Consider the following 118237-nt stretch of genomic DNA (forward strand, 5'->3'; position numbering starts at 1 on the left):
ATATATATATATATATTTTAATTTGGTTTTATTTATAATTAATATGAAATCTCTAATATATTTAAAGAATGAATATCCGCATTGTAAAAGGTTAAAGAGGATTATTTTTTTCAATAAAAATATTTAATATTTTATACATTCAAGTACATTTGTAAATGTGTAAATATTAATAAAGATGGTAAACTAAAATAAATATATAGATATAACAAATAAATACTGTGAATTAAGATTAACATTAAATTTGAATTTATAAATAAAGTTTTAATAATAATGTTTAATACTTTATTACCCTTAAAAAGTATAAATATAATATGTTAAAGATTTCTTTTCAAACCAACACGTCTCCTTCCACAATCAACCCGTGATTAATACTTTCACCAATTACAAAAATCTATGTTTTGTTTGGACTGTAGCATGAATTTTAGGTAGTAAAAAAAGGATAAATTTAAAAAGGAAAGTAGGATTGTTTAAATTAAGGAAAAAAATGAAAAATGAAATAAAAATTTGTGAGATGAATTGTAAATTTTGAAAATATACATAAATAAATTTTAACTAAAAATAAAAATAATTATAAAACCTTAATCAATAAATAAAATAACAATTTAAAATAAAAGTATATTAAAATAAATTATCAAAATTTATTTAAGTATGCTTTTTTTTCACTTTCTTCACATTTCTTTACCTTCCAACTTTCCATCGTTGACAAAAAAACACCCTTACTTATGAAATTCTATACATAACAAAAGAAAAGTACAATAACATAAATATTGAAAATAAGGTTATTATTGAGATAGAAGTATAATATAAAAAAATTGAAAGAAAATAAATTAAATAAATATGCAAACGATTTTTTATATTAGACATTTAATAAGTTATTTTTAACGTTTGACTTAAGATAGTGATTTTATATGTAATAATTTATAAATATTCTATAAGAAAATTAAACTAAAATAATGATTACCTAATAGTTTAGAAAATGATTTTAAATACAATAGGGTATAAGGAAAAAATATTTTGACATGAACTTACTACTACAACATAAAATTAAAAATATTGTCCACCAATGAAGTAGAAAAACCTTTCCCCAAGTCCTCCCGCATCACAAATTAACCTTTATTATATTAAACTAATAAATAATGTTAAACATTTCACATCATGTAGAGTATTTACGTCTTTTGATATTCATTGTGGATACTATCTTTGAATGACAAAAAGATAGTTCATATTCACGTAAAATGATAACAAAATCTATATCCACATATATTTGTGAGTAAAATTTGCAATAGATATATGAATATTCTTAATGGATATCCGTAATAATTGAATACAATAATTTTAATTATTAGTTTATTGATGAGATGAGTATGAGGATTGTGGTATCCAATTTATAAATATTTGTTATTAATTAATTATTGTTAGTAAATTTTATTTAAGTATTTTTTTTAAAAAATAATTAATCAAAATAAATTTATTAATAAGATAAATATTAACATTGAAGAATTGTTTAGAATTTGATTTTATATATCTAAATTTTTTTATTTAGACTTATAGAATTGAAGTTGTTTTTAAAAATATTATTTTTTAAAACTCATTTGTTTTTAGAAATAGAAAATTCATTTACATTAATATTTTAATTTGTAATTTTATTTAAACTATATATATATATATATATTATGTCATAATATGGAAGATTTTATTGGTACTTATATTCATGCGATGGTTTCCTCTGAGGAGAATATGATGTTGATTAAATGTTCTGATTTTTCTAAAATCAAGAATGCTGTTTTTAATCTTAACGGTAATAGTGCTCTTGGTCCTGATGGTTTTGGTGGTGTTTTCTATCATTCTTGCTGGGAAATTATTGGGACAGATGTTTGTAATGCTGTTCAACAATTCTTTAAACAAAATTGGGTTCTCCCTGGAATAAACAGTAATGTGGTATCTCTTATTCCTAAGATTCAGGGTCCTGATTCTATTAAAGATTACAGGCCAATTGTTGTTGCTAATTTCAAATTTAAAATTATTTCCAAGATACTGGCGGATAGGCTTGCTCTTGTGGCTGCTAGAATCATTTCTCCTAATCAATATGGGTTTGTGCAGGGTAGACAGATTCATGATTGCATTGGTATTGTTTCTGAAGCTATTAACATGCTTTCTAAAAAGGTTAGAGGAGGTAATGTGGCTTACAAAGTTGATATTCATAAAACTTTTGACACTCTGAGTTGGAAGTTCTTATTATTAGTTTTGAAACGTTTTGGTTTTCACCCATCATTTGTCAGTTGGATTAGTACAATTCTTCGTTCAGCTATGTTTTCTATCAGAATAAGTGGTAGTTTGGTGGGTTTCTTTCCCTGCAGTCGAGGTGTAAGATAAGGTGATCCATTGTCTCCTTTACTTTTTTGTCTTGCAGAGGAAGTTCTTAGTAGAGGTATCTCTAAGCTTGTGAAAGATAAGAAGATTTTAAATATGGCTAGTCCGAAAGGTTATCTCACTCCCTCTTATATTTTGTATGTTGATGACATTTTTATTTTTTGTAGGGGGATATTAAGTCTCTTCGAAATTTGAGTACTTTTCTTAAAATATATGGTGATTTTTCTGGTCAATATATTAATAACTCTAAAAGTAGTTTCTTCACCATGGATAATTCTCCAAAATTTGTCACCAAAATTCAAAATATTCTTTCTTGTAGTCATGGTTGTTTGCCTTTCAATTATTTAGGAGTGTCTATCTTTGTTGGTGCTCCAAAGTGTCGATTTCTTCAACCTTTGGTTGATAAAGTCAAATTGAAGCTAGCATCTTGGAAAGGTAAATCTCTTAGCATGATGGGTTGGATCCAACTGGTCAATACAGTGATTACTGGATTTCTAGCTTATAGTTTTAATATGTATAAATGGCCTGTTTCACTTATTAAGCAAGTTGAGCAGTGGTGCCGAAATTTTATTTGGACTGGTGATATTATGAAAAAAGGTATAGCTACCGTTAATTGGGCGAAAATTTGTTCACCTCTTGAAGATGGAGGCTTGAATATTATTAATCTTCATCATGAAAATAATGCATATCTTCTTAAGCTTGCTTGGAACTTTGCTTATAGCAACAAACCTTGGTCTTTACTCTTGAAAGCCAGAGTTCTTAAATCAAAATACGAGTTTAGAATGGTTTATAGATCCTCCTCTCTTTGGCTTGGAATTAAACAATTTTATTCTATCATACTTGATTATACTTCTTGGACTGTTGGTACAGGTTCTTTTATTAATTTCTGGAATGATAAATGGTGTTCTACTACTTCTTTAACAAATATTGCAGGGTTATCTGATGGGGCTAGTATTCCGGATACAGTCTCTCAATTTTGGTCAGGTTATGATTGGAATATTCCCTTATCTTTACAACAGATGTCGCATTTTTTTAATCATATCATGGTTAGAGAGGAACAAGATATTCCTAATTGGATTCTAGATGAGTCTGGTCGTTTCACTCTTAAGTCGGCTAGGGCCTTTTTCTTGGAACCAGGAGTTCCATGTGGTTGGGGTAAGTTCATTTGGTCTTCATCTATTTCGCCTTCCAAAACTCTAGTACTCTGGAAAAATTTTCATGGGCGACTTCCTACAAATCTGCATATTCAGAATAAGGGTTTGCAATATATGTTCTATGTGTACGCTTTGTGAAAAGCATGAAGAATCTATTCAACATCTATTTTTTGAATGTTCTAATGCATTACATATTTGGAGTTGGGTTCGACAAGTTTTTCTTACTTCTCATTTCTCTAATAAAGATGATGGTAGTCCTTTAGTTAAATTGATTAAGCTTGCTGTGACAACCTTTTCTATATGGATGATATGGCGTATGAGGAATTATGCTAGATTTCAGGATAAGATTGAGGTTTCTAAGGCTATTTCGGTAATTAAAGATTTAACTTGTCTAGTGAGAAATTCGTCTAAAGCTTCAATGAAGAATGATATGTTGGATTTCAACGTGATTAAGTTTTTTGGTATTAACACTCGTAGTGGGAAAGTTCTTTGTCCTCTTCCTGTTAGATGGGAATTTCCTTCACCAGGATGGGTTAAAATTAACACTGATGGGGCTACTAGGGGGTATCCCGATCTTGCTACTTGTGGAGGTATTTTTCGTGGGAGTATGGGAGAATTTATTGGTGCTTTTTCAGGGTTTCTTGAAGTTCAGATTGCTTTGGTTGCTGAGTTTTATGGAGTTATACATGCTATGGAGGAAGCTCAAAAGATGGGACTTACTAATGTTTGGCTTGAATGTGATCTGTCTTGGTTTGTGCTGCGTTTACTACTAGGACTAATGTTCCGTGGATGCTTCGTAATATAGACTTCCATCTAGTCTGTTCATTTATAGAGAATCATTTTATTGGTATAATAGACTTCCATCTAGTCTGTTCTTAGAATTCTTTATGAATAGGTATAGTATACCTATGTATCGTTTTTGTTAACATGTGGGTTTTGGTCTAGTCCCCCATATTTTTGTTTTGTTATTTTTTTTTTTTAATAATACTTTTTTCATGTGATGACAGATGATTGTTGTTACTTGAGGTGTCAACCTAGATGAGATGTCAAGTTGCATAATGATAACATGAAAACTTTTATAAAAAAATAAAAATAAAAATAAAAATAACCAAACCAAAATCTTGTTAAAAAAACTATTACAATTGTATTGTTTCAAATGCTAATTAATATAATATGCGACACAGTTACACATTTAGTTTTCTTCGTTACATAATAATCGATATAATATCTATATTTTATATTACAAAATTGTAATATTTTATTTTATAAAGGTTTTCACTCAATCGACATAATATCTATTTGTAAAATGCTGACTTACCACTAGTGAAGATGTAAATATAACTACAAATATTAGTTTAAAAGTTTCCAACTTAATTTAAATGGTCTGCTTCTAAGCTTTATAGCTCATCTCATTACGGATTAAATACCAACTTTTTGCAATTCATATAGTTTATTGTATACATAACACACCAATTAATCATCTTTAAAGGTTCAATATATTATTTATGTAGGACTTTTTTTTTCCAAATTGTGTTTAAATTATTTTCTTAAAAAATCTTCACCTTACCAAGTTCCCCAACCGTTACAAATGCATTCAACTCATCTACAAATGAATCTAAGTATAATCTCTCCTTGCATTATTTCAACCAAAAATGGTTTTCATAAAAATAAAATAAAATAAAATAAATATATATATATATATATAAATATATCACTACAAGAAAATTATTAAATTGCAACTAATTTTAGAGATCAAAATAATTAGTTACTATTAAACTAAATTAAAGTTCAGTTTAGAAATTAAAAAAATTATTGATATCTAAAGTAGTTTTTAATATTAATAAAAATTTATAAAATAGTTTTTAAACGAGGTCAATTTAAAATTTAAAATATTAGTAACTAAAATGTTGATAACTAATTTAAATACTAATTAAAAATTATTTTATAATTTTTTATTAATAATATAAACTATATTAGATATAAATAATTTTTTAGTTTTTAAAATTATATCTAATTTATTTAGTTGCTATTTGATAAATTTATTGTAATGTATACTGACTACATGAATATATTTTCACTACAAAAATATTGATAATTAGCTATCAAATAATAGGATCTTTTACATAACGAAAGCAGACTATAATTTAAAATTAGAATAAAAAAATAGTAAAACTAAATATATTAAAGTTAGAATCGGTTAGATAGCATTAATCTTATTTAATTTTATTATTTATATTTATTTAAATTAGCATAATCAATACTAATATAATTTATTTTAACATATTAATTTAATATTTATTTTAATATTTATATTTACTCAAGATAGTAAAAATTTAGTTAATTCTAATATAGCTTATTTTTTATTATTCAAGTTAATACCAATGTAGTGGATATTAATCTTATTTTATTTGAATATGTATTTTAAATTAACGTCAACACCAATATAATTTTAATATTTATTTAAAAACTCACATTTAAACATGTGTGAAAGTTGTTTACTACAAAACTGTAAATTCAACTCAATCAATTAGTATCCTAAACTTCCACTTCAATTTTGAATATACATTGTGTTCCTTTATAATGTTACTTATAAAAAAACTAAACTTATTACCTATAGTTTATATAGAAATGACATTCATTTTTGCTCGCATTCAAACTCCATTAAATCACCCATCATATATGCTTCCCTTTATTTTTTTTAAAATATATCAATAAATTAATTACACCTTTAGAAATATTTAACAAAATAAAATATTACAATATACAACTCACTAAAATGGACCTAGTTGTAGAGAATTTAGATAATTTACATCATATCCTAAGTTCAAACTTCATTTCAACAAATAATTCCACCAAATAAATGGATTTTGTATCTGAAGTTGAGGTTTTCTTGTTCTCTAGATCTTGCAACATCGACATAGAAATATTTTTCAAAGCATAAGATTAGAAAAGAGCAAAGCAAGGAACTGCTAGCCATCAGTGGGAGAAGAAAAACAAAAATGAAAGAAAGAAAACAATGGTCTGTGAAGAGCAAGTGAAACCTCAGAAGATCGGGTAACCACAGCAGCCATCATATAGTTACAGAAAATCTACTGTTATCTCTGTCATGCCTTCTTGGCCTGCATGAGAAAAACAATAAAATGATTATTTATGAACCTTCTCCCTCCAATGTATACCCATTAAGACAAAGAATGGAGCTTGCCTTGCTCAGGTATTTTTTCTGAATTTTCAGTGCTTCAGTGCATGCCTTTTTAGCATCAAGATTTGAGGTGATGTCACCCAAGATCTGAAGAGATAGTTTCATGTGAGATACATGCAGAAACATATGCAACAACATTATGCATGGATCCATAAGGGAGATGGAATAAGAGAGAAGAACCTTGACAACATCATCGACACCCTTGGCTTCGTTTAAAATCCGCCTATTCTTGATCTCAAGAACACTTGCAACAAGAAAAACAGCTAGTGCACAATTTTCCTCTGTACTGCCAGTCTTCACATTTTTTCTCTCAAATTTTCCATATTGCTTCAAAACTTTGTCATTTACTGCTGAGGGTCCTTTTGATTTAGAATCTGGATCCTCATAATTAATGAAGATATTTGGGTTGTATTCCATGCCCCACATCAACTGGAAACAATCTATATTATGTCTCAAGTTCTCAACAATGAGCTATAATGCGAAGTACTCTATCACATCAAGAAATGCTGAGGAACCAGAAAATGGTAGCTCTCTCATCTCAAACTTTTAAAAATGCATTTGTTGAGAAAAGTTATATTGTTGTTTGAATCATCCTTACCTCCCAAAGATATAAAGTATCTGCAAAAGAAAATTCTCTTCGGAAAAGAACCATAAGCATGCGAAATGCAAAGAGATACTCTCCTCCATCTAAATCCTCTGCAAAATAAAAAGTGAAATTGAAATGAAAGGTTCTTTCACATCGATGTATAGAAGAATGATTCATCATGCAATTTCTCCCTTCATGAGAGGTCCCCTTAACTACCGTTGACCATGAATTTTAATAACAATCAGACATATCTTTTACAATTTTCTTTTCTTAAGAAATCTCAGAATATCATTGTCAAAGAAAGAAATATTTCCACAAACATATACCATCTTAAACTGAAAAGATTTTGGACGTATTTGACGCTGAATCTGGTTTAAATATGAAGATAGAAGAATCTGAGTTATGAAATGAAACTATAACTCAGCATATTAGAAGCTTCCCAAACAAGTTTCACGTACCGAGGTGATGATGAAGCTTAGGATCCACTGTTTTTATTATCTGTGAGAGTGTAGCTAACTGAGATTGGACCCCCATTGAACTTGCACTGCACCTGAAGTTCTCTCTCTAATATGAAAACAAAAGCACGAATGTAATTGCAATTGAAAAATAAATTATTGAAATCACACGAAAACAAAATTAACAGCAAGAGATAGAATATGCCTAAATATTATCCAACTGAATCAGAAGCATTTCTTTATTTGAACTAGCTACAGTTATATGTTCAACTGCAGTATAGTCAATTGGATTTCCACATGTGAGAAAGGACTGGTACAACACTAATAAAATAAGGAATAAACCACTGTTTTTTCTTGAGGAATCAGTTCCAACCCCAACAGTAGTGTAGTCCGTGTTCCGAGACTTAGCATACAACTCTTTGTGCAACAAAAGATTTCAGGAAGTATCGAAATCATGTTATGTGAAACGAATAGAACAGGAACGAAGTTAGAGAAATTTCATCCTTTTCTAGTCTCAACTCACCAACTATAAGTAAAAGTACCGAATAAGTTGTGAGAATAGCATCCCTGAATATTGGCAAGCACAACAATGTAGCAATATCAAAGCATGGAAAGAACAGTCTGTCCGATGGACAATTAAGCATGTGTTCTAACTTTTTTCAAGGCAGTATCCACTAGATTGTAGTTTCTTATTATCGTTATCCATCCAAGAAATACATAGAATTATCACTTTTAGGCAAATTTGTAGTAGCATTATGTCTGTCTTACCATCCTTCGCATTGCACGGTCAAAGCACCAGTAGCAATCTGCTTCATTCTCAATAAGAATAATTATAGGTGAGCAAATATCATTCATTCCTGCAAAGAAAACAACCCTTTGAGAATGTCTAAAACTTCTGAAAGCCGTTTCAGTTCAACATCTAAAAATTGAGAACTACAACAATTCACCTTGTACATAACCAATATCATTATCCAACCAAGCATAAACTGATAGCACATCCCAAAGTTTTGCTTGATTATCTTCACTCTCATAAAAGACAAGTGCTCGATCTGTTCGAACAACATCCAGGCCTACATTGCAAAAATAATCGATTGCTACCAATGTTGATTGTTAGAACAATTAATTATAAATAAACCACAAGAAAACAATTTTTAAGAAAAAATAACATGACCTTGTTCTGTGAACACCACGGAACATATGCCATTGACATCACAAGCTCAAGGCACATTTATGCTTGCCATCCAAAATTTTCAGGTTGCTATTCCATTTTAATGACTTCCAAATTTGTTAATTAGCTACACTTATGGAAGTATAAACTGTATGTTCAGGATATTTGTCTTCTAAGGATTTAAAATTTACTTGCAAACTAATTGAGTGAAAAGTACTGATAATATTGTGGCCTTACACCCACAAAAAAGAACACAACCCAGCTTCTATATCATTGATCTATGAGACAATCTGTAAGTACAAGAAGAGATCTCACTTTTCATGAATCCTCAAATTTATGATACTAGCTTTTCAGTTAAATGAAGTCCAAGAAGCAAAACTTTTGAACAAAAATAAAACTGAACAGAATGGAAAAAACATACAGTACTTTTGCAGAAGCATTTACATACCGATCTGATGTAATAACTGCAACCATTGCACAACTTTCTTGTCTGAAGTGTGGACAGCTACCAAAGAAGGATCTATTGGCCGACCTTCATCATCAATGAGGGGTGTAGTAACAAATTTTCCACTACCAATGACTGGGACCATCTTTTGACATTCAGCTTTCCACATATCATACTCCCCCCTGAGTAATAAATTTACAAAACATGTCACTCTGTTTATTTTCAATCAATACAAAGAAGTCGCCCAGTCTCCAGTTACTATAGTCTAGATTATTTAGGAGATAAAGCAAACAGAACTAATCTTCTTGTTCATTTATTACGAGGCCCCAGCCAGAGATTAATAGGAAGGATGGCATCCAAGAGTTAACAATTTTGGTCTCACAATTTTGATTAGAATAAACTATGAAGATTTGACCATCAACTATATACAGAAGTGCTGTAATAGCAATGGTCACAGTAGAAGGAATAGTGGTGATAAATGAAAACAAATTGATAGGAAGCAGGTAGTCTATGTAGCACGATTCGGACATGTCACAAACATGTGGACATGGCAAAAAAGAAAACTTAAGATACAGGTGCCACACACACACACACATGGAGACATGGCAGCAAGGAATGCTGACGTTGTTCTTGGGTCACAACTGAGAGTAGCATTCATAGCCTTGGCTGAGACAATGTCTTTTGTGCCATACTGCTCGACAGTTCTTGTAAGCAGGAGTCAGCAAGAAAGCACTGCAGGCAGTGGCAATTGGAGTGTGGAGGAATTCAAGGATGATGGCTAAGTATAGTCCGCTTATTTGATTTGTTTTAATTCCCAAATATGTTAGCTACAAAAAAAGTGATAACATGATCCCTTTTCACAAGTTAAACAAGACAAAGTGAAAAGTACACCAATAACATCAATTGTCTTAGAAGCAACAGCAATTGCATTCCTAATGAACAAAGGCCTGAATTTAGAAGAAGATCACAGATTTTATAGAAAAACATTTAAATCAAAATATACCTCCTGCGTTGCTTGAGCTCATTCCGTTCTTCAAGTGAACTGTTAGGATCATAGCAACCTAGCAAGAACTCCCACACTTCCCCTTTGATTGAAGGATGGACACCCTAAATAATTTATAGAAATAAGTACAGACACAAAACAGAAGGAACAAAACTTGAACAATTATATGATACCGAATTTACTTTTTCAAGGTACATCGCATGAAAATTATAAAGCACATGAAATGGTCATCACAAATCATCATCTTTTGGTGTGTCTTTTATAGAGTGTCTCAAAGGCATGTGAAGATTAGGAAGGGAGTGTCATCAACCAACTCTCTCAAGCTTATGCTCATATGTATACAACACATTAACGATTTTATACTTTGATATAACACTTCTAATCGTTTTATTCTCAAGCAAGAGCCTTTGGGGCTTGAAGCATAGAAAATGCATTGACCAGATAAATGAATGATGACAACAAGGATAGAACTATCGCCATTAGCCATTTAGGTTCTAAGTATTTCAAAAGGTTAAAAGTTCCAGTAGTTTGATTTTAGCTGTTTTCAAGCCTTTACGAATCACCTTGTGTGCCTTTAGCTTATGAACAAATTAGCAAGAGGCGTGTGCTCGCACACATGAGATCACACCAAGTTGGCTCGGGGCAGTGTAAATCTGTCGATTTGCTCCTCTACCCTGTTCCTTGTTCCCATGATAATGGGCTTTGCTAACCTTTATTGTATTCACTAATTTTTAAAAATTAATTTGAAGTTAAATTTTTTTTTTAAAAAAAACAAACTTTTTTTTGGTATAGTTTATTTGACTGTGGACTTGGTGGCCGGAGGTAGTTTTAAAACGTTAAAAAATCTCATCTAAAACAGTCTTATTAAATTATAAATTTTAGTCATTGATCATCAGAAAAACCCTAATTTTTCAAAATATATATACACATACACACACATATCTCCCTCTTCCCTTCTTCTCTCTGAGTAGTTCCTAGGTCCAAAATAAAAACTCATACTATTTCATGGCCTCAACATGGGATGAGATGAGCATATTAAGTCTTAGGGACTTGTGCATGACACATATAAAACATTGAAGACTGTACGAAGTCACATTCTCAAGATTATTTTGTTTTCTTACCAATTGAGTTTGTGCATGCGTGAAGGTTTGCCATGAATGATATTGGCCTACCTACCACAGCAACATTCATCATGCCATAAACTGACTCTCAACAATGTTTAAACTGTTTAGTTAAGATTTAAGACATATATTAATGGTTTTATGCCTTTGTAACACTTCTAACCAAAAAGTTAGGATCTTGAGAGGAGTCTGACACCAATGAACTATGAACAAACCCACACAAGAGATCAAGATACCATTTACAACCCAAAATCTTAAGGCAATAAGTTTGTGGGTATTTTTTCTTTATCTATTACTCTTCTTATCTATTTTACAAAGCGTGGCACTCAAACGCACACTTACTCCAACAAAAAGTTACATATTATTGGTACAGTCTACGAACTATAGGGAACGGATCATGTAATTGAACTAGTGTTTTCAGAGTGATTGCAAATCCGAAAACAAATGGAGACACAAACACAGAGTGCAAGTAAACAACAAAAGTTACCCCACGCTGAATTCGTCGTAGCACTTTTGCAATGTCTAAGTGACCATCTTCAGAGAATGATGCTTGCCATCTTCTTTGACTTAGAGTTTTGCCAGCCTGTGAAAACAGAAATTGCAGTGTGTAAATCGCAAGATTTTTATATATAGCAAAATTCCTAAAAGACCATCTATGTGGTATGCGAAGAAGAAACATAAGCACAAATTTCAATCTTGCACTTGTATGAATGAGTTACTCATCACATTCAAAGGGGTACCACCAAGTGCACAATCATTCCAAATAAAAGTAATTGAATTGGTGTGCATTAGTGATCAAAATAAAACGACGATGCAATAGGAAGTGTGACAAGAAGCATTGGTTGAGAAGCAAAAGCTCACCCTTGGTTTAAAACGAGGGGCGGGAACATCACCTTGGCATTCTGCTCTAATGGGGTAGAAGGCATTCAACTCAGTAGTTCCAGAACTCTTCATAAGAAACCTACACAGTCCCCCACAACCAATCATCCGCTAACGCCAACCTCTTCAATTCAAACAACCCCCTTAGTAGAGACCCATCACAGCATCAATTTTTGCTCATTGAAGAAACTCTACCCGTCAAACAAAATTTACTTTTTTTTCTTCGTCGAAGGAAAAAACACAAAAGGATCAAATCCACTTGCTACGGGATCTATCGACAAAAACAACCAAGTCAGGTTCCTTAAACTTGCCAAATTGTCGGAAAAAACAAAAAACCAAAAAAAACACAAAGACACAAAGATACGTATCAAATCGTTTATTGGTAATCCTGATAACGAGAAAAACGTGATCTTAATCGGATTCGTTGTGAAAAACCCAGTTGGGAAAACGTTTGTGACGCAAGCACAAAATCTGGGGCGAGGAAAAGGAAGTACCTTGGCAAGATTTGGTAAGTGATCTATTAACGCGATGAGGTGAAGGTTGTGGAAGGAAGGTGGGAGAGATGGAATTGAAAGAAAGGGAGCAAAATTGGAGAATGGAATGTGTCGCAGGAAACGAAGGAGAGAGAAAGATGGAAGGCAATGAGTGTTGAATAGGATAATTGAACCAATGACCAATGATTGTTTACGAGGAAAGGGAAGAGAAGACTATTTATGTGCATGCTCTGTTCTCAACGGTTATTTATTTGGATATTTTGACCTTTGTAAACACACCAAATTCATTAATATCAAGGTATATTTGGAACATTTCTGTTCCACATTGCTACTTCCATTATTTTCAATTTTTCATGGACCCTTTAACCATCATCACAAAAAGGAAATATTTTACTAATTTGGTATTTTTTAAATTGAATTGGAGTTTGAATTATATTTCAAGTTAAAAGTAAATGTATCAAAAGCCATTGGTATTGTTTATGTTTCTTCAAAATAAACATAAATGTCATGTTAATTGGCGGTAAATCCACAACATGAATTGATTCATAAAATGTTTGTTCTGAATTGTTTAAATAAAAAATGTTTAATACAATAATTTTTTTAATTAGTTTTTTTATGTAAAAATAACAAAAACAAGAAGTTTAAATTTTCAATGTAGATTTTGTCATTTTCTCTTTATTTAAGTCACCATGAAAACCTTAGAAATGTAATTGTGATCTTGCTTTTATTTTAAAAAAAATTAAACATATATCTACTCCTTCATGTTTTTATTAGATTCAATAGGGGTCATAAATGAAAATTTGAGTCTGAAGTTGAAGATAGTTTACATAAATGTTGGATTGAAAAACAGTGACTTGGGTGTATTATTTTAAGCATATTATTCGAATGGTAGGTATTTAAACAAAATGAGATCAATGTCAGAATTTTAATTATGTAATTATCTATAACTTTTACGAGAATAAAACTTAAATTAACATGTAAATTGTCTGATGTAAAAAAACACATTAAATATAAATAAGTTTAAAGGCCAGTGTTGAGTAATATTATTTCAATGCGCGTACTTCAGCCAATTTTAAATAAAAAATAATTAGTGTTAATGTGAATTTAAGAATTGAAAATCAATTTGGTTCGTAAAGGATTAAGACCTACTTTATTTTTTTTTGCAATTAAGTTCCTTAAAAAAAATCTCATTTAACATATTAGTTATTTTGTTAGGAAAATTAGAATCATATGTTTACTATTACATTAATTATTGGGTATAAACTCTTATGTAACATTTAATATTTAAGTTCTTTAGTCAATAACCTGAAGCAAGTGTGAGGTATAGAGTTTCATTTGAGACCTTGAAAAAGTTTCAATTTAGCATTTAAGTTTTTTTTTACAATATTGACTTCTACTTCAATAACCTATCTGTGTACAAAACACTTATAATTTAAAAGGATGTGTTATTTGATAAAGACTTAGTTTCTTATTTTTATAATACAATCGTTTCATAAGTGGGTGTTGGATTTTTGGTTGCCGCTCTCATAAGAATCATTAAAGAAATTAATTTGTCATATTTTAAAGGTGATAATGTTCTAATGGAAAATAACGCTACATGCAAGATGATTGATTAGGTTTTATTCATATATGGATGCATGAATAATTCATACATTGACCAATGTTCGAAACGTTCCAAAGTTGAAGAAAAATATTATATCTATTAGAGTCTTGGATATGAAGGGTTTAGATGTCATGTTGAGGATGAAGTAATGTGAATCCATGAGAGGGGTGATGGTGTTGTGATGTAGGGAATTCTTTTTTCTTTATGGATTTTTTGAATTGCATCTAAAGCTGAAACCATCTCGTTTGTCACCTTGGTGTTTAGTGCTCTATGACACATGTATTTAGGTTACATGAGTACTTGTAACAAGGGTTACTAGGTAACTAGTAGAAGGTGATTTTTTTGTTTTTTTTTTTTTTTTGAATTGTGAGTTTAGGAAGTACCATAGGCATAACTTTTCAATAGGATTGTAGAGGATGAAAGTCACGTTTTGGGGTTTGAAACTTGTATCATTGGAGTTGTAAAGTATTTTATTTTTATGATCAATGATCATTCAATGTTTACTTGGGGGTGTTATGGTGAAATAGAAATAAAAAAAAGCATATGATGAGTTTAAGTATTGGACATTCTTAATACTTAACCATATTAGGAAAAATGTCAAGCTTTTAAGGACAGACAATGATATGAAGTTATTCTCTAAAAAGTTTAACAACTTCTATAGAGTAAGGCATTTTATTGTTCATGATACTACACAACACAATAAAGTTCTTGAAAGGATGAACAAAACTTATTAAAGAGAAAAAGGAGCATGTTGCCACATTCTAGTTTGGATATGAACACGTGTTATCTAGTGAATCATTCTCCTTCTACGACCATTCAGTTCAAAAGTCTAGTGAGATCTAGACGTGTAAGCTTGCTAACAACTTAAAGTTGAAAGTGTTTGGGTACTATGTAGGTGAAGGTAGGCTTGAACCCACGGAGTATTCACTGGCTATGGGAGAGGAGTGAAAGATTTTAGAGTATATGTCTGAGAAACAAGTGATTGTTAGTAGAGACATTATGTTTGATTAAGTCTTTATGATTCATAGACAATATTAAGAAGCACTGTGTGAAATGACTGGAGAGTCGAAAAGAATTGGGAACAAGTGGAGTTTTATTTGAATGAATCATTTTATTGACATGTGGCATCCATAGAGGATACACCTAATCATCTAGTTTAACAACACTTGTTTGACCCTCAAACTTCTGTTCTAAGGTTCCAATGGCAACAACAACTAGAGATTAGTTTGATGTCCTTTTGCCCTATGCATTGGTCATAGTGGAGAAGGTGAAGTCGTTTAAGCCAACTACATTTCATGAGATAGTCACTTGTTTGAGGGCGACAATTCAATTATGGTCATGCATGAAGCGATGGAATCTTTGTAGAAGAATGAGACTTGGGAGTTGTTGAAGTTTTCTAAGGGCTAAATTAAGAAGATCACTTTTGACGTGTTTATTAAAGCATCTACATAAGAGTTTGTGAGGTTCAAGGCTTGGAGCCAAGGTCTATAGTCAAAAGAAAGAAGTGGATTACAATGAATTTTTTTTTTCTTTGATAGTCAAACAACCTTCTATTAGGATCTTGCTTGCTCTTTAATAGTAAGCCAAGATATGGAGCTTGAACAAATCCATAGTGATCTTTTTGCATGGCTAGTTGGAGGAAGATATTTTGATGCATAAACCGAAAGTTTTTGAGGTAGCTAGTAAGGAAAAATATGTTTGTAAATTGAAGACGTTGTTGTATAAACATAAAAATCTCTTAGAGAGTGATATAAGATGTTTGGTCAATTCATTATCTCGTAGGGGCACAATAGAGATCTTTATAATCCATGTGTTTATATAATAAGGTTGAGAATGTTGAGTTTGTTTTGAAACTATAGATACATGACATGTTGATAGCCTCTCATGATAAGATTGAGATCAGAAGGTTAAAGATACTACTCTTTAGTGAATTTGAGGTAAAGGATATGGGAAAAATGAGAAGATGTTACAGATAAATATCAAGAGGGATCAAGCCCAAAAGAAGCTATTTCTTCGCTAGAAGAAATACATTCAAAAGGTGTTGAGACATTTTGGGATGCAATGTGCTAAAGTCGTGAACACACCTCTGACAATTGGCATATGTCTTTTTGAGATCAATTCTACTTAAGTCGATGAGGAGAATATGTTCCTTGCTCAAACAGTTAGTCTAGAGAGTAGATATGTAAAAAAAAAAACCTAGGAAGTAACATTAACAACTTGTGAAGCAGATTCTAAGATACCCAAAGGGAACCAAGGACATTGAAACTATTTTCAAGGGTGATTCATAGTGTACTTTGGTAAGGTTATCACATTCTAACTTTGTTGTGGATATGACAACTACATTGTCCATAACAGATTATGCTTTCATAATTGACATGTCATTGATTAATTGGAAAGTTATTCCCCCACCAATAGCATTCTTGTCAACCATGTTAGCAGAAGCGACTAAGCAGGGTACACGGTTGAAGGGTTTAATGGGCAATATAGGATTTTCTAAGGGGAAGATGACCATCTTCTAGGATAGGCTAAGACAATTTTTTTGACTAAAGATCATATACAACATGGTAGGAAAAAACATATTGATGTCAAATATCACTTCCTTTGTATTAAAGAGAGGATACATGTGAAAAAAAATCGAAACTAAAGAGAATTCAACAAATGTCTTTATAAAACTATTTCCTAAGAACAAGTTCATGCATTGCTTGTACTTGTTGAACATAGATTTTGGTAATAGTTGTAGAAAGAGGTTGTGGTCCAATGTGGAATTTTTTATATCTTAGTGCATTAAACATTTTTAGGGTAACGATTTGGTTGTGATGTGATCCTAAAAAAATTGAGTTTTCACCTCAAGGAAAGCTTATAACAAATGTCACTAAAAGACAAGATGAAAAATATAAATTTTGTAAAAGTATAGAAAATAAATTGCATAATAAATATTGTGTGAATATTGACATTACTTGGCTAAATGTGCATTCAACTTGTACATATAAAGGGTTAGCTAGTCTTAAGGTAGAATAATGAAGGAGTGACATCCAAACATTCATAGGGTTTCTTTAGAGAAAGGAATCAAAGTCTCACATCCCTCTTCACCTTGGTCAACTCAAAATCAAAGGCCTATATAAAGAAACTCAAGTGAGTGTTATAACACAACTTTATTAGAATTCAATATATGAGTGTTTGAGTTTGAGAAAAGTGTGATTTTTTTTCTCTCTAGATAATTTCTAGTACTTTCTCAATGTTCAAGTGACGTCATTCTCCCTTATGTTCTCTAGATGGTACTTTTTAGCTTATCCAAGTAGGAGCTAGGACTTTCTTGATCTTTTAGTGGTTTTCTTTATCTTATTCAAGGTGGAAGGCCTTGAGAAGATCACATTCATCTTTTTCTGACTTCAAGTAGAAGACACCCTTTTTAGTAAGTGCTTCATTTCCTTTCTTATTCAATTCTTTTATCCATTCTCATTTTTTCGTTTCTTTTCTCTAAAAAATAATACAACATAACCCTTTTCTTGTTGAAGCTCTCATTCGACCACTAACATACACCAAATCGAAAACCAAGAACCAACCAAATCCTCCAAGAAACCAAACAAGATAGTTTGTGGTTATCCACCTTTTAACCCACTAAAACACCACCAAATTTAAGAAACCTACACCATTCTCTCCCTCATACATTTTGCAACAAACCCAACCATCAAAGAATCCAATCTTGAACCTAATACACCTTAGCCTATATTGATCATAGCTTCCGCAAATCTTTACCAATTGTTAGTTCCAAGAATCATCCATGATTCTTCCAAGATATATCTTAAACATTACCTAACCTTTTAGACACCCTTATCCTTCCATAAGCACACAAACCACAACCTACCCAAGCTAAGAACCACTTAAGAAGTCATCTAATCAATCCAAACTAAGTGATTATTCTTTTATCTTTCTTATCTTTTTGTGTTGAATTGTGTAGCATGCAAGTGGAAAGATCTGGAACCTCATCATATTGTAGGCGTCTTGTGAGTAGATAATTTAATGACAAATTATAGATCATCTGGTGAACTAGTAACCATTGTAAATTGTTTATTTGTTAGTTAGGATTTTATTTTTCATTTTTACCTCACTAGTTGTTTTGTGTCCCTTTTTCAAGGATGGGTTGTACACCAAAATAAGATATGAGATTCAACTTACGCTTATCTTGGGTAATGCACAAGATGATTTATTCTTTTTTATATTTATGTTGCTCTTTTATCTTGTCTTTATTAGGCTTGATTTGTAGTTAGCTTTCCATAGTATTTTTAGAACTATCAAAACAAACTATTCAACCTCACCCACCACGAATTAGTGAGTTTATAAAAAAATTCAAATTTTTAGTTTTTCTTTTTTATAATTTTTTTTCTTAATATGATAATTAAAATCAAATTCCAAATTACAGGAATAATCATGAAATAAAATTATCATATTAATATGCACATAATGACAATGACATATATATATATATATATATATATTAAATATCATATTAATATGTATTTGACAGTTTTGAATTTATTTTGGCATATTATTTAAACAACTTATACATCTTGTACTTCAAAATTTTAATATTTTCTTTACATGTAGAATGATCTGTCTTTAAATAACAAAATTGAATGGCTCTAAAATTTATCCATGGATCAAGAATAACATCAATATCAAGAATGTCACAATAATGATCTCAATACTAACTAAACTTGATCATCATACTCAATGTCATATCTTTAATTGTCGGATCATCACCTTATACAACAAAGAAGTGGTGAGGGAGAGGGAGAGTAAGAGAGAAGAACGAGAACTTGTGAGTCGTGCATATTTTCTTCACCCCATTTTTTTTAATTATATTGGACTATTTTGTGTATTTTGTTTAGGTTTTTTAACATGTTGTAAGTATAGTTTATCGTACTATCTTATATTATAAAAATAGTTTAATTACCTTTTTGGTTCCTACATTTAGGGTCAATATTGAATTTACTACGATTGTTTAAAAAAAATCAATTTGGTCCCTTCTGTTCAATTTCCACCAACAACAATTGATGATTTGGCACACACAATGTCATTGGTATGCAAAATGTGGATTGTGTAGTTAGAACACATGGTATGTCCACGTAGGCACCTACATTTAGGGTTTTATCTTCTTCGCACTTGGGGTTGTGGTGGGGGAATGGGTCAGGGGTGGTGGCGACGGGTTTAGGGTTTTATCTTCCTCCCATTTAACCTTCATTTTCCATCTCAAATTTACCATGGAACCCTGATTCAGTTAACCCTTTTGTGCGTCGCAATAAGTAAGCTTTGTTGGGTTTTTTGAAAAGGATTGCGTTTCCAAATGGACACTGTCAATCCCTTTGATTTGTTGGATTTAATTACCTTTGAGCTCCAAATATACCATTTTAGCATTATCCAACAATTAAATTACTCTATGAGAAATCATTAGGTTCACATATGATCTTAAAAGGTCAAAAGTATAACATTAAATCTCGCACACCTAACATAAAAGTTCACATTAGGATCTTGATTGTGTTGTCGATCCTGTCAGAACAAACGGACTATGATATATAATTTATATGATAACTTATTGTACATTGTATATCTAATCGATTATGTTATAGAATTATATATATAATCGATTATATTTTATACATAGTCAATTATTTATATAAATTTTATAATATCTTATTATAATAATAATATCATAAATATATTTATAATAATAGAAAATATTATTATTAATAGCAATATAAATATTAAAATAATAATAATATTTAAAATTAATATATAAAATTATAAAATTAATAATATTATTATTAATTAAAATAAAATTTTAAAATAATGATAATAAATATAAATTAAAAACTTAATAATAATTAAATATATTTATTAAATAATAATAGTTTTATTTGTATAAAATATTTAATAATATTTTAAATAAAAATAAATAATAATAATTAATAAAAATAAAAATAAGTATAATTATTTATATAATTATTTATATAAAAATTATATAATAATATTTTTATTATTAATTATAAAAAATATGTAAATAAATAATTTTTTTATTATTTAAAAAAAAATTGAAAAACAAGGATAAATTTGTAAACTTAATTTTACACCTAAAAAATTGAAAATTCTTCACAAACATCATATCACTCACAAATTTCAATAAATTTTTCTCACAAATCTAGTTTAACATTCTCCAATTCAAACAACACACACTTTCTTCATATTTTTCTCCTAAATCATTTTAAATTCACTTCTCTAATTTCACTCTCTAATTCAAACAAAGGATAAAAGTTCGACAAATAGTTCCTTTACCGCATAAAAAATATACTTAAGTCAAGAAAACTAAAAGGAATTAAATGCATATTTACTTTCTACATCTTCGAAAAATGTATATTTACTTTAAAAAGGTTTATATAAATTAAATTCCTTTACAATAATATTTATAACAGAATACTTGCACTGAAAAATAACTAAAACATATTCATAATCTTTTACAATATAATTGACTTTAAAAAATGATAAAAGTTCTTTATGGACTTGTCTTTTTACGTCTAAAATCTTCAAATTACTTTTTCCGTGATTGCACATTCAGGTTATTATACACATATTAAGAACAATAATAAAGACATCACTTGCTGAAGTCATTTAACTAAAACAATTTTACCCTTTTCATAGATATATTACTTTGAATAACAAAAAGAAAATAATTAATTTAAGAATATATGAGGAAAATATATAAATGTTTTATTAAAAAGTGAGAACATAAGTCAAATCAAAACTTTTATAGAATTATGTTGGAGTGGAGAGAGTAATAATTAGTAATAGTAGTAATAGAAAATAACCTAGAGAACCAAGTTGAAGAATAAATAAAGTACGTAATTAGCTAAAACTCATTTATTTGTGTGGAGTTTATGCAATCAGAGATTTGCATTTCCTCTTATTTCTTACTCTTGTGTTACTGTTGGCATGAGTAAGGTATGTAATACTGCTCCAGTTTTCCTTTAGCTTAAGTTAAAATGATGTTAAAAATAGAAATGAGTAGCTGGTGAATAATTCCATTCTTAAGGGCAGTGTTAATATGTAACATAGGAGCAGTGTTAATATGTAACATAGAGGCAGCGTTGGAGCTCATTGTTAAGAAACAATAACATGGTCTCATCTAGTACAGTAATTAAATATAAGAAAGAATCTTAGTTGAATTCTCTTCTGGACGTTACAGTGGCTGAGAAACCTTTTGAAGCAATTCTGGGGGTAGAAAAAAAGTCCACCTTGGTCCAAAACTGGTACAAGGAGATGAAGTCATTATGACTTCCGTTCTTTGGTTTCTTGCATCTCAGGTGTGTCATACAGAAATGGAAACAAAAGGACACACCCTTCACTTAATTACTTCCTGATGTTGAGGAGCTCAAAGCTCCTCAGAGTATCATCACGGTGGCCTCTGGCGGAGGAACCGCGTGCATGATTTGCTTGTTTGGTGTCGTAGGCCGGTTGAACTCTATGAACACCAGATGGACGGCTCCCAGTTATGGTTGGCCTGCCAGTATGGTCACCTGAGGAAACTGGCTTGTTTGATGTGATCATGGCTCTTCTAGAACTGCTGCCATATCGACCACTATTGTGCTGTCCATAGTGCTGTCAATAATAACAGAATCAATAATATAATAACAGAATAATATAAACTATAGGCTAAGCCCATTACATTCAACACTCATCATATTCTGCACAAATTTTAAGAAGAAAATTGAGATTTTTTTTAATTATAATAATTTAAACTGGAAACAGGAAGTGAAATAAGTTGTCAAACAATACTCTAATATTCTCATATGAAAAGCATCAAATGGTGGTTAATATACTATTGTTAGATAAACAATATTACCAAATCCTTTTGCATCGGTACATCTTCAAAACTCCTCTGTTTGATGTGATCAACATGAGGACTTGAACCTGCAGGATTCCTCCTGGAGAATGCTTCAACTGCACCAGAGAATTTCTCTCGAATGTCTTTCCCAACTGAAAGAAATTGAATGACCCAAAATGGAATTTGAGAACATTGAACTAGTTTAAATATTGATGTGCACCATGAAAAGGATAATTATAGCTGACTGCTTTCATATAACGATTTTGAGCCACAGCATATATTAAATTTAAAAGTTTGACCGCCCAAGTTCAGGCTCATTAGGACTCAAAACTTCTGTATCTTATTCAGCTGAAAGAGAATGAACCTGAGATTTTTTCTGGCTTTTGTACATGTGGACTTGCTTGCATAGCTGCCTTGCCAGTGACATGCTGCTATTACAACAACAGTAAGTGACCAACAACAGAAAACATAACCAAAATTTGCAAGCACAAACGTACTAACCCGCCCTCTTGAGCTGCTACTGATCTGTGGATACTTTAACATAGTCCAGTCAAAAATGTAGTCAAACTGATAGCCTATATAAACAATGACAAGATCAATTTACAACCACTAAATACACTAAAAGTTTCTAGTAAAACATACAGCATTCATTGTCCCATATATTTTGGGGACATACTGATGAAAACCATCCGGGCTAGGATAGCATCACATACCTTCTCTAATAAACAGGTCTCGGAAAAGTCTCTTTAAATATGAATAATCTGGTTTGTCCTCAAATTGCAATGATCGGCAATAGTGGAAGTATGATACAAATTCAGTGGGATAAGATTTGCAAAGCACCTGTTTATACAAGCACATTATTCAACAGGATCAATAAAATCAAAAAAGGATGAGACAGAAGAGGAATATTTACGGGTTATGCAAGTGCCTACTGTTGAAAGCAAGGATTAATATAGGGTTAAGAATAAAAAAGTGGACATCAACCCGAGGGCATTTGGTCATCTAAGTATTTAATAGAAATAGAATACTTTGTTCAAAATGCCCAAACTATTGTGAAGCTGGCTTCAAGCCTGGCCTTTCCTATAAGCCTCAATGGCATCAGAATATCTAACCTAACATAGTATCAAGTCAAGATCCAGAGTTACTTTCTCCCGAAAACCTGACAGATCCAGATAGTCATAATACCTCTATGGGAGTGGACACCTTTGTCTCACTGATTTTATCATATTTTTGTTTTTTGGTGCCAGCCTTAAGTCCTTGCCAGGGAAGACTGAAAAAGGAAAATGTAAGAAAGAAATCTGATGGTAAGAAAATTATGTAATAACATCAAACCTCTTAAAGTCAAAAGGTAGAAGCATTTCTCAATTATCTAACCTTCCTCTTAAGAAATACATGAGCACATAACCAAGAGATTCCAGATCATCCCTTCTGCTTTGTTCTACCAGTTAAATAAATATAATTAGCTTATACAAAACATTCAAGTCTAAAAATAATGTAATGATTTACCACTAATCTTTTGTTGTCAGCAGAAAAAAATCAGCACAAAATATTACTCACCAATTCCAATATGAGTATTGACACTTGCATAGCGTGCTGTACCTGTAAGGTTCTTGTTTTCCCTATACACGGAAAATACATACAATTATTACAACAACTGATTGAGATCGAGGAGGATATATTTCAAACAACAGAACTCCAATACTGTGAGTTGGGTTTGGGTGGGTATCACATATTATTCTACCAGTGGTAATTTGGTGGAGCAAGTTCAATGATAATAATAATTAGTATTATTAAGGTACAAAAGTAACACTTTCATTTAAGTGCAGAGTTTCCAATAGAAGACAGCAGAAATGCATAACAACCTAGCAAAGTGATCAAATGCATACAAACAAAGAGGGGAAGATCAGTGCAATTATTAATATAGGCTAGGTTTGCTTAAGTGTTGATGTTTGACAAAATATTGCACCCTCCTTAAATAATGACACCGAACCAACCTGTATGGTATGTGCCTATGAGTCTGAAGATCCCTATACTTTTTTGCAAGGCCATAATCAATGGCATACACCTGAAATAACACACAGAAGGACGTATAATTAAAAAAACTGAAATTTGAACATGTAACTAAGTTATTTCTTATCAAAATAAGTCAAACATTTTATTTTAGTTGGACAACACAATTGGATTCTATTATAACATAGATTGGAATTAAAAGATGGGTAAAACAAGTCATGTATAACATCCATAAGTTAAAAGAATGAAAGAATGTTACAAACCCATAAAAGGGATATGAGAATTGAGAGAAACAAAAGAAAGGAACAAACTTGTTGAATGACTAAGAATATCCTCTTCACAAAGGATTTCCCATTTCATACTAACTCTATAATTTTTTTAATGAATACTTCCATATCCTCGTTGCCCCTATTTATCTGACCAATGGCCAAACCGCAAGATGTGATTATGTTATCCCCAGTAGGTGCTCCTCCTACTTTATTCAATGTAATATTCATAATCTTATATATTTTCTTGAATCATTCTTTTTGTTGGCACTTTATTACCCAATGTAGACTGTGCTGTAAATTTTCCTTTTGAGCTTGAGACACCTTTCAATCAGAAAAAAGATGCACGTCTATTTACTCCACTTCACTTTTGTTAAAGCCAGTTGTTGAAGATTAGAAAAGAAGTTATTCTTGTATAAAATATTCTAGTGATTATTTTTTAGAGATTTTAAAAAAGAAATCTAATTTATTTTGTTTACAATCATAAGAATAAAAATTCTTTAAGAACTGCAGTTGATTTTACAAGAAGCTATTCAAAGCAGCTTCTGATTTTAATCATATTTAATATTCTTTTCAACTTCTGGTAATATTTTTAAAAGCTTACACAAACACCTGAAACTAAAATAAGCAATTATTTATTAAAAAGATGTCACTCTTTAACAAAAAGAAGCTATAACAAATGAGCCCTTAATCATAAACCATGTGATTCTAAAGCTTCTCCCAACAACTTGAGTTTACCATTTGTTCTTTCTAAACATGATTTCAATTTATTCTTTCTAAACACTATTTCACTATGACGATATCATCTACAAAAAGCATATATCGAGGCATTGGCTCTTGGATAATAAGAGCTTTCAATAACAAAGCATATATTGAGGTATTGGCCCTTGGATGTACTCAACAAGAACTTTCAATAACAAGGCATAAACATTACAGCTCAAAAATGACCCTGCCATGTTTTTGAACTTTGAACACCAGTTTTAACATCCATCATACATATCCTTGAAAGCTCAAATCAAACATATGAAACACGATTCAACAAACTCTTCTCTAAGTCAAAGTCTTCCAGAAGACTTGTTTTACCCTATCATAAGCTTTTTCTAGGCCAATGAAAATTATATGTAGGAATGTAGGTTGTTTAGGTTCTTCTATTCCTCTTCATTAAACATCACAAAATAGATATACTGCTTCAACATTAGATAAGGGAATAGAAAAGAAAGAAAAAAAATAAGCAAACAAAAATCAGAAGAATTTATCTTCAACAATAACATACTTGATTTGCTTTCCGTCCTAAACCCATTAAGAAATTGTCGGGCTTGATGTCACGGTGAAGGAAACCTCTTGAATGCATATATTCAACTCTGTTAATCTGAAAAGAAAAAGAAAAACATTAAACAAATAACACATTAGTATAACTTTTTAAAGTACCTTCTTGGGAAAAAAAATTGCCATACAGACTTACTAACTGATCAGCAAGCATTAACACAGTCTTCAGTGTGAACTTCCGGTTACAATAATTGAATAAATCTTCCAGACTTGGTCCAAGAAGGTCAATAACCATGACATTGTAGTCTCCCTCAGTTCCAAACCACTTGAGGTGGGGAATCCCCGCTTCATAAAGGAGGCATATTCAATTACTCAAACATAAAATGTTGATTGTTTTCTATCATGTATTTTCAATATTTTGTTTAGAAGGCAAGGTTTGAGACTAATAGTTCTTTCTGATTTCATTTCTCGACTAGAAGATCCAGTGTACCAATCATGTCAACAGGATTAAAGAAAACAGCGAGAAATATATCATATAAGTAAATATAAACATTATGACACATTTAATTAGATAATACTTTTAGTATCCTAGATATTAAAAAGAAAGAGCGATGTAGACTTACTTCCTCCTTGAAGAAGCATATACAGTTTTGACTCATAGTGAAGCTGTGGATGCCTGGTCTTCACAGGCTCCTGGAATTTTTTGAGAGAACAAGATGGCATTGTTAGAAATTTGAAATGTAGAATATCATGAGTAATTAATACCATTAACTAGTAACAAAAAAATTATCTCCAAAACCAGTAAAATATGAAGAGGAGACCAGTATAAACTATGTTGTAAAAATATGAAGCAAAGTGAGTATCCAGCAGCTGCAAGACAAAGTGCAAAGAAAACAATATGACACTCCACATGTCACTTCAAGCATAAGAACAGATCATCCACTTATTGTTCAAAAGTTAATCCTCAACAGCAAGAGACCAACAGCAAGACATGACATTTCTTTTATTATTTACTTCAATCATAAATCATTACTCATGTCAAATTCCATCTATCGTTGTTGGTTGTTGGAACTCCCGTAGCATCAACAAAAAATTCAGGACATTTCACATCCAAAGTGACAATGTCTACTGCATAGAATAACAAAGGACCCCATAGAACGTAGAAGTAAACCAGATTAAAACAAGGTGATGATTAACATCATTATGCATATTTAAGATAATATAGTATAAATACAATCTGAACCACCAGAAAGAAAAACACAAATATATCAAGCGATCTCCAGAAATTCATGAAAGATTTCAATATAAAAAAAAAAAAAAGTGTGGCGTATCCAGACAGACAGAAAAATGGTCAAAAGCTTCAAGAAAATTAACATACCAGCTTAACAGCCACCTCCTCTCCAGTTTGTATATTAACACCTAACATAAGACAGAATATAACTTAACATTTTTTACAGCAACAAAAACGCAAAACGATACAATAAAAGGCATATAAACAAAACAAAAAGGGAAAAGAAACATGAGCATACCTAAATAGAGCTCCCCAAAAGACCCACTCCCAATTTTCCTTCCCAATTTAAACTTGCCACCAATCACATGCTCCATAATGAAACGACCTTCAACACACCTCCAACCAGCAGCAGCTGCAATGATCTTTTATTCTGCTCAGATTCGTGCCCAATTCAAAGTGATTGTGACAATCCCAAACAGAGAGGAAAAAAAACACTCCACACCCACAGATTCACCTGAGTCAACAAAATATCCTAACTTTCTTCAAAGACCCACCCAAATCCAATGAGATTTCGCAGCCAAGTCAAATTAGTACCAATTCAGGGTATCCGGGACAAAAGGGTACACAAAAACCGAATCAAATTGAAGAAATTTACACCACCACCTTTAATGAGGATGAAATTGTTATCAAGAACACAACACCGCTTCCTCCAGCTACATTCCTTCACCCCAAATCAATCACCCCAAGAAAGCACGAATTGAGGCCGCAATTTCAGAAAAATAGGACCCCATTGACTCAATAAAAACAGAATCCTTGACGTACAGGAACCCCAAAAGGGGCCAAAAAATGAACTTTTTCGCCAAACGGGTTGGGAAAGCAAAAGGGGAGGAGGAGCCTGTGAAAGATCAGAGAGGAAGAGACAAAAATGGTTCCACAAATAAGAAAGCAAGGAGATGAAGGGAGGAAGCTGGTGTGGTTTGGTGCGAGGAGAGAGAAAGATGAGAGAGAGAGAATGAAGATGAAGAATGTGAACGGAAAAAACCAAGCATGAGGATTATAGGAATCCTGTTTCCTTTTTTTGGTTGGATTTTTATTTTTTATTTTTTATTTTTAAATGAATTCAATTTTACCTGAAGTTTTTAGACTTATTGTTATTTTTTTAAAATTGTTTTTAAATAATCTGATTTTTTTTTTTTACTGAGTTTGTTTTTTTTGTCTGTTGACAAAAAATCAGAAAAAGAGACGTAAGGTTACCCGATTCCTGCTCTGTCTGCCCCATGTTTGTGCTGCCAAAAAAAACAGTTTTTCTTAATTTCTTTACATATTTTTTATTTTTTCTGTTATTTTTCTCATTCTTGTCTTTTTCTGTTATTTTTCTTTCATTTTTTTTTCCTTTTCTATGTCTGCGTACATTGCTACGGAATAAGGTCAATTATGATAGTCTTTTTACTTGGCAAAACATTTGGTGGCTATTGCTCCTTTTAATAATTGGAGAAACTTATAGAATTAGTTAGGTTTAAGTAACTTTATAATTAATAGTAGTTTCTTTTACTTTTCCACTTTATATTTCTTTCTCTATAATACATTATAGTTTCTGTTGCAGTGCTGTTGCATTCCTCCCTCAAATAGAAATAAACTAAAAGAATCAAATACAAATTTATAGGGACAGAAGCTTGGTGAATTAAATAAAACAAATGCACTGACGAAGGAAAAAAAATAAAATAAATCTACCATGAATAAATCAATTACAAATTTTTTTTTAATAATAATTATACTAATAATAAAAATATGACCAAGAGAGATTCAGTGTTGTATTTTACTATTTCTAGCTCAATTTTCACTTAAAATTAAAAGAATATTAAATTAACAAGATATAATAAATAATATATTATAAAATAGAAAATAAATGAATAAAAGATAATAGAGATGAACAGTAGAAGAAAGAAAAATGATATAAGAATGAATATCTCTTCTATTATATATTAAAATCAAAACAAATAGTATGAGAATATATAAAACAGTACACTCATTCTAGGTCTAGCTAAAGATAAAGAATCAATTAATAAATACTAAAATCAACAAAAACAAAAATAAAAATTATTCACATTTATAAAAAGAAATAACTAAGAATTAAAAAAGAGACAATTAATATTAATATTAATATCCTTATGTAACTAACTCTTTATTATTGCACAAGATAAATAATACAAATTTTATTAACTATTTATTTTATCTGTTATATTATAATCAACAAAATATTTTTATAATTTACGAAAAAAATAAACACAAAACAATACAAAATAGATCGTCCACTAATTATGAGAAGAGGAAGAGATAACACTACAATACACACTACACTTCAATTTATGATAATTATCTTGACAATATATAAAGTATTTTTTTTACATATTTGGTTTTTCAATTTTATTCTTTATAATATTGAAATATAATAAATTTGATAGTTAGTTATTTTAAATTAAAAAAATGAATTTAAAAATTTAAAAAAAATGAATTTGAAAAAAAAAACCATCACACTTTAAATTAGAGATTTTTTTAATGTGTAATTTATTATTATAAAATTATCAGACTTTAAATTAGTATTTTTACTTTTAAAATGTGTAAATAAAAATATATAATAAATTTTGTAATCAGATTTGTGAATTTATATCATATATTAATTCAATAAAATTATAATTATTACAAAGATTTTAGTTACCAATTAATTAGATTCTAAATTTAATAATTGACAGTTAATTAGATACCCATTTAGAAATTATATATTAATATTTAATTAATTAGAAGGTTTTAACTACCAATTAATTAGATTCTAAATTTGATAGTTAAAATATTAATAATTAATTAGATATCAATTTAAAAACTATATATCAATAATAATTTTTATAATATTTAAAATAATATTTAATTTAATCAATATATCAACTAATTTTTTTTATCTAAAATTAGTTTATATTTAATGACTTTTTTTATAATGTAAATTATAATCAATATTTTGTTTCACCGTTAGAAAAATAATATTTTATGCAAGAGAGATATATAAAATTTATCTTAGAGTGCACATTATATTTCGATCTTATTATTCATAATGGCTATATTTGCTTTATAACTTGAAGTATCATTACATGATTCCTACCAAGCTGTGTGATTAAGGTTTATTTTTGTATATATAAGAAAATAAATTTTGCCACCGTTAAATATATGTTATAAGTTATTTTACTCTCCATTAGTGCATTAATTATAGTATTTGAAAGTTTAATTTTCAATAAATTTAGCTTAATTATTCATTTATTCTCTACAGTATTTTTTTAAAACTATTTTACCTTTCCATTTTCTATAATTTTTCATTTTGATTTTGATTTTTGTAATGTTTTAGTAAATTACAAAATATATTAGGGACAATTGAAAGAGAAAGGATGAAAAGAAATTCATCCATATATCACAGATTATATTTTTTTAAGTCATACTTAATTTATAATTTTGTAATTATAAGAAAAATATAAAGTGAAATAAGTAATAATATTATTTTTAATAACAAATAGTGAAATAAGAAGTAGAATGATAAAAGTAATTCTTGTATCATTTAGATATATTTTAATATCAAAATTTAAAATAAACAGTACATAAGTTATTAAAAAAAAGTTAGATATTAATTTCTTAATTCATCCTTAACTCTTTGTTTTATATAAAAAAAATATATATCTTTTGCATTTTCTCTACAATAAAATGAAACCATATTCTAAATGTGGATTTTTTTTATCGCTTAAACATTAAATAAGATGAGAAACTCAATTGATATGACTTTTGATCAAAGTATTATATGTTAAATGTTTAAACATGATGAGAAGACAACTAACATGTCTCATGAATTAATAATATTGGATGATATATAATTTGAACGCTTCAAAATTGAGTAAACATGTATATTTAAAATTTATTTTTGAAATATGCTTGGATTGAATATAGTATAACCATTATATTCAATCTCCGTTACTCAAAAAGTTAGTTACATTTTAAAATACTTATTTCAAATTAAACATAGTTTATGAAGAATAATATAAATACTTGTTAAATATGTTATATAATTATTATTTAATATATTTTTATACAACTTTTTTTTGTCTTTTTTTATATGTCTTATTTATCATTATAATATTTCTAGTACGATTCTATTTTAAAAATTACAGATAATAAAAACTAAAAATATTTAATAAATAATTTATAACTTAATTTATTTTTAGGATTATAATATTTCTATTTTAAATATAGTTTAACAATAATAAATTGATAATGAAAACCAAAATAAAAATTAAAAATCAAGTTATATAATTTATTATTTAATATTTTTTCATACAATCACTTTTATCTTTAATTAATCTCATTTTTCCCAATTTTCTTGCCATCATTTTTACCATCACTCGTTTATATATAATATTTTAGTAACACCATATTTATATATTAGTTAATACACCAGAGCCGTTAACACAAAACCGTTAGTATTTTGTTTTATAACTTCCAGTAATTATAATTTTATTATATATATTATTAAACTAAATCAAAATGATTAAGATCACTACAATCTTGTGCAATTACCTTCAATCAGTTTCTACAATCATGTTATCAGGAATTCTACTCAATTATCAGTCTCTATCCTTGATGGAAAAAATTACAATCGGTGGTGTGTGCATATAGAGTTTTGTTTGATTATCATGAGTTATGGGATGTTGTTAAGAGTGGAGTGTCTGCATTAGTTGCTAATGCATTTGAGGTGCAACGAGTAGCGCATCGTGATAAAAAAGAAGGACAATAAGGCTTTCTATCTCATCCATCAAGGGATGAATGACAAGACGTTTGAGATTGTTGATATGAACTGCTGCAGATGGAAACCACAGAGATTGTTGATGTCTATATAAATAAAGTTTTTGCCTTAACAAATCAGATGAAAACCAATGGTAAAACACACTCGGAGCAGGCAAAGGTGGAGAAGATTTTGAGATCTTTAACTCCCAGATTTGAACATGTTGTTGCCGCAATTGAAGAGGTCAATGACAATAATATTAAAAAACCAATTGAACAGACTTTATAAACATGGTACTTATTGTAGTAAAGGTCGTGGTGGCTAGAATCATGGAGGCCTTAAGCAAAACAACATTGGTTCCAATCACAATCCAAGTTCAAATAACTCTTGGCGCGGAGGATGAGGAGACATGTATAATAAATCAAATGTGGAGTGTTATAACTGCCATAAACGTGACCATTATGGAAATGAGTGCAGATCAAAACGTGATAATCATTTTGTCAATTGTGCTAAAGAAGATAGTAATCACGAACAAGAGGAAGACAGAGTCACTCGTGAAGCACCTGCAGTTCAACCTGAAGCTGTAATTCAACCTGAAGTTGCAGCTCCAATTGCAACTATGATGGAGCGACCAAGAAGGCATCAACGACAACCTGTACACCTTCAAGATTGCGAAGTAAATCTTGATGATGAAGTTGTTGACAATGGAGATTTAGTTCACTTTGCTTTTCTTGCAGATTCAGAACCCGTGAGACTTGCAGATGTCATTTAACACCCAAAATGGAAAGAGTCTATGAATGAAGAATTGATGGCGATTGAGAAAAACAATACATGGCAGCTCACTGATCTTCCAAAAGGACACAAAGCAATTGATATGAAGTGGGTGTACAAGATTAAAGTGAAAGCAAATGGTGAGATTGATAGATACAAGGCAAGGTTGGTGGCAAAGGGATTTGAGCAAAGAGAAGGCTATGATTACGGAGAAATATTTATCCTGTAGCTCGAATGGAAACAGTGAGATTAATCATTGCTTTAGCTGCACAAAGGCAATGTAAAATTCACCAAATGGACGTCAAGTCTGCATTTCTAAATGGCCCACTTGATGAAGAGGTTTATGTAAAGCAGCCGCCAGGTTTCATACAATCTGGCAAAGAGGAGAAGGTGTACAGACTAACTAAGGCTTTATATGGTCTTAAATAGACACCAAGAGCTTGGAACAAAAGGATTGATTCATTTCTTCATGCCACTGGATTCAAAAAAATGAGCATCAGATCATGGTCTTTATGTAAAGACTAATGATTATGGAGATTTTCTAATTTTATGTCTTTATGTTGATGATGTGATTTTTACAGGAAGTAATCTCAAAATGATTGGTGATTTCAAGCATATCATGATTGGTGATTTCAAGCATATCATGATGAAGGAATTTGAGATGACTGATCTCGGTATTATGTTCTACTTTTTGGGCATTGAAGTCATCTAAGGAGACGATGGACTCTTCATTCATCAGAGGAAATTTGTTGATGAGTTTTTAAAGAAGTTTAAGATGGAGGATTCAAACCCAGTTAAGACTCCAATTGAAGCTGGAATTAAGCTCACGAAGGAAGGTGATGGGCAAACTGTAGATGCAACATACTTTAAGCAGATTGTTGGGAGCCTTAGATATCTCATGTGTACTAGACCCGACATATGTTATGTTGTGGGATTGGTCAGTCGATACATGGAGTTACCGACAAGTTCATTTACAAGTTGTAAATAGAATTATGCGTTACATCAAAGGTACTACAAATTTTGGTCTATTTTACTCTTCATCTAAAAAGATTGAGATCGTCGGATACTCAGACAGTTATTGGGGTGGAGATTGAGACGAGAGGAAGAGCACTAGTGGTAATTGTTTTATGATCGGAAAGACGGTTTGCTTGTGGTCATCAAAGAAACAGTCAATTGTTGCATTATCTACTTGTGAAGTTGAGTATGTAGCAGCAACAACAAGTGCTTGTTAATCAATTTGGTTTAGCAATATCATGACTCAAATTGGTTTTAATCTAGATGTTCCAATTAAGATTTATGTTGACAATGTCTCTGCAATTAATCTTGCAAAGAATCCGTTTTTTCATAAAAGAAGTAAACACATTGATATTCGATATCACTTACTGCGAGACCAAGTTGGGAAGAACATGATCAAATTGGAATACTACAAATCAGAAGATCAGATTGCAAGATTGCAGATATTTTCACTGAGCGAAGATCGATGCTTTCATCAAGTTAAGAGATATGTTGGACATGAAGGTTGTTCCAAATCAGAATTAAGGAAGGATGTTGGTTATTAATTCTGATTTTATTACCCTTAAACTATTCCTATTTTATAGCTTTCAGTAATTGTAATTTTATTATATATATTATTGAAGTAAATCAAAATGAGTAAGACCAGCTCAACAGTTTTGCAATTTGTGCAATTACCTTCAATCAGTTTCTACAACTTTTTGTCTTCTCTTATTTTTTTTTTCTTCAATTAATTCCTAAGTTTAATATTATAGAAGTACAATAAATTATATAAATCAGTGTAATAAAAAAACAAAATAAGGTAAAAATAAATACTATATTTAAAATGTTTTAAATTTGGACTACATAAATTTATAAATTAGATTTAATATTAAATAAATACTTTTGAAATGCAATTAAGTCATGAAATGATGTTTATAAATCTAAAGTAGTTTCCTATGATGACTATGACTTAAATAAGCCAAATGAATTTGTAGGCACATTTTCTCCACTTTTATTATTTTTCTAAATTAAAATCACAGAAAAATCTATAATCTACATAAACGTCACATTAACATTAAAATGCCTCATCAAAGTCATCATGTCATATCATAAAAAAAGCCATTTCATTATTTCCATGGTACACCACATATAGTTTTTCTTTTTCACAATTACATGTTTCGCCGTCTAATACATGTGTTGTTCGTGCCGACAACTTTTTTTTTTCTCCTTATATTTTTTTTTCAAAAGAATATAATAATATTTTTTTAAAATATAATAATGTATTAAGAATTTGATTTAAGTTTATTTTATTTGTAAGACTCATTTATTTATTATAAAACATTATTATCTTTTAATTTGTGTATGATTATATATTTAAGGGTCACTTGATAAAGAATGAATTTAAACTTAATTTAATTTTACAAAATCAACTTTGTAACATGTTATATTCAACTATATCATATTTATGAAGAATGAATAATTTTTAAAAAAAAATTCTTGTATAATAAGTATTTTTTTGACCAAAGTTGTAGACAAATATATAAATTATTGTATAAGTTTGTTCATTATAAAGATGTGGTACTTAGAGACAAAATTTTGATGACAAAATACTTAATTGGGTTTTCAATGAAAGAACACGCAAATACACAATTTTCAATCTAAAACAAAGAAAAAGTTGTTGTGATGAAGAGATGAAGGAAAAATTGAGCGGACAAGAATTTATGATAAAGGAGAAATAGTCTTTAGTGAAAGCAAACACATATATACATCACCTGTAATGAAGTATTAATTTAACAAATTCTAATGAAATGAAAAATTCATTTCAAACTAAATTATAAATTTTTATGTAAAAAGTAATAAATCATCATAAAAACACCTTCATATAAAATTTTAGAAATTTTAAAATTCAATATACTGTTTGATACGAAGTTTAAGAAAATTATAAGATTTTAACGAAACCAACTACAATAAAGTTCATGGAGTTTTTTTTTATCGGCCAAGAAAAAAAAGTTTATGGAGATAATCTACAAAACTGTTTATTGTGGTTTATGAATAAGTTTTTTTATTATTAAATCACAATAAGTTTTTATTGTGGTTTATGAATGAGTTTTTTTAATCAAAGACCACAATAAATGTATTGTTGAAATAGTTTATATTAAATTAAAATAAATATCAATTATGCATTTTATTTCTATTTTAATTATTCTTTCTCCTTCCTAGTGTTTCAATGTGTCCGGTGAACAACATTTAATTGTAAATTGTAATTCACCATTTAATGGAATAGAAAATAAATTTTGTGCTATGGAAAACTTTAATGAAGTAATCTACCATAAACTGATGGATGGGGAGAATATGTAACAACTTATTTTGATTCACACAAAAAAAAGTGTTTTGTTGTAAAAAAAAATTCACAACAATAGCTGATAATTGTTTATACATTGACTATTTTTATTAATATATATATATATATAATATTTTGGAAAAAAAATATTTAACAACAATATTACTAGAAAGTAAAAACTAATTTTAGAAACTAAAAATAATTAATTATTATATTAATTAAATTAAATATTATTTTAGAGACTAAAACAATTATTTGTATCTAAATTAGTTTTTATTAATATTTTTTAAATTAATATCTAATTAGTTATCAAAATTTTAATTACTAATTATTTAAATTCTAAAGTTGTTAGCTAAAACTTTAATTGCTAATTAGATACTAATTTAAAAATTATTTATTAATTATATAAATTAATTTAAATATTAATATTTTTTAATCTTTAAAATAATATATAATTTAGTTAATATAATAACTAATTATTTTTTGTTTTTAAGATTGATATCTATTTTCTTTAGTGAAAATGTTGTAGAAGAAATCATGTTTAGAACTAATAAATAAGTGAGACTCTCACTTCATATTCCATTTAGAAGGTGTAATTCATTAATTTAAAAAATAAATTTCATATGCACAAAAGTATAATTAATAAATATATGAGATTGTCATTATACTTTATGCAAGCCTATATTTATATCCTAAGAAAAATGCTCTTTTAGAACTTCAAAGTCCAAAAATAAGAACTCCAAAGTCCAAAATAAGAACTCCAAAGTCTAAATAAGTTAGAGGTTGAAGTTTTTTTAAAATAAAAGCTTTCATGTTAAGTATTACGGTGTAATTTAAGATCTCAATTAGGCTGACACTTTAAGTAACAACAATAATTTGTCATCACATAAAAAAGTATTACTTAAAAAAAATAAATAAAGAAAATAAAAAAAAATACGGGGAATAGACCAAAACTCATATGTTAACAAAAACGAAACAATACTACATAGGTAGACTATACATATTCATAAAAATTCTAAAAACAGACAAGATGGAAGCTTATTATACCAATGAAAAGATTCTCTATAAAAAAATTCTAAATTAGCCAACTTATCAGCACCCCTTCACGAAAAATATGAGTAACTCTAAACCTAATTTTCCCATAGTAATTAAGACAAACATTCCATCGATCGCGAAGCATCCAAGGAACATTTGTCCTAGCAATAAACGCAACGCAAACCAAAGCAGAATCACATTCCAGCCAAACATTAGTAAGCTCCAACTTATCAGCAACCAGAGCAGTCCTAACTTCAAGAAACGCAGAAAAAACTTCAATAAATTCTCTCATACTCCCACGAAAAATACTTCCACAAGTAGCAAGACTAGAATATCCCTTAGCAACCCCATTAGTGTTAATTTTAATCTAGCCTAGTGAAGGAAACTCCCATCTAACAGGAAGAGGGTTAATACCAAAAAATTTGGGCACATTGAAATCGAACATATCATTCTTCATTGAAGTTTTAGACGAATTATGCAGTAGACAAGTTAAATATTTAATAACCAAAATAGCCCTAGAAACCTCAATCTTATCCTGAAAACGAGCATAATTCCTCATACGTCATATCATCCAAATAGAAAAAGTTATCACAACTAGCTTAATCAATTTAACCAACAGACTACCATCACTCTTAATAAAAGAAAGAAAATCATCCTTATTAGAGAAATGATAAGTAGGAAAAATGTGTCGAACCCAACTTCAAATACGCAAAGCACTAGCACATTCAAAAAATAAATGTTGAATAGATTCTTCGTGCTTTTCACAAAGCGTACACATAGAACAAATATGCATACCTTTATTTTGAATATGTTAATCCATACGAAGCCACCCATGAAAATTTTTCCAAAGAACAAGAGTTTTGGAAGGCGAGATATATGAAGACCAAATAAATTTACCCCAACCACAGTAAACCCTTGGATCCAATAAAAAAGTCCTAGGTGATTTAAGAGTGAGACGACCAGACTCATCTAGAATCCAATTAGGAATATCCTGTTCTGCCCTAACCATGATATGACTAAAAAGATGAGGCATCTGCTGTAAAGACAATGAAATATTCCAATCACCACCTGTCCAAAACTGAGAGACTGTATCCGGAATACTAGCATCATCAAATGATAATCCTGCAATATTGAAGTTTAGGACTTCGTAATTTATCATAATGATCGAATATTTCTTAGACACCTCCTAATAGAAATTGAAGTTTATATTAAGAAAATAATGATTATTAAATTATACGCAATTATTGTACGTTATTATACTACGCAGATAGAATCCCATTATTAATGGATCACTACATAATTAGCTTGTAATTTGTAGAGAGAAAGTCTTCATACATTTGTATATATTTACTACACACAAGAATAAAATCATCTCAATTTTATCTGGCATCTCTGACAGCCCTCTCCATCTTTATCCTTTAAATAAATAAGAGATAATGTCTGGCAAAGAAAGCACCAGTAACGAGTCTGATGGAAACCTAGTACAAGGTTTTACCAGAGACCAAATTCAGCAATTGACAAAGGTTGTGTAGTGCTTAACAATAATGTGGTAAAAGTGAGATGTTTATAAACACTGCAGGTTTGTTTGCCCATAACTCGTCTATTAATTCTGCTTTTACGAAACTATGGATTTTAGATAGTGGATCAATCAATCACATTGCATCTGATTCACAATTTTTCACACACACACTTCATCATCATTTATTCCAAATGTTAATCTGCCCACAGACTCAATTGCGCCCATCTCATCTATGAGCACAATTAAATTCAATGACAATGTCATTCTCAAAGATGTTCTTTGCATTCCTTCTTTTAATTTAAATCTCATTTTTGTTGGTAAGGTAACCAATTCACTAAATTATTGTTTTTTTTTTCACATGGTTGCGTTTTGCAGGACTTGGCTACGGGAGGATGATTGGCTCGAGAAACAACATGTGGCCTATACTACATGTCCCATCTTCCAAACCAAGCCCACGCATCTCAAATTTTGACCGACCCTGATTTATGGCACAAACGCCTTGGGCATCTTCTTCGGCGTGAAAATCTCATTCTTATTCATAATACTTGTATTGTCCAAAGCTAAACAGACAAGGCTACCCTTCTCTTTAAGCACAATAAAATCTCATTCTCCATTTAATCTATTGCATTGTGAGATTTGGGGTCCTCATAAAATCCCAACTCATTTTGGAAAACGTTTTTTATACTAAATGTTATTTCTTATGAATCATAAGTCTGAAACACAACATCTCTCAGAATTATTCATTACATTTTGCACAAAATCAATTTCAGACATCTATTAAAACCATTCGCATTAATGGATTGGAATTTATTTCAATGCGTAATTTTTTTTCTCAAAAAAGGTATTGAAGGTCAACGCACTTGAGTCTACACTCCTCAACAAAATGGAGTAGTAGAACGCAAACATAGACACATTTTAAACACATCACGAACCTCTTATTTCAATCTCATTTACCATTATAATTTTGGGAAATGCGTTTTAACCGTCACATATATCATTAATCGCTTGTCATCATCTTTACTACAAATAAATCACCTTTTGAGATGCTATATAATCGCCCACCTTTACTTTCTCACCTAAAAACTTTTGGTTTTCTCTATTTCACCTAAGCAAAAATTTGATCCGCACACTCTCAATAAAAAATGATACAAATTATTTGGTATAGATGCAAACACTTTTTTACTAGTCACCTTAGATGAAAGTTTTTCCCATTTTGTCAACCGTCTTAGACGCAATCCTCACCTCCATTACAATATATTTTGCACGCTATTGACATTGACTTACCCACTCCAATACAACATTCACTCAATCCACCATTTTCTCCTACTCGTCACAATGCACCTGAACCTCCAGCAGACCAACCTTCTTCTCTTACGCAAAGAAGTCTAGCACCCATTACTGAACCTTCTCCAGTTGACCTTCCTGTTCGACAATCTAGTCACATCAATCTCACCTTCCTGGTTTCAAGACTACGTAACGGGATCCCAAGCCAATCATTCGACCACTACCCAAGACCGGTCGAATGTAACCAGGTATCCCATGCATCATTTTCTTTCTAATTCACAATTTTCTTTTACACATAGTGCATATCTGACTAACATCACAACCACCAAGCTATCCTTGATCCAAATTGACAAAAAGAAATGGACGAAGAGCTTTCCGCCGTGCAGCTAAATCAAACGTGGACCTGACAACGTTACTCATTGAGCAAAAAGCTCATTAGATGCAAATGAGTCTATAAAATAAAGTACAACTCAGATGGCAACTAAGGCTCGTCTTGTCACAAATGGTACACTCATTCTCTTTCACGTTTTTTTTCTTCTATAAACTATTTTTAGTTTTTTTTTTTTTTCTTTTTCAATATGACCAAACCATTATTTGACTTCTTATATTTATTATGATGGGTGGATCCACTTCCACGCTGTTGTCCGATAGAAGAAAATTATAGTAAAATATATTTTCGGAATTAAAAAATTAGCCTTAATTTTATATTTTCTCTTAACTTTTTTACTACTGGATACTCAGATTAAAAAATCCTCTTATTTAAAAAAATGTAATTTATATATTACTAATTTTCGAACTTTGGAATTAATTTTGAGATCATTGAAAGACCAATTTTATTTTATTTTTAATCTTTTACATTTTACAATTTTTTAATGAAATTTTAATATTACCAATTTTAGTATATGAATTTTTAAATTATACTCTTCTTATTCGCTGTGTAATTTATTAACCATGTAATAATGGGTTTCCAATTTATTAGTTTGTATAATATCAAGTATGAAATATGTCTTACATTTTAAATTATATATTTTATTAAATTGGTATGTAATAACTTGAGAATTTTTTTTATTTATATATGAAAAAAATTCATATGTAATATTTTTACATATAATTTTTTTTATGTAATCTCTTTTTATTTGTATATAAATATCTATGTAACACTTTATTTTATATATGAATTCAGATTTGTATGTAATAACTAATATGTAAATAAATATTTTTTTTTATGAATTCAGATCGGTAGGTAATAATTAATATGTAAATAGATAAAAAAAATTTATATGGTTTAGAACTTTGTTATAAAATACTACCAGAAATATACTAATGACAATTGTTCACGAATATGTGGATGAAAAACATGAATTGTGGAGATATATTTTTATGATATCAAAGGTTGATTTGAGACACATGAATCAGTGGGTGAAAACTAAACAATGGAACACTATTGTATGTTGTTTTCATAAATTAAATATTAGTACGTGACACCTACAGTTAATAATGTAGGGTTAAAAATGAAGGCATGGAATGTGTTTCATCCCTATAAATTGTTCCACTGCAGTACACATTTTCAGCAAAACATGCATCACCAATTCTTATAAAGGTTGGGCAAAATTTTAATAGGTCCAACAATATTAATGAAGTTCATACACCTGTTGTCATCACCTTACTTGCCTGAAACGAAGATAAGTAATTGCTTATAGGTTTGTGAAACAAAAGCAAATGAAACTTGAGAATCTTTTGTTTTGTTGTGCAGCTTCCCAAATTAATTTGTTTATCCTAGTAGAGAGGCATGGGCATGTGCATGTCTAAGTTTAAACAACATTTGGGACCACATAAAGAGAAAAAAAAATGAAGTATAGTAGCATTCAATGAGAGCCAAGAAAATAGGAAGTAGAAAGATTCCCTCCTGAGGCCAAAAAATGAAAGAAAAAACAGACAAACTATAGATTTCAAGGGAGCAAAATATGAACATGAATACATGTATGGCTAAAGAACTGTTTATCCTAAAATGTTCCAATCAATCTTCTCAATATAGAGCTCAATTCTGAAGCTGCTACTACTTTAAAAGTATGAACACTTAAGAGCCATTAAAAGGCTATAGGAACCTTATTGATGAAGGGAGCAAGCTAGTTAGAAGTACAGCAGGTCCATGCAGAAGCCGTGTACAAACTTGTATCCTTCCAACCAAGCCTTAATGTGCCATCAACTTGTGCAAGGCTATACCCATAAGCTGGTGAAAACATGTTCAATATCAACTGAGCTTGAGCCATTGAATTGGCACTCATTGGAACCTGTGCAAAACAGTGCCTAGCAAGTTCGGTTCTCCACTGCCTAAACTTGTCTTCACCATTCCTCTTAGGGCCTCCTATGGCCAACACATTGTTGATCTCCCTGGAGAGAAGGCCATGCTCCACTCGGTGCCTGTTTGAATCATCAAAGTGCAAGTATGCTCCAAGAGAATCAAAAAGGGTGGAGTAGTAGTGCAAGGAGGCCACAAAACGGTCCAAGAAAGAGCCTCCATGGTTCACATCCTGCTCTACCAAGGTAATGATTCTTGGGTTCAACTCCTGAAGGAGCCTCAGTGTTTTCCAATCAGGTCCAGTTGCATCGTAGAGTGAATGCTGCAACCAATGCACTGCCACTGCCTCGCCAGGCTTTACATGCAACATGGACACATCAATCACTTCCCCAAACTTGCTTGCAATGGGGTGGAACTTGAATGACATGCCAAGCCTTCTTGCAAAGTTTGAGAGTTGTTTACCAGTTTCAACAAGGAGTTCCATTGAGGTTCCCAAACATGTCATCGTGACCTGTGGTGGACCCTCCATTCTGGTGGCTAATATGTGGAAAAAAGGCGGCCATTGCAGCCCTTGCATGATGTCCAAGTCAATGATGTGAATACTGTCACAATGGTTCACTGCCTCAAGGATTGCCTGGTTGGAAGTGAAGTGAGCAAATTTTATGAAAGGGGAAACGTTGTTGAACACTTGGAATGCCGAGTTAATGCTCTTGTGATCAACCAAAGGAGAACACACCCCAAGCCAAGAATTCATCACCCTCCCAGTCATGGCCTTGGCAAAATAAGCAACAACACGTTCAGCACATGACGCTTTGTAGGGTGAGGCCACTTGTGTTAGCTCTAGTAACATCCTATGAGCCTCACCCAGGTTCTCAACTGAAATTGCCACTGCACACTCCATTAGAAGGGTTATCAGGCTCAACCCTTGATCACAAACATTGTAGCTATCATCTAAACCCGAGTGAAGATTGAAGTTCGGGGGGTCGTTGGTGATGGCCTCAAATTGTCTAAAACATGAAGCTTTTCTTTGAGTGAAGTTGGGCAAAAGTGAGGGAACAAAGTTGTGATGGGAAACCCTTGCTGTGTTATTAGCCATCAAGCTATCAGAACTGGTTTCTGGTAAGTCTTCAACAAGGTGTTTGGTGATGTCACCAATGTGTTCCTCCATCCAATCAGAGAGTTCATTCTGCCCCAAGTTTAGGCAGTGGTTTTCTGTTGCTGGTTTTGGATATAGGTTTGATGGAGTTGGACTTGGAGCTGAAAATGGCAGGGAAGTAATATTTGAGTAGTGATCCCATGTTTCATGCATGTGTGGACGAATCATGTTTGGATTATGATTTGCATGAACCAGCTCGAATCCCACTTTCATCGTAGAAGGATGAAATAATGCAAGAAATGTAAGTAACTATTATGAGATAGGGAAAAGAAAATAAGTAGCAAAAGGGAGGAGAAGGTGTAAAGGGGGCTTTGAAGAATAGGCTTTGTGCGACTTTTAAAGGCAAAGTTTGAAGAATAAGGTAGTATTGTCAATGCCATTGCCAATTCCAGGGAATGGCCGGCATAATAAAGACACTAAGAAAAAGATAAGTGACTAGAAGCTAATCATTACACGTCGATTTGGCAGTGATTTTACTATTATAGTAATGAGGTTAAATGTTTCTAAGCTTTCAGTTACATGGTTTAACTTTGAGCTATTTTTCAAAGTTGATGTGAATAGCTAGGAGAGGGATGGTTTTGTTTGTGGTGACCATGGTGATGGAGAAGCAGCAACTACCCTGTTTAAATAATAATATATGATTCATGTTTTTCACTTGTTTATCTTAATGCTCTCTGACTTCGCAAAGCCACTCAGGAATTCCAATAATCAAAATCCCAGGTCACAGATTACGTTGGTTATTAGGAATGAAATGGAAATTATTGTTCATACACTACACATATATATCATATCAGTTCAATGAGTTTGCAAAGTGCATATTAAATTTAGATAATCAACTAACAATTATCCTTACAAATATAGTTTAACATTTATTACATACTATTATCATATACACTTGTTAGATTGAGATTTACTAAGTATAATTTCATAAAACTTTAGAGATAATTAGTACACTTTTCTCTTTACTTTTTAATATATAAACTGAAAAGGTTAAAAAAAACACCCTTTTCCCTTGAACACCTTCTTTAGTTAGCAATGTCTTTTTACTTGAACACTTTTCAATCTTCAAAAGTTACATCCCTCCCATGTAGATATTTATTTAGTAGCATATAAAAGTAGGTTAACCCCTTCCCTTTGATTATTAACTGATAATAACATATTAGTTGAGTAATTAGTGAACCACCTTTTAAATGAAAGTGAGGTTTATGTTAGTTTATTAAGGGTGTATGGGTATGGAAGGACCGTCCCAATTATTTTACCATGCTACAATGACAGTTTAATATAGAAAAATCATTGATGTCTAATTCTGATTAGAATGCAAGTCTTGTGATTAATAAAGAACATGAAGTTAATGAAGTTAAATAACATGATTCAAACGACACGGCAGATGAAAAATAATGGTATCAGTATCTGTGGGCTGTTTCATGGTGTTTTTGTGACATAATTATTAAGTGAGTTTGACTTTTTCCTCATTAAGGTTGCTTCATAGGGAATGGGTTAATGGGGTTGGCTATGCTATAGAATGCTATTATTTTATATTTAGAAGAAAGTAAAGAAATAAAGCATGGAACCATTCCAATACCTTAAAAAAAAAGTGAATGTCACACTGTAAATGTGTGAAGAAATCAAATGTTGGGACTAAAGGAGGCACTCAAAATGGGTTGATTCTATGTATAAACACTCTCTACACAAGGTTAGTTACTTTAGGACAAATTATCCTTTAAAGAAGATTATAAACCTAAATTATAAAATTAGATATGTTTATGGATAAATTTTATATAATTTTTAATTAATTTTAAACTTTTATGATATTTATTTATATGTTAATTGTTTTAGTGATAACAAATATACCATTTATCAATATTAATATATTAAATTATATATATAAACATATTCTGAAATAAATATTTTTAATTGAGTCTTTCTAAATTTTTTTATTTATTGAATATTTGAAATTTTTATATTTTCTAATTGAGATATTGTTTTTAATTTTTTCATTAATACAGTGATGTGGATGTTATCTTGTAGTGTCATTTTAATGTAGAACAATAAATAAATTTTATTGTTTTCATTGAAATGTGTTGAATAATAAAGAATTATTGTCATGATATTTATGGTAATGCTACAATTTCTTGATTGACTTAATTGGTGAAATGAGAGTTATGAAGGAAGAGAACAACCTTATTATCCAATATGTTTGATATCTTCAATAAAAATAATAAAAATCAATTATTTCATTAAATGTTAATTTTTTTAACAAATTCTGACAAGTAAGTGAGATTATAAACAATCTAATTAATAAAAAAGATAAAATTTCAATTGAAAAATATACAATTTTTTTAAATACTCATAACAAACAAAATTAATAGAAAGTCAATTAAAAATTTCCAAATTTATAAATAATTAAAACATAATTAAATTTAGATTATATAATAAATAATGTTATTAATCACCGAAGGATTTTTAATCCTTGATATTAACTATCCATAAATATTTGAAATGAACAAATACATGGACAGGCTAGAAGGTTCTACCTGTCAAAAAAATCTATGAACTATTTCATCCTACAAAGTGAGGAGGAGCCATTGTGCACTGCACTTATAAAAGCAAACCTAGATTATATAATATAAAAAGTATCTAAATATTAATGATAATAAATTTATTTTATATCTTTGTAAATATTTTAGATAAGTATAAATAAAAAATGAGACATTTTTATCTAATTATATTAAAAAAATATAAAGTCATGGTTTAGAAATTGTTTGACATAATAAAATAATAAAATCATGTTTTACCAAAAAAATGTAAAAAAAAAATTTAAGAAATATTTTAAAGTAAGGCATATGTCATCTCTCAAATCTCCACAGAATAATCGAATAAGTTTTCCTGGTAATGGTCCTGCACCAATCAATCATAACAGTCTAGTATATTTGGCAGCAACTGCTTCAAGTTAGTGCGATTTTTATAGGAATACAACAATATTTAACTTTTTTTTCCTCCCTAGAATTTCTGCTGTAAATTCTTGATCAACTAATCTATTGCAAGTTTGACTTAAATTTTGCCTGATTTCAATATTAAAAAAAATAATTATTTTGTAAGTAGGAATATATACACCAAGTTAACAACAAAAACAAAATATACAGACTATGATAAGTGAAAACAAGTGCATCTTTGGTATGATTAAAACTGGAATTTCAAGGTTGATATTTTTAAGCTGAAAAATATGAGATTTTATTTTCGGGGGACATAAACAATCATGTCAACTTCTAAAAGATAGTGATCACCAAATCCAACACTCTTATAAAAATACACATTAGTTTCTGTTTTTTTTTTAATAAAATAAAACAATGTTAGTATGCACAAAGCACAAAGTAAGAAAGATGAATTTAAATTTTCACGTGATGCATGAAGCATGTTAGAATCGAGGGTAAAAGCAAAGCACAAAGTAAGAGATACAGAAGAATTTTTCACATTATATGTAATAAACATTGTGAATGTAAGTAATTAATAACTCCTAAAAATACAGTATCATGTTAACTTTGTTAAATATTACAGAAGAATTCATAGTGTGCAGAAAAAAGTAACTCAAAGCTATACCAATCCAATAATAATAGGAAAAGTAATTCTCCAATTATAAAGTGTAAGCCATGAAGTAGACATAACCTCTGAGGAATCTCGTCCAATATAATCATCAATAAACGAACCATAACACTTACAAATTCATGATATTTAAAAAAAAAATCCAAACAGGTCTTGTTCTTATATATTAAATAACTTGTCAATCATTAAACTCCAATGTTACAGGGATAAATGGTTTGCTATCATTAATGTAAAAGAGAACGCGAATATACATGGTATGTGTAACAAGGGACATGGTGAGCAGTAAGAGATTTACAAAATCAATAGTTGCGGGCCACTGACGAGACTGGTCCAAGTCATTAGTGTAATGATGAACAAATCCAAACGCATCAAGAGTGAAATTTTAAAGGTGGAAATGATTAAAATGCTACGAGTTATGATTCCTACTGTCAGACTGGATAGATCACGCGAGAAGCTTGTTATGACCTGGGAGGAAGATTCTTGTCTCTACGAGATATCTCTAACTGGGGTGGCAAGAGCTTTAAAAAGCTTCCTTGAGAAGATGTATCAGACAACTCTTGCTCTGGTGTTTCTGAATCACAATCAATCATGTCAGCCAGTTTTATCACTTCAAAAGATTTATGGTTACATTACATGTAAGAAACACAGTATAGGTACAAAGAGAAACACAAACTAAAAGAAAACAGCTTGAAGGAATATAATGAATGGTCCCAAAGCAAGAGAAAGCCTACCGAAAAGTGACTTGATGGTTGGCCTCTTTGGTTTGGACTGTTTCTTCTTCAGTTCAGCTGTGCGGCAAGAGGAAACCAAAGTCAACGCAAAAGAACAAAACACACGACCTTCCAGAACATTAAATGTAAATATAATCATCACAAAGACAAACACAAAAATTCAAAGATTTTTGCCTTTCAACATAACCCCACAAGTTTATGTTTCCTGCCAGAAAAAAACATGTCACCTCGTTGATGTGAAACTGAGGTTTTATATATCCTTCCAATAATATCTGGGCCTTCCACCCTAAGAAGATGGAAAGAATCATATGCCAGATCTAATCATCTGGACCAAGTTTAGCACATAATCTATTGATTAAAGAACTCTTAATACACATTAAATTCCCTCAAGGAAATTAACCAAAGGAATAATGCTTAAGATTGTTATTATTTGTTCATGTAATAACCACTTACTGACTTAAACAATCACTTTTAATTAATGTATCTCTTGGGCCTTTAACCCCTGTTCACAAGAAGAAGAGGAGGAGTAAAACGAAGGAAGATGGGCTGAGACTAAATGGGCTAAAAGCATGGAAATGCAAAATGTGCGATATGCATAACAAAATGTCCACATGGCAAGAGGACATTAGAGTGGAATACTGTCATGAGATACGAGGGAGTAGCAAAAGGGCGTGACAGAAGTTGGGTGAGGTATTGGTAGGCATTTGCCTTGGGGACAGAGGTTGCATCCTGCAGCTCTGGATGTTATCTTCTTTTCTGCATTGCTATTTTCCGTTTTTCCTGGTTTCTTTTTCTAAGTAATTGTTCTCCTACAACAATATCATCTATTTCCTTTCATATACTACCAGTTTCTATCAGTATCTAAGATGGAAACATATACACAAATAGAACTCCTAAACCATAATTCTCTCGAAATGGTTTTGAATATCCGAATATTCCCTCTTATAATAAAATATATCTAACATAACAAGCATAATAGCTATGAGTCATGACATGGCCAAAATAGAATCCCCAACAAACATAAATTTGAAGCAGTGAAAAGCAAAAACAAGAGATGTACCCATCCCAGGAACTTGATAATCGTTGACAATTTCAAAGTTCTTGTATGTGTATCCAACAAAATTTAAGTCCTTAGATGAAAGCATCTGCAAAGACAAAGGAAATAGATAGGGTGACAGATGTCAGGTATATAAGGCAGCAAGAAAAAATATTAAAAAAGTTGTGACAGATGTCAGGTAAAAAGAATAAAACAACCAACAATTGTAACTTGTGAGACACCCATTGGTCATTGCTAATACCAAGCAAGTATAAGCAAGTTAAACACTGGTAAGTTTTTTATAAGGGTTAACAAGAATGCCTTAAGTATAAATTAATACAATTCAGACTCAAGATGATATAAACAACCCTATATCATGAAAGTTATTGCTAACCTAGTGCTGACGTTTTGGCAAAGCCTTAATTAGGGTTTGTAAAGCAGGATGGGCCACGCAGGGTGGGCTGTCTATTCCAATCAGCTAGCCCACTTAGATCCATCCCGCATAACCCGCGGCTCGCACGGGCCAAGTGCGGGCCGAGACGAGGTGACCCGCATAACTTAAAAATATAGAAATTTCCTTTTGTACCCCCATATTTACTTCATGCTAAAAAAATTTAAAATTATCCATTTCAAATTCTACAATCTGGAATATTTGTATTCTAGATTGTGTAATCTGGAATATTGTACAATCCAAAACACAAATTTTAACTTCCAGATTCTATAACTCTTGGAAGTCTCTGAATTCCACATTCTGGAATTTGTACTCATATCTTATTCCGCATGTGTCGTGAGAAAATGTGAGACAATTTACCTACTTCATCTAAATAAAAAAATTATTAAATTTATTCCAAATTTATATTTAATTTTTTTTCATTAATTTCTATAAAAAGTATTTCCTATGCAGGTTGGCGCCAACCCTCATGTAGGAAGAGTCAGCCTGCATTGTCATCCATAGCCTTAATACACATATCAACATGAGCCATAAGTTAGGTTTCCTAAAAATTCAGGGAAAGTGTGTTCTTGTTTGAAAAATAGTTAGATGTAGGAAGTAGAAGCCAAAACATTATTAGTTTAAAGAAGATAAGTAATTCAAAAGGTATAAACCAAACAATGATGACTAACTGATTTTACCTACAACCACGGTCCTGCCTATGGTTTATACCATCTCAACAACTAACACAACTCATGACGAATAAAAGATATACCAGCAGTCTACTCATAAATCACATCCATGCAGAGCAATTAAAATAAAAGAATTCAAAGTATAAAATAATTATGACTAACTAATTTTCTTTGTACTTCCCTATACTACCGGGGGTGACACAAGCTCTATAGATAACTTGGTAACAATTTCCCACAGAGAAGCAAACGCCAAATATTACCTTCCTCCATGGACCAGATCTTGATGATGATTGACTTTGGCTGTCAGACTACAATTGCAAAAGAGAAAGTGAGAATTAGTGGAATAAGGCACTTCTAACTACAAGCTACACAAAGCGAGAATGTAAGAGACTCAAATACCTCATCAAACTTTTCAAAATTTTGAGTGTCCAACTCATCATTGACCTCAGGAATAAATGCAGCTTCCATATGATACAGCTTATCCCATTCAACACCTTTGAAGAAAGGATGAGCCTAAAGAAGAATACGGCAAAAAGGTAAAATCCATACCAAAAAGTATAATACAGCAAACAAATGAATTTAGAAAATGACAGAGCATACAGCACCTTTATTTCATCTGCACCATTTGACCCCAGCCTATGACTGACATTACACAAAAGCTTACTAATAAGATCTTTAGCTTCTGGGGACAGCCTAGCTTCTTCAGGAAATTTCAAGTAAGCTTTCCAATTTACTATCTGCACAAAAGATAAACCAAGATTAACATTCTCCATAAAATTTAGAAAAAGTTATACACAATGTTAACAGGATTTTGGTACTATAGAGTGTAGGTTGCACTATACTGTGGATCATGTTAGAAAACTTTTTTATGGAAATTGAGAGGAAAAAAAAAGTTACTTTAATGCTTGACTGAAAAAGTGAATAAATCAAGAAAGATCTCTCCGCTAACCAAGCTCCAGCTTTGTTCTAGCACATTTTCATGCCACTCCTTTCTACCTCTCCAGTTTTAAGCTAAATGCATATGCTTCCAACCCCTCTAATTAACCGTGTGTTTGGTTATCAGTTCAAACCATCCAAACAAATGTTCAATGCCAATGATACAAAATGTTTCTTCTTCGTTTCATGCTTTGGAAAGTGTGAATTACCATTTGCAATGATGAAAACAGGTTCCCGAACACACTCTAATTATCTATACTAACAGATTACCATTGATAAGAAAATCAAAAGAATTAGCTTCTGAAATCCAGGCATGGCTATCAGATTGCCTGTACTTCATAAAAAAATTAAGAATGCATTCTAAATATCAATAATGAACCACTCTGAACTTATAGAAAGTTTACTCTTTACAAAGTGAATGTCAAACGAGCATAGTCAAAAGAAACATTTCTTTCAAAAAGATTACCTTCCTACAAGTCAACATTGGATCATCAGAATAAAAAGGTGGATATCCCACCAACATTTCATACATAATAGCTCCGAGTGACCACCTGTGAATTTTGTAAAAACCATCATTGCATCAAAATAAAATATGTAACCCAGAACTTATATTCATAAATTCCACATAAATGAAGCAGAACCTAACATCCTTTTAGAACATTTGAAAAGGCACTAATAATAAAAAATATCCCAGATTGCATCCCAGTAAGAAATTTGAATGCCAAACTACATTGAAACTTGAAAATTATTGAAAGATCACCAGAAATGAATGAAATGACAAACTCAAATGTTATGATATACATACATCGTAGCATGAAGAAATTAATATTTGATAACATGCCAACATTCACACACATAAAACTCACCAATCACATTCCATCGCATAACCTTTCTTCAAAAGAACTTCTGGAGCAATATAATCGGGTGTACCAACTGTGGAATAAGCCTGCAAGGGTTTATACATTCAAAAATTACAAGCACACAAAAAAGATGCATAACAAGGCCATCTTAAACCATTAGTTTAATGGAGACACTTTTTTTATTTTTTTCATTTCAGGTTGGGTGAGCAGATAGGGGTTTGATATGTACAAATTATCATAACTTTTAACATTTCACTGCATAACAAGGAAAACACAACATCAAGTTTTACAATTGCATACACTGTCATAGCAAATAAAGGAATTAAAAATAATAGCCTTATAGCAGCGAACTTACAAGTGTTCTCCTGTTCATTTGCCAGTGTTGAAGTTGTTCTTGTTGTGAACGTTTAGGAGCTGTCCGCTCATCATTTTGTGTAGTTCCATTCACATTCTGACCCACAGAAAAATCCTTTTCTTCAAGTGTATTGCAATCTAATGGTTTACAAAGTCCAAAATCTGACAATTTCAAGTGCCCGTATCTTTCAAGTAATAAATTGTCCGGCTTGATATCCCTGTAACACAAAATATTGAAGAGACAGACTTATACTATTTATTAACCGATGAAATTTGCTTTAGTTTCAAACATAAACACTAACAAATAAATGTGGCTTCATACATCAACAGTTTTCACAATTAGATCATTTTAAAATTATTTTGATAGCAATTAGTAAGACTCACAATTGTAACAGTATATTCTGGAAATTAGCTCAGTTATATCAGCATCAATTAAAAGATAACCCTGCATAAAAATGTTCAATGTGGAAACCAAGGAAATAGGACTTCCCTGGAAGTAAATGAACAAGTATATTCATACCTGTGTATATAATTGTGTTTATGTATAGATTCAATAGCCAGAACAGTTTCTCCTACATAAAATCTTGCTTCATCTTCAGTCAAGGTATCCTTCCTCATTAGTAGAGTCATCATATCCCCACCCGGTAGATACTCCATAATAAGATACAAATATTCAGCATCCTGGAAAGAACAATAAAGTTTGACTATGCAATTGCTGTCAACCTCTGCAAGGAGATTCCTTTCAGCTTTAACATGCTCAACCTGAAAAAATAACAAATGGGAATAACTATGAGGACCTTATTGACCATAGGCATTTAAACTACTAATTTCTGGATAACATAATCTAGCTTGACCAATGATTGTAAACCTGGCCTCTGCGAAGCATCTCTGATTTTTTTAGCTTCTTCATTGCATACACATGACCACTAGTCTTCTCCCTACAGACTCTGACCTGGAAAAATTCAATTTTCAGAGGGAAAAGTGGGAGAGGAGATCATTGGATAATTCTGCACCCTTTTACACAAGAAATCCAAAAATGAATCTGTAGTTCCCGAAAGAGTAGGTGCTTCAGCACATAAAATCTTCAACTTATTTCTTTTTTAAGATAGAAATCAGTCTTTTATAGGTTGAAAATCATTGCTAATATTTTATGGAAATCAGATTTTTTTATATCTTTTAAGATAGAAATCAGCACATACATTGATCAGAAGTTTGAGGAAGAAAGTAAAGTCAATCATATCACGATAATCATATACATACCTCTCCAAATGCTCCTTTTCCAATCATTGTTAATAACTCAAAATCATCAACACCCATCTTATGCCTCTGAAGGCGCATATATTCAGTTTCCTTTTTCTCTAAAAATTTAAGCAGGTTGTTTTGATCCTCCTCAGAGACATCGGCATCAGCCAACTTCTTTTCCAAGATGGTTCGACTGTAATAAGTAAGTGAGGTGTTACAAAAGTTGATCATATGTTTTCCAATGCAACTAATACAGTTCACATTAACATTCAAGCAAATTACAGTTTCAGCAATATTAACATGAACCTCAACATAAAGAGAACAGAGGAATCCATCTCCCACAATAGTACATTTCTGATCAACTAAATTATGAGACCTTTATAGCTACCACACTAGAAGAGTTTGTTATATGGGCCAATGACCTTGAGTCTCATCAAATCTTTCCAATTTTTTTAGCTGTACAATGGTCACACTAAGGTTAGATCCTACGATCTCATGCATACTTACTACGCAATCCTCATTGCTAGGCCAACCCTAGTGGGTCATTAAACTTTCCAGTTAAGAACATAGAAGAGAGATATCTTCCAACCCAGTAGATGCAAGTGCACATACAAGCTTCATAAAAAAACAAAACAAGTAACCCGTTTTTTATATGAATAGTCCGCCAAACTTCACAAAAACATTAAAACCTCCAGGCGGAAATAATAACAATGCCAAATTTGAGTTAAAAATACAAATGTTTTCGTAAGGCTGAACTCAATGAGATATAAACCAACTTCAATTTTCAATCACAACTCCTTTCGAAAGTTCATCCTGTATTCTTGGATAATCCCGCCTAAAACCAGAACAGCCATGTGCCAAATTTAACTATCTTTCAGTATGAGTCGTATCTATGTAGTGATGGAAAACTACCACGGCATTACTAAAAACATATACTAGAAGATTTACAGAACTAGAGTCCAACATGATGAAAACAAATACCAACAGAGAAACACTCTATCTAACAAAACTTATAACACTTTAGAATCAATCGACCGGATCAGTTATAGAAAGCTGATATAGAAGCACCCTTATAGATTGACGCAAGACAACTCTGGCCTCAAGAAAATTACTGGAAGACCTTAAAAGAAAAGAGAGGAATCCCACAAAAATGTACCCAAAAAGCTATACCCAAGTGGTTTGAAAACAAACAAGTGTCAACACTTGATGTTTCCGGATACATAAAACACTATCAGAATCAGCGATTAACTGAATCATACCGCTCCTTCCTCTCCTGAAGGTTCTTCATTTGCTCCTTGTAATGGTTTTCAATGTACTGCTTTGCTGCGGCCACCTTCTGTTTCGTGACACTAGAAAGCACTGCTTCATCCACCGCCGCATTCAAATCCTCGTTTTCTCCATTACTATCCTCCTCCTTTTTCTTCGCAGCAGCCCTGGTTCTATCTCGAGGCTGGAACTTCTGAAGCCAACTCCTTGCAGAATCCATTTCCTCGCCTCAACGCTAAACAATCAACCTTCTAACCATTCCCGACACCTCATTCCAAACCCCTGAAAGAATAAACACAAAAACCCAATTTTAAGAAATCTTTATCAATAGGAACACAACTCCCTACAATTTTCACACACAAAAAAAGGTAACATATTTAGTCTCATTTTCCTGCACTTTCTATTTTCGCCGACAAATATTTACGTTTTTCCCACACCAAAAAAAAAAAGCTCACTGAAAAAGAAAAAAAAAATGAAAGATTTACTTCCGGACACCTCAATTGCTCGATTTCAAGCGTTTCCAGGGCAAAACAGTAAAATCGATGCCCTGAAGTAACAGAAGCAAAAAGGATTTTAGGGTTTAGGAACGGCACGAAGAAGAAATCAGAATGTAGAAGAATTGAGGTTCTAGAAAGGAGCTGAGGATTCGTATTACCGCGTTATGAAAAAAAGTTGGTCTTATTTAGATCCGACGAAACCCTAAAGAGAGGGAGAGAGTAGCAAATTGGTTGTGCAATGGCAACGACAATGGCCAATGACTTCAGTGAAGAAACACTGAAAGAGATCAATTTTGCGCGTTATTCAGTGTTTCAAGCTGTCTTTCTCTCTGTGTGTATCTATCATGATTCCTACATGACATGGCGTTCACCTTTTCTGCCAAATTTGAAACCAAATCTTCTTCTTTTTTTTATTTATTTTTAAAAATAAAAATAATATCGAAAATTGCACAAAAAAGGGCAATTTTAGCATTTAAAAATTAGTTACTTTGGATCCCGCGAGAAACCGGTTTCGATTTCAGTGTTGTCCCTTTTTTTACTGAAAATAATTTTGTCTCTTTTGAAAAAATAATATTCAAATCGTTTTGGGTAACTTTAAAAATTGTTGTGTAGCCACCACCACTGCCGCCGCCGGTGGCCGGCCTGAATTTTGGAAGCATTAGCAGTGTTGTTTTATTTACAAAGTTTTGAGAAACAAGAATTGAATATTCTATTATAATATAAATAATAATTTATGAAGGTGTGAGTTGAATGTTATTTTGAAATTGGAGTGTCAAGCTTCCAATCATATATTTAGGATCAAATTTTGTCTTGATGTCTTTATATGAAACAAGATGAAAGAAAAAATAGGAAAATGTGAGAAGAAATTATTGAATAAGTTATGAATGATTTATTTAATTAATATATGTATTTTGATTGGTTGAAATTGACTGGAAAAGTAGGAGTCAATTATTCAAACCTACCTGCAACACTTCTACCATCTTCTTCTAAAGGTTTTATTGCACTTTAAAGGCAAAATGTGTCAAAAAGAAAATTCAAATGTAATTTTAGGATCTAAATGAATGGAAAAAATGTAAAATTTTGAAGGTTGAGCAAAAAGTGAAATTAGGTTATTTTTATTTTAGGAATCAATTTGACTTACCATTATAATTTAAAGAACTAAATTGATTAATGATTTATAATTTCATTTATCATGTTTCCATTCTTATTTAGTTTAGAGACTAATTTAACCCTATAAATATAATTTTTTTAATCTAAAATTTGAATTTTATATATATATATATATATATATATATATATATATATAATTTTGGTAGTGTTGTCCTTGTCCCTTAATTTGAAATAATATATATATATATATAATATCATTAAAAAAATCATTCAATAGTAATAATATTATTTTAGAAATTATACAAATTATGTAAAGTAGTTTAGGAGGTTGAATGTTCTTTCTGCATTAATATACGTTCAAATATAATGTTTTAATAGTTATTTATTGTTGGTAAATTAATTAATTTCTATATGAAATTATTAACTCTTTAAATAATTATGCTTATGATGACATTTTAATTAATTATTCAAGTTTAAACATCAATGCTTACAAATTAAAATCAAAACGCGTGATTTTTTTTTTCTTTTTATATTCGGAAACGTAACTCTACTTAGGTAGGGAAGGTCATATATGCCTATAGATGTATGCTAAGTTTGAAATGATTTTGTTCCTTCTTTTATTAAGAAAAAAAAATTGCTAACACTTTACCAAAAATATCACTTAATAAATATGGACATATTTTGTTTTTAATATAATAACAAATTATAATATTAATATAACAACTCTAATTCTGTTAATTTTATTTAAACTCTACTAATGATTAATGATCTCAGTAAATTTGGGTTTGATTCCTGCAGAAAAATTAAATTACTTTTACTAATGACTAATGATTAATGATTAATACAAGTAAGACGTATTTAGTTTTAGTAATTGTACTTTTTTTATTAAAAGAAAAACTAATTTTAATAGATAATTAATATTAAATGAAATACTAAAATATTTTAAATCTACTAAGCAACAAATAAAAAGTTAAAGATTTCCTTCAAAATTAATTGTATAAGATGAATATTTTCTCTATCAAACATGACAATTACAAAATCATATATTGAATTACCTTAACTATTAATAAATAATAAATTTTAAACACACTTATAAAATTAATTTTTTGTACTAATATTATGATATTTTATTATACTAAAAATAAAATATAAGAGTTATTTTACTGAATTCTATTTACCTATTGTAGAATTTATTTAGTTATTAGAATTTGTGTGTGGGGTTATATTAGTTACCCCAAAAAAACGTTAAATTGGAAGCTTTTGGCATGTACAAATAAACTTTGTTTGGACCGCAAATTTTCCAAACCTAACCAAACGTATAAGAAAAAAAGAAAGAATAGTTAATTTATCTCAACTTTATTTTTTTTAATCAGAAAAAAATATAATTAAAATCTTACATGGATATCACTGTGATTTGAATATTTCGTGTGAACAAAGATGGTAAAAGATCATAGGTAAATTGTTTGGTGCTTTAAATAATCGTCAATGAAAAATAAAATCCTTGTTAAAAAAAATTGTAATATATTATAGTTGTTCAGACTAGTATGATACTACACTATCAATAAGTGAGGTGCTACGTATATTTTTGTAGTGTAAATATTAAAGTAATTGTAAAATATTTCATATGAAATATTTCAGTGTCATATTATTTATATTTGTATGATATTTTTATTATTAGTGTTTAAAATCACAACTATTGTTATTAGAAATGTGTTGTCTGGGTGAGGTTTTTGATATTTTTTAGTGTAAACGATCTTAGTTGATCTCCAGATAATTTGGGAGAAATTCATCTGATAAAGACTTTTCGATGTTTAAATAAGTAAGAGGACGGACACTGATGGTGATAGATGCACAAAGTATGTAAATTAAGAGTATATAATATAAAGAACTGTACTTCCTTAAAAGTTAGTATTTATAGATATTTTTACGACCTTGAATTGATTGTATGATAGTCATATAAACTATGAGTATATGGTTTAATTCATAATTGTCATTGACTCAATTATGAGATATACACTTACGCATAGGTTTTCTGTCTTTATGACTAATAAGTACATTAACTATATATTATTAGGTTATTTATGAATCTATACAACAATTTATTTGTTCGTATTCTAAGCTTGCGGTATCTACATAATCTAAATATTAATATTCTCTATGATCTTACATATGTAAGGAGTGACATGAGAAATCAAGAATCCCAAAGATTAATGATAATATCACAAGATGTACATGTGATTTAGTAATAAATACTAGGTAAGGATAAATGTGAAACATTTTAATATTTTTGTCTTCAAGAATGATCTTCATAGTTTTCGACTATAAAGATAATTAGTTTTCAGTAAAAAAGAAGAAGAGATCATGTCTGAGTTCTATATTACGATATTTTATAATGCTTAAAAATATATGAAAAATATTTAAAACCATAAATAATCATTAAAAGGTTTTAAGATATGAAAGAAAATACTCATAATTTTACTTAAGCTATGAATTATTCAACATTTTTTTGTTTTTGTTTTTGTTTTTTGATGTAAATAATCCCTATGCTTCATCATCTTCCATTAAACATCATGTAAGAGTTTTAAACAGCATGATCAATTCCTTTAATGCACCCTCTTTTATATTCTCCTCACATATAAGTAACACATCCCTTTCTTTTCAAAAGAGAAATACTAAATATCATGAAAACTCATTGGAGGAAACTCTTGATGAATTATTTGGATCATTTCCATCAAAAGTTTATTTTTATTTCTACTCATTAATTTTCCAATTATATGAAGGCTTTTTATTGTGACTAATTAATGTGGTGATTTTTCATGCTATTTAGTAATCCTCTTTTTTAAATTTAAAAGTTGCAAACCCAATAAAAACACTTGTTTTGAGATAATCCTCTATTTATCTCTTAATTTAAGAAAATAATGATATCATCAATACATTTACTGTGATAACCCTAAAGAAAAAAAAAATATTTTCTAAATTTTACTCTCATGCATTTAAGTGATAGAAAATAAATAAATAAAATATTTTTAGTGTGTTTTTATTAAGAAAATAATGTGCCCATTTTATAGAGGCAAATTTTAGCGATACCATAAACTACAAGAAAATCATGAAATAGAAACCAATTTTAGAAAAAATAATAATTAGTTGCTATATTGACTAAATTAGAGACCATTTTAAAGACTAAAAAAAATTGATTTCTAAATTAGTTTTTATTATTGTTAATAGTTTCTAAATTGGTATCTAATTAACTATCAAAATTTTAACTACCAATTATTTAAATTCTAAATTTAGTAGTAAAAACTTTGGTAGCTAATTAGATACCAATTTAGAAACTATCTAACAATAATATAAACTAATTTAGAAATCAAAAGTTTTTTTAATTTTTAAAATGGTCTCTAATTTAGTTATTATAACAACTAATTATTTTTTTGTCTCTAAAATTGGTTTCTATTATATGATTTTCTTGTAGTGATATCAAATTTTCAATTCCGATTTTCACTCAATCTTATTGAAAGTGACAAAAATAACCTTAATAAAAGGAGGGTGTGGATAAAATAATATATTTTCAAAACTATTTATTTGAAATATTTAGAACACATTTTTTAATAGATTTTTTTTTTCTATAACACATTTTTTAATTTTGAATTTTTTTTCAGAATGTATTTTCAGATTTTGTATTATAATTTTTTTTTTCAAAATACATTTCCAGATTTGAGTTTTGGGAACACATTTTTGAATTTTGGAAAAAAAATTCTGGAATGTATTGTGTTCCATATTTTTTTTTTTCTAAAATGTATATTTTATGTTTTGGATTTATTTTTCAAAATGAAATTTTGATTTTTGAATTATATTTTTTTAATACTGGATTTCAAATCCAGAATAGAAGATAATTTTAAAAAATTTGAAAAATAATAAGATGGAGGTTTAAATTGATATGGTGCAGGAAGAAGTTGGCTTTGTAGAAAGGAAGGAAAATAAGAGGCACAGAAAGAATAGGATTTGGGTATAATATAATATGCTGCAACATTCAATTTGGCTTTAGAGGTTTTGTTTGAGGAAGGATTAGAGGTGTCACTTTGTTGGTTTTGTATGAGATTGAATATCTGTTTGGGTGGCAAAGTGCGCAGGCCTGACGTTTTCAACCTGTTGACTCGTATTAGTTCGTCTCACATAACCTGTGGTCTGTGTGAGCCAGCAGTGGAGCAGGGCGAGCTGGCCTGTTAGTTCGCAAAAATAAAAAAATTAATTGACTTGACAACAATGATTTAGTGGAGGGTGACAACTTTGAGTGAAAGAAAATTAGGTTTTTCCTCAAAACACAACGCAGTTACCTTGTTAAAAAAACGCACACAACACACGACACACTATCCTTTGCAGTGCCGCTGCTTGGTCCGCTTGCGACTCCGCGTGGCTTCGCTTGCAACTGTCGCGCGCTACTACCGCTCCGCTACTACCTCCACTCCTCCTCTACATTCAAAAAAAAAAAAGCGAACCAGACCACAAGCCCGCGGGCCAACTTGCACGCGGAGCGGGTCATGAAAACCAGCCCGCATTTTGTATGCGGGGCGGACCAACCCGACCCGCATTTTGCGTGTCTAAGCGAGATGAACCGGCCCACTTTGTCACCCCTAAATATCTGTATTAGTTTAGGTAAGTTTTTTTTATCATTGTTGTAGGTTATATGTTTGGGTAGGTCTGGTTTATCTCAGGATTGAAACATTTTAAGTGTTTCTGTTAATTTTGTTTTTTTATTATTGATAAAAAATACTTAAAACAATTTTTTTTTCTAATATTAGACTTTCATATTTTTTAAGTTAAATTTTTTTATTAAATTAAATGTTCATCTCATTTTTTATTTTTCATATTTTTTTATTAGATCATTATATAGATGACATAAAATAATATCTAAATTGTAGTTATTTCTATTTGTCAAAGTATGTTGGAGAATAATTTTCATGTTTTATTTATGGAAGGAATGTAGTAAAAAGACTTTTTTTTTCATCTACTAAATAAGTGGGCTTTATATTTTAAAGATGAAGATCACATTGATGATATAATTTCTAAACGAAGTATTACACCATGGATGTTCACATCTTGGATGGAATGTAACAAAAAATTTCAAGAGGTTAGAGATCTAACATGAGTAAGTTTTTTCAAAGATTGTTTGTGTGAAAAAAAAGATGTTGGAAACCTACGAGAAAAGGAAATATCATTGGATAGCTAATTTAGGTACCACCGAGTACTTTGGAGAACTTTTATATTAAGGATGCTATCATTTGTAAAATGACCTTTGTCATATCTATACGACAAACATGATTTGCATAAGAATAACTAATTGGGATATCACTAAGTACTTTGAAGAACTTTTCTATAAACAAAGAATGCTAACAACTGTAAAATGACCTTTGTCATATCGACATAAATGTTCATAACATAATACATTCCACATTTAAAGAAACATGATTTACATATTCCACATTTAGATAAGCATGATTTTGCACAAGGGTTTATAGCAAACGATACATACAAAAATATGTAGAAGCTATTAAAGAAGCAAATGATTGGGGTTCAAGACATTATATAAGAAAATTGTGTATAACTATAATTTTATCTAATTTTATAAATAAACCAAAAGATATGTGGAAGAGGACTTGAGAATGAATTTCAAATGAAATTTTATATGCCAAAAGAAAAAAAAAGTGAGAATACCCGAAGTACAATAAATTTATATTCTATAATATATAGTCAAAAGTCTATCCATCTATGTCTTATCATAATGGTTTTATTACAACATATTTAGGAAAGAGGTTGATATATGCAGAACTTGATTATAGCATAATATACCAACATCATTAGCTCAAGTGAAACTTTAATCCCCTTACAATAATATATTTTTTTGAATTATATGTATACATGATCACTAAGAAAATTATTTGTATTAGACTAATCTAATATGATTTTACATCTTATAAATTTTATGGATGAACGGATTTTTTTTTATAAAATAATTTAGACTGTCAACAAGAAAGAGAAGTTATGTTCTTTTTATTTGTTATAACGGATCGATGAAAAACATCTACTACAATCATGAAATAGAAACCAATTTTATAAATAAAAAAATAATAAGTTGTTATAGTGATTAAATTAGAGACCATTTTAGAAATTAAAAAAAAATGTTTCTAAATTAGTTTCTATTATTGTTAAATAGTTTCTAAATTGGTATCTAATTAGCTACCAAAGTTTTAACTACCAATTATTATTTAGATTCTAAGTTTAGTAGAAAAACCTTACTTGCTGCTAATTAGATATCAATTTAGAAACTATTTAACAATAATAGAAACTAATAGTATCTAATTTAGTCACTATAACAACTAATTATTTTTTGTCTCTAAAACTAAAATTGGTTTCTATTTCATTATTTTTTTTTTTGTAGTGATGAAGTGGAAATCCAAGTGGAAGAGATTAATATCAATTTACAATCTCAATAGAAAATTGTTTAAATTGTGGTATCAAGTGGAATCACACATTTCTTGTTACTAGGAAGAAGAACAACACACTCAAACTTTAAGATTCCAAAACTCACACCAGATAATTAAGTTTGTAACACTCAACAAGGAGGTGAAGTTTCTGGATTATTACAATATATTGAGTTTATTATTTGGAATTAAACACCAGTGACATAATTTTTTTTTTTTAAGCATTAGACAAAACTTTGAATGACATGATGAGAAAGAAAGAAAAAACTTAACTCTGAACCTGGTGGAAAAGTAATAGTTTTGAAAGGTGATTTTAGGCATATCCTAATTGTAATTCTTGGAGGAAGCATATTGAACATTGTTATGAAACAATTAGTGCTTCCTATCATTGGAAACATTGTTTGCTGATACAAAAAAAATCATTGGAAATATTACAACATATTAAATTTGACAAGAGAAATTCAAGAATTCTTTGAATGGATGATCAAAATTGGAGATGATAAATCATCTAAACCTAATGATGGATTAGATTAATTGAAATACAGATCCCACAAAAAAATTTATGAGTTTAATCTTTCTCTTTAGCTTTAATACTAGTTTCTTAGTTTTAAAGTTTACCTAGCTCTTGCTTCTTATCAATAAGCTACTCTAAAATACCTAAACACTACAATTGCAGCTATGATTGATGATATTGAACACAACATATACTCATAGAACCTAAAGTATACCAACAACTATATATTACCCTATAAGTTTCATAATTTTACTCTAGGAAATAATAATATAAACTAAATAATATTCTAAATACTATTTTTAATATTTTGAGATCATCGAATAAAACCTTAAGCCGCTTGGACCTCTTGAGGCCATCCTATCATCTTTCCTCTTAAACTTGTGACAAGGAAGTACTACGTAGAAGTCTGTAACAGCTTAAAAAATAAAGCATCATGCTAGCAAAAGTATTTATCCTTAGTAAGTAGCCTTCATTTATGGTGTGACAACGGAATACAAGTTATCAGCCAACCCATGATTCCATGGTGCTTCCAAATATTATAAAACTTCGATTCAGGCTAGTTTACAAGTATAGATACTCCAGAACAAATGTTGAAAATATAAGCAACCACAAGCATAAAAGAATGAATTACTTGTATTTTTTACTCAAATTATTTTCACATGAAATTGTCATAAAGACTATCGATAGTACGCCATGTGTCTGGATGAAAAGAATGGATTACTAGCAAAAGTCTTTTGGACAGGGTTCTTTTTTACAACCTTTGTTTCAGCACGGAGCCAGGCCTCAACAACAGACAGCAGATTAATTGAAGATTTCAACTCATTGACATCTGATATCTTTTCTGCTCTTCTCAGTTCACCATCTTGTATGTATGCCAAATGAGTTGCCCATGTCTCTAGTCCATCAAAAATATGAGTTGCATATACGATTGTAGCTTCTCTCTACAAAAAGAAAAATAAAATAATATAAGCATTGTTTTTTACCCCAAGATTCCAGCCTTTGCAAAATGGGTATTTATCACCTTTCTTTAAGAGATAATAATCTATCCAGTATACTTCGTCGCTTGTAGGAATAGAAGATCAAATTCATATCATTATATTTTAATATGATTATCAATTTAATAAGGACCAGTTATCATCTAATGCACATTGGGGCCATCCTCGTTACGTTTTCTCATTTGCATATCTAGTGTGTTTAAGCAGGTATATAGACAGAGCATGCAAATACCTGTTCACATTCTTCCCTAAAGAAGTCCAATAAATCCATCCGAGTAACAACATCCAGATCAACAGTGACCTCATCAAGCAAGAGAACCTGAAGTGTCAATCAAGGGTTCTAGTTATATAATTCGGTTTGATTTGACCTGTTGAAGTACATAGACAAAATAATACCTTATATGGATAAAGAAGACCGAGACAGATTTGCACTCGACGCCGCTGCCCATCAGATACCTTGTGCATTCGCCACTGCAGATCGATATCAAGCAGCTCAATTAACTTGTCTCTCCGATCTGGGTCAGCACCCTCAACTGATAAAAGTAGAGAACACCATAGTTCTATAATACATCAGGGCCAGATAACATTTGAATTTGAATTGTTAATTATCATATAGAAGCTCTAATGCAACATTACAGAAGCCAGATGCAGACATGAGATGATGATTAGCTTTTCTCTTGATATTTACAAATAAAAAAATGGAGAAACAAATAATTTTGGCAATAAAGACAACTCCATCTAAAAACCCACCTCCAAAGATCATATGTTCAGCAGAGAAGTCTCCTTGAAGCGGAATTTCTCCCTGAATATATTAGCAACTACATAAGTGCTGGTAATGAAATTAATCAAAGCTTAAAAAAAAAAAGATTGATTTAGGTTCAATTCTTCTGTAAACGCACCACCCAAAGTTATACGAAGAAAAATCAGTAACACAACAATTGTGTCAAAAGAAAACTATTAGAGAACTGGGGCCATGAAGTGGGTTACTGTGAATTGTAATTCATGAACATCAGGCTCTTGTTAGGACCAAAAGCCCACATTATGGACCAGGTTGACAAGACATGGCTGTTTAGAAGAAATCTAACTGTAGTTAATAGTTCAGGCCAAAGAGAACACAAAGGCTGTGCGACTAATCTATACTACAAGAGAGGCCTACGACATACTCAAGCTTCCTAATTTAAAGGAACATATTATAAACAGATAAAATCTATGAGTGAACTTAGGTCACAAGATTATATTTTTCTTAATTCACACAATACCATTTACAAGCACCTATTCTAGTCTATGAAGAAAGAAAACCACTCGACTTTAGATGATTTACACCTTATTATTATAGATAAACAACATGATAGAAGAGAGGACGGTAAAACCTATTCTCCTACCAAACTCACTACATTAGTATTCCAGAAAAAACAGTCACCAAGAAGGAAAGGAAACTTGACACTGGCTTAAAACAAAGTTGAAAGTAGAAGAGTGTTAGCAACACAGTCTCCAATAGATGTCTTTTAACACACTGCAATTCGTTATTAGTTAAAATATATTGAAACTTACAAAATCAAGAAAAAAAAATCATTTAACAAAAAGTAAAACTCGCAAAAATTGTGATTTCTAATAAATTTTAGCTAATAATAGAGAGTACATTCAATAGAGTGTATAGAATGGAACTCACAGAAAATTGTGAATTTCTAATACGTCTTAGCTAATAATGGAAAGTGCATTCAAAAGGAGTGTATAAAGAGAGTGTTGCTAGCATCTCTCTTGAAAGTATCTTCCATAGCAAAAAGGGCAAACACTGGCTCACAGCAAACCTTGTAAGTAGCTCACAAGATAAGCAGGAAATACATCCGCACAGTCACCAAGAAACAACACTAGGCAGTTAAAACCTTCTAAAGAAAATTCGAAGACTACACAAAGGAGTTCCATAAGTTCGGGTGCGATATTCAGAAGCTTATATAGTTTCTCCATTAAACAATCCAAACAGACTAGCACAAAATTCACGGCATTATGCTCAAAGATAATTATATCTATAAGTGAACGAATGGTGATTAACAAACTGTAAACGCAAGAAAAATGGAAAGTTTACTCCAATTCATAACCACATCCAAAAATCATGAAGAAAACAATATATATATTAATAAAAAAAAACTTACAGCGGAGCCAACGTTTTTGCTCCAGGATCCGCCCAAATAAGCGAGATCTCCGCTACAGACGAGTTGAGTGTCGTGAAAAGCGGAACCATTCAACACGCGCACAACGTCTCTTCCTCCAACCATATGCTTCCCCGCTAGAATCTTCAGCAAAGTCGTCTTACCTGCACAAACGCAATTAACGAATTGAAATCCTTGCACGTGTAACAATAATAATAACAGTAACAATGAATGCGAAGTTGAATCGTTAGGTTACCGGATCCGTTGGCACCGACGAGGAGGCACCGCGATCCAGGCTCGACGTTGAGTTTGAAGTCGAGAAAGAGCGGCGGCTGTTGCGCTTCGTAGGAAAATTGCATCCCGCGAACGCGAATTCCAAGGGAATCTTCATCTGCTGCCGCCATTGTTAGCGAGTACTCCGCCATTGAAGAGAGAGAGGTATTCATACTCTCTTGGGTTCCAATTCAGCGCCAATAGAAAACATACACGTCATCAGTGCCTGTGTGAAGAAACGACGAACACGTCGTCACTTCCACCTACCGCTTTTCGGTGCTTAATGGAACTACGCATCGTTCAACCGGTCTCAGTCGAACTCCGTGAGTATTTCTTCTAACTATAGTCTTCATATTTAATAAAAATAGTGATATCTAAATATTTAGTCTAATGATAATTTGATTTACATTAGACACTTTATAAAGCTGCCAACAGTAACAACATTAGACACTTTTTAAATCTCCTTTTGTTATTTGTTAAATTTTATTAGAAACTATAAAATTAAGTGGGAGATTCATTAAATAAAAGAAAGTAATAGAATTTCTTAAAATTTATAATGTTTAATAAATTTTAATCAATACTAAAATATTTTAGATAATGTATTATTAATATTCTCTTTCCTATGTATTATCGTTATAAAAAATGTATCCGTAAAATTGTTAATTCACCTTTTGCTTGATCTAATACTAGTAGAAAGACATGTTTTCTGTAATCTAAACAATCGAATTTTAAAAAAATAAAAATAAAAAATGATTTAAAAATTTAAAATACATGTGTATTAGTTATTTTAAATGCAAAAAATTATGCAATTATAATTAGAAAGAATAATTGTACAGTCTTTTATTAAGTAAAAAATATTTTTATTTATTAAAAATAAATTATTTAGTTATAAATTACAATGTAAATAATTACATGGAATGTATCCTTTTATTAAAGGATAAATATTTCAAACAAAATATAACATTAAAGGTGGTATTAAAAAAATTGTCTCCTTTTACATAATGACATAAATATTTTATTGATAAAAAAACTCATTTTTTTTAGAAAAATCTTATTCCTTACTACTTTCTAATATTTTTTTATATTTCATAGTATTTTTTTTTTTATCTCTTTTCTTGGTACAATTATTTTTTATCTAGACTAGTAGTATCATAAAAATATCTTAGCAATTGCCCAAAATTAAAGGGAAATAAAAAAAAAACAAAAAAACAAAAAAATTATTTATGTACACAAAGTGTTAGGTATTGATAATCACATAAGGGTTTGAAGGAGAAGAGAGGGTTTTAGACTTGTCAAAAGAATTGTTAAATGAATTCTGATTAAACAACACAAGTGTAATCTTGCGCAAGAAGCAAGACGACGATTCGTCCCTGCGTTAAGACGTGGCATCACCACAGGGGGGGAAATAGGGGGTTGAAACGGAAACAAAACTCCACGAAGGTCTCACCCACTCTTCTCTCCGAAACGGGAATTGTAGAAGATGAAGAAGCTTCTTTCATTTGAATCGGAATCGTCGAACAGAAATTGAACGCTCTTGAGTTTCGGTTAAAATTTTCAACGTTTTCTGTTTTGGCAGCTAGGTCACGATGATAACCCCGAGAATTCGCTAACGTTTAAACAATTCGATGGAGGAAGAGGAGGATCGAATTTTGCTCTCTAGTTTGGGCGTAAAGTCTGCCAATCCAGAAGACATTGAACGCGACGTTTTGGAAAAGGTATATATAATCAGTTTCTGCCTCTTCACCTTTTTTATTTGTTATCTGCATTTTAGTTTGAGTTTCACTGCTTCTATTTCCTTTGAAATTGATGTGCAAGTTTAATTTAGAACTCGGTGTTGAAATTAATAGCCACGTGATGTTCACTTGAAACAAAACCTTACGATTTGACGGTAGAAGATGTTTAACTTGTAGGCTACTAAGAATGATTCAGTGACCGTTACTGAAGGTGAAGGTAGTGCCAAGGAAGAACGTTCTGATTTAACTGAAAATGTCGATCCATCGGCTAATGCTAGAGCTGAACTTCATCAGAAGCTGAGAGCTGTTCAATTTGAAATTGATGCGGTTGCCTCCACAGTTGAGCGGTTGAGAAATGTGGAAAATAATGAAGAATGTTGTGATGCTGGTGAAGACGGCTTGGTGCCAGGGACTGCTGAGGGTGATTCCTCCAACAATTCAAACCTTCAATGTGTTCTTGCTGCAGATAGGTTGAGGAGTCTGAAGAAGACGAAAGCTCAACTAGAGAAAAATCTTGTTAATTTGTCCAAGGATGATGCTTCCAAAAGTGTTGAGGATGAACAATTGATCTTAAGTTTAGTTAGGGAAGAACGTAAGCCCAAGAGGAAGGTTGAAGAAGACAAAAGCAAGGGAAAACGACTTAAGAAAGTTTCGTTTGATGATGATGTTGATTTTGATACTGTTCTAGATGCAGCCTCTGCCGGCTTTGTTGAAACAGTGAGTTTTACTTTTAATAATCTTATATTTTTTGTCCTGGTTTGTTATTTTTTTGGTCCAAAAGAATTGGTGGTTAAAAGTAGAGAACTCGTTTTCTATTAAGTACTAAGAGAGTACCAAATTTTAAGGATATAATACTTGGTGGAGGTAGAAACAGAGAACTCATTTTCTACTACTTCATATGATTTAGGAAAGGGATGAACTGGTGAGGAAAGGAATTTTAACCCCTTTTCATAAGTTAAAGGGCTTTGAGCGCCGTTTTCATCAACTAGAAACATCAACTAGTCATAATGCTGATGAGGAAGAAACTGATGGTGATCTTGCTGCTGCCAGCGTTGAAAGAGCTGCCAAATCCATGTATGAGGCCGCAAGATCTCGCCCAACCACCAAGCTGCTTGAGCCTCAAGATGCCCCAAAGCTTGATGCACCCACTTTTCCATTTCGAAGGCTCAAGAAACCGCTACAATCTTCCAAACCTCTAGATAGAGAGGTGGAGCTAAATAAAGATTCGAAAAGGAAAAAGAGGAGACCCGCGCCTGGTAGGAAGTGGACCAAGCGTGTTTCTTGTGAGGATACACGTCTGGAAGAAAGTGGTATGCTTAAAATGTAACATTCTTATTGAAAAAATGGATTGAATTCTTATTTACCTGGACAACAATAGAAAGGTAAAAGATAATATGAAAAATTAAGTCAATATGTGCTCTTATAACTTCATTAAGTTTCCTATATAGTAGTAAAGATGCAAGCCCCATGATGTATTCAAATTCTCAGAGGAGCCAAAAAATATTTTGATTTTACATATAACTTCATATTAAGTTTTGACAATGTGTTTGTTAGAGATGCCAATATGGAGGAATCATTCAAACTTGTTGCATTGGGTTATATTTTAAAAATTTTAACATGAATATATCTTTTGTTATTATTGTTATTTGCTATCCAGCATTTAATTATATGCAAATGGTGACGTGCCTTTGTTTTTAGTGCTACAAGTGTTTGTTGCTTGCAGTTTTAAAATGCCTGATTTTCACTCTAAATTTTTGCCGAGTAAGAGTGTATGTGAATAGGTAAGTTATGTGTTGATAATGGATTATTCATTGACTTATACATTCAACTTTTTTCCTAGATCAGTATTCCCTTTTCAAAATATTCTGAAAAAAAAAATCTGATCAAATAAAGCATGTGCATTGGCCATCTGTTAATGTGAGGAAATATTATGTGATGCATCATAAACTGGTTCCACTTTTATTTCACTCTAGAATTTTGGTTTGCAATAGAATTATATACAATTCTGTTTTTGTTCATAACATAATTCAATTTTTTGATATTTTTAAGCAGAAAACGCAGATGGTTGCTTGGATACTTCCAGTTTTGAAAATTTAGAAGAACAAGACATTGAATTTGATGATCATGAATCTTCGTATGTAACATTAGAAGGTGGGCTGAAAATCCCTGATAAGATATTTGAAGCTCTGTTTGACTATCAAAAGGTTGGTGTTCAGTGGCTGTGGGAATTGCATTGCCAAAGAGCTGGTGGAATTATTGGTGATGAGATGGGACTTGGTAAAACTGTCCAGGTCTTATCGTTTCTTGGTGCATTGCACTTTAGTGGCATGTACAAACCCAGCATTATTGTCTGCCCTGTTACACTCTTGCGACAGTGGAAAAGGGAAGCTAACAAGTGGTACCCAAAATTCCATGTAGAGCTTTTACACGATTCGGCTCACGATTGTGCTCCTAGAAAGAAGCAAGCTAAATCCGAAGAAACAGACTGTGAAAGCAATAGTTCAAGTGACAATGATTATGAGAAAAGTGTCCCATCTAGAAACACAAAAAAATGGGAATCCCTGATAAATCGTGTCATGAGGTCAGAGTCTGGATTACTTATCACCACTTTTGAGCAGCTCAGAATATTGGGGGATCAGTTGCTTGACATTGAATGGGGTTATGCAGTTCTTGATGAAGGGCATAAAATAAGGAATCCAAATGCTGAAGTTACCCTTGTTTGCAAGCAGCTACAAACTGTACATCGTATCATAATGACTGGTGCACCTATTCAGAATAAGCTGACTGAACTGTGGTCATTGTTTGATTTTGTTTTTCCTGGAAAATTGGGTGTTTTGCCTGTATTTGAAGTTGAATTTGCAGTTCCTATATCAGTTGGCGGATATGCAAATGCTTCACCTTTGCAAGTATCCACGGCATACAGGTGGGTCAATATTTTTTTTTTGTTGGGGCAAAGGGTAAATTTGGTTTCTATGGTTCCTGCCATTAACCAAAGTTATAAAAGTGTTAAATGTTTTTTATTTAAGTTGACCCCCTACCGGCATTTCAGACAAATGTATAGCACTGTTGTAATCTGGCTGACAATAATAGGGACCATTTCATAAACATTTTTTTATGTAACAACTAAAATGTAGAGTTTTTTTTTTTTAATGTAGGGACCAAAATAACAAATGGTGTCAAATATAGAGACCAAATATTTAATTTAACCATTAAAACAAAGCTTTTACTGGTGCAATTTTCCTCCCTGATTATTGAATTCCATTACCAATTTTAATAACAGTGCCAGAAGGGGAAATTGCTCACTGATAGATTTATGGGTGTACCCGAATACATCCAATTGAATTGAGGGTATGTTCAAGGTTGCCAGTTTTCGTATCCTTTTTATTATCAGTAGAAAGTTTACCAATGTTTTATGAAGTGGGAGAAGAACAATTCGAAATTTATCCAAGTAGTATTTCATATAGCACCTTAATTTGGTGAATACATGGTTAAAATATGGATGTCTTTTGTTCATAAACTGGAAATGTTTTTTCCAGGAATTTCTAAATTGTAATTCTTCAAACATAAAATTTAAGGGACTGTATTGTTTTAATAATAAGTTACAACAGGTAACCAATCCTGATCCTTTGATGTAGTGGGAATATGAAGCAAAAGAAGTCTTTGATGAATATCTTTAATTAGATTGTTTGTTTATTTCATTTAGGGATATTGAAGTAGTTGACTTTCAAGGTAAACCTAAAATACCAAATAATATTAATATAGCTGTCATTTTTAGGTGTGCTGTGGTGCTACGTGATTTAATCATGCCTTATCTTCTCCGACGAATGAAGGCTGATGTGAATGCCCAACTTCCAAAGAAGACGGAGCATGTTCTATTTTGCAGCCTTACACCAGAACAAATATCTGCTTACAGAGCATTTTTAGCTAGCACTGATGTGGAGCAAATATTGGATGGACACAGGAATTCTCTTTATGGAATTGATGTGATGCGCAAGATCTGTAACCACCCTGATCTACTTGAAAGGGATCATGCCTTCAGTGATCCAGATTACGGAAATCCAGAACGTAGTGGGAAAATGAAAGTTGTAGCTCAAGTGCTTAATGTTTGGAAGGAACAGGGTCACCGGGTTCTCCTTTTTACTCAAACCCAACAAATGCTTGACATTTTTGAGAATTTTTTGACAACTTCTGGTCACATTTATCGGAGAATGGATGGTCTCACTCCTGTAAAACAGAGAATGGCCTTAATGGACGAATTTAATGCCTCAAGTGAAATATTTATTTTCATTTTAACGACCAAAGTTGGGGGTTTGGGGACCAATCTTACAGGTGCAGATAGGGTGATTATCTTTGACCCTGACTGGAATCCTTCAACTGATATGCAGGTAAGTTTGTACTGAATACATCCTTTTGTGGAAGTTTTTTGAAATTTGACTGACAAACTTCCCTTCCACCATGTTCACTTAGCCACTTGGTTATATAAATCATAGGAAGACAACAAAAGTTGGGTTTAGATATTTTATGGCATGGGGATTGAAATAACACGGGGGAGGGAAATTAGGAATGAAGGGGTGTAGAAAGGGGAAGCATACAGTGGATTCTTTCATCATATCATTCTTCCATCCTTAACCATCTATCTAACTAAACAAATTAGTTTTTGGAGTAAATCGTGTCTGACGTTTATGTTTGTGAAATTGTTTCTTTTTTCTCATTATCATGGATGATATTGTTCTGGTTCCAAATTTAAATCCTAAAATGTTTAGTAATAAGATACTCATTTCTTTTAACAGGCCAGAGAGCGAGCTTGGCGTATTGGTCAGAAGCGGGATGTAACAGTGTATAGGTTGATAACACGTGGAACTATAGAGGAGAAAGTGTATCACCGTCAGATTTACAAACATTTTCTTACGAATAAGATATTGAAGAATCCACAGCAGAAAAGGTTCTTTAAAGCCCGGGATATGAAAGATCTTTTCATACTTAATGTGGATGGAGAAACTGGGTCAACTGAAACGTCTAATATTTTTAGTCAAATATCTGAAGAAATAAATGTCATTGGGACTCAGAAAAAAAATAAGGATGAGTATGAACATAGCCAAACTGCCAAACTGGATTCTGAAGATGTTGCAGTTAGTAATGATGACAAGTCAGGGGGAGGATCTTTGGAGAGAAAGGGGAAAGAGAAGGTTGAACCTAAGAATGGGATTGATGATGAAACAAATATTTTGAAAAGCCTTTTTGATGCCAATGGGATACATGTAAGTTTCTTCTCTGCGTACGAGTGTTTCAGTGTACGTCCAATTTTATCATGCATCATTATGTTTATTTGACTAATTCTATGAAAACTACACCCTGTTCCACGAGTAAACTTCAAGAACTAAGATAATTATGAACAAAGCAAGCATACTATATGTTTTGATTTTGTACTATACTTATTACATTTACCATGCTGAGGCTCAGGCTACTATAGAATGTGATATTGCCATATTAGCCTGTTTCATTTATGGAGTGATGCTTTTTATCTTCTAGTACTTCATTTTTCTGTGTTTTCTTTGTAATAAACCCGTTCTATGATGGTAGAGTGCCATGAACCATGATTTGATCATGAATGCCCATGATGAGGAGAAGATGAGACTTGACGAGCAAGCATCCCAGGTTGCACGAAGAGCTGCAGAAGCTTTACGTCAGTCACGAATTCTCAGAAGCCATGATAGTGTATCTGTTCCCACGTGGACAGGAAGGTCTGGAACTGCTGGTGCACCATCATCTGTTCGGCGGAAGTTTGGTTCAACTATGAATCCCCTGTTGGTAAATAAAAGCAAGGTATCTGACGAACTACCCAGCAAGGGAGCTACGAAGTTAAATGGATTCGCTGCTGGGGCATCTTCTGGTAAAGCATTATCTTCTGTCGAACTATTAGCTAAAATTAGAGGTAACCAAGAGAAAGCCATTGGTGCCGGGCTTGAACATCAGTCTGGTACGTTTTCAAGTTCCTCGAGTCAAGCAAGATCTATAGATGTGAGATCCTCGAGGGCTACTGCAACTTCATCTGGATTACAACCTGAAGTATTGATTCGGAAAATCTGCACTTTTATACAACAGCGAGGGGGTAGTTCTGATTCAGCCAGCATTGTTGAGTACTTCAGGAAACTTATTCCCTCAGAAGATCTTGCCCTGTTCAAGAATCTGTTAAAGGAAATTGCGACTCTGCATAAAGGATCAAATGGATCCTATTGGGTTCTGAAACCAGAATATCAATTCTGATAAAAGAGTGGCAATAGGAGTAAGTTATTTGCCAATATTTGAATGCAGACTGCACAGTGGAGTCATTCATGTCGATGGAATATTCATTTAATGGTTTAATCTGAACAGAAGACTCTGAAGCATGCTTCTTTGTGCTGTCACGCTTTGTTTTTTGTACTGATCTTACTTTTTGTGGGATACAGTCAAAAAGAATACCTGTAGAGCTCATTGTTGGGTTCTTAGCTCAATTTTGTATACTGAAAAGGGAAAAATAGGTTCACTTAGCAATTTTGTAAAGCCGCATTATTATTTCAAATTTTATTCATTTGGTTCTCAAAGTAAAGAAAGCCATGTAGAGACAATTCCTTTAATATCAACTACCATTCCTTTTGATCTTTACTATTGGTTTATCCAATGTAAAGTAATTCCTCCAGATATATTTTCTGTTTCAAAGGAATTTCTTCATAGAGAGGAATGTGTTACTTCGTATAGAGGTAATATAAAAACATTACTCTTGTTTTTTTATGGAGAATGGCATTTCTCTCGACCATCACAATTGTTTCCATGACATCAGTTAGTAAATTTCTGCATGACCCAATTATAAGTAAAATTAATTACTTTTGCCCTTATTAAGAATAAAATTAATTATTTTCACGTTTATTGACAATTGTACTTAAGTTATGTAAGGTTTTGTATTTATAAAATGAAGGTCTAATTTTTTTAAAACTACCTTCAAATTTATTTATTGAGAATGATACCAAATTTTAAATATAAGTATATTTTCAAAATAATAACATCACATAAGGTTTAGAGAAATGAATTTTGTTTATATTTGGTCTTTCTATTTTTAAAAGGATCATTTGTCTTTTAATTTGATATCTTTTCTGTATTACATTTTTTAAAAATTAATATTTCAAGGAATTGAAATTTAAAATTTCACTGTTGTTCAATTTATTAATTTTTATTTAACATTTTCGCTTTTTTTCAAAATTTCAAAATTTATATAATTTTATCTAAACATACTTACTACTTATAACGATATGAATCTTACAAAAATAAAATATAATATACTACCTTATTAAAATTAATTAATTATTGTTATTAGAGTATATGTTTTCATCAATATTAACGTAAGATAAACTGAAACTAATATAGTGTACCTTTCATGTATATAAAAAAATAAATATTAATACTATTCTTTTACGTTTTAAAACTAGTATTGTATAATATTATAATCTCGTAATTATGTATCTAAAGTAAATTTAAAAATTGTAATTTGTACTTATATAAAAAAACGAAAAATACTATTAAATTATTATAGTGACGGTTTTGAAATTGCCGGTATATGGAATGTACTCTGATATTTTAAGAAAATAAAGAACCGAATCATACCATTTAAAAATACAGACAAAAAATGCAAATTTAACCTTGATTTTTGTTACAATAACCTTAATTTAGATGGGGGGAAAAACATGAAAGTTTTTAGAAAATTCAGGAACTACACTAAACCATTTAAAAAATCAAATTCAACTTCATGAAAATAGATATATAAAAAAACTAATTTAACCTTGATTTTATTAAAAACTAAGTGTTCGTATGAATTTTTATAGATACACATGATAAAATAATTTTTTTATTAACTATTTTGTTAGTTTCAATAAGAACTTGCTTTTAATTTACCCAAGTTAATTTATTTATAATATAAACTTATTTCAACTTTTTTTGTTTTCTCTCTTGAGTATAATAAAGAGTTTAACCCATCATTTTCTAAATCATAATTTATAGCCTCAATAAATTGTAATGCCAAGTTGGGAGTTTTTGAATTTAGTGCAATCGTCCATGTAGAGAGCTACACAGGCAAAAAGCTGTTGGCCCTGTTGCACAAGTAACAAGTGTAACATATAGCAGCTGTTAAAAATGGATATTGTCAAGCAACACAACAAAAGTATATACCTATTTCAAGCATTTGGTATTCGGTTGACGGATGATACATGCATGACATTCGTAACACTCCCTTTGACATAAAATCACAAGCACAACTTAATCAAGAAAGATTCTTCTGGGGATACTGATTGGGGGTAATTCTTTTATAGAGATATGAGAAAACTGTTATTACAAACAAAGAAAAACATAAATATTTCCAGCATATTCTCAAGAGATCGATTTACTTGGTACTTGGCGCTAAATTCACTTAGGACACCTCTTTCTGCACAGATTCTTCCATTGTTGCTTTTCTCAATATAAAGAACCAAAAAAATCAGAGAATAATAAAAGCCTCGTTGTTAAAATGCTCATATATGTAATCAGAAGGCTGCCCATCCTGAAGCTCCCGAGGTGTTTGTTGAGGGAAGATTTTTCTGTAAATGCAAACAACCAAGAAATGTGAATGTTATTCATAACAGAGAAAACCTCTTGGTTAAACTGGGATGCTCCAGAATATAACCAAGAAAATTGCTCGTTTTTTATGTAGGAATCTAAAACTAAAAAATAAACGAATATACCAGGATTGTTATACAGAACTAATACAGTTAGTATTCTAACTGAATTAACTAAATGCAGTAGCACCTTTATGCGGTTATGCCTTGTGATCAAGGGAACGGTTACTTCAGATTTGGAGATACAACATCAAGAATGCAATGATGAAAAAGTTAGGTTAATCAATCCTATTAAAATTAGATGGATAAAGCATATAAGCTCCACAGAATGATCTCGTCTGAACAATCTATAGGAAACGATGTTGCTGTAAAATCGTGCAATGCAATAACTATTAAACCAAAAAAATTCAATTACATGAACCAATAACATTCAAAAAGGAAAATACCAAGTGAACGAGCTGGACTGGCATACCTGTAGTTGAGAAAGAACTGATAAAGTGTCAGGGGAATGTTTCACACTTTCATATGTCCCTTCGGGATCAGTAGCGTGACCTGTGGAAGCAATCCGAGCAGCAACAGGATCATTTGGTGGGGGTGGAAGAGGAGACCTGATTTTCCCAATCCCACTTGGTGGGGGAGCAAGGCTCAAGGTTTTTGGCTTTGGTGTTGTAGCATGCCCACCGGTTAAGCCAGCAGCTGAAAGCATGCCAGTTCCCCCAGGTACCTTGTGCTTCACATTAATCCTAATGGTTTCCCCGTCCTACAGGCCAAATAACAAACACAGCCTTGAGAACAAAGGAAAAGTCACGATCCACAGGGTAATAAAAACACACTGTTAAGATAAGAGAAAGTAAATTCATCAAAACTTTGAAGAATTGCGAAACAAAAACACATGTAGAAACTTATCTATAAACATGTACAGCAGAAGAAAACAAGAACATAGAATGTATTCAACTTCTTCGTAAGCTAAAATCAACTCAAGTACGATAGCTTTCTGAAGAAATTAAATGAAAAGAACATCTATCAAAATTAAGTGCATACATTGATCTTAGCTTAAGTCACAAGCTCAAATCAATTTTGGTTTCTATAAATTAATTCAAACTGACCCTAATTCTTGATCACAACATAAATATCATACAGTAGATACCAAAGAATATAAGCACAGCACAAACATCATCTCAGTGATCCACTTAGCCACAGCATTGAATCATGCTTGATTCACTAAAACTCAACAAGTAGACCAATAAAAAAATTACACTTCATCTATCCATCTCAAAATAAACTAATTCATGATGATCAGGATCGCGAATTACAGTTCCATTACTAAATCGAAACAAGCAGAGTGTAGAAATCGTGAGCGATGTAAATACCTTAAGCCTGTGATTGACAGCGGGGTGAATGTCGATCTGAGACTCTTCGGCGGCGGCAGAGTCGCCTGATTCCTTCTCGTGTTCGCGGCGGACGTACTTCTCGTGATCGGAGAGCGCGACGTTGAAGTCGAAGGCCTCGTTCCTCTCATTGAACCCTAGCCCGATGAAGGCGTGCTTGCCGCGACCGTCCTCGATCTTGAGGACGAAGTAGCGCGACGAGTCGAGGACCGGCTCCACCGCGCTCTCGCGCTGGCCAGGGAACACGAAGCACGCGGCGAAGAGGTCACCGGAGTTCGGATCCTCAAGGCGGATCTCGCAGCGGTCCCGACGAGATACAACGCGGATCCGCCCCGACCAGATCTTGTCGGACTGGAGCCACTCGCCACACTTGTAGCCGCCGGAGGTGGTGCGCGGCGGGATCTTGTAGACGGAGACCTCACGCACCACAAGGAGCGTGTGCTCGAAGGCCTCCTCCTCCTCCACCTCGAACGACATCGTTTTCGTGGAGGGAATTTGATTGGAGTTTGAGTTTGAGAGAAATTTAACGATAATTTGAGTTTGCAAATTGCGAATTGCGAATTGCGATTTGAGGAGAAAATAAGAGTGCGGTGTTGCGTCTGTGTCTGGCAAGGTCAACTGTTTGGGGAGATGCAGTATCGTAATCTCTTCTCTTCCTTCTTCCTATTACCAATGTGTGCCTTCTTTCTTTTCTTCTTTTGTTACTCTTCAATCCATTTTTTCTTTTCTTTTCTTTTAAGACAGCACCATTTCTTAAATTTGTATTTAATACTTAACTCTTCCATCTTTTATCATAATAATACAGCATTATGGTGTGGTTAAATTGATTTTTGAGAAATGAGAAATCCCAGTGATTTGGATATTGTACGATGCTTAGTGCCATTCATTCATTCATTCACAAAGGTGCCGGCTACCAAGTAGGAAAAGGACCGCACACGATACCAAAATATTTGTTTTATCTTCACATCGGATCACATCTTTTTTCATCTTTCAAACTCATTTTCTTCACAAACCCAATCCGTTAGGTTAAAACCATGAGTGGATCAAGACATCACTACTTCTATTTTTTTAAATCCTAATACTTTTTTATCTCAACTAAAATCATCATAAATTTTTTAAATCTAGTAAATAAATAAACTATAAATATAATATTATCTAAGTGAAAATATAAGGTTACTAGTATTAGAAATAATACATTGTTTATTATTTATTACTTCTTCATAACTTGTTTTAATTTTTTTCAAATAATAGATAAGTTATCTCAAATTTTCATGTATAATATTCTATCCAATAATCATCAAGACTTGTTCTTGCACGTCTACGAGCAAGACATTTACTCACCCCTCAAATTTATAAAAGTTAAAAATCTAAATATTTTTTCTCAATTGAAGTAAGAAAAATCCACAGCCCAAGAGTTGAACCGGATTTCAACAGTAAAATTTAGGGTTTTGGGTTTTTTTACTATCTTTTATAACTCCATTATTTATTATTATAATTATTATTATTATTATAATTATAATAACTATTATTATTATAAATATAATTATTACTACTATTATTATAAATATTATTACTATTATTATTATATTATTGCTATAATTATTATTATTATATTATTGTTATAATTATAGTAGTTATTATTATTATTATTATTGTGTTATTATTATTATTGTATTATGATGTAATTAAATTTTATCAATATTCAACTTCGGAGAGACGTAGAAGGAATCTTCACAAGTTGATTTTATCATCTTTTTAAAATAAGATAGTAATTTCAAGGTATACAATTTCACCTATAAAATATGTTTCACTCTATGAGGAGATTCTCTTATTTTCACATTTTTAAGCTCGTGATGAGATTAAGTAAACAACATGATTTTTTATTATATATTTTAATTAATATCAATTATTTGGATATATTTTGAAAACTTTGATATTAAATTTAAAAAAATTCTTTTGAATTTATTTTTTATCTTCAATCAATTTTAGGTTGGATATTTGGGTAAAGTTTATGCTTTTCTTCATGATTTTAATGAGTTAATGTCCATTGTCTTCATCCTTTCTCAATAACTAAAACAATTATAAAAAAATGTTGTTGGTCTTACATGAACTTTCTCGTGATTATTTACATGTTTGTTATTAGATTTAGGATATTTCGAGTTGTGTCTACCTTTAATTCCACTTGTTTCATCCTATTGTGTGTCGGGTAAGTCAACCTCTAAAATACTTTCTTTCATCACCTCTTATGAGTCTTATGCATTGGTATTTCATCATGATGACCGCAATCGTCCTCGCAAGTTAGTCAAATGGTATCACAAATGCGAACATTTTCACAACTTCAATCACAAAATTGACAATGTCCTACATTACATGGTTGTCCTCATCGATATGCTACAATTGTCTAAGCTACTCCCTCACTAATTTGGGTCTCACTTCATCTTATACTACAAAACAACTTGCTATCTTCAACAAATTTATCATCGTCAAAACTATAGTTCAACTATTTTTATTGTACACACATGTACATCATTTTTTGCCTTCAATCACTCCAACTCTCTTGACCCATTAATATCTTTCTCGTTCTTTTAACAAAAAAATGATTTTTTATGGCACTCTTCATTAAACCTCATGTGCTTATATACCTTAGTAAAATGGGGTGGTTGAACACAAGAATAAACCTCGTTGAAACAACTCACAAATTGAATATGTGGTGAGGTTCCTTAATGTTTTTGGGGGTGATGTTGTTCATGTTATCTCATTAATTGCATGTCACCTTTAGTTTTAAATAAATAAATAAAATCTTCATTCTATTTTATTTCCATGTTACGAAGTGGACTTTAAGTCTAACTCAACCCCATAAAATCGGCTCAATGAGGTGAGTTTTGCACCCACTTATATATAATGAATTGTCATCATCTCTAGTCGATGTGAGATCTCCATCACCTTTAATCATAGTTTTATTGGACTACAATTTTATATAAATCCACAATTTTAAATAAGATTTATCTAATTGAGTTTATTTTTGCCTTAAATTATATTTTACTATTAATGTTGTGTTTTCGATCATAGTACACAATCTAACTCAACTGAAGACGATTTAGTGCTAACATACTAACATAGAGTATACGGTCTAACGACACATATACCAAGACCAAAATGAAGAAACCACCTCAACGCATCAAGTTTAATAAAGAGGAAGGTGTAAAAAAGTTTGATACGAATAACATAAACTCGAGCGGACCTAATGAAGCAAAAGTCCAAATTACTTATTGAATCAAAATAAAAAATAAAATTTGAGTAAAAGAATAAGATAATAAAATCTCCAAAATTTTAGAATTTTGAAAAAAAAAAAAACAAAGAAATGAAGTTTCCGATAAAATAAAAAAAAAATAAAAAATTTATAGAATTTAAAATACAATTTTGTTGAAAATTTATTGTTTCAATATGTTGTAATAAAAGTTTTGGGAAAAAAAATTGGAAAGGAAAAAATGTAAAATCAGAAATTACAGTGGAGTAAATGGAAGTTTTAAACCCCAAAAATTGTAAATTTAATGTGCGAAAATTAATTAGTCCTAGTCCAGTAAGCCATGGACAATGGTATATAAGCCGTTCCATAAACATTAGAGAGAGTCTTCCCCTCCCCTTTGAACTGTGGCTACTCTCTCTTAATCCGATCCATTGCTGTTACAGGCATGGCCACACAAGTGACACCAGTAGCAGCATTTCTTCTGCTTCTTCTTATTCTCCCTTTCTCCACTTCTATCTCTCACTCTCACCGATCCGCTGCCATCAACCTCTTCGCTACCTCTCCCGCAAGGTCAAAACATGAACCCTAATTAAACTCTCTCGCATTGCGTTCTTCTTCGCCGATTCCGTCAAATCTGTTTAATTTTCCTAAATAAATTAAAAACGCTCTGTTTCGTTGTGATCGACGGACGTGAACGGATAATTAGATTTGTGTTGCTTTCTTGAGATTTTAAAACGTTATGCGCAACTGAACTCAACGATTTTTTTTTCAATCTTTGATCTGTTACCAGCTTAGAAGACGCTTACGAGGCGCTTAGAGTGTTTGAGATTATCGGATTCGAAGAGAAGAAGACTCACGTGAGCGGGGACACGTGTCAGAAAGTGTTGGAAAATCTAAACTCGGCTTCCCCTCTCAAGGATTTGTTCTATGCCTTGAAAGTTAACGCCATTTTAAAATGCGATGTTAATAGGGAGGCTTTAAAGGTACCTTTATATTTCTGCGTGGTTGGGCATTCGTTGTCATCATTATAATTTGATTGCTGTTTTAGTGTCACTGCTTGTGAAATTTCTGTTGGTGTGCTGGAAATTGATGCTAGTTTTTTATTTTAATATTTTGAATAGGATATTGCTTCAAGACTTAAGGCTACTGTTCATGATGCGAGCACTTTGCTTGACATATACTACTCGATTGGAGGCTTGGTTCTTATAAAGGTAGTTCTCTGGCTGCTGCTTTACACTGTGATCTCTGAGGTCTATATTACAGGGTTTTTTTTATTGGATTCCTTAGGGAGTATTGGCGCATTAATGAAGTTTATTTCCTATTCATCCTTTCTGTATGGTTTTTGAATATGCCTAATTTTTTTTATCTTATGTTATGTTTTAAGTAGTGGATGCGGTATTTTGTTTAAGAAAATGAAAACTGTGATTTGTGGATTGCAAACGTTATAATAATTTGTATGATGGTGCTTATCTGCTTTTGTATGCTCCTTCTTTGTACACAGGATCAGGATTCCAATGTTGATCCGTATCTTGCTCATGTTGATGGGGTTTTTCAATCAATCAAGGTTTGTGTTATTTTGTTTTTTCTATTAAATAAGATAAGATGAGCACTAGATTTGTTTTATGGTAACTACTAATTTGACCTCATCTGATATGGATGATAGGAGATGATACAGGCTTCCATATGAGATCATCACCTTACATATTAGTTTCGCCTGTATGCTACATCAATTAATATTGTTGTAACATTTCCAATGTGATTTGCACATTTATTTTGTCTTTCATTGTGGGCAGGCTCTTAGTCAAAGTGATGGAAGATGGCGCTATAGTTCTGATAATCCGGAGTCCAGTACCTTTGCTGCTGGTAATAATTTTCTGTGAAATGTATTTGTTAGAATCATGTGCGGTTTATGTATCATATTTTGAATGAGTTCATGTATCACATGTTAAACTACATTTAGTATTATAGGAAATAGTATTTAGGGAGTTGCATTCATTTACTCACAGCCTTGGAATTAGTAGCAATTTTGCACAGTGGAAGACCAAATCCCGTCTTCATTCTCTAGATTCTATTTAAAATACTCCCTTCTCCATTTAACAACTGTATCTTTATTTAATCTTCCCCTGAACCCCACAGTACTGATACTTGATTTATCCCTTATATGCTATTATGCCCGATATTTTCTTTGCTGAAGCTAGTATCATGAGATCCTTGGGAATATTGCTGTAGTTTATCCATGCTAACAATTTATCTCATAATATATTTCACAGGATTAGCAATTGAAGCACTTGCAGGAGTGATTTCACTAGCATCTTCCGAAATTGATCAGTCTAAGGTAAAGTTATGGATCATTATATCATTATGTTTGTAATAGGTTTCATACATTGTCCCGAAATTCATGCATGCAACATTATTTGCATTATAACTAATTAATATGTTGAGGGGCATTGCACGAAACTGAAGTTAAACTTGCTAGTGTTGCGCCTGCATTTAGCTGATAATCTATTTTAGCCTTTGTTTGTTATTTTCTAGCTTTTATGCCTGTTGCTAACATAATTTGTTTTGGCTCTTCTATCAATTTCTCATGTTAGCTCCATATTGGCAGGTCAATATAGTGAAAAAGGACATAGTAAAGCTTTTTGATTTCATTGAGAAATATGGTATGTGTAGCTTTGCTTTTGCTTCATTTAAAATGATTTCTGTTGATGTTCATTTTAAATGTATAATTCCCTGGCATGGGTTGGCAATTCATGGCACCCTTGGTCTCAATTTATAGAATTTGTTCTTTTGTAAGTGGTGTATGCCAAATTTATCCTTATGTTAGTGCTTTTGTGTTTTGTCAGATTTTGTTTATTATTTGGTCTTTTTTTGCTGCTTCTATTTTGGGCTTAACAATTAATCAAGTTGCACTCACCTGCTTAAGAGCCGATGTATCATAATCTTGCAAACACTATGGATGTAAGCTTTCCTTAGAAGAAACTTCTAGAATTGAGGGTTTCTGTTGAGTTATCTATTTCTGTCAATGGCTTGTGATGAGGCCTCCGTATTATCAATAAATTCAGTGTCCTACATTTTTAAAATAAGTAGCCCGAAGAGAGTAGATGTATCTCTTCAAAATGCTTGAATCTTGAAGACCTGTTTCTTGTGACAATCAAATTCTACATATATCTATGTAGGGTTGTGATTGTTGTTGCATGTTTGCTTCAGTGCATCTTTGTTCTGCAGAGTAGTATTTTCCATCAAATGATATAATTTGCTTGAAGCTTGTCTTTTTTATCCAGTCCCCCTTTTCTGGGTATTGCATTTGCATCACCGCACCACTCTTTATTCATTGTACTTCATATTAGACTTAGATGAACCTGTTGTCAATTTTCAGATGATGGAACCTTTTATTTTGATGAAAAATTTGTTGGTGGAGATGAGCAACGGGGTTCTCTTGCCGCAACTTCTTCAGTTGTTAGAGGGTTTACTGCATTTGCTGCTGTAACTTCTGGAGAAATAAATGTATGTAGATTGTAATGAAATTGCTTGTATTTTTTTTTTCAATCTGTTTCTGGAATTTATTGCTTATGGGCTTTGCATTTTCCAGCTTCCAGGGGATAAAATATTGGGTTTGGCAAAATTTTTCTTGGGCATTGGAATCCCAGGAGATGCCAAGGACTTCTTCAATCAAGTTGAGTCGTTAGCTTTTCTAGAGACCAACAGGCAAGTGTTTTCTTAGAGCAATCTTATTTTAAATGGCATCTTTATGGAGACATTTCCTTTTTATTTTTTCTTTATTGATATCTTGACCTCATCATGTTCAGTTACAATGTGTAACTTGGATTTCTTATGGTGTAGGATTTCCATTCCATTGATATTGTCACTCCCCGAAACAGTTTATTCATTGACCAAGAAAGGCCAGCTTAAGGTATGTAACTAAGTAGTGTGTAGAATCCTTATTTTGTTAATATTATAATTTTTAATTAGTTTTTTCATAGAGATTGTATTGTATTATATAGTGAACAGTTGACTGGGTAATCCCAATGCCTTATCATGACTGTTGACATTTTTGTCTGACAATAGGATAGTAGAAATACAGGGTGTATAATAATGACCTAGTAGCTTTTTGATTGTAGTCCATTTTTGAGTCTCAGCTGTTCTGCAAGCCTCTTGTTCTCCGTGCTGTTAATGATTCTAACCTCTGAAAAAATTAGCAAAGCAGTTCATAGTTCTTATTAGGTTTCCTTTTTCTCTATATAATAATTGTTATTATTATTAGCCATTAATTTTCATCTCCATTAATATCTCACCCATCCTCATTAATATTTGCTTCCCTCAGCCAAACAATTTTACTTTTTGTTGGGGTCTCTTTGCAGAATTAAATTAGCGATTGTGCAAAACTTCAGCATTTGTACACCACTTTTCAGTTTTCATTAGTGTTGTTGACTATATCTGACAGATTTCTATTAAAAAATTAATCAGGTTAAGGTGAATACAGTGCTTGGTTCAGCTGCACCACCTTTAACAGTTAAGCTTGCCCGTGCTTTTAGAACTGGTGCAAAAGATTCAGCTATTATTGACAGCAAGGTGAGTGATGAGTCAACCGCATGAGGGGTGAGGCTTGAAAATATTTTTCTCCCTGACTCAATCATTTAGTTTACTGGGGTAATTTTTTTATCTCTGGTAACTTCTACTTTACATTACACAGGAGCTCTGGTATGACCAAGAAAGTGGATTTCATGTCTTGGATGCTTTCCCTAAGAACGTGGAGGTGGGAACGTACGTGTTTGTTTTTGAGGTATTCCTGTTTATCTAATTTAGTTATTAATTTTTCATTTTAGTTACATCAAGGTATGTATATTTGTATCTACCTATCATTATAATATTTTACCCGATTTTGTAGATTGTGCTTCATGATTCTGGCAGTGAAAAAGTTTATGCAACTGGAGGACAAATTCATGTACCAATATATGTCACTGGGTTTATTAAAGTCAGCAATGCAGAAATCACTGTTGTGGACAGTGATCTTGGGCGTGCCCAATCCCAGAAAAAGTATGTAGTTTTGGTTTTGTATCCTATTTCAAGATATCTATGATGTTTAGGATCCTTTTGATTTCTGATTCGTATTTCTGTCATGTGTTTGAAGTCTGAACTGTTGCGTATGAATTCACACCTATGCTACATTTTTTATTTGGGCAATTACTTCTTACACCCAATCAAATTTGAACCTGCACTCGATTTTTATGTGAAATGACAAAGATGACCTTAAATAAAAGGGGAGGTGCGCATAAAAATACATTCCAGAACCCTCTTTCGAGAAGACTTTTCTGGATTTGGATTTCTGGGACACTTTTTTGGATTATGGAATCCTTTTTCTGGAATTTGTTTTCAGATTTTGTTATCTGGATTTTTTTTTTCCAGAATGTAGGTTGGTGGGCTAGCTCGTCGGGTCCGGGTCACTTTGCCACCCCTAATTTTTATTTATAACTTTTGTATGGATTTGATTTATTTTTTAACTTTCATTTATGTTTGACCTATCTAGGCTAGATTTGGCTGGAAATGATGCAGTTTCACTCTCAGCTAACCACTTGCAGAAGTTGAAGTTTTCTTTCCAATTGACAACACCTAATGGTCATGTTTTTAAGCCGCATCAGGTTTGTAGTTGCCTCTTGTATCTTCCAAATGGATGTATTTTCAATGCTATGTTTATGGAGGTTTTTGTTGTTTTTCAGGCATTTTTGAAGTTGAGACATGAGACAAAGATTGAACACATCTTTGTGGTTGGAAACACCGGCAAGAAGTTTGAGATAATTCTTGTTAAGTATCTCGTTACAAATTATTTTATTATGTGGGTTTTAAGGTCTTTCCTTGAGTACTTGTTAAGTTTGTTACTATTGAAGATCTTACATTGCCTAGAGATATATAAAATAAAGTATATAAGTGTAAAACTTATTTTACAAGCTAGTTTAAAACTGGAGTTAGATTTAAAGTCCACTTTCTAATAGATTGTTAAGAGTTTAAGTATAAGTTGGAGTCCCCTGTTGTGTGGAAATGAACAAGTTGAGCAACATATAAGTGAGAAAGACCCACAAATCTATTGTGATTAGATTTTGGGTTGAGGATATTATGTTCTTGTGTTGTTGGCTTGTGGTCCATTGGTGAATATCTCCCCACTGTTTCCCCCCCTCAGATTGCCCAACAAGAGTTACATTATCATCAAATATTAAATCATTGCATTCACTTAATTTGTTATGGTGTGTATATCATCCAATGTTATAATCAAGATGCAAGCATCATCAAACGGAAAAGTTTTATACTGGTTATAACATATTGCAGTTTTAATCACTTGTTAGGCAACATCAACATTTTTATCTTTTAATCTGGAATTATTGACCAGCCTTAACTGCTTTTGAGCTTGGCTGAGATACAATTGCTTATCATTTTTTGTTTTGCACTTTTAAATCGGGAATACTGAATGCTGTGACATTAATTTGATTCTCATTTTCCTCCAATGGTGTTCTCTCTCTTACATTGTTATTTTGGCATGTAGGATTTTCTTGGCTTGGTGGAGAAACTTTTTTATCTGTCAGGCAGATATGACATTGAGTTGACTGTTGGTGATGCCGTCATGGTATCTTGCACTAGTCCCCATTTTTCAATTTCCCCTTCTCCCAGTCTACTGTGAATCTGAATGAAAATGCTATATTTCAGGAGAACTCTTTCTTACGGCTACTTGGCCATCTCGATTTAAATCTTCCAGAAGCACCTGAGAAAGCAGCTCGTCCTCCATCCCCACCTGTTGACCCTTATTCAAGATATGGGCCGAAAGAAGAGATTACACATATATTCAGGGTTCATGAAAAGAGACCACCCCAGAATCTTTCTCTTATTTTCTTGGGTTTAATCCTTTTGCCAATCATTGGCTTTTTGGTTGGGGTAAGTCTCACTATAACTCCCACTACAAAGTGGCATAAATTGACTTGTTTCTATTTAAGAGAAAATACATTAGAGATAAGAATGGCAAAAATAATAGAATGGAAACAGAAAATGTGGTGTTGTTAAATGTTATTTCTTTTATGGTGGTAACAAGCGCTGGAATGAAGAAAAGTTGTCTTTTTGGAAAAAGAAAATTACGCCAACTGAATAATAGCAATAATTCTTTTGATAATCTTAGTTGTGGACAATGGAGACTCATTGAGTGGTCTATCTCATTTTATCTTTGCCGATTGAGATATGTTCCTGACTCGCAAGTGATGGTTTACAAAGGGAAAAGGGTATTCGTGGAACACTCAAAAATGTATTTCAAATTTAGAGTGTTTACTTGAGTCATGACTTTGAGGATAATTTTGTAAAATGCTATCATGTAATATACGAAAATGTTGATTAAAACTTTCACGACTTCCCATAGTTATATGTGTATGAAATTAGGCCTCTATGGGCCCCTAGTCTGATGCTTAAGGTTGCTGACGTTCAAGTTATCGTCAGTCTAAAGGCTTGGTCTACTACACGTGGCAACTATATATTGATAGGTAGATTACATTGCTTCATATGTATAGAAGGTGGGAGTCAAAGTGTAAATGATTATTTTGGCACTTACATTCAGTTTTGCACTAAAGTGTTGCTAAGCTGCTTTGTTTTCCTTTGATTACGTCTATCTTCCTTTGTGGTAGTCATTGTTTTTTACTCTCTTTTATGTCATTGGCAGTTATTGCGATTGGGAGTGAACCTAAAGAATTTCCCTGGTTCAACAGTACCAGCTACATTTGGGATCCTTTTCCATGTTGGTATTGCTGGGGTTTTGTTACTTTATGTGCTTTTCTGGTTGAAGGTACGTCCCCTCTACATTTAAGTAACATTGTTAAATAATCCAATTAAGTATGAAGTCAGGTTCTTTTGTTATGTGGTGGTATTTCATGGAGAAGGAATTTATTTTTAATCAGAAGTGTTATATCCCCTGAAAATACGCTTAACTGGTAGAGCCGATGATATTGATTCGTAGTGGTTTTCGTTGGGACTAGGTTAATGTGCATTACATTTCTCCTGGCACGGCAATATTATCTGTTTGTTCCAACTTTTCCCTCTGAAATCTTTATCTCGTTTTTGTTCGTGTGCAGCTGGACCTGTTCACTACACTCAAGGCATTTGGTCTTTTGGGAGCTATTCTGATGTTTGTGGGGCACAGAATTCTTTCTCATCTCGCTTTGACATCAGCCAAATTGAAATCTGCATAAGTTGGACGACAAATAATTTCTATTTTTAGAGACAACGAGAATGAGTTTTTCCATTAAAGGAATGGCACTAATCCAATTTTGTAGGACCATTGTTGAATTATCTAATGACAAATGACCAATTTAGAGAGGTGAATTGTATCTTTTCGAGAAAAGAACTAAATTATATTGCAAGAGAAAAGTGACTATATATATGGGTTTATCCTGGTGAACCACATTGAAAAGAAAGGATTTTTATCATCAATGATGCAATTTAGATAATTTATTACGGATATGGGATAAAAAAATAATTTATTATAAATTTGGACAAGGCGTATCTGGTCGAAATGAGTTCATATAAAAGAAGCCGTGTCAGAGTCCATACTTTTTATTCAAAAAAGTGGTTAACGAAGAAATCGTGTCATAATTATAAGATTTTAGTTGAAATCAATTTATGTAGAAGTTGTATCGTGCTTATACAATGGATTGTGATTAAAGTTAGACTTTATGTTTAATTAAAGTTGAATTATGTTAATAAAATTTTATTTAAAATTAATATAATTGAAGTTGTATTCCTCATGCATATGAAATTTATAAAAATACCATTTATCTATGACTTCAGTCATTTGAAATTTATAGTTGTGTATGTAAAACATGACTTTAACTTTTTGCTAGAAAACAAATCTCAAAAAATGTTTGTTTTTTTAAATAGAATAATTAATTAAATTCTTAAAAATATTAAAAAAATTTATAAATAAAAAAAAAAAATCTCAAAAAATGTTTGTTTTTTTAAATAGAATAATTAATTAAATTCTTAAAAATATTAAATTTTTTGATAAATTTTGTAAGAAAAAACTTCAAATGATCACCAGTCTTCATAGAGAGTTCGGCTTGAGACACTTGAAAGTTGTTTGAAATGGGTTAAAAAAATTCTGATTGTCAAATTTCAAATGAGATTGGAAATACCAAAATTTTAAAAAATAAATTATTTTCTAATAATTTTTCATATTTTTAGTATTTTTGAGACATTTTTTTTTTTATATTTTAGGTTCTAGTTTAAGTTTTCAGTTAGGATTTTAACAAATTTTTTTTATTAATCTTTCAATTAAAAAATAACTAAATATTTCTTAATTTCATAAAATTTGTCAAATTAATAATTTAATTAATTATTAATTTTTTAAAAACCTTTTTTTTTTCAAAAAACAAAATAATTTAGCAAAGCTAATGTCGTGCTTTGCATGCATGATAACTTCATTTGTATTAATATTACACGGAAGTTATGCCAACATGACACAATTTTAGTTAAATGTAAATTTCAAATTTAATCAAAGTCGTGCAAGCATCCTACACCTTCTGTACAAATTGATTTCAATTAAAGTTGTGGACTAGTGACCCAACTTCTATGTTGATCACTTTATGAGCGGAAATCATATGTTTATGTTACGACTTTTTCGCATGAAGTCATTTCACTAAGACACGACTTGTCTAACATAGATTTGTCAAACCATAAAATATATTAGAAGATTATAAAACATATTAACATATATGACAATATTACTAATTTTTTTTGGATATTACATTATGTATCCCAATTCTTCATGGCTTCTTTATAATCCTTTCCTTAGGTAAATATTACATTTTTGCCATTTCTTCTGTTTTTCTTGGGTTTATAAGTAATAAGGTCTACTAGAGGAATTTATCTCGATTAACAAAAGTGTGCTTTGATGTTCTTCAAGAAATTGGTTTATTGGCTTCAAAACCTTGTTTTACACTAATGGATCACAATCAGGATCTTCATAAAGCTTGTTGTACCTATTTTTGAAGATATTACAAAGTATAGAAGACTACCATGGCTAAACATATGGTAAGCTAAGTCAGTCACTTGAGTATCCTATTGCTATTTATTATAAAATAGCTTTTATGGCATTGAAATGCATTAGGGAAAGATCTCTTCTTTCCAACCATATCAGACTTGAAGGTTACAAGTTACACATATTCCAATTGGAGTTCTTGTATTGATTCTCAAGGTCCTCTTCTGGTTTTTGCTTCTTCTTAGCACAAGTTTTGATATCTTGGAAAAGCAAGAAAGAATCTATTGTATCCATATGATCTTTAGAAGGAGAATATAGAGCTATGACTCTAACAACTAGTAAATCTCAATGAATAATTTATCTTTTACAAAATTTTGGTACTTTATCACTTTTATGTGATAATTAATCAGTAATAGACATAACTACTAATCCTGTTTTACACGAAAGAACCAAAAAATGAATTGTCTTAAATCAGACTTCATATGACGCCTATCACCTTAAAGATCAAGTTTCTGATATCTCAGACAAAATTGTTAGTTTGTAGTCCTTTCCAAATGCATGTCACAAAATATGTTTTGTATTGAAATTTGTTACTAATTATCTTTTGTGTTACCTATTAATTACTTTCAGTTAGTCTATTCCTAATTACATTTAGTTAGTTATTATCTTTGTTTTCTTTATATTTCTATAAATAATTTGACTTCTTTATCTCTTGTAATTTTTCTAGCTCTCATTTTTTGTAACAAGAATTTCTATTCGTTCATCCCTTTTGAGATTCTTTCTTACTTCCTTATTCTACTTTTATGCATGACTGTTGTCATAAACATTAAATAGAAACAAGTAGTAATTATAAGGTTCCATATCTTAAATGCTGTACTACTAATAAGACAACTGATCAGCAGTTTCCCAAAGCAGCAGCAAAATGGATAAATAAATAAACAAATAAAACCTCATTATCCTGTAATATGTTCAAATTGATTTAGAAAAACAAAATCTTTCCTCAAATTCATCATCTAATTATCTTAATCACAACAGAAGGGTGACTAATTGTGTCCTAAATTAAATAAAATGAACCAACATGATTTGGATGATCTTTCGCTGACACTTCTACTATACTGTAGAGAATATGAATAACATATAAAAAGAGCACCTACAGCACATGAAAAGAGCTAGAAGATCAATTTTCCATGACTGTGTATTGATGAGACTTTAAACTTCAAAGTGATCATGTCACTATTCTGAAACCCGGATGCTCTCACTTGTCAGCCAAATCTTCTTCTGAATTATCAAAACTGCATCATCTTTGCCTTGGTCTAAATCTTGCTCTAGATTAGATGTGGCCACTGAAATCCAGTGCAATGCTGGCAAGAATTTCTTTATAAACAACACCACTGACCGCTTATCATGGACAATGATGAAACCTTTAGGCCTCAAGATTCTATCCATCTCAATCAATAAATCTGCTGGACTGCATTCTTTCTCAATGATATCAGAAAATATACTCCATGCATGGAGCAAGTCATAAGTTCGAGGGTAGGTCGAAAATGCTTCACACCTGTCACATCGATGACAAAACAAGGTCAAGAGAATGTAATATTGCTGACTGCAACGAGGATGTGGCTTAACTATATCACAGTAGTGCTTCCAATGTGGGTATCTTGCATTTTGACAAATAACAGCAAAGTCTTGTCTTATTAAGTGACGTCGGCTATGAAGATCTTGATTAAAGGGCGAAGTCTGAGAGAGTATTGAAAAGAATGAAGCAGTAGATTAAACAGGAATTGGTGTTGTTTTAACCTTGAGAAAGATATTTCCTTTATAAAGATAAAAGCCATACCAGTTGTGAACTGTTCCTAACAGCCCTCTATCATAGATGATTTTGAGAGTGTTTGGTCCATTTTCTGGCACCACATTCATAGTCCAAACATCTTTGTCCTTCAAAGCAGCTGCAAATGAGCCCAAATTTGCATTCATGTCCATCACATTCCGAACTGTCTCAGGCTTAATTTTATTGCCTAGCATTTTCCAGTAATTAGCAACTTCTTGGTGCCAATATTCCTGCACAAAATTAGTTTTTATAAACAATGTAATCAGACATGTGGCTACGAAGCTAACATGCTTTAAATTCTGATTTCAAGAATAATTACTTCTTTTGAGCCATTTTGCACCCATGACAATATAAATGTGACCCAATATTCCGTGCTTTGTCAAATCAAAATTAAAGAATTATTCATACTGTGTCACATTTATATTGTCTTCCTTTGGACAGAAATAGAGAGGTTCTTAAGTATTTGAAGACAGTAAAAGTGTAAAACAGGATATATTTAAATTACCATGTCCTTTTCAAACATTTCAGTAGAATAGTTGAAGTCAGCAAGACGAGGAGGTGGAGTGACCAATCGAGCTGGCCAAGGAGCCAAACCAGATCCTCTTGCTCTGTGCATCTCTGCATAGACCAGCAGAATATATGGTAATTGACTTTTCAACTTATGATAAAAGAGTCAATAAATAATAATACCACAAATTGCTGATGGAAAAGAACAAAATCATGCAACATTAATATATGCAGAAAAATGAGTTGAGTAACTTGTGTCAAATATAATGTAATCAGAAAGAACATGGACCTATCTAGAATAGCAAAAGCTATCTGATTTACCAAATCAACTACTGGATATCCATATTCACAAGACAGCCGCCCCTCAACCACTACTTTGTTTCATCTTTTATTATTCATAGTCAAATTTTTTTGAACTGTTAAAGGTCTATACTCTAGGAATATTCTTATTATCAGTTTATTTCATGGTCTTGAGATTAAAGAATAGACTAAATCACTAAATGAAATGGAGAAGATATCACTCACGATCAGAGTAACGTGTGATGCAAGATTTCATTTTAACTCCCCAAACAGCATCAGGATCATCATCAGGACTGCAGAGGGGAGGGTGAGTATCAGGCTCTCTTCTTAAGTAGCAGTCATTTGTAAGAGGCTTCACCCATATGACAGTCTGGTTCTTCTTAGCAGCAATTTTCCAACACATCAGCTCTACAAGAGCACTCATTTGTTTCCATATTCTTCGATCCTCTTCATCCTTAGCATAGGCTTCAGGAGATGAGTACGCAAAGTAGCCTCCTGGCCTGAGTAACCTATCTAGCTCAAGAAGAAGTATGCCATCTCTTTGAAGCCAGTCAATTCTACAGCGAGAACAATGGGCAAGTTCAAAAGATCTACTAGGGTAAGGGAGTCTTAATGTCCCCAAGACACCAAGATATGCCGGAATTCCTCTTTCTAAAGCAAACTGTATTTGGTTTTCATGAACATCATTTGGTGCTAATGACATTGTTATTACATCAGAAGAAAGAAGATATCCTCCAAAGCTTGCAACACCACAGCCAACATCAAAAACATTGCGAAGTCTTCCTTCATTATTTATGATATTGTTTGGAAAGTTAAGCATCTGTAAATATCAATCACAGATACTAAGTTATAACTTTTTCCAGTCATGTAAAACTTTTATGTTTTGGTGATTATTTTAGTTCTATGCCAGCCCAGACAGTAACTAGCTTACATTGGAAATTGATGCAATATATTTGTCAGCACCGGAATGGAAGTGAGTTCCTCCACCAGGAAACACTATTTTTTCACCTTTTACTACCATCCATCTCTGGTCAGATTTCTCAGTTGCAAGATGAGTATGAGGTATATTTGCTCTCCATACCTGATCTCTACTTTTGGGCCACTTGATTGGAATCTATTATCAAGAACAGCATAAGACACTCAAAGCTGTAAGCACAGAAAATTTCCGAATTTATTTAACTTTCTTAGTTATATCTAAGAGAAACAATGCTGGGGAAAAGAGCGACACCTTGTACCCTGGAGGAGGGGGAATCAAACAATTATAGCGCCTCTCAGGCATCGGGCAGTGTCGCTCGTAGTGCTCCATCAAAGTCAGATCAAGCTTCAACCTTGTTTGGTATATGAAATTTCTGTCTAAACACGGAATTAGCTCTGAGAGATGATCATCACAGACCTGAAAAAATTGAACACAAGAGTAAAATAACTTGCATCCTCAAACTAGACTCTAACATACAAGAGAACTCACTGGAATGGTCTTCGGTACATCACTGTCATCTTCTCCAAATGTCAAAGATTTGCTACCGTACTCAATAGAAGATGAACCCTTATTCCTAGAATACAGGAAAAATGAAGCCCCCACAATCATTAAAACTATCACAGTTATGACCAACCGCTTTCTCGGTTTCCCCTCTGCTCTCCCTCTGCCCATTCTTGTCACTGCATAACAATACACCATGGGTTCAACTTCAACTTGCTGATAAAAAATAGACAATATACGAGCCAAAATAACTATTCAATTTCAATCAAATAACAATATCCCATAATTATCTCACCGCAATCAGCGATTCAACGGTATCAACTCAGTTCCACAAAGCACCTAGTTGGTGCAACTAGAGCCACGAATCAATAACTGCACAGAAAGTAGAAATTGAAACCAATGAAACAGCAATCACTTACAACCATAATGACTGAAAAACTGAACCAAAATCACCAGAAGCACAATCCCTCAGAAAGTATACATCACTGTTTATCAAATTACGCATACTCAATCATTTTTTCTAAATTCTATGCAGATTTTTAAATCAAACATTAAAAAACTACAAATAAGAGCCCCCATTAATGATAACAAGAGAATAAGTTAACATATTCCAGACGAGAAAAGCAAAATCTAAGGCAAAAAGACGCACAAGCACTAGATATGGGCATGCATATGACTTGGCATCACCGACAAGCTGCCAACTCTCACTGACCCATCTCGTGAAAAGAGTTGCGAGTGAGGTGACAGATGCAGAGAGATGAAAAAGTTAGCAATTTGTGAATGTCGGAGGCAATTCAGAAAAAGGGTATGGATCTGAGGAGAGAAAACAATCACAGAAAAGGGAAAATCACAAAAAGATAGCATTTTGCACCTCAGACTCCGCGTCTCTTCACTTCAGAGAGGTTGCGTTAAACTGGGGCATCGCACAACGAACAATGCAATATCTTAATGTCGTACATGTCTTTTTATTAATCAAAATTTCGACTTTTATTTTCGTAAGTGATACACAATGACAGATTCGAGAGATTTTGAGATCCAATCCCAAGCCTTAGCCTCTGCAAATGTTTACGTGTTAATTATTGCTTCATTACTATTGGTCGATAAAAAGATTGGGAGTAGTGGAGGAGGAACATGCAACCATGAGTTTATCACTTCTAAATTTTTTAACCTTTCATCTTTCAATTTTTCTTTTAAAATATAACCTATTATTATTATTTGAGATTTGAACATTACTTAATTAAAAAAATATTGGTCAAGAATTATTCATGACCCATTTTCCTTTGTGACTGGTTTTCTTAGAAAAAGGTATTTCTGAGTTTAATAATAATTCGAACAAGTTGTTTGATTATTTTTAAGTGGGAATAATTAATATATTTAACTCTATTAAAGTAATATGTCTGTGTATTTTTTTTTTGTTATAAATTAGTTTTTTATCTATTTTTATTTAACATGGAGTTCAAACTTCACTTAACTTGGTTACTAAACAGTTTGATGATGATTGAAGTTGTAAAGCAGTTGCATGTAACATGGTTTGACTGCATGAGATAAATAACAGGGGAAGGTGGTGAGTTCACATTTTTCAATGAGTTTAAACAATTTATTTGGTCAAGGAAAATTTAGGAATAGTTCTATGTTAGTGGTGGGAACAAAATTCTTCACAATAAAAAATATTAGTATTATGTTCATGATGCCAAACTTTGTAATGGTTAGGACAAAGGAAGAAGAAAATAGTTTTAGAAGAATAAAATTACAATGAACAGTCAAATTTATTAAAGACAGTTATACACTTAAATTTGAGTTTATTCATTTTAGTGAATTTCTTCATATTCTGATTGCATTTTTCAAGTAAGGGTGAAATTTTTTGGTTCTATTAATATTTCAGTATTTTTATTTATAAGGTTTGAAAATTAGATGTTGGAAATTAATTAAATAACATACAGTACATCCGAAAAATAAAAAAATGTTAGAAAATTAAATTATTAATATAGCGTGTCTTTAATATATTTGTTTAAAATCAATTTGAAACCGATTAGGAACGGTGAAGGAAGTTGGAACTGGTAAGCACCGCGCAGTCCATGGAGAACTTTCCAGAATCTTCATCGAAAGGGACGAAGCGCCGACGAGATGAAGATTCCGATGCCGGAAACACCTTCTCTCTCGGTACGCAACGCAATCCTCTTCTATATGTTAAGCTTTTTGAAGCTCTTTGTAGATTAGACTAATCTGCGCCGCAATTTGCAGAGGACGATCTTTCATTCACCGATACGTTGGTTGCGCTTCGAATCATGCGAGCTCAGTTTCCCCTCATTAACAAGGTTAGGTTACCGTTAACCATATGCGAGCTCGGAATTTAATTTTAATTGCATTTTCCGTATGTTTGATGAAATAGTTATTCAATTCGGTTTTTAATAGTGGTGTGGTGATGCTTGTTTCCAGGGTTCGGTTGAGCCTTTTATATTGAAGTCGCAATTGTATAGCAGTGTGAAGGACAGAACGCAAGTGGATAGGGAATTAGAGGTCTGTTTGTTGAGGAATTTAGACTTAGTTTGGTAAATGTAATTCGCTACTACTCAATACTGTTTTCTCCTCTCTTACGTTATTGCTAATTTGTGTGATGGATTTATGTTGGATTAATGTGATAATACTGATTAGTTTATTTGTGGTGCAGTCTCTCAGGAGGGACAAAGTTCTGCGTCTTTTCAAATTAAATACTGGACAGGACGATCATGCCGTAATGTTTTTGGATGACTACCTGAACCAGGTTGGTTTCCTGTTTGAAACCCTCTCCCCCAGTTTACACTAGTGCGAGACTTGGCACTTTTATGTCATTCAAAAACTTTGTATTAAGAGTGTGGTTTTTATCTATCCTATTGTTGAATTATACATATTTCTTGATTAAATATAGCGTGTGTGCTTATTTTTATTTATTTGAAAAGCATATATGGCATTAGCAATAGGTTTTGGGACAAACTATCCAATAAAATGATATTTAATAATGAAGTGTGGTTTTAACTTACATTCGTGTAAAGTGTAAACTAATCCTTCTTTGTATATAGTGTGTACTTCAGTCTCAGGGATGTTTTGTTTGGCCATAATGACAAACTGTCCTATAGTATGAGACTTTTCCTTATTCTGGAATTTCTTTTTTTCCCTTTTTAGTAAAAAGAATTAAATTTCGTTGGTGCTTTTTTTTATCAACTACAATGGTGTATCTACTGACTGAGTTATGCTTGATTGTTGATGAACTGATGTCTTTATCTTGTCTAACTATTCATGCATAGATAGATCGTGCTGTGAAAAGATTGGAAGGAAAGAAAGTAGAGTATGAAGTTTTTGGGTGGTTGAAGACTCATGTTCTAGATTCAAAGCTAGAAACTGGCATTGAACATCAGGAGCTTGTGAGTGAAATACTCAAATCAGCATATTTTGTTTAATCCTTTCAACTTCTTCTATTTAACTGTCTACTCAACATTTTTAGAAGTTTATAATCTGGCAAAATGCCCTTCTTTTGGAAGAATACAAATGCATAATTTGAGAACCTGGCACACCCACATTTATAGTGATAAATATTAAATTCTAGTATTGGAACATATTATTCCTTTTTACCAGCTTTAATCTTATAGTTTGATACTTTGATTTAAAACCAAACAGGTTGGTCAATATTCATATTATCCCAGGATATTTACTAAATGGGTTTCTGTGCTGAGGATGGTTTTTTTGATGCAGTGCTCACTCTTGTCACTTGGGGGAAAGGTGAAGGACAGTCACATCTCCGTTCTAATTAATGCTGGCGTCCTTGTGAGTAAAGTGGAGTACAAAGCATTGCTCAATTTGTTAATATTCAGGCCTTTTTATGGTTATAATAATCATCACAAAATGTTAATGTTTATAAACAGAACACGAACTCTTTTAATGACAACGAAAAGAGGCAATCACAGTATTTTGATATTTTGTAAATTAATAATATTGTCTTTTTTATACCTTATGAAAAAATAAAATATGGATGCTTGGAGTTTTTTCTTCTGGATTTTCACATTTGAGATTTTAAGAGGGGGGGTCTCATCTATTCGTTATTTCTATTCAGCCAAATACTTTTAATTTCTACTTTATTTCTCATCTATTTTCACTCTAAAAACTTGTTTTAATCCAATCTATGCAACTACTTTTGCCTAATAATATGCTTATTTATTTTTCATATTATCTTTCATAAGGACATGAAAAGAAGATTGTACCCTTGTACTCACTTCTCAGCTACCTGTTTCATCTTTATTGTACATTCTTAAACCCTAGCCCTTTTCCTACTTGAATTTTTTATTTAGTTAGATATCATTGAATTTTCTTATTTCCAAGCATTCGTAGATACATTGAGAATCTTGTAACCTTTCTATATCTTAAGCTTTAATATCTGAAAAGCATAATAATCATCCCTTATATTAAACAAATTATGCTTATCCTACTAATTTTGATTGTATACAACTATGAGTAATTTTTATCGACATAATTTTCCTGATTATATGATTATTTATGTGATTCTCGTGTAGTTTTGTGCTAATTATCCCCTCTATTATCTGATTTTATCTACAATGCCTGTATGAATTGGGTGTCTCTGGGAAAACAACTTGATAAAAACATGTATATAGTAAGAGCTGAACACGATAGATTATGTTATAAATGCTTAATTTAACAAGCTTATTTTGATCAACTTCATCGTGAAGATAAGCTGAAAAAGGCCTGTTGAAGGTTATAAACCACTGTCACAAGTGTTGTTACATGTGAAACTTCTTCTTAACGTGTGTATTTCTTCCTTCCTTTCTCGTTATTAGGATTGATTAATCAAGATATCCTTAGTTTCTTTATAAATTGTAATTGGACTTCATTTGATACCCATAATTCTAGTATAGTATTTTATGACCAAGGTTGTATATAGACCCTCGTGTTACACTGGAAAGGTAATATTTCAGTGCTTTTCTTGATATTTATAAGCATAACCAAATACTCTCCATTTTCATCTTGTGTGCTTACAAGAAGATAGGCTCTGTAAAACTTCTTCCAAATGTCACTTAATATACAATTTTTTGGTTTAGTATTTGTGTATAATATTAATAATTCTGCTGCACTCTTTTCAGACTAGGCAACTTATTGATCCAAACATGTATTGGTTTGCAATTCCAAACATTGGCTCACTTCTCAAGGGTCTTGTTCAGGTATGAGCATTTAATGTTTGCCATGTGCATTTGCTTGGATGCTTTAAATATTATGTAATGTATGTTCGTGTTTGACTGGGTGCATAATATGGGTACTTCAGCTCAGCTATTACTGCTATTTGAGGTTAATCCACTACATGAAATTTGAGGGCTGTGTTCTGCGGTGAAGGCTTACATATGGCTTGGCAAGTTAGAACGTATACCAAACAGCAAGTTAACGGCTTTGTGTAACTTTTTATGAACTTTTAAGTGCAGTGGAGGTATAATGTGATATTTAGCATATATCACACTTGACTGGAAGACACATACTGTATTAGATACATTGTATCATTGCTAACTAAACCTCACGACATACCCGGATAGGACCTGGCCTCCCTCTAGGCTGACTTCCCTTCCCACTAAACTCCAATTTTCGTAGGACAATATACATTGGAAAGGTAATCAAATAAATGTCTATCCATAGATTGCGTTAGAGTAGAGACGTCTGTTAGGCTGAACTCCTGTTAAGCACCGTTTTAGGCATGGCTAAGTCCATCTTTGGAGTTTATTGCATGAGAGATATTTACTCTAGATTGAGTTATTTCTTTTGGGTTGCGGTATTATTTGGGTAGTCATTTGAAACTGACAGTGTTAAGCTCCGTTGTAGGCATGGCCAAGTCCATCTTTGAAGTCTATTGCCTGATATATAAATTCTAGAGCAGTTGTGGGATAATTTGGTGTGGATTGAGTCATTTCTTTGGCTTCAAGTATGATTTGGGTAGTCCGCTGGAACTGCGGATAGTTCATCTTAAAAAAACAAGGGATGTCCAGTTGAGGGTTTAATTTTGTGTGGATTGAGTCATTTCTTTGGGTTGGGGTATAATTTGGTTAGTCCTTTGGAACTGCAAATATTTCATCTTTAATAAAACAATAGATGTCCAAAACCTTGAGGGTTCATTTGCTGGTCAGGATATGATAGAATAACCATCCTTATCTTGTTGTAATCAAAGGTTTGGTATACCATGATATTCTTATTCTATTGTCTATTATAGCTTATTAGTGAAATATATTTCTTATTATGAGGGCAACAAGATAGGATAATCGACCTCCCTCCTATTCTTTCACCACCTTACCTCAATTACAACCATTATCATCGTCATCAACTTTGTCATTATTGTCTGTGTCATCCCATTACTGTTTCCTGTTGTTGCCACCATCACTCTCATGAGCTTTGTTGTTTTTATCATCGTCTCTACTATATCATAGCAACCACCATTAGCATGGCTCTACCATTATCACCATCTTCATCGTAAGCAACCATTATTTGTGACACCACTTTTGTTTTTATTATTGTTATTACTGGCATCATTGTTACAACAATCATCGGCTTTATTGCTGCTATTATTGTCACTGCCACCATCATTTTATTAACTACCATCATCACTATTGTCATTATTATCACTGTCATCACCACCACCATTACTGTTATTACCATCTTGTTATAACTATTGTTGTCATTATCATCATAGTTTTAACCATTGTTACCAGCATCACTAATATAACCTATTATTGTTATTCGACTTTTATCATCGTGTGCACAAATCATTGGATAGAATTAATGTTTATCTTGCTTTGTATCCTATCTTTTAATTTGACCACCAAATGGGTCTTGAAAGTTTAATAATTTTATATTTTGATCATTAGTAAACATGTTCAGCGAAATGAAATTGTTTTTACTTCGTTGTTCAGGGAAGAAAGGAAATTATCTCTCTTCTTAGCCGTCGCAGATATAAGGAGATGATGTTGGCCTCTTTGGAAAAGAAGCGTCTTCGAATGTCTCCACTTGATGTGAGATTTCATCTTCGTGATTTGATTGGTTCAGGGCATCTCAGAACTGACCAGACTCCAACTGGTTTAATCATTAGAGTCTCAAAAGATTAGAGATCCAGGAAGTCCTAGATGCGTGCATTTGTTTGTTTTCAGCATCACAACGTCCATTCTCAAAGAGATATTTTTCCTTCAAGAAAATCACGTTTGTGAAGTCTCAGAATTTGTGATTTACCGGCTTCAAATTATTTATCTACTTCTTTTGTTGTTAATTTGGGGAAGTGGTGCTTTGAACATGTAATGGCTTATATAATTTCAAATGGCTTTTATTGCCAGACAAGTACATATGACAAGCTGTTTTGTCCTGTTTAATCAAGAAAACAGGCTTAGGACATCTGGCAATCACTTCTTTCGACTATCAACTCGGACAATTGAAGTTGATGTAAGCCTCCTATTCTATTTGTCTTAATATTTCCATCTAGGATCTAGTTTTTTCCTTAACTCATATAACTTCATGATTAAGTAACATATGTTCATTTACATTGCAGGGACCTCCTTGCTGGGACCATGTGACTAGGTTTGGTCTTTTCATAGTTTCTATTTTGAATTTTCTGTATTTCTTAATTGGTAACAACATGCATTGTTTACATTAGTATTTTTCAAATAAGAAAAGACTCATGTTCGTATTTTGTACGTATCATGACATGGGCTATTTAGTTTCTAAATTGCTAGTGGGAAACTGACATGTTTGTTATTTTAAATGTAATTGGCGCGATATACACTGGATACTCAGCCCTTCCTGCAACTCAATTATCACATTGAGAGATCTTAACAATTACTTACACACTTTTTTGGACGTGTATTTAGTGAAATTCATTCAAGATCCACTAAATAATGTGAGTAGCATTCTGTATATTGCTCTGCTTATATTCCTTCTTTATCGAGTTCCATACGGAGTGTGTTAGAGAGTAATAGGGACATTATCTTGTCTACTATATAGGATTGGTCTGCCCACGTTCCGCATTACAAACACATCAGAGTTTGTGGGATTTGGTTTCCTGCATTCATTGGATGAAGATCGCATGAGTCATGTTTTATTTCGATAGATTGGACTTAAAGTACACATTTAAATTCTGAATCATTCGATCTTATTGAACGGTTATGATGTGCTGTAAATATTTGCTGCTCTAATTCATTATGTTACCGACACTGATTCCATTTCCTGTCAATGATTTTTATTGGACTTTCTGAGATTTGAGGGAGAAAATGGTATATCGGCTGATATATGAACATTTTTAACTAAAAGTAAAATTTAAAAATGTTAATAAAAATATTCAATTTATAAAATAAATGCGTATAACCAATTCAATTATGATTATATATTTATAATATGTCAATTACCAAAAGGCATGCATAGTTAGTTTAAAAAAGAACTTCAAAATTTAAGAGAAAGAAAAATGAGAATGATGTATACCTATTTTAGGACTGACATTATCTTTGTTTGGTTGTGTAGAAATGAAGTAGAGAGAAATGAAAAAGAAGAAAATAAGATAGAAGCACTAGATTTTAATGTGCTATTAGAAAATGCATTCTCTCAATTTGGAATTGGAATGAAATAAGAGGGAAGTCTCTTTTATAATGAATTAAAATAATAAAGTTATATTTATTTTTTAATTCATATAAAATTATTTTGCATTAACCCCATCAAGCAAAGAAAAGTTTTCTTTTCTATTCCTTCTCCTTTTATCTACTTAAATAATATTTTTTCTCTCTTTAATTTTATCCTTTATATTTCTTTTTATTTATATATTTCTCCATGGTTTTACTAATCCAAATAACCAAAGCGTAACTTTAGTAGACAATAAACTAATATTAGATATAGCTGAATCTCTATATTATGTAAATTACTAATTTAATGAAATTGAATGTTAAACATACTTTATTCAACATTTGAAATAAGTATGAAAGAATATACGTAAAGAAAAATAATTATTATAAGTCAATGATAATGTTCCCTTTGTACTAAAATATTCCTAATTTTTTTAATATTTATGAATATATTATTAAGTATTTCATAATGTTTTTTGAGTATATCATTTAAGGGAACCAAATCCTTAAAATTATATTATTAACTATTTCAAGACAATAATATTTGTTAGGAGATAAATTGAAATAGAAGTTTAGTATTTTATTGAAAATTCACAACATTAATTTGAATGAAACAAGTAATTTTTTTTTTTCAATTTACACGAGAATGAAAATCCAACTTACATACTATTTAATAGATAAAAATATATTTAGCAGTTATTAGTATTATTTTGACTTAGAAATGCCACAATTTTATTTTAATTCTAAATCATTACAATACAAGTGTTCAACATTCATAGTTCAGCAAGACAGAGACTGACAAACTTTCCTCTAAAAGCAAATTCTATCAAATCAACTCAGAATTTGCATCTTCTCCGGTTACTTATATCAGATAAAACAAACAAACACTAAATTTTTGTATTATATAGTAATTAAATTTAAAATTTAAAAATTAATTAATTATTATTTAATTAATTTAAATATTATTTTACAAATTAAAAAATTATTCACATTAAAGTAATTTTTATTATTAATAAAAATTTATAAATTTATAAATTAATTTTTAATTTATATTTAATATTAGTTATTAAAATTTTAATTACTAACTATTTTAAATTTTAAATTATTTTTTATAATGATTAGTTAGAATTAAAATAATTTATAACTAAAATTTTGATAACTAATATTATATACTAATTTAAAAAAATTGTTTATAATTTTTTTATTAATAATAAAAAATACTTTAAATGTTAATAATGTTTTTTTATTTTAATTCAATAAATGTAATAATTAATTATTTTTTAATTTTAAAATTAATTTTTATTTAATAACTTTTTTTATGCTGTTTGGATTGGGAAGTGGAAAGTGGAGGGTGTGAGAAAGTGGTAGTGTGATGATCTGAGAAGAGAGTATGAAGAAAATTGAGTATGTTTGGATTAGAGTATATTAGATTGGAGTTGAAAGATTTTTTTTTTGAAATATGCAAGTAATATGATGATGGTAATGATATTTTAAATTATTTTTAAAGGTATAAATTGTAAGATTATAAATTTATCTTTATATATATATAAGAAAAAAATAAAAATATTAATTAATTTGAATCATTAAAATGAATTCTCATTAATAAAAGATTCATAAAAAGTAATTCAATAAATATTTTTAATTTAAATCACTATCTCAATTCAATAGTGTAATATAAAAAATATATAATTATGTTAATTTTTCAATATTAAAATGGATATTCATTAATAAAACAAAATATTAATAATTACATTAATAAAATAATTATATTATTATTTTTATTTATAGAATTTAAATATTCTCATTAATAAAATCAAATTTGAATTACTATAATTGAAGTCTATTATTTATATTTTTAAAATTTAGATATTTAAATAAATTTTGTATTCTCATTAATAAATCAAAGTATAAATTATTATAATTGAATTCTATTATTTATAATTTTAGAATTTAAATACTTAAATGGATTTTCTATTCTTATTAATAAATTAAAATCTAAATTACTATAATATATAATTGAATTCTAAATAATATAATATAAATAAAATTACTAAAAGAATAGTCTATAATTTCAAATAATGTATTTTATTAATTCTAATTAATAAGAAAAAAAACATTTTTTTAATATTTTTAAAAATAAAATACAAATAAAATATTAAATTAGAAAAAAAAACACCTAAAAAATTAAAAGAAAAATCATAAAAAACAAAAATTGGAAAATGTGGAAAAAATATGAACATACTCGATTATGCTTTATCTTAAAAAAACAATATAATCGATTACCCACATTTTTTTTAAGAGTATAATCAATTATGCCTTCCCTTAAAAAAAAACCTAATCGATTATGTTGAATATCTGAATAGCATAATCGTTTATGCTTATTTTAGCACACATCACATAATTGATTATCCTTCTAAAAATAGAGAAAATAGAGGCTAATCGATTATTTTGTATGCTTAATCGATTATCAACTATTTTTTAGGACATAATCGATTAAGTCTTATGTGTTTTTTCATGCATAATCGATTAGGCACCATGAAAAATCTTAAAATTATTAGTTATAATTTTATTATTATTTTATAAATTAATATGAAATATTATTATTATTATTTTAATATTTATATTATTAATATTAATAATACTTTTTTAATTATAAATATATAAATATATTTATATTTTTAGGTAATAGGTATTTTTATTTTATTAAAAAATATATTTAATATTTTTTTATGATGCATATATTAAATATTTTTTTTGGATATGCACAATTTATTTGGAATAAAATTAAGTGATTCAAATTATTTTTTATTATATATTAAGGACAAAAACGTAAATTTGTACTTATTTAAACGCGTCTTTCTCTCAATGTTTCTCTTCAATAATGCAAAGTACAAAAATCTACTCATCTTTATCTTTTCGCATTCCTCCTCCTTCATACATTTGTTAATGCAAACAAGAGATGCACTCTTACATCCGTCTGCGTGAGCCGTACATCCCTAAATCCAAACGCACCGTTAGTGAAAGTATCCAAACACACGTTAGTGAAAGTATCCAAACACACCGTTAGTAAAGTAACTTAATTTGAAATTTTCAACTTTTGTTAGATTTACTTTTACTTTGTTTTTCTCTTATTCTTTGTATGCAAAATATGTCCATAGCTTACCATAGCTTAATATTAATAACAATTTGTATTCATAGATTTTGGACTAACATTTATAGAAAATATACTATAAAATTTCTGTGATGTTCAACTGTGCACCCGCAAGCATTATTCTAGATGAATAAAATATAAAAAGAAAATAAAGGAAATATTAGATATAAAAGTTATTACAATTTAAAGCAATGGTTGTTGATATGTCTGTGTACCTACAATTATCATATTTCCCAAGAAAGTTAATATAGATATCGTGTTACTGAAAGAAAGTGCCAAATTGGGCTTAGTTACAAAAAGAAAATGTTGAATTTGTATTTTCCAAGTCTCTGATGCGACGTGATGTCCTTTTAATAGAGGGCAAGGAAACTTGGCAGGAACGTTATTTATTTTGGTTATTTAATAAATAATATTTTTCTTATCATAGCTGAAATTAAACCGAAACAGAATAAACTCAAATTAGAATATGAAAGGGAATAATCAAAGTATACATAATTAACAAATTAAACTATATATACAGTACCTTTGAACAAGGTGAAGTTTTGAAGGTTTCATCAAAAGTGGCTACTACTATAATATACTCCTAAGGGTATAAGGTCAAGTGTTCTAAGTATCAGTATTCGATATCGATTTAATAAAATAAATGTATTAACTTTATATTAAGACAACACCTGTTTTGCCAATATATTTCTATCATGAAAGGAGGGGAGGGCTGGAGAAACGGCGGAAACGGAGGGCAGAGCTGGAGGAATGATGGAAACAGAGGATGCTCAGACAGGCATGGAGACCATGGAGGTGCAAATGATTGTACAACTTTCTTCTTCTCGAATTTCCCAAGCCATTACGGGGAGCTAGATATGCTCAAGGTGTTCCAAAAGTGGGCAAGAGTGAAAGAAGTCTTTATCTCACGAAGACTAAATAAATGGGGGAGGAGGTTTGGGTTTGTGAGGTTCTTTGGTGTGAGAAATGTGGGTTGTTTGGAGAGGGATCTGGACCAGCTATATGTAGGGGATCGGAAGCTCTTTGTGAATGTACCAAAATACCGTAAACAACAATATGAACCAAGAAGGATGGAGCAGAGGGTCTCGCGAGAAACAAACAGGGAGAGGAAGGACGAAACAGGGAAGCAAAATCAGCAGGATAATGAGCTTAATCGGGAACAGAGAAGGGCAGAGAAGTGGGTGGAGAAGAGTGGAAACAGGTCCTACGCTGAAATTGTAACAGCTGACTCCCAAGAACAGTGGAAAGGTCTGAGTATCAAAGTGCAACAACTTACCATGCCATGGATGGAAACAAGTGTTGTGGGGAAGCTTCGAGAAGACATGGATGTGGACCGGCTAGGGGAGGAGTTAGTGAAAGGGGGTATGAACATGGTTAAAGTGAGGCTTTTGGGGGACAACTTAGTCTTGCTTACTCCAAGTGCAGGGGAACATGGAGGACGTTATAAAGCTTAATAAGGAATGGGCTGATAGAGTCTTCGTCAGTTTTAAACCTTGGTCGAATGACATTGGCCCAAGCCATAAGACAATGTGGGTGAGGTGCTACGGGCTGCCGTTCTCTTTCTGGAGCAGGGATTGTTTCACTAAAGTAATAGGAATTATGGCCCCCTCAGCTACGCTTAAGGCTGTCGATGATTCTACCGTGTCATGGGAAATCTTAGAATATGCTCGCTTACAAGTACGTATCCTAAAACTTGGGAGTGCTAAGATGGTGAAATGTGTGCGGGTCAATAACCATCCATGCAACATTCTTATAGAGGAGGAACCCCCGGAGCTCTATGAAGATATGAATAAGGATAATCATCCCTCCTATGATTCTTCTGACAGCGTGTCATCCACAGAAACCTACATAGAAGAAACAGATTTCTCTGTGATCAACAGTGAGGAGGAGAATAGGCCCTGGGATGCGGAGGTTAGTCGTTCAAAAGTGGAGGAGGAAGGGGAAGAGAGAAAGGAAGAAGATGAACAGTGTTCACATAGGACAAAATTGCTATCTACGGGCTCTCTGTCGGAAAGTACTGGAGGACAGTGGAACGCAAAAAAAGCAATAACGAAAGCGGAAAGTAAGGGGCATAAGGGATTGGGAGGAGTTGACTTGTCCCCTGATTCTGATTTTGGGGGTGATGCAGCTTTTTTAAGGTCTTCTGAACAAGCTGACTTGGCAAAAGTGGTTGTGGACATGGAGTGTAATATCAAACCAAATGAAAATCATGGGGTGTTGGGCCTTGAGGAAGTGGAGGCCCGTGTAGCAGAGGGATGGCCCTCTTTCGTAGCCCAGAAAGTAGTGGAAGATGGTGGGTCTGTGGCCAGGGCAATGGAAGAGGATTCTCGACAAAGGGATCTTTCTAATACCACCCACATGCCGCGTGGAAGCCCCATAGGAGGAACGAGAATGGGTGGTAGCAAAGGTGAACATATGTCATTTTCAGAAGGCAGAATCCCAGGGGACCGTGAGCCATTGAGTGGTTCGTTATCCTGGTCAAGGGAGACTAACGGGGTGCAGTGTGAGAATGAAGATGGTAAAGGTGGTGGAGAGGTAGGAGGCAAGTTGCCAGGTACGCTGCTCTTACCTAATCTTGTAGGAAACGACGGGGCAAAGGTGAGAAGCAAGACTTTTTCTCCACCACGAAGGAGGAAGAAGAAAGAACTCGCAGAATTGGGTGACCCTTTCTCCCAACCGAGACGGTCGTCAAGGATGAAGGGGAGACGTAACCAGGCGGTATCATCGTCTAGCAATAGAATCGAAATATCTTTGGTTTCTATTTCCGATAAAGATATTCACAATTGCAATCTTCGTAGGCAATATCCGTGTGTCATGGAGGAACCACCCAATCTATGGGAGATTAGAAAAAAGTGTGGGCTGGCTTGTCGAGAGGATGAAGAGGAGGTAATAAAAGAATATGGAAGTATGGAAGCAAGAGACGTGGAGGTCCGAAACTGTCATAAGGAGGGTATTGAGGAAAGTATCCCATGATAATTGTGAATCTGAATATTAGAGGGTTGAGGGGAAGTACCAAAGCTAGGTACATGAGGCAAATTATAGCGTGTGAGGGAGCGAAATTTGTATGTATACAAGAAACGAAAGCTAAGGTGCTATCAGATGCTAAGTGTTATTCCGTGTGGGGGGACAACAAAATTGGATGGCTACATTATGAAGGTGTTAATGGTAGTGGAAGCTTGTTGTCGATGTGGTATAAAGAAGCTTTCAATTACATGAGTCACTTGATGGGGAAGGGTTTCATAGTAGTTTTTGGTAATTACCTCAAATTCAAGATCACTTGCGCAGTGGTAAATGTTTACGCCAACTGCAATTTGAACGACAAAAAGATGCTCTGGACGAAATTGTCTAATATCAAAGCTAACTCACAGGTTACGGTATGGTGCTTCTGTGGGGATTTTAATGCCATAAGAAGTTGTAGTGAAAGGAAAGGAAGTCAGGGCAGGGATGATCACTCAAGCGAGATTAGAGGTTTTAATACGTTCATTGATTCTAACCTCCTTCTTGATCTTCTTATTGTGGGGAAAAAATTTACATGGTTTAAATCTAATGGGTCGGCAAAGAGCAGACTTGACAAAGTGCTTGTTTCTTTGGAGTGGATGGACAAATGGCCCATGTGCAAACAGTATGTGCAACCCATGGAAGTTTCTGATCATTGTGCTATAGTGGTGAAGTCGATGGATAAAGATTGGGGCCCGAGGCCCTTTCGAACCATTGATGCCTGGCTTACAGAGAGGGGCTTCAGTGAGATGGTGAAGAATAATTGGAACTCCTACTCTGTTCAGGGGAATGCTTTAGTAAGGTTTAAAGAGAAGCTGAAGTGTCTGAAGGAGGATCTAAAAGTATGGAACATGGATGTGTTTGGCAACATTAATACAAGTAAGAGGAGGATTTTACAAGAAATTGAAGATCTTGATTGTAAAGACTGAAATAGAACCCTTACGGCAGTGGAAAGGGTGAGAAGGTGGGAACTGGTAATACGCATGAAGGAAATCGATAAAAAGTTGGACTCCCTAATATGCCAAAAAGCTAGGGCAAGATGGCTCAAGAATGGTGACTTATGTACCAGGTTCTATCATTCGACTTTGAGATGGAGAGGACTCAGAAACGAAGTAAAGGGTGTCGAGGTTGGGGGCCAATGGTGCGAGGAACCTAGTACTGTACGCTTTGAAGCAAAGAAGCTCTTTGAGAATAGATTCAAGGCAACGAGAGATCTTGGAGTAAGACTTGATGCGGTGGAGTTCAAGTCCCTTTCGGCTGAAGAGAATCTGAGTTTGATAGCCAGCTTTACGGAGAAGGAAATAAGAGACGCTGTGTGACAGTGTGAAGGTACTAAGAGCCCAGGCCCTGATGGATTCAACTTTAACTTCCTCAAGAAAAACTGGGAAGTCATGAAGGATGAAGTTGTGACAGCGATGACACTTTTTCACGATTCTGGATGTATATCGAAGGGTTGCAACGCCTCCTTTGTTGCTCTAATACCCAAAGTAAGGGACTCTTCCAAGCTTGAGCAATATAGACCAATCTCTTTAGTGGGGGCTATGTATAAGATTATAGCCAAGGTGCTGGCGGACAGGATCAAGAAAGTCCTTTCTTCTGTAATCGATGAAAGTCAATCGGCATTTATGAGGGGTAGAGGAATCCTTGACAGTGTTCTCCTGGCTAATGAGGTGGTAGAAGACCTAAGGAGAGGGGGGAGAAGTGGCTTGTGCTTAAAAGTGGACTTTGAAAAAGCTTATGACTCTGTTAGATGGGAATTCCTTTATGACATGCTACATAGGATGGGCTTCCACTGCAGGTGGATTAAGTGGATTCGTGGATGCCTACAAAGTGCAACTGTGTCAGTGCTTGTCAATGGGAGTCCAACGGAAGAGTTTAAACCATCTAGGGGTTTGAGGCAGGGTGATCCTCTTGCACCCTTCCTCTTTATTGTGGTAGCGGAAGGTCTAGCCGGACTAGTAAGGGAGGTAGTGAAGGCCAATCTGTTGACTGGCCTCAAGATAGGAAGAAAGGAGCTTGGTCTGAGCTTTCTCCAGTTTGCAGATGACACTTTGTTTCTGTGTGAGAATTCTTTCGCCGATGTGGTGACTCTGAAGGCGATCCTAAGAGGCTTTGAGCTAGCTTCAGGCCTAAAAATCAACTTTCATAAGTCAAAGCTAGCAGGTATCAACGTCCTCAGTAGAGATATTGATTGCTATACCAGGACTTTGAACTATGCTCAGATGGGAACACCGTTTAATTATCTGGGCCTTGAAGTGGGGGGTAATCCAAGGAAGAAAAAGTTCTGGGAGCCTGTTCTGAATAAATTGAAATCAAGACTGAGTGTATGGAAAAGGAGATTCTTATCTATGGCAGGTAGAATATGCCTAATCAAGTCTGTCATCACCGCAATACTACTCTGCTACCTGTCCTTGTACAAAGCACCAGAGTCGGTATGCAAAAGCATTATCAGTATCCAAAGGAGGTTCCTGTGGGGATGGGGAAAGGATAACAAACCGATTTCATGGGTCAGTTGGAAAATCATATGTAAACCGCGGGAGGAAGGAGGCCTCGGCATTCTAGACATTAGAAAGGTTAATGTGGCGCTTTTGGCTAAGTGGAAGTGGCGTTGTATATCTGAGGAGAAAGGGAAATGGAAAGAGTGCCTGAAATCAAAGTATGGTATGAAGCAGGATGTAGATCACACACCACTGAAACTCCAATCATGGTGGTGGCGAGATTTAAAGAAGGTCTGCAGGGAGGGAGAAGGTGACGGATGGTTTCAAAAAGAAGTTGGATGGAATGTAGGGTGTGGAGATAAAGCGAGATTTTGGGAGGATGTGTGAGTTGGAAATACTAATCTCAAAACCTTGTATCCTAGATTGTTCTCCTTGTCGTTGAACAAGGGCCAAAAGGTGGGTGAGGTTGGGGTATGGGAGGGATCTGTGTGGTGTTGGAAGTTAAGATGGAGACGTGATAGGTTTGAGTGGGAGGTCCCCTTGGAAACCGACTTGCGTATACATATTTCAAGGGATAGTGTAATGAAGGATGAAAAGGATAGGCAGGTGTGGAAACGTGATGAATCCGGGAGGTTTACGGTACGATCTGCTTATGAATGCATAGAAGAGATCGGAAGGGGTCCACAAATCTCGGGTTTCGGGTATCTGTGGAAGATTAAGGCATTCCCCAACGTGATGGTCACAACTTGGAGAGTACTTTGGGGGAGACTACCAACAAGAGAGGGCATGAGTAGGAGAGGGGTGATGATGAACTCGGTAGCATGCAGCCTTTGCCAGTATGAGGAGGAATCGTGTTAACATCTCTTTTTGGAGTGTGAACATGCACGGCGTGTATGGGCTTTGTGCTTTAGATGCGTAGGTATCCTGTCTGTCCAACATAATAATCTTATGACCAATTTTGAGAGCTTTCACTTGGTTCAATGCACCAATAAACAAAATCTGGTTTGGAAAGGAGTGTGGGCAACTGTAGTTCGGTGTATGTGGGAGCATAGAAACTCAGTCGTGTTTAACCAAGGAATTGTAGATGCAGAAGAAGTACTCCAAAATGCTCAGCTTAAAACATGGTTATGGATGAAACACAAGGCACACAATTTTAACTACTCCTTTGCAGACTGGATTTTAAATCCTTTGCCATGCATCAGTAGTGTCAAGTAATTGATGGTAGGTGGAGGTAGTACGTAGTTGCTATACGCAGGAGGAAGAAGGAAACAGAGATGAACTGCTGCATTTTGTCAGCAGAGGCAAATACAAAGATGATGCATTCTTAGTTAGAATTAATGACCGTGACGAGGGTGGAGGCGTCAGTGGGTTGTTGAGGGAGCTTAGCCAGGTCGGTGAGGGGTTGAAAAGGCTAAGATGCCCCCCTAATTGAGAGTTATGGTCTTGGCCCAACTACAGATTTTAATGGGGGCATATCTGATCCGATGCGGTGCTGAATCTGGAGGAAGGTATAGGGTTTTGAAGGGGGAAACGTTGCAAGAAGGGGCCATGATATGCTGTAGGTATTCACTGATGAGTGCAGATTCAAATCCAACAAGGTTTGTATGAGGCAACTTCCGCCATGTGCTAGGCTGTGTGATTCGCCGAAGTTATACAAGGTCAACATGATCGTCGGTCGATGAAACGACGATCTCCATGCGTGCGTAGTCGGTGGTCGTCGAAGTTATGCAAAGGTCAACATGACCGCCGGTCGATGAAACGGCGATCTCCATGCGTGCGTAGTCGGTGGTCGCCGAAGGTATGCAAAGGTCAACATGATCGCCGGTTGATGAAGTTGCGTTCTCCATAGGTCAACATGATCGCCGATCGATGAAGCGGCGTTCTCCATATGTGTGTAGTCGGAGGTTGCCGAAGTTATACAAGGTCAACATGATCGTCGGTCGATGAAACGGCGATCTCCATGCGTGCGTAGTCGGTGGTCGTCGAAGTTATGCAAAGGTCAACATGATCGCCAGTCGATGAAACGGTTTCTCCATATGTGTGTAGTCAGTGGTCGTTGAAGTTATGCAACGTGCATGGGTAACTCGTCGCTTGGCGAGGTGAATGTAGGTGGCCTCGGTTCTGGGTGTTTCGGTAAAGTTGAATGTTGCTGTGAGGTAACCTGTTGGTTATATTTTTGGATATCGTTTTCTCACTTTAAGGTTGTTCTGCTCCAACCATAAATGAGAGTTTCTTTTGTGGATGATATAGGAAGTCCACTTCTGGTTACTGTACATGGGTTGGGATACCCCTGAAGTATCCCTTTAATTTTATTTATTCATTGCTGATAAAAAAAAAACTTTATATTAATAATAATTAAATTGTATGCAAAATAGTAGTACGAATATTAATTATTATACACATCTTAATCTAGATTCAACATTAAAGGTATAAATAAGTGTAAAAATCAAGATAAATGTACATTATTATTATAATATTAATTGCAATTAAATATCAAATAGTCGTGAGTGTTGGAGAACTTTTGTAGGTACACTTCCGATCGAGAGTCCAAGCTAAATTCTAAAATATGAAGAAAAATGAAGAAAGCACGATTGAAAGAAAAAAAATCAATTGTTCGGACGCTAACATCTCATATTCATAGAAGATCCATTACCATTTTTAGGACAAAATAATTTTCTTATCCTGTGCTTGTATTGTTTGAAGTTCATTATCCTATAATATATACCTAATTCCTAAACCCTAAATCCTAAACATTTTAGAATACAAATCTTATCTTATAAACTCATTTTATAAGATTGAATTAAGTTTTAAAGTTTATTTATCCATTCATATTGTAATCATTAATTTGTTGTAATATCTGGTGTTTGTGAAAGATGTAATTAAAAGGAAAGAATTAATTAACGAAGATAATTAAATGGTTGAAATGAAGGTTGGAGGCATTATTGATTGTATGGAACATTCGAATATATTGTGGTGGTGTTTGTTTACACATAGCTTTACGTGAAAGTTAAGTATGCAACCAGCTTGGAGCATTAATTGCATCATATATATTAACAAACAAATGAGAGACACTATTTATATAAATGTTTTCTTTCCCTAAATGCATGTATAAACAGCGACACACATGCATTCATACAGTCACTATTATTTATTTGCTTCATCACTGGACAACTTATTAATTTGTGTTCAGTGTTCACTTTCTTCTCTCATAACAAAACAGAGTAATTCAAACTCTTCTTCTTCTTCTTCTTCTTCTTCTGCTTTGATTTTTATTTTGCATTGTAAAAGACAAATTATGTGATTTAAATCATTCAAGATACACACAAAAATAGACTGCACAAACTTAATCACCAACACCATTCATATGTCTTTGTCCTTTTGTTTTAAACACATTTCAAGACAAACAAAATTAATAGTTCTTATAGTTTAATTTAGCCCAGCTTTCGAAATTCATTTTCTAATTCATTTTCATTAAGTAAATACTTAACCTTAAATACTTAAGCAATACAGTTTTAACTTTTTTTTTCTCATCTCATTGCATTAATTTGTTTCACCCATTACTAAATATGCAAACATTAAGAAGAACTTTAATCCTTCCTTTTAGATATATAATAGGAGACAACTTTAGAAAGCATAAGGGAAAAAAACAGTCAATAATATAACAAACTAAAATTTTAAATTTTTATATGTAAAAATATTTTACTTCTTTTATAAAAGGCTTCATTACAATTTTAATCTTGATACTTTAATGTAAATACAATCTCCTACTTCTAATTGTTTGTATGCAGTTCTTATACTTTTCTAATTGTTAAAATTAATAAAGTCCAACACCAAATATTCTATCAAATAATTACTAATAATATACTAAAAATCTAACAATGTCAATGCACAGATTGATAAAGAAGAAAGTATACAAAATATTTTAATAAAATTTGAAATTTTCACAATGAAACTCTTTCTTTTAATATTTAAATATTGTATTTTGCCACATGTCACATGTTTTGTTACATTGTCATTAATTATTAGGTAAAAATTGAAAGGAGAGAAACTTCATTTTAATAATCGAAAAATAATAAAATATCAAAGTGTGGTAGTTAAATTAAAAATATAATAATTGTTATAAGAAATTATTAAATAAAAACTAATTATAGATATTAAAATAATTATTTATTATATTAAATAAATTAGATATTATATTATAAATTAAAAAAAATTATTAATATTTAAAATACTTTTTATTATTAAAAATTTGTAAAAATATTCAATTATTAACTACTAAAATTTTAATTATTAAGTACTTTATATTTTAAATTAATATTTATTAATATTTTAAAATTTAAAATATTAATATCTAAAACTTTGATAATTAATATAAATATTAATTTAAAAATATTTTTATTAATAATAAAAATTATTTTAAATATTAATAATTTTTAATTTTTAAAATAATATCTAATTCAATTAACATAATAATTAATTGTTTTTTAAATTTTTAATAATTTTATAGTGAACTAAATTATAATTAAGGTAAAAAAGATTAAAGATGTAATTAGGATCCACATTGATAAGTCATTGTTCTTTAAAGCCCTTTAATCTTCTTCTCTCTTAAACATCCCTTTTACAACGACATAAGAGAATACTCATGGGAATAAAATAGAGAGAGAGAATAAGGAAAGCAAAGAAGATAAGTACTTTTCTCTTGTCCTGTTATTTTTGTTTTTAAGTTTATGTCCCTCCAAATCACCAAATAAAAAAAAGAATATCTTATTATGTAAGATATAAGAGTTGTAATAGTTTTTTATTATTATTTTGGATTTGTCTCAATCATGGAACACACTAAAGAAGCATACAAAGCCAACACTGCACCGTATCCACAGACCTAAAAATCCGTTTGAGTGCAATTGTTTAACTGTTTTTCACAATGAGATGCTCATTTATACTATTAAATTAATTAACTAATAATTAATTAGTTATAATACTGTGCAAGTGCTGTTAGTATATTGCCGACAATATATTTGCAACATTTATTTATAAACAAACCAACCAAAATACATTTTCAATTAATGTAAATTACCCATATTTTTCTTAGCTAGAAGATTATGAGTAGAGTTGTCAAATGATAAGATCACTTTAAATTAAATTGGGATCAGTGAAGGATTGTAATGTGTACAAAAATAAATTCAAATCTTTATATCATCATTGTAAGATAAAAAGGTGTATGCACTTTTATTTATTTATTTTTATGAGGTATTTCATTTCGTAGGGGCGACTTTAATTCTAGAAAGGTTGTTTAATGCCATTCCTCTTCATAATATATATATATATATATATATATATATATTTCAAAATAAATTAAATAACAAATTTTCAAATCTTTAAGTTGACTATACATTATTATCAATGGTACTTAGTGTAATCATTATTAATCAAAGTAATATT

The 118237-nt window shown here is 31.9% G+C and overlaps 11 protein-coding genes across 25 annotated transcripts; 4 read left to right on the top strand and 7 right to left on the bottom strand.

Annotated features, from left to right (window-relative positions):
• Nucleotides 1–6185: 6185 nt before the first annotated feature.
• Nucleotides 6186–13131, bottom strand: LOC137829958 (uncharacterized). 3 transcript variants are annotated; one of them, XR_011084119.1, is made up of 12 exons: nt 12875–13112; nt 12363–12651; nt 11989–12084; nt 10381–10484; nt 9381–9559; nt 8712–8834; nt 8533–8621; nt 7768–7873; nt 7322–7419; nt 6904–7163; nt 6727–6810; nt 6186–6643 (listed from the first exon to the last, which is right to left on the bottom strand). XR_011084119.1 is itself a non-coding variant. In XM_068637000.1 (12 exons), the coding sequence occupies exons 2-12, from the start codon at nt 12486–12488 to the stop codon at nt 6629–6631; spliced, it is 1269 nt and encodes a 422-aa protein (XP_068493101.1). In that variant the 5' UTR covers nt 12489–12651; nt 12875–13131; the 3' UTR covers nt 6186–6628. The 3 variants fall into 3 exon arrangements, 2 of the variants coding, with proteins under 2 accessions (XP_068493101.1, XP_068493100.1); XM_068637000.1 differs by having other exon boundaries at nt 6904–7152; nt 12875–13131; XM_068636999.1 differs by having other exon boundaries at nt 6904–7152; nt 8712–8858.
• Nucleotides 13132–21534: 8403 nt separating this feature from the next.
• LOC137829961 (casein kinase 1-like protein 6) lies at nt 21535–28175 on the bottom strand. 6 transcript variants are annotated; one of them, XM_068637008.1, is made up of 15 exons: nt 27790–28175; nt 27425–27640; nt 27274–27314; nt 26519–26588; nt 26092–26240; nt 25903–25998; nt 24348–24418; nt 23911–23972; nt 23728–23791; nt 23539–23623; nt 23067–23193; nt 22855–22928; nt 22718–22781; nt 22372–22505; nt 21535–22127 (listed from the first exon to the last, which is right to left on the bottom strand). In XM_068637008.1, exons 2-15 carry the CDS (start codon nt 27498–27500, stop codon nt 21879–21881), a joined length of 1362 nt encoding a protein of 453 aa, XP_068493109.1. In that variant the 5' UTR covers nt 27501–27640; nt 27790–28175; the 3' UTR covers nt 21535–21878. The 6 variants fall into 6 exon arrangements, with proteins under 6 accessions (XP_068493109.1, XP_068493105.1, XP_068493107.1 ...); XM_068637004.1 differs by having other exon boundaries at nt 22718–22784; XM_068637006.1 differs by having other exon boundaries at nt 27425–27538; nt 27641–28175.
• A 13542-nt stretch (nt 28176–41717) lies between these two features.
• On the bottom strand, nt 41718–43898 carry LOC137828243 (scarecrow-like protein 23). Its single transcript, XM_068634726.1, has one exon. The coding sequence runs from the start codon at nt 43548–43550 to the stop codon at nt 42009–42011; it is 1542 nt and encodes a 513-aa protein (XP_068490827.1). The 5' UTR covers nt 43551–43898; the 3' UTR covers nt 41718–42008.
• A 3167-nt stretch (nt 43899–47065) lies between these two features.
• Nucleotides 47066–55415, bottom strand: LOC137829962 (uncharacterized). Of its 4 annotated transcripts, none has more exons than XM_068637010.1 (15): nt 55140–55376; nt 54980–55031; nt 54478–54766; nt 53237–53411; nt 52845–52928; nt 52497–52738; nt 51978–52194; nt 51629–51708; nt 51229–51313; nt 50432–50563; nt 50226–50339; nt 50087–50134; nt 48729–48813; nt 47669–47725; nt 47066–47508 (listed from the first exon to the last, which is right to left on the bottom strand). In XM_068637010.1, the coding sequence occupies exons 3-15, from the start codon at nt 54702–54704 to the stop codon at nt 47396–47398; spliced, it is 1659 nt and encodes a 552-aa protein (XP_068493111.1). In that variant the 5' UTR covers nt 54705–54766; nt 54980–55031; nt 55140–55376; the 3' UTR covers nt 47066–47395. The 4 variants fall into 4 exon arrangements, with proteins under 4 accessions (XP_068493111.1, XP_068493112.1, XP_068493110.1 ...); XM_068637011.1 differs by having other exon boundaries at nt 54970–55031; nt 55140–55350; XM_068637009.1 differs by lacking the exon at nt 54980–55031 and having other exon boundaries at nt 55140–55415.
• An 8114-nt stretch (nt 55416–63529) lies between these two features.
• LOC137829963 (ABC transporter I family member 21) lies at nt 63530–66891 on the bottom strand. The gene is made up of 6 exons (XM_068637013.1): nt 66480–66891; nt 66227–66387; nt 64827–64878; nt 64473–64609; nt 64309–64395; nt 63530–64022 (listed from the first exon to the last, which is right to left on the bottom strand). Exons 1-6 carry the CDS (start codon nt 66667–66669, stop codon nt 63759–63761), a joined length of 891 nt encoding a protein of 296 aa, XP_068493114.1. The 5' UTR covers nt 66670–66891; the 3' UTR covers nt 63530–63758.
• Nucleotides 66892–67745: 854 nt separating this feature from the next.
• LOC137829965 (protein CHROMATIN REMODELING 8) lies at nt 67746–74871 on the top strand. 2 transcript variants are annotated; one of them, XM_068637016.1, is made up of 7 exons: nt 67746–68211; nt 68407–68946; nt 69137–69539; nt 70282–71152; nt 72005–72614; nt 73020–73487; nt 73810–74871. In XM_068637016.1, exons 1-7 carry the CDS (start codon nt 68122–68124, stop codon nt 74491–74493), a joined length of 3666 nt encoding a protein of 1221 aa, XP_068493117.1. In that variant the 5' UTR covers nt 67746–68121; the 3' UTR covers nt 74494–74871. The 2 variants fall into 2 exon arrangements, with proteins under 2 accessions (XP_068493117.1, XP_068493116.1); XM_068637015.1 differs by having other exon boundaries at nt 67751–68211; nt 70279–71152.
• A 1525-nt stretch (nt 74872–76396) lies between these two features.
• On the bottom strand, nt 76397–79250 carry LOC137829964 (uncharacterized protein At1g03900). The gene is made up of 3 exons (XM_068637014.1): nt 78218–79250; nt 77320–77607; nt 76397–76829 (listed from the first exon to the last, which is right to left on the bottom strand). Exons 1-3 carry the CDS (start codon nt 78710–78712, stop codon nt 76776–76778), a joined length of 837 nt encoding a protein of 278 aa, XP_068493115.1. The 5' UTR covers nt 78713–79250; the 3' UTR covers nt 76397–76775.
• A 2565-nt stretch (nt 79251–81815) lies between these two features.
• LOC137829967 (dolichyl-diphosphooligosaccharide--protein glycosyltransferase subunit 2-like) lies at nt 81816–89936 on the top strand. The gene is made up of 19 exons (XM_068637017.1): nt 81816–82052; nt 82273–82465; nt 82604–82693; nt 82984–83046; nt 83276–83345; nt 83753–83817; nt 84088–84142; nt 84859–84986; nt 85072–85187; nt 85323–85392; nt 85947–86051; nt 86173–86262; nt 86368–86516; nt 87007–87118; nt 87197–87280; nt 88015–88095; nt 88176–88400; nt 89170–89292; nt 89579–89936. Exons 1-19 carry the CDS (start codon nt 81928–81930, stop codon nt 89693–89695), a joined length of 2061 nt encoding a protein of 686 aa, XP_068493118.1. The 5' UTR covers nt 81816–81927; the 3' UTR covers nt 89696–89936.
• Nucleotides 89937–92435: 2499 nt separating this feature from the next.
• LOC137829968 (probable methyltransferase PMT3) lies at nt 92436–96750 on the bottom strand. Of its 3 annotated transcripts, none has more exons than XM_068637018.1 (9): nt 96466–96750; nt 95890–95966; nt 95583–95773; nt 95346–95510; nt 95049–95231; nt 94343–94937; nt 93816–93928; nt 93320–93540; nt 92436–93037 (listed from the first exon to the last, which is right to left on the bottom strand). In XM_068637018.1, the coding sequence occupies exons 3-9, from the start codon at nt 95763–95765 to the stop codon at nt 92716–92718; spliced, it is 1782 nt and encodes a 593-aa protein (XP_068493119.1). In that variant the 5' UTR covers nt 95766–95773; nt 95890–95966; nt 96466–96750; the 3' UTR covers nt 92436–92715. The 3 variants fall into 3 exon arrangements, with proteins under 3 accessions (XP_068493119.1, XP_068493122.1, XP_068493120.1); XM_068637021.1 differs by having other exon boundaries at nt 92436–93219; XM_068637019.1 differs by having other exon boundaries at nt 96244–96607.
• Nucleotides 96751–97443: 693 nt separating this feature from the next.
• On the top strand, nt 97444–103833 carry LOC137829969 (uncharacterized). Of its 2 annotated transcripts, XM_068637023.1 has the most exons (11): nt 97608–97754; nt 97836–97909; nt 98031–98111; nt 98263–98355; nt 98876–98992; nt 99321–99392; nt 100721–100798; nt 102527–103046; nt 103153–103181; nt 103398–103500; nt 103605–103833. In XM_068637023.1, exons 1-8 carry the CDS (start codon nt 97670–97672, stop codon nt 102716–102718), a joined length of 792 nt encoding a protein of 263 aa, XP_068493124.1. In that variant the 5' UTR covers nt 97608–97669; the 3' UTR covers nt 102719–103046; nt 103153–103181; nt 103398–103500; nt 103605–103833. The 2 variants fall into 2 exon arrangements, with proteins under 2 accessions (XP_068493123.1, XP_068493124.1); XM_068637022.1 differs by having other exon boundaries at nt 97444–97754; nt 103153–103500.
• A 6499-nt stretch (nt 103834–110332) lies between these two features.
• Nucleotides 110333–111679, top strand: LOC137829391 (uncharacterized). The gene is made up of 2 exons (XM_068636194.1): nt 110333–111239; nt 111309–111679. The coding sequence occupies exons 1-2, from the start codon at nt 110333–110335 to the stop codon at nt 111677–111679; spliced, it is 1278 nt and encodes a 425-aa protein (XP_068492295.1).
• The last annotated feature ends 6558 nt before the right edge of the window (nt 111680–118237 follow it).

The sequence above is a fragment of the Phaseolus vulgaris genome, chromosome 7, assembly GCF_000499845.2.
Source record: "Phaseolus vulgaris cultivar G19833 chromosome 7, P. vulgaris v2.0, whole genome shotgun sequence".
NCBI classification, from domain to species: Eukaryota; Viridiplantae; Streptophyta; class Magnoliopsida; order Fabales; family Fabaceae; genus Phaseolus; species Phaseolus vulgaris.

Bases quoted from the DNA above. Each gene is read 5' to 3' on its own strand.
- LOC137829962 (XM_068637009.1), bottom strand. From the start codon at position 54,704: ATGGATTCTGCAAGGAGTTGGCTTCAGAAGTTCCAGCCTCGAGATAGA. The intron at 51,709-51,977 runs GTAAGTTCGCTG...AAACCCTTGCAG, and splicing joins AAATGAACAGGAGAACACTT to GCTTATTCCACAGTTGGTAC. The intron at 47,726-48,728 runs GTACATCTCTTG...CTTGCCGCACAG, and splicing joins TTATCAAGTTCCTGGGATGG to CTGAACTGAAGAAGAAACAG.
- LOC137829963 (XM_068637013.1), bottom strand. From the start codon at position 66,669: ATGAATACCTCTCTCTCTTCAATGGCGGAGTACTCGCTAACAATGGCG. The intron at 66,388-66,479 runs GTAACCTAACGA...GCGTTTGTGCAG, and splicing joins CGTCGGTGCCAACGGATCCG to GTAAGACGACTTTGCTGAAG. The intron at 64,610-64,826 runs GTGGGTTTTTAG...TACTTTTATCAG, and splicing joins TGAACATATGATCTTTGGAG to TTGAGGGTGCTGACCCAGAT.
- LOC137829969 (XM_068637022.1), top strand. From the start codon at position 97,670: ATGGAGAACTTTCCAGAATCTTCATCGAAAGGGACGAAGCGCCGACGA. The intron at 98,356-98,875 runs GTTGGTTTCCTG...ATTCATGCATAG, and splicing joins TGGATGACTACCTGAACCAG to ATAGATCGTGCTGTGAAAAG. The intron at 100,799-102,526 runs GTATGAGCATTT...TTCGTTGTTCAG, and splicing joins TTCTCAAGGGTCTTGTTCAG to GGAAGAAAGGAAATTATCTC.
- LOC137829965 (XM_068637015.1), top strand. From the start codon at position 68,122: ATGGAGGAAGAGGAGGATCGAATTTTGCTCTCTAGTTTGGGCGTAAAG. The intron at 68,212-68,406 runs GTATATATAATC...TTTAACTTGTAG, and splicing joins AACGCGACGTTTTGGAAAAG to GCTACTAAGAATGATTCAGT. The intron at 73,488-73,809 runs GTAAGTTTCTTC...CTATGATGGTAG, and splicing joins TTGATGCCAATGGGATACAT to AGTGCCATGAACCATGATTT.
- LOC137828243 (XM_068634726.1), bottom strand. From the start codon at position 43,550: ATGAAAGTGGGATTCGAGCTGGTTCATGCAAATCATAATCCAAACATG.
- LOC137829958 (XM_068636999.1), bottom strand. From the start codon at position 12,488: ATGATTGGTTGTGGGGGACTGTGTAGGTTTCTTATGAAGAGTTCTGGA. The intron at 8,622-8,711 runs GTGAATTGTTGT...TTTTCTTTGCAG, and splicing joins TGATATTGGTTATGTACAAG to GAATGAATGATATTTGCTCA. The intron at 7,153-7,321 runs GTAAGGATGATT...GATTGTTTCCAG, and splicing joins ATACTTTATATCTTTGGGAG to TTGATGTGGGGCATGGAATA.
- LOC137829391 (XM_068636194.1), top strand. From the start codon at position 110,333: ATGATAATTGTGAATCTGAATATTAGAGGGTTGAGGGGAAGTACCAAA. The intron at 111,240-111,308 runs GTAAGAGGAGGA...CCCTTACGGCAG, and splicing joins GTTTGGCAACATTAATACAA to TGGAAAGGGTGAGAAGGTGG.
- LOC137829967 (XM_068637017.1), top strand. From the start codon at position 81,928: ATGGCCACACAAGTGACACCAGTAGCAGCATTTCTTCTGCTTCTTCTT. The intron at 82,466-82,603 runs GTACCTTTATAT...TATTTTGAATAG, and splicing joins TTAATAGGGAGGCTTTAAAG to GATATTGCTTCAAGACTTAA. The intron at 86,263-86,367 runs GTATTCCTGTTT...CCGATTTTGTAG, and splicing joins CGTACGTGTTTGTTTTTGAG to ATTGTGCTTCATGATTCTGG.
- LOC137829961 (XM_068637004.1), bottom strand. From the start codon at position 27,500: ATGGAGCATGTGATTGGTGGCAAGTTTAAATTGGGAAGGAAAATTGGG. The intron at 25,999-26,091 runs GTAAGTCTGTAT...TTTTCTTTTCAG, and splicing joins TAATGCTTGCTGATCAGTTA to ATTAACAGAGTTGAATATAT. The intron at 24,419-25,902 runs GTATGTTATTGT...GTGTTATTTCAG, and splicing joins TAGGACGGAAAGCAAATCAA to GTGTATGCCATTGATTATGG.
- LOC137829964 (XM_068637014.1), bottom strand. From the start codon at position 78,712: ATGTCGTTCGAGGTGGAGGAGGAGGAGGCCTTCGAGCACACGCTCCTT. The intron at 77,608-78,217 runs GTATTTACATCG...TTTGGCCTGTAG, and splicing joins CTGTCAATCACAGGCTTAAG to GACGGGGAAACCATTAGGAT. The intron at 76,830-77,319 runs GTATGCCAGTCC...TTGCATTTACAG, and splicing joins CAGTTCTTTCTCAACTACAG to AAAAATCTTCCCTCAACAAA.
- LOC137829968 (XM_068637018.1), bottom strand. From the start codon at position 95,765: ATGGGCAGAGGGAGAGCAGAGGGGAAACCGAGAAAGCGGTTGGTCATA. The intron at 94,938-95,048 runs GTAAGCTAGTTA...TGATATTTACAG, and splicing joins ATATTGCATCAATTTCCAAT to ATGCTTAACTTTCCAAACAA. The intron at 93,929-94,342 runs GTGAGTGATATC...TGGTCTATGCAG, and splicing joins CATCACACGTTACTCTGATC to AGATGCACAGAGCAAGAGGA.